General features: G+C 44.4%; 7 protein-coding genes across 10 annotated transcripts; 5 read left to right on the forward strand and 2 right to left on the reverse strand.

Annotated features, from left to right (window-relative positions):
* The first annotated feature begins 6340 nt into the window (after nt 1-6340).
* On the forward strand, nt 6341-22517 carry tmem178a (transmembrane protein 178a). Its single transcript, XM_030743089.1, has 4 exons — nt 6341-7021; nt 8653-8766; nt 21049-21186; nt 22058-22517. The coding sequence occupies exons 1-4, from the start codon at nt 6499-6501 to the stop codon at nt 22297-22299; spliced, it is 1017 nt and encodes a 338-aa protein (XP_030598949.1). The 5' UTR covers nt 6341-6498; the 3' UTR covers nt 22300-22517.
* A 6827-nt stretch (nt 22518-29344) lies between these two features.
* Nucleotides 29345-62198, forward strand: sos1 (son of sevenless homolog 1 (Drosophila)). 2 transcript variants are annotated; one of them, XM_030742971.1, is made up of 24 exons: nt 29783-29803; nt 29862-29978; nt 38893-39018; nt 40893-41024; nt 41118-41282; nt 41431-41640; nt 41989-42132; nt 42209-42319; nt 43570-43668; nt 45070-45197; nt 48650-49311; nt 50276-50357; nt 53018-53134; nt 53304-53407; nt 54494-54716; nt 54787-54906; nt 54987-55149; nt 55331-55448; nt 55533-55705; nt 57245-57361; nt 57438-57711; nt 58138-58182; nt 60223-60344; nt 60748-62198. In XM_030742971.1, exons 2-24 carry the CDS (start codon nt 29892-29894, stop codon nt 61327-61329), a joined length of 4104 nt encoding a protein of 1367 aa, XP_030598831.1. In that variant the 5' UTR covers nt 29783-29803; nt 29862-29891; the 3' UTR covers nt 61330-62198. The 2 variants fall into 2 exon arrangements, with proteins under 2 accessions (XP_030598838.1, XP_030598831.1); XM_030742978.1 differs by lacking the exon at nt 58138-58182 and having other exon boundaries at nt 29345-29978.
* A 634-nt stretch (nt 62199-62832) lies between these two features.
* On the reverse strand, nt 62833-64514 carry gemin6 (gem (nuclear organelle) associated protein 6). Its single transcript, XM_030743157.1, has 2 exons — nt 64225-64514; nt 62833-64042 (listed from the first exon to the last, which is right to left on the reverse strand). Exons 1-2 carry the CDS (start codon nt 64353-64355, stop codon nt 63691-63693), a joined length of 483 nt encoding a protein of 160 aa, XP_030599017.1. The 5' UTR covers nt 64356-64514; the 3' UTR covers nt 62833-63690.
* Nucleotides 64515-64832: 318 nt separating this feature from the next.
* On the forward strand, nt 64833-69187 carry srsf7b (serine and arginine rich splicing factor 7b). The gene is made up of 8 exons (XM_030743121.1): nt 64833-64951; nt 65355-65535; nt 65888-66067; nt 67988-68062; nt 68229-68306; nt 68399-68428; nt 68800-68844; nt 68983-69187. The coding sequence occupies exons 1-8, from the start codon at nt 64924-64926 to the stop codon at nt 69017-69019; spliced, it is 654 nt and encodes a 217-aa protein (XP_030598981.1). The 5' UTR covers nt 64833-64923; the 3' UTR covers nt 69020-69187.
* A 197-nt stretch (nt 69188-69384) lies between these two features.
* LOC115789636 (reticulon-3-B-like) lies at nt 69385-79148 on the forward strand. Its single transcript, XM_030743135.1, has 8 exons — nt 69385-69534; nt 74249-74399; nt 74525-74581; nt 74661-74799; nt 78200-78269; nt 78344-78390; nt 78467-78525; nt 79004-79148. Exons 1-8 carry the CDS (start codon nt 69474-69476, stop codon nt 79050-79052), a joined length of 633 nt encoding a protein of 210 aa, XP_030598995.1. The 5' UTR covers nt 69385-69473; the 3' UTR covers nt 79053-79148.
* Nucleotides 79149-79243: 95 nt separating this feature from the next.
* On the forward strand, nt 79244-82846 carry LOC115789661 (acylphosphatase-2-like). Of its 3 annotated transcripts, XM_030743183.1 has the most exons (5): nt 79266-79305; nt 79707-79725; nt 79828-79844; nt 79947-80056; nt 82512-82846. In XM_030743183.1, exons 3-5 carry the CDS (start codon nt 79842-79844, stop codon nt 82624-82626), a joined length of 228 nt encoding a protein of 75 aa, XP_030599043.1. In that variant the 5' UTR covers nt 79266-79305; nt 79707-79725; nt 79828-79841; the 3' UTR covers nt 82627-82846. The 3 variants fall into 3 exon arrangements, with proteins under 3 accessions (XP_030599037.1, XP_030599043.1, XP_030599028.1); XM_030743177.1 differs by lacking the exon at nt 79707-79725 and having other exon boundaries at nt 79244-79305; XM_030743168.1 differs by lacking the exon at nt 79266-79305 and having other exon boundaries at nt 79602-79725.
* Nucleotides 82847-83077: 231 nt separating this feature from the next.
* Nucleotides 83078-115426, reverse strand: LOC115789511 (signal-induced proliferation-associated 1-like protein 2). Its single transcript, XM_030742959.1, has 20 exons — nt 115235-115426; nt 105151-106474; nt 104491-104618; nt 104162-104350; nt 101294-101441; nt 101052-101155; nt 96069-96226; nt 95423-95993; nt 95035-95309; nt 93614-93814; nt 93040-93111; nt 92871-92935; nt 92402-92705; nt 90618-90767; nt 89146-89209; nt 87817-87994; nt 87622-87750; nt 85005-85077; nt 84549-84630; nt 83078-84471 (listed from the first exon to the last, which is right to left on the reverse strand). Exons 2-20 carry the CDS (start codon nt 106262-106264, stop codon nt 84328-84330), a joined length of 4149 nt encoding a protein of 1382 aa, XP_030598819.1. The 5' UTR covers nt 106265-106474; nt 115235-115426; the 3' UTR covers nt 83078-84327.
* Nucleotides 115427-120028: the final 4602 nt, after the last annotated feature.

Raw genomic sequence — 120028 nt, forward strand, 5'->3', positions numbered from 1 at the left:
TCAATAAAAGCTGCTGTGCTCTGTCTATCCACAGTATTCCTGACTTTACCCATTACCCATAATTCATAGCGGAAACCGGTAGTTTACTTCCGTTTGCGCTGTTGTTTACGGTTGTGGGCTTACACACTTGCTGTTCATTTAAACATTTTGACACTGCAGTTTCTTTTACCTGGCCTAAATGGTACCACATCGGAGGTGGATACATTGCAAGGATGTTTTAAAAAGCAGCGAGGTAACAGTGCCTCACCCATTACTTGTGTAAATGACATGAAATTATGGCCCAAAGTCAGCTACATCGACATTATCAGTTACCTTGTTTTTTCCGAAGGTGTTGATGGCGAGGAATCATGTAATTATAAGAGCACCAGATTACCTTCAAAGCAATAAAATCAATAAAGTAATGCTTAACAAACAAGGCAACCTTTGTTTTCCTTAAAGCAGCTGTAGAGCCAGAGCATCGGCCAAGCTAAGTGTTAGCATGGGTCATGCTAAGGGAAAGTGGAGTGATGGAGACAGTCAGCTGTTCCTGTATCGCGGATTAGGGAAATCATGCAGTGATGCTGCAGCTATTCTGTGGAAGGTAAATCACTGATCTGGATATCAGAGTGTTCAGATCACTGAAACAGAAACACTGGACTGGCTGAAGGCTGTGATTGAGGAGACACGCAGCTGTCATCCTGCTAACTGCTACGTGTTTACATGAAGGCAGGCATTGTTTAAGCTTTGTGTAGGCTGTATGCTGTAGTGTCTCACTATAAATAAAATAACGCAAAAAAAATGAGAGGCTGTACATTAAAGGAAAACTTAAGGAAAAAATACGGTAATAGGATGTGCAACTGGGTAGTATAATTTGGGGGAAAAAGAACAAATTTACAGAATGAAATAATTTGAAAAAAATGTACAGACTGATGTAGTGACAACCGACAACAGCACAAGTTGAACCCGAGCTCATGTTCCAACTAATAAAGCCGCCTGTTACAGCACAAAGTAACTGAATTTTGTCATTAACTCCGGCTCTGACTTTGGGTAACTGGAAGTATAAAACCGTACAGCAGAAGTAGCAGTCTGTCATGGCAGCCTACCTATGCTCTTAGAGAAACCCGCGGATACGCATCACCATCTTTTTGGTCCCCCTTCATATCAGCTGTAGGGGGAAAAGTGTTTATGACTCACCTGTTTAAATAAAGTTTACATTATTAGGGGTGTGGCCTCTTTGACTGGGAACACAGGCGGCTGTAGCTGCTAGCTGTCTGCTAGGGTTCACCACAGCTAACTTTTGTCCCTGAACTGGATCTCAGGACCGTGTTTGTGCTGTTGGAGCCTTTTGGGGCATTTTTAATGCAATTATCTGACCAGTAATTGGCTGCTATGTGCTTCACTGGACTAACAGACCACCCAACAAGGCTGAGCTCCAGTTTGCAGAGTGAGATTTGAGGATTTTGATTGGATGTAACTGATTAGCAATAATTATTTAAACAAAATTAGGCAGGCGCACAAGTTTGGGCACCTCAACAGAAAAATGACATCAATATTTAGTAGATCCTCCTTTTGCAGAAATAACAGCCTCTAAACACTTCCTATAGCTTCCAATGAGAGTCTGGATTCTGGTTGAAGGTATTTTGGACCATTCTTCTTTCCAAAACATCTCCAGTTCAGTCCGGTTTGATGGTTTCTGAGCATGGACAGCCCGCTTTAAATCGCACCACAGATTTTCAATAATATTCAGGTCTGGGGACTGAGATGGCCGTTCCAGAACGTTGTACTTGTTCCTCTACATAAATAATTATTGCACACTTTCTGTAAATCCTATAAACTTCATTTCACTTCTCAAATATCACTGTGTTCGTCTACTATATGATATATTTAACTGAAATTGCTGATCCGAACAACCCATGATTTATAAAGGAAAATCATGAAGGTTATCAGGTGTGCCCAAACTTTTGCATACCACTGTATCTGTGTCTGAATCATGCCCCCATACAGTCTGTGTTAACCAAGCTAGCTAACATTAGCTGATAAATTAGCACGTCACCCTCTTGTCCAATTATGGCCACTTCCTGAAACAAAAACCCAACATGGCAGCAGACATAAGGCAGTAGAGGCTCTGAATCAGGGCCTTACTGACCAGTTGATGATGTCATGGTGTTACTCTTTTATATATACTGTCTGTGCTTTCATCAAAATCTTTCCAATAAAAGTCAGCATTTATTAAGCAGATCAATAACACACTGAGGGATATCTGCAGCTGTGCTGTGACAGCCAATCAGAGATGCCACAATGGAGGGGGGAGACTCCAGGGAGAGCAGGGTGGTTCCAGGGGGGGAGGCGGGGGTCATGTTACAGGAAGCAGCAGAACCCAGCAGGGACGCTGCTGAATTATTGATCAACTTAATGGACAAGCTTCCACTTTTTTCTGCGTCATGTTGAGTTTTGACTCTGTGAAGACGAGAGCTGCAGTCACCTGAGATTTCCCATGAGGCCTCAGTCACCAGGTCGCCAAGGAGACACGACAAACCTCATCCTAACCCACTGATAACAACAAGTCACATGAGTCAGGACATTTAAAGTCACCTCTGCTCAGAGTCTTCATCACCTGACCTGACGGGCTGGGCCTTAAAAATTGTCATAGTCATATTTATCCCCTTCAGTCACTGCGTACACAGTTCTGTAGTTATTTACTGTACTGTAATATTCATTTTCTGACATCAGCCACCTAAAAAGATGATGTAGGCAGAAGATAAAATTTTTTCCACCAAAATTCCTGTATCGTGACAGAAGAGGTTATAATCAATACATCTGCATCACCAATTTACAGCGGAGCATCATTTCACACGGAAAACCTGTCGATCAACAGAGACCATCATGCACTGCAGCCAAGAAGTGCACAAACTTTATTCTCATTGCAGTATGAAGAACAGGTGGAAGGCTTCTCTCCCACTGACAAATGATCGCATCGCATTGAGCAAGCACAGACTTAACCTTGAAAGAGTGTACCACAGCAGGAGGTCCTCCAGAGAGCTCCAAAACACAAGAACCCGAGCTGTGACGAAGAAACAATCACTGACAGATCTCTCAAGAAGGTCACAGCAGGCTGTGTGTGGTGAAAAGCCATAAGAAACTAGAAGTTCTAAGTCCACGAGGAAGACAGAGAAGAACCCTGAAGAGGTCGAATCTGAGGAGAATATTTCCAAAATCACACCAGGAGTGTGGTGGAAAAAAGACAGTGAAGAGTTTGAGTTGGTTGAGGTGTTGTTCAAGTGATTAAATGAGACTTTAGAAACAAAGAACGTGCCTCAACAAGCTGCCATCTGCACAACATTAAAGAGCTGAGAGATCAGAAGAAGGCGAGGGCACGTTCTCACTTTGGTCTCACAGAAACTGTTCAAATGTGGCCACAGAAGGTAGAAGTACCCTGAGTCTGTAGCCCTTTGTGACCGGTGGTTGCGTAACTGTTTTTAAATACCAGTCAAATTGCAACCACATGTGATAGAGCAATAATTCTTTTTGCATATAAAACCAGAGAATCTACCCTTACCTATAATGCATTCAGCGTGTCCCAGAGCGCTGTATCCTTCCTCTGACGGGTTCGCAGAAATTCCATAAAAAGTGCAAACAACAAAACGTAATTCATGCGCTTTATCGTTGTCATTAGCGTTTACAGGTATGGCATTTCTGTATATAGCAAAATGTGTAGGTACAAAAAATTATTTGCAATTTCTTTGTGGGTTAGTGCACTTTTTAGCTACTTTCTGTAGTTACTGTGGATTTCTTTCAAACATATTATTAATAATTAGGATTATGGAGATTCTATTGATGTATAGTAAGTTGAAATATTCCTCAAAATGGTGCTACAGCATGTATGAGTGTAAAGATATGGTCTGGCAGACTTGTTCTATTATAGGTCATGAAGGGTTAAAATGAGAATGCAGGTGAAAACTGGCCGGTGTGAAGAGAAGCTACGTCTGTGTTTTACCGAGACAGATTCAAAGAACATACAGAAGAGTGCACGAAGGATGAGGAAGACTGTGGAGGATGAAGGATGAGCGGGCAGGTCAGTTTCCAGAGGAAGAGGAAGAGCAGAAGGTTTAATGAGGAGGAGGAAGAGCTGAGGGAACCACCATGAGAACCAGAAACCATGAGAGCAGCCTGAACGCTACTGACGAAAGAGGTGGTCCTTGTTTACTGCAGGTGTGTGACAATCAGGTGAGCCAGTGAGGGAACCGGTCAGTAGTCACACCTCCCAAAGGCCTCACAAACCCAGAATCTCTCTGAGATGGAGAGCAGGATGTAATGGGAAGAAAATGTCTGCATGAAAAACTGTTGGACAAAAGCCACTGCATTAAAGCAGATGCAGACGGATGGCACCTCGGCGTGAAGGACGCTGTTTATTCTTTCAGGGGTCTGATGGACAGCCTGAAGTAATGGCACACACACACACACACACACACACACACACACACACACACACACACACACACACACACACACACACACACAAGGTAAGACAGAATATTCCAACAGGAAAAAAACTACAAGTAAAGGAAACGGCCAGAGCCCAGGGAGTAAGGAGCAATACTTCCTGCAGCATTCTTGGTATCCAGAGGAGGCTCATAGGAATGAGGAGTTCTTCCTCTTCTACTTCTCTCAAGTCCATCTGAAGGGCGCAGGTGTAGTTGGTTCTTTGTGGTGTCTTGGAGATGTGGTCACTAAAAATCTGCAGGCAGGTCGATGTCTGAGCCTCACGCTGAGCCTCACGCCCACTATCCTCAGCATCCAGCTCCAAGACCAAATCCTGCTTTCCTGGTGAGCTTGGTCAGCATTTCCTTTCTTTAGACTCAGCACATGACAGCTGGATATGAAACATCTGCAGCAGATGCTGTAAGCTGTCAGTATCTTTGGAATATCCAAGCGGCTCAAACCATTCGCATTCAGGTGTTTACGAAAGAGTCCACGTCACTGATTCTCCGCAGACTGTGAAGACCAACGCTTGGAGACATATTAACCCTGAAGGAGACGGGTTTAAGGATTCACTCTAATGGAAGCTGCTCAGTCAGACTGAGAAAATTGTTCTGCAGATGCAAGTATCTCTGATCCTGGACACACTCATTTTTATCTCACTGATAAAGTTGCTGCTTTGCTCTGTGCTGCTCTTTCCTCTCATACGGCTGCTCCTCCCTGATCCTGGTTCTGTTGAAGGTGCCTTCCTGTTTAAAGGGAGTTCTTCCTCCTCACCGTCACCAAGTGCTGTTCACAGGAGGCCGTCTCATGGTTGGGTTCTCGCTCTAATGTTAAAGTTAGGTCTGAATATGAGAAAGCCTCCACGTGTGGTCTGACACTGTGAGCAGACCCTGAACGCAGCACCACTCCCTGACTGTGAGAGAGCGGAGGTCAGTGAACGCCTCAGAGAAACAGGTTCTGATCAATACCTCTGATCAGTCCACACCCAGCTCAGCACTCAGGTCTGCTGTGACATCACATTGGGACATCTTCGCTGATTCCAAAATAAAAGTCTGCGATGTGTTTCAGATTGTTTTTCAGTCTGTCCTGAAAAATGTTATTCCCATGGCAATGTATCTACGGCAAAGAAAGGTCCATTTAAAAGCTGCAGAAACAAAACAATCTGAACTTTGTTTTAAAAGGAAGTTCATTTTTATAGTTTTATTTTGAAGGGAGGGGCGACTCATTTCTCACAGTGTCACAGCAGAGCTCACGTGAGCAGGCGTTCATGCGTTCATCATGTGTTCATGTGCTCTGAGCTGCAGGACAACAAAACAGACAACTCTCTGCACTTCCGGCCATGATTTTCACAATAAAGGCCACTTTTCCCTGAAGGATGAAAATGAGAATTCCGATTCACCTGGTTTGATGGTTTCTGTCGTTTCTGACAGGCTGAAACGAAGCGACTCTGATTTCTCAGTGAAAGTCAGACTGCAGCCGGTGGACTTTATTGTGAAGGAGCATTTAACAGAGCAAGTGAACACGAAGTGAACAGAATGAGTCGCTTTTAAAAAAAAAAGTTCAAGAACATTCAAAAGTAGAAATTTACTTTCCTGAAACAGCCACAAAAGTCAGAAAAAATTTGTTTAACAACATAAACTACATAGAAGACTTTTCTTCTTCCTCCTCAGACTGAAGAGACTGAAGAACATCTGGAACATCTGCACACTGAAGCACCAGGCTTAGAATATCCCACATGGAAAACAAAATAAATCTGAAGCATGATTGTAAACATGCTTCAGACGAACGAATCATGTTTTTTAATGTTATATTTACCAGTTGCAGCCTCTGACTGAAACCTGCTCATTATTCCTTCATGTCGTCCTTCTCCCGTTTCTCCTGCCGATAAAGTCATTTTACTCTGAAGGCGCTTTCTGGGCACTTCCGGTACTGACGGGGTTACCTGCCTCCACCTTGGCGCATCTCTGACGGTCAGTCGGCATGACAACGCGCTCTCGAGGACAAACGGGGAACGGCTGATCGGGAGGATGGCAGCAGAAGATGCCCAGTAACGGCAACAGCGGTGGGAATCGAGCGGAGAGCGGGACCGGGACCGGGACCCGCTCCGGGACCGGGAGCGGCTCGGTCCATGTCCCGGCCATGGAGCGAGCCCGGCCGGCCACGGTGACGGTGTCCGCGGTGAGCCTCGCGCTCAGCGTGCTGTCACTGCTGCTGCTGGTCACCGCAATCTCCACCGACCACTGGTACGAGACCGACACGCGCAGGCACAAGGAGAACTGCGACCGGCACGGCTCCGACTCCAACGATCAGAAGAACCGCGAGATGCCCATCTACCATCTGCCACTGGTGGACAGCGGGGCCCGGCAGCGGGACGTGGCGCTGATGAAGCCCGTGCATGTGGGCAGCAGAGAGGAGGAGCTGCTGGAGAACTGGCGGGCCATCCTGGGGATGGGCATCCTGGAGACAGAGTGCGGCAGGCCGCTGTTCTCCACCCACTCCGGCTTGTGGAGGAAGTGCTATTTCAAGGGACTGGACCCGGACATCGACAAGCTCATCGACCGGGGTCAGACTGCGCGCTCTCTCTCTCTCACACACACACACACACACACACACAAAGTGCACACTGCAGATAGGTTAACACACACAAGCTCACCGACTGGGTCAGAAAACTGTGTGAGTGTGTTTATATATGTGTGTTGGCATCATGTATGTGTGCCCATATGCTGGTTAATATATGACAGCAGCACACAGCACATGATTAATGGCTTAATGACACACACACACACACACACACACACACACACACACACACACACACACACACACACACACACACACACACACACACACACACACACAGGCATCAGGCTGTAATCACAGTTCACATTCTCAGGTTTGAGGTTTAAAATCAAAATCTTTCATTATGTGTTGAAGCCATTTTATCCTCATGTTTACATGTGTGATCAGAGATCAGTAATAACATCATCAGTAAAGACCATCAGTTTTTGATGGATGATTGATTGATAGACTGGAGACACACAGTCTGCTACAACCGACCTGCTTCTACACCCACATAAACACTCCATCCATCTGTCGTGTGTGGTGCAGAAATGTGGAGCTCAGTTTGTTTATACTCACTGGATGGTCATGGTGTGTGTGCATGCGTGTGTGTATACGACTTCCTGTACACACACACACACACACACACACACACACACACACACACACACACACACACACAGATGATATGGTATGTTTAACACTGGATGACATCACAGTAGGTGGTATAAATCATGTGGTCATCATTAATGTGAGGCCACGCCCTCCTGAACCCTGCAGTAACTGTGAGGTGCATCGTGGGATTTGTAGGTCTGTGTTTTTGTGCTGACCTGCGAGCAGATTGGACACACTGGTCCTGCTTGCTCTCTGCAGGCGCCGGCGCTGCAGTGTGTGTGTCTGCAGTCTGGCTGGCTGCCGAGCCGAGAGTTGGAGGTCAGAGCGATAACGAGCGGCTAGGAGCCGGACCACACATCAGATTAGAGCTGTCCTAATCACATCAGCTGACATTATGTTACATATCATTATGCAGCATTAGGCTGGAGCTCAGATCCGATTAGATCGATTGATCCTTGCGGGTAGGGCCAACAACAAGCACAAGCACTTCCTCTTTATACAGGCGCCGGCGTCTGTTTATTCTCTAAACACTGGAATCATGTTTGGATCATCACAGAAACAGATTCACACTGAACCAAAGGACTAGCAGGACCTGGACTAAAAAATCCTGATCAGTCCTGCTCCTGGTTAGCCTTGATTAGATTTGGTTAGTCCTGGTTAGTTTTGGTTAGTCTTGGTCAGTTAGTCCTGGTTAGCTTTGGTTAGTTTTGGTCTTGTCCTGTGGTCAGACTGCCATGTGGACCAACAGCTGTGGACCCCACTGACCTGTCGTGGTTCTTACTGGACTTCTCAGTTAGCCGCTTGGAGGATGTTGCGCAGTTGGTGTGCAACATCATGCGACCCCTTGATGATGATGTCTGGTGTGTATATAACCCGCCGTCAGGTAACACGTCAGGATGTTTAATGCAGTGTTGCTATGTTTTGTCAGCTTGGATCTGCAAACAGCGGAGTAGTGATGACATCAGCTCAGGTACACTTGTGTGTGAATCTTAAAGGTGTCTCACCTGTGTGACTCTGCAGGTATTGCAGATCGCTGCACTGCTGTGAAGTATCACTTCTCTCAGCCAATCAGACTGAGGAACATCCCCCTGAACCTGACCAGGACCATCCAGCAGGACGAGTGGCACTTGCTGCGTGAGTACACGTGCACAAACACACACACTCTGCACCTTCTGAAATGTATCTCACCTGTAGATTTTGAGATGGCGATCTGTGGAAAAACGAGCAGGAAAACGCTCAGTGAAAAAGAGACGCTGACTGAGAAGATTCCAAACCGTACGGAGAAAATGAGGAAGACGTGCGCTGCCGCGGGAACAGAGATGTTTTCTCCTGCAACCAACGAGTGAGATTTTACTCAGATCTGCAACAGAAACCCACGAGTAATGTAAGGAGTACGACTGATTAGGCAGCAGCTGCAGATTCTGAGACACCGCGTGATTTCACCCGCTGAGCGTAACAAAGAGCGGGATTTTGTTGAGCTCAGAGGAGGGAGTGAGAGCTGAACAGGGAGCATTTCATTTGAGCTTCTGCCTGAACAGAACAGAAAGTCTTTATTTGTCATCGTACAGGTGTGCAATGACATTTGGAGAAGCTCCCTGAGAAGCGTATACAAACCCGAAGAGCAATCAAGTCAAACCTTTAAGTCTTAGTCCTGGTCCTATTCAGACTTGTTTTATAAAACTAAAAAATTATATAAATGTAAACATGTAAGAATTTAAATGAGCAAAAAAAAAGAAGTATAGGTAAGAATGCACACACATCCACTGCCCAGTGTCATAATACAGAATTGGTGGGTAGTCCCTGCTGCACACCTCCTGGTACTGCCCTGACTGGCACAGCTCAAGATATACCAATATACTTGTGAGGCTGAAAACAAGCACATTAAAATAAATAAATAAATGAAAGGAAAAAAAGTGAATAAAATAATGATAATATTAAAGAAAATTAATAATTGAAACAATTCTGTGAACCTTATTCTGGTGGAGGGGTTTCTGTATCCTAGTGATACCAGGGGCAAATTGGTCCTGAGTGAGGGGCCAGACAAAGAGCAATTCCAGCAATCCTTATGAGAAGAAGATCAAGGGAACAGTTGACCTTCTCTGGGATAGGGTTACCGGGGCCCCACCCTGGAGCCAGGCCTGGAGAGGGTGCTAGATGGAGAGCGCTTGGTAGCCGGGCCTTAGCCTGAGGAGACACGGACCCATCCTGACTGCTGTTGCCAAATGACAGTTCATAGTACCCAGGCTCCTTGGTGTCACTGGGTGGGTTGCTCGAGAGTGCATCTGGTGACTCTGTCGTTCTGCTGGAAGACGTTATCACTCGTGGGCAACAACAGTGAGACATGGAGGGCTGTAACAGCCTGATTTGAACCTGAGTGGTGTTTTCTTACTGGACTTGTGTGCAGACCACAGTTTGTCCATAATGAACACCATGTTTGAACATAACGATGTCCATAAGTGCACGTGACACCAGGACACCCTAGGTTGCAGGTTGATGATCAATTTTGTAATCGTATCAGCAGAACTGTGAGCATATGTTCTGGACATTCTGGTGAAGAGAGGAGCTGAACTGTCAACTGATCACCACCTGGTGGTGAGTTGAATCAGGTGGACAAATCTGGCACACCTAAACATATAGTGAGGGTGCGCTGGGAACACCTGGCAGAGGCTCCAGTCTCTGCAGCGTTGCATGGAACTCTGGGGCGGTGCCTCTGGATTGGCAGACTGGGGTGGTGGTTTCCATTTTCAAGAAGGGGGACCAGAAGGTGTGCTTCACCTATAGGCAGATCACACTCCTCAGCCTCTCCAGGAAGGTGTATGCCAGGCTGATGGAAAGGAGAGTTCATCTGTTTGTCGAACTGATCATCACCTGGTGGTGAGTTCGATCAGGTGGCTGGGGAAGATGGTGGACAGATCTGGCACGCCTAAACGTTTACTGAGAATGCGCTGGGAATACCTGACAGAGGCCCCAGTTTGCAGGATCTTCAACTCCCAGCTCCAGCCGAACACCACAGGGTGTGCTCCAACTATCAGGGGATCGCACTCCTCAGCCCCCCTAGGAAGATCTGTGCCAGGGTGCTGGAAGGGAGCTTTTGTTCGTTAGTCGAACCTCAGATCCAAGAGGAACAATGCTGTTTTCGTCCTGGTCGTGGAACACTGGACCAACTCTTTATCCTTTCAAGGATATTCGAGTGCATGTGGGAGTTTGCCCGACCAGTCTACATGTGTTTTGTGGACTTGAAGAAGGCATTCGACCGAATCCCTTGGGGTATCCTGTGGGGGGTACTGTGGGAGTGTGGGGTGTCTGGCCCGTCATTATGAGCCATTCAGTCCCTGTTCAACTGCAGCGAGATCTTGGTCCATATTGTTTTGCAATAAGTCTGATTCATTTCCTGTGGGTGTTGGACTTTGCCAGGACTGCCCTTTGTCACTGATTTTTAGGCGTAGCCTTGTGGTGGAAGGCTTCCGCCTCGGTGGCCTCAGAATCTTATCTCTGCTTTTTGCGGATGATGTGGTCCTGTTGGCTTCATCAGGTGGTGGCCTCCAGCTGGAGCAGTTCGCACTGGAGTGTGAAGTGGCAGGTATGAGAATTTGCACCTCCCAAGTCTGAGGCCATGGTCCAGAGGAGTTTACGGACCTGTTTACATGAGAATGATCCAGTGGAAACGGTCTCATTTTTCTGTTTTTGAAAATGAATGCATTCAGACGGAAATGTTTTTAAAATGATTGCCGTTCACATGGAACTGCAAGACAGTGAAAATGATGTAGTTCTTGTGCCAGGCCACAAGTTGGCAGTGTGTGTATAGGAGTTGCAACCATAGTGCGCATGTGCTAGTGACCCCCGTTTTCAAAAAAGTAGTGTTTTTGTTGTTTACACAGACGGAGAACATCTCAAACCTGTTTTCAAATCGTGCTGTTTTCAGGGACTCGAAATGCAGTTGTCTTGTAAACAACAGGCCGAAATGCATCAAAGCTTTATTGTTTTCACCTGAAACGTTCTCATGTAAATGGGGCCTAAGTATCTCGGGGTCTCGTTCACAAGTGAGGGGAGAAGAGAGCAGGAGATTGACAGATGGATTGGGGCTGCGTCTGCAGTGATGCGGATGCTGCACCGGTCCATTGTGGTGAAGAGCATTTATGTCAATTTAGCTGTCAATTTAGTGGGCGATCTACGTCCCTACCCTCACCTACGATCACGAGCTTTGGGTAGTGACCAAAAGAACCAGACTGCAGATACAAGCGGCAGAAATGAGCTTCCTCCAAAGGGTGGCTGGCCTTTTCCTTAGAGATAAGGTGAGGAGTGCAGTCATTTGGGAGGGCCACAGAGCACAGAGTACATTTCCTTTATCAGTAATAATAATAATAAATATTATTATAATTCTTCATTTAGTTCATGTCATGGTCCGGGGTCCACAGGACCCCGTGTGTTTTTGTTTTGCTTCGTTTTGTCTGTTCTGTTTGGGATTTCTTTTGGTTGTGAGGTTTAATTATTTCTAGTCCCTGGTGTTCTCTCTATTGTGTCAGGTCTGCGTTTCTGTTCCATCGTGTTACTTCCTGTTTTATTTTGATAGTCATCCAGTTCTGGTCTCTTGTGTTTAGTTTTGCTTCCCCTGGTCTCGTCAGTGTTATCAGTGTCACCTGTGTTCCCACCTGTTTCCTCTTCCCTCATCAGGCCTCTTGTGTATTTAAGTCCAGTGTTTTCAGTGCCTGTTGTCGCGTCGTCGTCTATGTCTCCTGCTGTGTATCCTGTTCTGCTTTCATATTTTGCTCGGTGTTTTGCCACTAGCTCTGCCTAGTCCGGCCTTTTGTTGTGCACCTGATAATAAAGTTGAATTACCTTTTACCTGTGCCTGGCGTGTCCTGCATTGGGGTCCTCCTTCCTGCCTGCCACACAGACGATACATGACAGAACGACGCGACCAGAATGGACCCCGCGGATACGGAGGTGTACAGTGGCTCTCGCCTGGCTCTGGGGGGACCCGAATATTGGAAGGGTCCCCGACAACGCCGCTCACCTCTACAGCCTAAGCCGCAGGTTTATCATGGGGACGGACTGTTTTTGGCTCCAGCCGCTCCCGCACCTGCCTCTCCGCTCACTCGCCCCTCTTCCCTCTCGCAGTCAGAGCAACAACGGAGGAAGAGGAATTCTCGGCGGCAGCGGAGGGAGTTTTCTCCGGAGCCAAGTGGGATGACGCCAGAGGAAGCGTTTTCCCGGTACCTGGGATATAAAGGTCCCTGGCCACCCAGTTCACTCTCTTCACTGCCGCCTCAGCCTGTTCCGGAGGGCAGGCAGCTAGACTCCCAGCAGCGGTGGAGAGGATCCCCTCCGGCGCCGTGCGGTATAAAGCCGCGGATTTCATCGCCACCATCGCTGCCGCAGGTTTCCCCGCCGTCTGCACCACCAGTATCTCAGCCCACCAACACAGTGAGTCAGTCTGTTTTGGGTTCAAAAGGAACTATTAAACCACAAACTGTTAGCAAGGCTCACATGGACAAACCTGAAACCATATCATACCGTGAAGCTATGGACTCAGCGGCTCTTGCCCTATTTGAGGAAAAGAAAACAATAATCATTCGGAGAGTGGACACTCTGTGTTTTGAACTGTTGTCTGACCCGTGTGAGGAAGAACAGAAAGCCATTGCAGCCAAGCTTCAAGGGCTGGTTGATAACTCTCCTTGGCTTCTGGATTCCTTACACGGGTTAGTAAAGGACTTTCTGGTCACCACCCTTCGCCTTCAGCCGTCCACACCTGCAGCAGCAGAGCATCTGCCCCAGCTTCAGTCTCCGTCGCCTGCATCAGCAGAGCCCCCGCTGCCACAGTCACGCACCAAGCCGCCTGCAGCAGCAGCTGCAGCTCTTCCTCTGTCTCAGTCAGCTGTAGCTTCAGCTCCCCTCCAGTCTCAGTCAGCTGTAGCTCCAGCCTCCCTCCAGTCTCAGTCAGCTGTAGCTCCAGCCTCCCTCCAGTCTCAGTCAGCTGTAGCTCCAGCCTCCCTCCAGTCTCAGTCAGCTGTAGCTCCAGCCTCCCTCCAGTCTCAGTCAGCTGTAGCTCCTCCAGCCTCCCTCCAGTCTCAGTCAGCTGTAGCTCCTCCAGCCTCCCTCCAGTCTCAGTCAGCTGTAGCTCCTCCAGCCTCCCTCCAGTCTCAGTCAGCTCCTGCTCCTCCAGCCTCCCTCCAGTCTCAGTCAGCTCCTGCTCCTGTAGCTCTGCCTCGCTCTCAGTCAGCTCCTGCTCCTGTAGCTCTGCCTCGCACTCAGTCAGCTCCTGCTCCTGTAGCTCTGCCTCGCACTCAGTCAGCTCCTGCTCCTGTAGCTCTGCCTCGCACTCAGTCAGCTCCTGCTCCTGTAGCTCTGCCTCGCACTCAGTCAGCTCCTGCTCCTGTAGCTCTGCCTCGCACTCAGTCAGCTCCTGCTCCTGTAGCTCTGCCTCGCACTCAGTCAGCTCCTGCTCCTGTAGCTCTGCCTCGCACTCAGTCAGCTCCTGCTCCTGTAGCTCTGCCTCGCACTCAGTCAGCTCCTGCTCCTGTAGCTCTGCCTCGCACTCAGTCAGCTCCTGCTCCTGTAGCTCTGCCTCGCACTCAGTCAGCTCCTGCTCCTGTAGCTCTGCCTCGCACTCAGTCAGCTCCTGCTCCTGTAGCTCTGCCTCGCACTCAGTCAGCTCCTGCTCCTGTAGCTCTGCCTCGCACTCAGTAAGCTCCTGCTCCTGTAGCTCTGCCTCGCACTCAGTCAGCTCCTGCTCCAGTCGCTCTGCCTCGCACTCAGTTAGCTTCTGCTCCAGTCGCTCTGCCTCGCACTCAGTTAGCTTCTGCTCCAGTCGCTCTGCCTCGCACTCAGTTAGCTTCTGCTCCAGTCGCTCTGCCTCGCACTCAGTTAGCTTCCACGCAGTCAAAGTCCCCAGTGTCAGCACTACCAGGTACCTCACAGTTGTCAATGTTAGCTGTAGCAGTCTCCCCTCAGTCTTGGTCAGCTGCAACTACCCCTCAGCTTCTGCCAGCACCTCTGGTGTCAGCCTCAGTAGCTTCCCTGTCTCAGCCCCAGTCTCTCCCGTCAGCTGCTGTAGAGTCCCTAGTCTCCCAGTCAGAGTCCCAGTCAGCTCCCCAGTCACCATCAACCTCACCATCGGACTCACCCAAACAATGCCCTAAGCAGACCCAGCCGTCGGAGGGGACGACTGCGCGCCCTGCAAAGCAGCCCCAGCCTGCACATCCAGAGCCCACGCTGGAGGGTCCCGCTCAGTCCGAGCCTCCTGTCTCGTCTGTTTGTCGCCGCCGCCATTGGAAGCACAGCCGGCCTCCTGTCCTGTCCCGCGGCCGGCCTCCAGTCCTGTCTCTTCGCCGCCGCCGCCATTGGGAGCGCGGCCGGCCTCCAGTCCTGTCTCTTCGCCGCCGCCGCCGCTGGGAGCGCGGTCGGCCTCCAGTCCTGTCTCTTCGCCGCCGCCGCCGCTGGGAGCGCGGCCGGCCTCCAGTCCTGTCTCTTCGTCGCCGCCGCCGCTGGGAGCGCGGCCGGCCTCCAGTCCGGTCTCTTCGTCGCCGCCGCCGCTGGGAGCGCGGCCGGCCTCCAGTCCTGTCTCTTCGTCGCCGCCGCCGCTGGGAGCGCGGCCGGCCTCCAGTCCTGTCTCTTCGTCGCCGCCGCCGCTGGGAGCGCGGCCGGCCTCCAGTCCTGTCTCTTCGTCGCCGCCGCCGCTGGGAGCGCGGCCGGCCTCCAGTCCTGTCTCTTCGTCGCCGCCGCCGCTGGGAGCGCGGCCGGCCTCCAGTCCTGTCTCTTCGTCGCCGCCGCCGCTGGGAGCGCGGCCGGCCTCCAGTCCTGTCTCTTCGTCGCCGCCGCCGCTGGGAGCGCGGCCGGCCTCCAGTCCTGTCTCTTCGTCGCCGCCGCCGCTGGGAGCGCGGCCGGCCTCCAGTCCTGTCTCTTCGTCGCCGCCGCCGCTGGGAGCGCGGCCGGCCTCCAGTCCTGTCTCTTCGTCGCCGCCGCCGCTGGGAGCGCGGCCGGCCTCCTGTCTCGTCTCTTCGCCGCCCACCTGAGGTCATCCATCGTCGCCGTCGCTGGGAGCGTGGTCGGCCTCCTGAGGACCCTTCTTTTTCCTGGCCTGTGATTTCTGCCCCTTGGCCCGGGCGGCCCCCTGAACATTATGGACTGGTTTCTGGCCTTGTGCTGTTTTTTTGTTTGGGCCCTGTGTTTTTTGTTTCTGGTTCTTTGTGTTTTGTTGTTTTGGTTCCCTGGACTGCTTCGGCCATCTTTGTCCTCGTACCCTGAACTGTTTATTGGACTGTTTTTTTCTGGCTTGGTGGCGCCGATTTTTGGTTTGCCCTGTGTTTTTGTTTTGTTTTGGACCTTGTCACTTCCCTGGCAGACCCCCTGACCTGTTTTTGACTTCTGTTTTGTCCCCCGGGTTTGGTTTGTTTCGGTCCCTCCGTCCGGTTCCCCCTCCTCCCGCCCTGGTCTGGTTTGTTTTGTTTTTTTTTTTTTGTTTGTTTCGGTTGGGACGTCTGGGGCCGTCCCTTGAGGGGGGGGTACTGTCATGGTCCGGGGTCCACAGGACCCCGTGTGTTTTTGTTTTGCTTCGTTTTGTCTGTTCTGTTTGGGATTTCTTTTGGTTGTGAGGTTTAATTATTTCTAGTCCCTGGTGTTCTCTCTATTGTGTCAGGTCTGCGTTTCTGTTCCATCGTGTTACTTCCTGTTTTATTTTGATAGTCATCCAGTTCTGGTCTCTTGTGTTTAGTTTTGCTTCCCCTGGTCTCGTCAGTGTTATCAGTGTCACCTGTGTTCCCACCTGTTTCCTCTTCCCTCATCAGGCCTCTTGTGTATTTAAGTCCAGTGTTTTCAGTGCCTGTTGTCGCGTCGTCGTCTATGTCTCCTGCTGTGTATCCTGTTCTGCTTTCATATTTTGCTCGGTGTTTTGCCACTAGCTCTGCCTAGTCCGGCCTTTTGTTGTGCACCTGATAATAAAGTTGAATTACCTTTTACCTGTGCCTGGCGTGTCCTGCATTGGGGTCCTCCTTCCTGCCTGCCACACAGACGATACATGACAGTTCATCATTTAGTTACAAATACAATAGGGTGATTACTGTGTTTGAATAGGGTGATTACTAAAGGACGGCTTCCTGCGCAGCGCTTTTATTCGGACTTTCACAATAAGATCACGTGGGTTACACCAAATGCAGTTTACAGCATGTAATAAACAACATTCTTGGCTTTTTCCTTACCATATATGGTAGTAAGTATCCTGTAGAATGTGCATGTAACATGGCGTATATGAGACACGTATCCTATATGTGTTCTCTGCAGGCTGAAAACAGCCTGCAGGTAACTACAACTTCCTTTGTAAAAAATGTCACCACGTGTTTCCATTTCAAACATAAAAACAACAGTATCATATGTACATAAAACAACTTATAGAAAATATACAAACAGAAGATATGATAATTCATAAGAAACAGAATGGAATTTATACCATAACTCCAACACAAGGCTTGGTTAAATTCAGTGCTTTTTAAGGGGGACTGACAGTTTTTCTAGAGAGACATAATCAATTAATGCATATATAGTCATTTTTGATATCCAGTTTAAAAGGATGACCTTCTTGGTGAGAGTTAGGGCTGTAAGGAGAACATAATGGACCTCACAATTAGACGGATGATAAGTTGCTTTATTTAGATCCAGAGTTTCAGGGACAACAGGCTGCAGCAGCCCAGTAAGTGTGAAAGGTGATTCCAAAAGTGTCTAATTGAGGTGCAGATAGTAAGAAGGTGTCAGAGGTGTTTTGTTTAATTCACTAAATCCTATTTTGTTTCTAATGTAGTTGAAGATGATGCAGATCTGGAGAAAATTAGGTTTCTGTAAATATGTCATATAATTTTCCTGTAAGTTTCAGAATAGTCTGAAAAATACAATTTAATAGCAGTTGTTTGATTTTTAATATTCTAAGAATTGAGAATTTCCAATGCCAAATTCATGGACTAAATATTGAAAATTAACAAAAAAATCATTATTAAATAAATGCAGAAGATGGGTAATCCCTTTATCTTTCCATTTTATTACATTGAATGTAGTTTTATTGATTATAAGGTCTGGCTTGTTCCAAATTGGTGACCTGAGGGAGAATGTAACTGTGGAATTTCCACCAAGCTGTCAGAGTTGCAGCTATTGATATGCTTTGGAAGCACTGATGGTTTTTTTGTTTTTTCAATAGATTGACAGATTAAAGGAAGGACCGTTAACTGTATATCTTTAGATAATGCTTGTTCCATATCTAACCAGGAGGAGTCAGACTGAGAGTGATTGAGCCATTGAGTGATTATTTTAGCTGGTTTACAAGATCGTAAAATTCAAAGTTCGGGGATTCTAATCCTGAAATTTAGATTTTTGCTATGTTGAGTTTTATATGAGGAGGCTTGTTTCTCCAATAGAATTTTGACAGGGCAGAATTAAGGGATGTGAACCAGGTCCTGTTTGGACAAATGTGGATCACTGAAAATAAATAATTAATTTTAGGTAAGACTGACATTCCTTTGTAAAGGGAGACGATGAGGTTGGACCAGCCATTTAAATCATATTGTAATGCTTTGAGTAATGAAGTTGAGGCTAAATAGCTTCAGGGACATTTTAATATTGCCTGTGTGGGGGTGGTGCAATGACATCAGGGCTGTCACATCCTGTTTGTCTATACAGAGTGGTAAAACAGTTGATTTAGATCAGTTAATTGAGTAGTCGGTTACTCTTCAGAAGGAAGTAATAATTGAGAGAGATTCTAATAGGGATGGTTGAGGGTTCTGAAGAAGTAATAAAACATCATCTGCATATAGGATGATTTTGTGCTCTGTAGTGGCCGTTTCATTTCGTCTTATTGCAGCTGCTATGGTTCTATGAATAGAGCAAAAAGAGGAGGAGGATATCCTCGCCTGGTCTCACTGTGACGAGTGTAATTTTGTGAAATCAGCCCACTGGTGGTGACTGTGACCATTGGCGAAGTGTCCAATTATCCAATTAATAAATGTTTCCTCAAACCCAAATTTGGGGAGTATTGCAAAAACAAATTTCCAGTTTACTCTATCAAAAGCTTTTTCTGTATCTAGTGAAATAATTACTGTTAGATTTACTGTTGTGGGAAAACTGATTGATGGATGACTGACTGCCTTTAATAAAACCTGTCTGGTTGGGGTGAATGAGAGTGTGTATAACTTTATCTAATCTGATTGGTAATGCCTTGCTTATAATTTTGATGTCTGTATTTAAAAGATCGGTGCTGATTTGACGACTCCCTTAAAAGGCTTCTTGTGAACCTCAGTGCAGCTGGCACACCACACCAAAATGCCATAGCTGAGCTACGGTAGAAGGACACCCCAGTTCTCAATGTGGGTATAGTGCTGCCCACAGTCACAATGTCTGTGAGCCTCAGCTGTGCTCTGTCCTTGTGTGCTTCTTGTTGGGTGCCCATTTCTTTCCCTTTGTGGTCTCTGCTGCCTAATTAAGGTTAGTTTTTGTTCTCCTGAAGTTCTGCATTTCGGTCTTTTATCCTGCAAATATAACAGAGTAAAAAGAAAGTACAGCATCTTTCAGTTCTAATGTTTCCATGATCAGGACATAATAAAAATCATCTGGTCCTCAGCAGGTTCTAAAATTATTTAAATACGTCTTCAGATGACACATTACATCGAGTCATTATTTACTGAACAAACACTGAGCCAACATGCAGAAGCAGTGTGTGAAAAACTGAATCCGCCCCCTGATTCAGCAGCTTGTAGGACCTCCTTCAGCAGCAATAAGTTGCAGTGATGGTTTCCTGTGTGACTTTATCAGTCTGTCACATCAATGTGGAGGAGTTTTGGCCCACTCTCCTTCTCAGCGTTGCTTCAGCTCATTGAGGTTTGCAGCAGGTCTGGACTCTGACCGGGCCGTTGCAGCACCTTCATTCTCGCTGCTGTGCTTGGATCTTTGTCCTGTTATTGACCCAGTTTGGTCCAAGCTTAAGCTGTGGGACAGACGGCCTCACCTGTGCCTCTAGAATACTTTGGTATACAGAGGAGTTCAGGTCACTCAGTGACTGCAGGGAGCCCAAATCCTCAGCCCTCCTCCACCGTGCTGCTCTGAGGTGTTTGTGCTGAGTTTGGTTTCCTCCAAACGTGCGTTATGGACAAACATCTGCACTTTGGTCTCGTTTGTTCCAGAAATCTTGTGGTTTGATCAGATGCAGCTTTGCAAACCTAAGCTGTGCTACCATCTACTTTTAGAGAGAAGAGGCTTTCTCCTGGTAATCTTTCAAACCAGCCATACTTGTACAGTATGTTTCTAATTGTGCTGTCATGAACTTTAACCTTTAACACGCTGACTGAGGCCTGCTGAATCTCTGCTGTCACAGACGTGCTCACCTGCTGATGGTCAGTTAATCAGTGTGTGTATCAGCACCTGGCTGCTGCTGAATTCCTGTGTAGGCAGTGAGGTGGAGTCAGTTTTTCCACATACAGCTTCTGCATGTTGGCTCAGTGTTTGATCAGTAAATAATGACTCGATGTATTTAAATCACTTCAGAACCTGCCGAGGACCAGATGATTTTTATTATGTCCTGATGATGGAAACATTAAAGCTGAAAGAGGCTGTACTTTCTTTTATGTGTGTGTGTGCGCAAGTGTGCATGCGCACGCGCGTGTGTGTGTGTGTGCGTGCGTAGGCAGGTCTCTGTTCCCTCAGTGTGACATTCAGGTTCAGTTGGTGTTTCTGAGTTTTCTTTCACTCTCAGACAGTTTGGCGTCGGTACGTTTTCACACCTGAACACCTGTGCAGGTGACCCTGAGAGGAGCGAGACCTCACAGAAGAAGAAGAAATCATTCTTCATTTCCTGTCATGCATTCACATGCGACCCTGCACGCATGATGATGCATGATGACGACAACTCAGTGAGGTCATTGCAATTGGACGCTTGGTTCTCTTTACACCAACGCTCTGTGTGTTTGGACTGTTTTGCTTCAGCACCAATTACATCTCAGGATTTTAACCCTGTGACATCACTGAGAGCGTCAGTGCCCTATTGGCTGTTCATAGCTCTGATTACAGATTATAGATCAACCTCCATCATTTGGACTCTTCCAGTAATTGGCTTGGCTTCTCGCTGCCCTCCTCGCTGCCAGTCACAGTTGCCACAGAAACACACCATCAGTTTTATGTAACAGCACTAAGGAACAGTTACCACAGCAACGCTCTGTGTTTCTGCATTTCCTGTGCTGATCACTTTGTATATGTGTGTGCGCGAACATGCGAGCTTCCTCTCAGATGTGTCCAGGCCCTCTGTTGGGACTCTGGCGGTTTATTGATCACTGAGATCATCACAGAACCTGACCAGCGTTCACCTGTGGCAGACTCACCTGTGTTTACCCAGGAAATCTGTGTATGTTGTCAAGTACGTGTGTGTGTAACGTGTGTGTTTTTCATCAGACCTACGCCGCATCACGGCAGGCTTTCTGGGCATGGCGGCGGCTGTCCTGCTGTGTGGGAGCATCGTAGCTTCGGTGGGATTCTTCTGGGAGGAGAGTCTGACACAACACGTCTCCGGGCTCCTCTTCCTCATGGCAGGTAACTCACCTGGTCTGTGCAGCAGACCCGTGTCTCCCTATAGTGGTCACAGACGAAACTTTATTTACAAACTGAACATTGAATGTTGCGGCCTCACAGCACAGCTGGGACTCAGAGCATGAGCGAATAGCAGCGAGCAGAGGTGATCGGAGCGAGGCCATCAAAACGAAGATGTCTTAAAAATTCTTTAGAGTAAATCTGAGCGCGACGGTTCATCACACACGTGGTTTCGAGAAGTTCTGAAGGTTAAACAGTGGTCACCTTCACAAGCACTCACCTGAGTATCGGAGGCTGTGAACTCGATCATGTGGACGTGACTCAAACAGGAAGCTGAGCTTTTTTAAATAACTGAAAGGTTTCTGAGAGCATCTTTAGAGAAGCTCGCTCCAGGTCGTAGAAATGAAAGGAGGTGGTGGCTGGGTGTTGGTATATAAATCCAGAAAAAAATAGGACCTAAAATTGAACCTGGTGGCACATCAGCAAACCTTAACAACCTGAAACTGGTTCATGCAAAGCAGATGAATTAATGAGAGTGTAGATATGACAGCTGAGCAGCAGTCAGCCTGAGGTCACTTCCTGTCACTGATCTTCTGTTTCATAGCCTATTTCTAATACCGAGGCCAGGGTATGTTACAGTAATCCATACACTGACTGATGAGAAGCTCTGACACTGTCTGTGTACCACTCTCTGCTATAGCCCCATTTCAAGGAGGAAGGCTCCCCCATGTGGCGACAGTAACCAACTACAAGTGAATATTTTACTTGTTGGTAATCCAGACAAAAGAGCACCTGGTGGACTCAGCCAATCACTCGCAGCCAGTAGATTCCCGGTTCAGGTGTCTGTCTGATATGATTTCTGATCTTTTCTCAGGGATCTTCTGCACCATCTCTCTGTGTACGTATGCAGCCAGCGTGACCTACGACCTTTCCAGAAACCCGCCCTTCATCTACGGCCTACCGGCCGATGTGGATCACGGTTATGGCTGGTCCATCTGCTGCGCCTGGGCCAGTCTGGGTCTCACCGTGGCCTCCGGCTGCCTTGGCACCACCTTCCCCTTCCTGAACCGTGACGGAGCACTGCGATCCAAAACCGCCCGCGAGTCCTCCGTCTGAGCTGAAGGCTGTCAGTCACCCAGAGAAGGAGGACATCATCTGCAGGTTTATTTAGGCCCAGCTCTGTAGTAGGCGGGGCCTTGGACTGCAGATGGAGCTACACACCTGTTTGTGTTTCTGACATGGACTTTTAACAAGTTAGACAATGTCTGTGTAGGTTCTCTGTCATCCAGGTAATTGAAAAAGAAGGTGACTGGACTTCTTTCATTTGTTGAAGATGTTTCACCTCTCATCCAAGAGGCTTCTTCAGTTCTTAAAGCAAAAGGTGGAGAGTCTCAGGTATTTAAACCCTAGTGGGGGTGTCCCCTTCAGAGGTGGTCACTGACCCAATGTTGATCATGTGCCAACATGAGCCAAGGTGTGAAACAAGGTGTGATCTATTGGTGGGATTTTGGGTGAAACTACTGTGAGACCTTCCCCCACCCTATCATGTGACCTATTGAGATCACCTGAAGAAAGGTGGGAGTGGGGGTTGAAGCACCTATGTTCAGTGATGGTCGTTTACAGTGAACATATATGGACATGGAAGGAGGAGTAAAAGGGACAAAGTCTCACGGTGGTTTCACCAGAAACCCCTGGTAGTAACGACCCACGCCTTTCACACCTTGGCTCATGTGATGATGCACGTGATCAACAATGTGTCAGTGACCACCTCTAAAGGGGACACCCCCACTAGGGTTTAAATACCTGGGACTCTCCACCTTTTGCTTTAAGAACTGAGGAAGCCTCTTGGATGAGAGGTGAAACATCTTCAAGAAAATTAAAGAAGTCCAGTCACCTTTTTTTTTTTTTTTTTTTTCCAAGCTCTTAAGACTACCAAGCCAGACCAGATCCAGCACAGGTCTCCGCAGTGTTCCCTCTAAGCTGCAACTAGCTCACACTGTTTCTGTGATTGATCACCTGTGGAGTACACCTGTACATCAGTGATCTACAGGTGTAGTCCACAACACTGTGATGTCACTGCTGGGTGTGGCCACAGGTGCCATCAGTGATCAGGTTCATCATTTAGTCCCAAACATCAAAAACTGAGCAATTAATTGATCATCAACATAAATGTACTGTTTATTGGCCAATCAGGTGAGTCCAGGTAGCTGCTGACAATTACCTACCTAATTTTACCCAATTTGATGTCACTACTCATGCCTGCATCCTCTGGTATCACCTCTGGCATTAAATTTCAACCTGAGCCCAGAATCAGAGCTGATTCAGGGTGTGTCCCCTGTGGCCTTTGGGTGGACAGGTGTGGAGATGTGGATCGGGTTTCAGCAGCTGTTTGTAAATCAGTCACCTGCTGTGGTGTGGCACCATCCAGTCGGAAGCTTCATCAGTGTAAAGGCCACCTGAGCTGAGCAGCGTCACATGCAACCTGCTGATGGACTGCAGGTCACATGATGCAGCCCACTGATCTTTTCTGAGCCTCAGAGCAGCTCGTAAACAGCTGCTGCAGCTGGATCCCCATCAGGAACAAGAACAGGAAACAGTGTGAAGATCCTTCCGCACACACACACTTACACACGTGTGCTGCGATCCAAACCTGCTGCAGGTGTGACTGATCATCAGCCAGCTCGAAGCTTTAAAGTGGCCATGAAATCCTGCATGTATGAAGGCTAATTTACAGCATGGAGCTGCTCTAAACCTGTCACAGTAACTCTGTCTGGGAAGCTGCATTTAAGAAATAAAAGTTTTTAGAGCATTTGTAGGGCCATCTTGTGCCAGCACAGACTGTGACGTCACTGATTGGTTGGCGGGTCGGTTGGTCGGTTGCCGCCAACAGTCTTACATTAGCTTATGTTAGCTCACCAGTGACAGAACCGATAACTCAGTGGAAAACAAGGAAAATAAAACTTAAAAGCAGCCCGAGGGGGCACTCTGTGCTCCCCCATGGCTGCAGCAAAGAGTTTGTTAAACCAAGAAAATACTGTCCACTTTCACTCTGCGTCTGAGGCAGTAGTTGTTGGCTAGCTGCACTGAAATGGGAGAATCGCCTGTTAGCTGTAATGTTCGAGTTTGCAGAGCACCATATAAATGAGGACTGTGTGGAGGAGAGCCTGTTGGAGGCAGGTGACCCGGTGGTTACTTCTTGTATGAAGTAATTCACTGAGTGAGATAATGTGAGATAGAAATTCCTAAACCAAAGCAAGGAAACAAGGTCTCTGAAAAGTGTGGCTCGTTTTTGTTTCTCTGTTGCACACATCAGTCTGTTCTCCCTGCGGACGTGCTGATGGATGTCAGGGCTTCAGTAAGAAACTGAGTCGTGTCTGAGCTGTAATGTGCATTAAGTAACCTGTTATGTTGTAAACTGGCAGGATGTGCTGGGAAAAAGACTGTTTTATTGTACAAAATGGAGCTGATGGCATCTTCATCTGCATCCGCTCGGTACATCAACCCCGCCGGGGAAAAATCAGTGTCTGACTCCAGCTCGTTGGTCCAGTGAACCACCGGGTCACCTGCCTCCAGCAGGCTCTCCTCCACACAGTCCTCATTTACAAAGTCCTCTGCAAACCCGAACATTACAGCTAACAGGTGGATTCTCCCGTTTCAGTGCAGCTAGCCAACAACTATTAACTCAGACAGAGTGAAAGTGGACAGTATATTCTTGGTTTAACAAACTCATTGCTGCAGCCAGGGTGGGCAGCACAGAGCGCCCCCTCAGGCTGCTTTTTAGTTTTAGTTAACTTGTTTTCCACTCAGTTATCGGTTCGGTCACTGGTTAGCTAACATAAGCTAACGTAAGGCTGTTGGTGTCAACCGACCAATCCGTGACATCACAGTCTGTGCTGGCACAAGATGGCACTACACATTTCTTAAATGTAGCTTCACAGACAGAGTTACTGTGACAGGTTTAGAGCAGCTCCATGTTGTACATTAGCCTTCATACATGCAGGATTTCATGACCACTTTAATCAGAGTTTGTGTGTAGCTTCAGGTGCGGACGAGCTCTCAGAGCTCAGGTGAGTCCTTATCTGGTCCTTCAGGTGGGATTCACGCTTCGGCGTTTGTGATTTTTGGGACGTGGTCTTCTTAGTGATGACAGCACAGCTAGCTGATCGTCCATTAGCAGTTAGCATGAGCTAAGCTAGCTGCCTGTTACTCACTGTTCGTATCCACACCTCAGCATGACACCACGGCAAGTCCTGGACTGAAAAGTGGGAATCCTGCCTGATGGAACAGGAGTATCATGTGATCGGGCGGTGCTGTGTGCCAGGTTTGGATGGCAGCGCCACCCACAGATGTGTATATAAAAGTGCTTTCAGAGAAAAACAGTGTTACCATCTTTAAAGCATTCAGCTGCGAGCTGAGCCACAGACTGAACCCTTTACTCTCCAAACGCTGAGCAGGTCCTGCTCGGCGACCTCAGGCTTCCCACAGGGGGGGAAGGCACGGACAGGTGATCCAGGTGTGAGCGCTGCTGCTTGGTGCTCTGTTATGTATGAAATGAAGGAGTTGACCTTTAACCTCTGACACTGACAGGCTGACTCTTGTGTAAACAGGGTATGACTCAGTTTGTGTTAAGCTTTTTCAGGTATCAGCCTCTGAGACTCATCATCGACCTATCAGAAGCCCAGATGCCTTCTCATGAACCTCCTGTATATGCCTCTGTACGCCACCACAGAGCAGACTCTGAGCTTTAACTGTTCCAGATGTTCAGGAATTACAGACTTTTATCCACAGTCTGTTTCATGGACAGATGTGGATTTCTTCATAAATAAAGCAGGTTGAAGGTGCGCAGATAATTCCAGCTGTTTGTGGTAGTGGTGAAAGGAGCACTGAATGAAAGAGAAAATCCTCAGACTGCAAACATCCACTGGAGAGAGTGTCAATATCCAGAGTCTATTTAGAGATAAAATAACACCAAATGGCCTGGAGGTCCACAGGAGACAACAGAGGGATGATCCCAGGATCCTTTCCTTCATCAGGAGGAAGACGCTCGTTATCCAAGTGTAGCATGAAGAATCACAGAGGGTTCGTGATCAGCCTCAGGAACAGATGCAGCTTTGGATTTCTCGAACTCCTGAAGGCAGATGACTGTGGATGAAACATCTGTAATATTTCCGCTCAGAGTCTGAACTTTAGATAGATCTGTTTAGATTTTTTTATTTCAACCACCATGCAGAGCCAAAATGATAACTTACAGTCTCCAGCCCTGACTGTACTGACCTTTAACCTGTAGATTTCACAGTTAAATCCCCACGTACCTCGTCATACCCCATCATTACCCCTCCTATACTCTCCCTGCTCTCATACCCTACTGTTCCCTCATGGACCCTTTGCTGCCCCCTGCTGGACATTAAAAGTGTTGGCATCCTGATGTTCAGCTGTAAATAAATGATGTAAACATGAATGGACTGATTCTCTTCTTCATCTGTAGCTGCTCCTGTTGAAGATCTATCAGTATTTGTTGGATGTATTTATAACTGAGAATTAAATATTTGTTAAATGTGGCTGTGAGGTGTGTTTTTGTGGGCCTCTGCAGGCTTCTGCCCAGCTCTGAGCTGTGAAGTAGAGTCAGGAGCTCATAACATCACATGATGATGAGCTGAAAGCCTCAGCTCTGCCGTTGCAGGGTTCTCCTGTTCAGTAGAACCAAAGGGAACAAACACATCAGAACAGCACAAACTGAAACCAGAGTCAGTTTCCTCTGTTTAACTCTGAGCTCAGCTTCAGGAGGTAAATTGGATCCAGTTACCAAGTGAGGCGTGATAGAAGGCGTGTCCTCCTAATGTGAGTCTCAGTTGTGTTAATACACAGAAGAGTCCATCATTACTTTACCTCCTAACATGAAACAGCTTTGAAGGGTATGAAATTTCAGCCAAACAGAAAAACTGAATCTAAAACGTTTAAGATTTAATTTGAAAGGTAATATCTTCTAGTTCCTGAAGATTCAACCCAGCCCTAACTAACGCTAAGCGGGCTGACATTGAGCTGATGGAGGTTAAGAGGTTAAAACATGAAGGTCATAACAACTGAGAGTCCAGACTGATGTGAAGGGAGGAGACCGAGTGAATCATGGCTGAGAAGCACCACAAAAAAAAGGGCGGCTGAAACCCGGAAACACCATCAGAGCAGAGGAGACCTCAGTCCAAGGCTCCCCCAAACAATATAGGAGTACTGACAGTTAAAAATGAAAGATTAGTGTATCAATTTGATCAGGAAACACTTTTCCAGAGTAAGATGAGCAAAGTCTGAGTCTGCTGTGGGATGATGAAAGGAGAAAATGACGAAAATGGGGATAAAAAAAGTTTAAAGTGTAATATCAGGGAAGATACAGACAAACCAAGAGTATTACATTTATTTAAAAACAGTTCATGCTTCACAGGACACATCAGCAGATCATTACAGCGCCCCCTGGTGGTGCATGTGTTTGGGTTTGTTGTGGGAATCGGAAACTTCATTCTGGTGACGTTCTGCTCATCGGTTTACTGTATCAGTTCATGCTGGAAACATTTTTTGCTTAATTAACACACAAAAATAATTCAGATTTTACTAAAATTTACCACAGCCTCTTGGGAAACCAGAATGACTGTATTTACACTCACCTCTCTCTCATTTCGGGTGAACACACGCCTGCAGATTCTCCTTTCTGCCCTCTTTTGGGTTTGCTACAGAAAGAGTGGCAAAAAAAAAAAATCCAAAGTTATTGTTTTACTAACATAACTGTGAACATCTGGAGATCCTGCAGGGTCAGTGGTTAGAATAAAAATCAAGCAGACACGTGGAGGAAATGCTCAGAGGATGAAGGAGCTGTTTCACTGAGTTTGGCGCAAAGATTCAAACATGTTGAGAAGAGCTCAGAGTGACAAGGAGATAATTTCTAAAGAAACTCTACAAACCCAAAGCTGTTTCTGCTGAGTTTGAATTCAGAAGAGCACATCCATCCATCAGTTATCTTCTGTTTATCCAAGGTTGAGTTGCGGTGGCACCAGGCTAAGCCGGTATTCCAGATGTCCTTTGTCCCAGCCAGTCTTTCCACTTCCTCCTGAGGGATCCCGAGGCATTCCCAGGCCAGATAAGATACACTATATTGCCAACAGTATTCTCTCGTCTGCCTTCACACACACATATGAACTTGAGTAACGTCCCATTCTTAATCCATTAGGTTCAGTATGATGTCGCCCCCCCCCCCCCTCCTTTTGCAGCTATAACAGCTTCAGATGTTCTGGGAAGGCTTTCCGCATGGTTTAGGAGTGTGTTTATGGAAATTTCTGACCATTCTTCTAGGAGTACATTTGTGAGGTCAGACACTGATGTTGGCACTGCTGGGTGCTGGGCGATACTTGGACGCTTGGGGCCCTGGACCCTGTTCTTGGCATGTGCTGCGGTGGCCTGCCTCTGGCAGAGTTGGCTGCCCCCTGCCTCTGGATGTCTGGGGCTCCTGCTTGGCCTCCCTCTTCCTTCTGCTAGGGTGGTCATGTGGATGTCATCGTGATATGTGGCCTCGGTTCTTCAGTGCTCCTGGGGTGTGGTGGATCCCCGGGTCTTCTGGGTCCTTCTCTGTCACTTACCCATTCATTTGAATGGGAAAGTTTGTCCAAACTTTTGCCTGATACTGTATATATTATATATTGCAACTTTAAGATTTTAATTTTAACTTTCCTGTCTGCATTTTTTTGTACAATTTTTAATATTTTATTTTTATTTTTGTGTCTGTTTGGATTTATTGCATAATTTTTGAGTGTTTTAATTTTAGCTTAATTTGCTGGCTTCATTTTTTTGCATATTTAATTATATTTTTTGTGGCTTTGCATTATTTGTATACATTTTAAAAATATTTTTGTTTCATTTTTATTTTCTGTGGCTGTCTATATCCTTTTTATTTTAATTTTGCTGTTTGTTTGTAGAATTTTTTATATTTTTATTTTAGTTTTTTGTGTTGCCTCTCTTTTTTGTATACATTTTAAATATTTTATTTGATCTTTTTGGTTCATATTTCTCGACGGGAGGAGACCGGCTGCTGACGTCACTGTGACACGCGCAGTGAAGCACGCTCTCAGGAGCCCCGCCTATATACGTCAGGACTCGCTCTGTACGCATGCGCAACCTGTACTCCACGGTTCCTCACACTCGGGTGACAACAACCGCCCTCCGTTAGCTCTCGGACTGTCCGCCTGTCAGGGGCCCGCGGCCGGAGCCGCCGTCAGAGAGAGTCGGTGGACAGAGTCTACTGAGCGGACGCTGAGCGGGAGCCGCCCCGCAGGAGAGTCCGTGGGTGAGCGTGCGTGGCGGAGCGCCTCTGAGCCGCACCGACCGCCCGGTAACAGTGGTCCCGCTGCCCGGCAGCTGCTGGCCGGTCAGTCAGTTTACCGAGCAGCCGCTAACGTTAGCAGGCGGGCTAACGCCGCGGTAGCTAACCGTCCTCAGCGTCCCGGCGCCCGGTCACCATGCTCTGCTCCCGGTGAGCGGAGTTGCGGGCAGCTGCTAGCCCGGAGCTAACGGCTAGCTCTCCGAGGATGGTCGCAGTGAGGGCAGCTGTTCTGAAGCATCGGCCCGGATGTTCTGAGCTTATCGGCTTCAACCGCCCTGCTGGATCCGGACTGCCGCTCACGGAACCGGGCGTGTGAGTCCGGCTGCTCAGACCCGCGGGAGCGGCAGCCATGCAGGCGACGCAGCCGCAGTACGACTTCTTCAGCGAGGAAAACGGTCCGAAATGGAGAGGCCTGCTGGTGCCCTCACTGGAAAAGGCAAGAATACACACAAACAACAACACCCCTATACACTGACGGACCGACACAGAAATACACACACCTATACACCGAAAAACACATACTGAGACACACACCCCTATACAATGACGGACCGACTCAGAAATACACACTGTACACTGACGGACCGACACAAAAATACAGACAGACGAACACATACTGAAAGACACACACCACACAGACGAACACACACTGAAAGACACACACCACACAGACGAACACACACTGAAAGACACACACCACACAGACAGACGAACACACACTGAAAGACACACACCACACAGACAGATGAACACACACTGAAAGACACACACCACACAGACAGACGAACACACACTGAAAGACACACACAGGTGGTGTACTGGAGCATCATGGCAGTTTGAGAGACCATACCGAGCTGCTTGGTTGGCAAGTGAAAGTTCACCTCTGATGACTGTAGGGCTTCATCAGGTCTTCAGTTGGAGTCATCCAGGTTTTTATCATCAGCATTAGAGAGAACAGGAAGTCCATCTGTTGAGTTTCTGAGATTTTGCCTCCTTTAACATCCTAGGAATGATTTTTAGTCAGCGACCTCATGCCCATCCACAGGCTGAAGGTCCCCCTGTTGATCTGCTTGCTACCCAAATCAGCAGCTGCTGGGCAGAGCCTGCAGGGACAGGGTTAACTAGGCAGTCAGAACTAACAGTAGGATGTCAGTCTGATTGTTTCTTTACCTTCAGAGCTGGTAGGAGGAGCATACCTGGCAGCATAGTGGCGGATGGTTCCAAGAGCTTTGAAAAAAAAAGGTGACTGGACTTATTTAATTTTTTTGAAGATGTTTCACATTTCATCCGAGAGGCTTCCTCATTTCTCAAAGCAAAAGGTGGAGAGTCCCGGGTATTTAAACCCTAGTGGGGGTGTCTCTTTTGGAGTTTATCACTGACCCACTTTTGATCATGTGCATCATTACTTGAGCCAAGGTGTGAAAGGTGTGGGTAATTCTCACCAGGGTTTTTGGATTAAACCACTGTGAGACTTTACTCTATTTACTCCTCTTTCTATGTCCATATATATGGACATATGACATATGTCCAAGTCCCAAACCACAGAATGCATGATGTCACCAACTGTGACAAATGACCCAAAGGCGGCCTCCATATTGGATTGCTCCCACAATGAATAAAAACCTGTTTATTTCTGAAGCTGTTTCTCCTGCCTGAAAGTGATTTATTCAACCTGAAAGACACCATTCATTCGCACAGCTTTTGAACTGGTTCTCTTATCAAAGCCTTGGGTTTTAATAAAGTGAAACTTGAGTATAAAGTTATAAACTACTTAATGTGCAGAGTGCTCAGTCTCAGTGTATGCATGTTTTGCACACATGCCACAAAATTAGCATGCTTTTATGAAGTGGATTTTCATTACAATTCTAATATCTGTATTGAGTTTCTAGCATTTTCATGATTTTGCAATTTCTTGTATTCCACTATAAGAAATGAATAATTTAATATAATGAAATACAATAATAGTATGCAATAAAAGTATGCACGGCCAACTGACAGCATGATCAGATGATGATGGCTCAGTTATTTATTTAGTTATTTTTCATAAGAATGTTTTCAGGTGAAAACAGTAAACTTGTGTTTTGGCCATTTGTTTACACGACAGCTGCTTTTTGACTCTGTGCAATGTTTTCAACGTCTTTGCGGTTTTGTATGAACGGCGAAAACAAAAACTGAATTATATAAAACAAAAACTTGTTTTATATAACCAGATAATCATTCTTGTGTAAATGGGACCTCAGGTGTGTACTCACATATCCTTGTCTTTTTCTGGGTGAGGAAAACGATGAAAACAAATGTTTAAGCTGGTCCTTGGATCCAGATCCTGGCACTCCGGTTGCTACAGGTAATGGCACAACAGTAGCGCTTGTTGGACCATTGATCTTGGCTGGTTGGCTGTGATGTCTCCATTAGTTTATTTCATTTAATTTTTTCCTCAATCAGTACAGCAGAATATAGCACTCCGTGCTTAGAACAATGCCTCTGGGAGCAAATCAAGATGACGGTTTGTTGGTAAATGACGTCACTCACAGAAAAAAACAAGCAGGCCCGACATGAAGATGCGCATTCTGTTTGGTTTATATTCTGTGGGTGAAACCACTGTGAGACCTTCCCCCACCCTATCATGTGACCTATTGAGGTCACCTGAAGAAAGGTGTGAGTTTGGGTTGAGGTGCCTGGGAAGGGATCTCAAGACTGCATTGTTGGTGGCTGACAGCTGCTGTTGTAAGCCACCACCTCTGTTCTGTGGTGGTAGTTCTCTGAGAAGCCATCTATGTCCACTGTGAATGACCTTCCATGGCCTGGATGACAGAGAACCTACACACACATATACAGAAGATAAGGCATATTAATATGACATCAGTGCTTGCTGGCAGTTGGCATAGCAACAGTTAAAACCAGAAAAAGCTTTTCGTGATAATCATGGACAGCGGACCTATGAATTCAAATAATTTTGTCTTCACCCATTTAAAGGAGCGCGAGGATCACCATCAGTCTGACCTTAGACTGACAGTGATGCTGATGATGAGGTTGATAATGGTAGTTCCACAGGAGAGGAGCCTGAAAGCTGAAGGCTCTGCCTCCCATTCTACTCTTAAGTATCCGAGGAACCACAAGTAAGCCAGCAGTCTGAGAGTGAAGTGCTCTATTGGGGTGATATGGTACTAGGGCTGCAACGATTCATCGATTATCTCGATTAAATCGATTCTAAAAATTTATCGACACAAATTTACTGTGTCGATGCTTCGTTTAAACTCTGCAGCGCTCAGCTGTCTCGGTGTAAGCGGCGCTCCTCACTAGCATTAGCAGCATTTGTGCTGACGTTTTTTTGTGGGTTTATTGGGGGCTGGCAAACCAACATAGAACTGCATTACCGCCACCTACTGGACTGGAGTGTGAATCACTCACGTATACACAAGCACACATTCTAAAAAGCTCTCCGTCGCTGCGATGGATTTCATTTAACACAGAGTAGATCATCACTAGAGTTGCCACCTGTCTCGTAAAATACAGAACCCCGTATGTTACGGGACTCCGTGGAATACGGCTCCGTAACATGCCGTGTTCCGTACTTTACGGGACGGGTGGCAACTGTCGCTGACATGCATTTCCACGCCTCCACTGCTCTCTGTGTGTCTGTGTGTGTTGTGCTCGCTGAGAATTTCAGCTGCTATTTTTGTCTTTACTTCAGCTGTAGCTACCAGAACTGGTTTGCTAGCGAGCGCGGGCCATTAGCACTAGCGATGGTTCGGTACCGGAAGGCCCGCCCCCCAGGACCGAGGGGCTCCTTCAAAATATTTTTTATACTTTAATCCCTTATTAGTGACTAAATATAGACCTGCAGTAGAAACGTATTTTCGAGAATGCTTGTGAATACAAAGCATTACACCATTACTCACACATGCGCCATGGCTCCCGCAGCCACTAGTTTTTGAAAACACTCATAGCAGGCAGCGGTTTTAACTGCGCAAGCGCAAAGAGGCGAAGCTGTGACGGTGAGCTCAAGTAGTGAAAAAGGAAACGTTTTTCCAGCGTCCAAAACAGCAGCTTTTTCTTTTAGTAACCACCATTAAATCTGTGAAACAGCTGGAGGTCCTTCATCAAGCACCTGATCAGCAAGTGTTAAGGTGAAGAAAAGAGAACTTTGTAGCTGCTCCATTCACCGCTGTTTGTTCACATGGCGAGAAACTGCATTACGGAAGTTAAAATATGCAGATAAACTGTTAATAAAAAAAAGTATTTCTTATCCGATTACTCGATTAATCGCTGGAATAATCGATAGAATACTCGATTACTAAAATAATCGTTTTATGCAGCCCTATATGGTACTATGAGGTCTTTGAGATAAGATGGGGCCTGATTATTCAAGACCTTGTATGTGAGGAGAAGGATTTTAAATTCTATTCTAGATTTAACAGGGAGCCAATGAAGAGAAGCCAATATGGGAGAAATCTGCTCTCTCTTTCTAGTCCCTGTCAGTACTCTAGCTGCAGCATTTTGGATCAGCTGAGGGCTTTTCAGGGAGCTTTTAGGACAGCCTGATAATAATGAATTACAATAGTCCAGCCTAGAAGTAATAAATGCATGAATTAGCTTTTCTGAGACAGGAAGTTTCTAATTTTAGCGATATTGCACAAATGCAAGAAAGCAGTCCTACATAATTGTTTAATATGTGCATTGAAGGACATATCCTGGTCAAATATGACTCCAAGATGGGGCTGCTCGATTATGGAAAAAATCATGATTATTTTGGTTAATGTTGAAATCAGGTTTCAACATCATGTTTAGCATGATTACTCATTGACTTTGTAAACACTGCATTTATTGCACTTAAAGAACAGTGAATACTGTGAAATCTAGTGCATTTCTACCATCTCTTGAAAATAAAAACTAAATTTAGAATAAAATGCATAATATATAAATAAAATATTCATATATAAATGCAATATAAAAATAGATAAATTGCAATACATCATAAATGAAACACAAATAATTAATAGGTCATGCCAGCTTTCCCAACTAATTATACTAGGAAGAAATTGGACCAAGTTATTTAGACCAAATGAATTTGCTCACATTTTAGTGCCACAACATACTGACAGATCCTGTACATGTATTCAAACGGCTTGGTATTAACTAGGGATGTTCCTGGCGACTAATATCTTAGTCGACTAAACAAGGAAGAAAAATTAGACTCACGGACTAGTCTAAAGCTAAGAAACACTCAGATATCAAATAAAATTTTAATTTATTTAATGGACAATGTCAAAGGCTGTCTAACCAAAGGCATTTGAAACCATTAATCGTGTTCTTCTATAATGAATCGCGCTTTAAATGCTGCTTAACTGTGTGGCACTGTGCATTATGAACACTGCACGTTACACTCCAAACAACGAAGAATTAAAACATAAAATCAATTGATATAAATATATGAAAACACTTGAAAAATGAATAAATTGAGACTTAAAAGTGTGGCGCATTATGAACGATGCTTGTTATACACTTCACGACACACATCAAATACAATACAATACAAACATCCATTTTCCTTCTCTTATCCGGGGCGGCATCCTGAGCAGTGGAGCACAGACCTCCCTCTCCCCCATCCTCCCCCTCCAGCTTACCCCTGATTCAGACTTCAACTGCTATGACGTAACCTACGTAAGTGGCCGATGTTGTTGCCGACGTTTATACCTGTGCAGGTGCATTGCATGTGTTAATTACCTTTCGGTCGGGTCCTGGTGTTTTACATGCAGTGTCGGCCGACAGAAACATAAAATGCTGGCACTTATTTGGCCCTCTAATTTTTTCGCTTCTTTGTGCAAACTTGAAGGAAGTAGCCGGAAATGCAGGGAAGGAAGGATGTTTCTCGGGAGGTGCACTTCAGGTTATGTTTTGGCATTTTTCTATAACAGTGCCAGGGCTGCAGCTCCATTTGGTGGCAGATGGCTGCATAACATTTAGGACAAACATTTACCAGCACTGGGTTAATTAAAACCTTAATAATTAGGCTAACCGACTAGTACGTCGGGTACTGACTAGTAACAATAGCGACGATTAGTCGTCTAGTCGAATAATCATACACATCCCTAGTATTAACATTGGTAGGCATGTGAGTCGAATCGATTTCTGGGGGGCCAAACAGTCAGGGTCTGGTGCGGTGCTAATTATACACGCGGAGCAAATATTGTTAGGGACATCTCCCTGCCGTTCCTTGCTAATCATGCCCTGTGATTGATAGGGACAAGAACTTCAGTTTTATCTGAATTTAGAAGCAGGAAATTTAGAGGTCATTCAGGCCTTTATGGCTTTAAGACATTCCTGTAGTTTAACTAATTGATGTGTCATCTGGCTTCATGGATAGATAAAGCTGGATATCATCTGCATAACAATGAAAATGTATGGTTTGCTTTCTAATAATATCTAAGGGAAGCATGTAGTGTAAATAGAATTGGTCCTAGCACAGAACCCTGTGGAACTCCATAATTAACCTGCGTGTGTGAAGAAGGCTCCCCATTTACATGAAGAAATTTGAGTCTATTAGATAAATATGATTCAAACCACTGCAGTGGAGTACCATTAATACCTATGGCATGCTCTAATCTCTAATATTGAAAGCTGCACTGAGGTCCAACAGGACAAGCACAGAGATGAGTCCACTGTCAGAGGCTGTAAGAAGATCATTGTAACCTTCACTAATGCTGTTTCTGTACTGTGATGAATTCTGAAACCTGACTGAAACTCTTCAAATAAACCGTTCCTCTGCAGATGATCAGTTAGCTATTTTACAACTACTCTTTCAAGAATCTTTGAGAGAAAAGGAAGGTTGGAGATTGGCCTATAAATAGCTAAGACAGCTGGGTCAGTGATGGCTTTTTTTTTTTTTTTGGCTCCGCTGTTGACAAAAGATGACATCCAGTGAAGCTGTTCCGATACCAAGTCGCCAACATTTTTTGCTAAATTCAATGTTCCTCAGTCATTTGTTTGAAATATTCTGAAATTTGGCACAAATACTTATTGTGTAAGGATCTACAAAATACGGCAGACAGCTTTTTAACTTTTTATTCAATTTTCAAAATTTTTGTGAAATATTTTACATTGATCAACTTGAGTTGCTACTCCTCATTTATTGTCCTATTCTTATCAAACTTTTCATGAATATTCATTTGGCAATCGTCAACAAAATTTTGCCAATATATTTTACATTTTTTAATTTATTTTTTGCAACATTTTTAAGAAATAAGTTATCAACTTAAATATTGATATATGTGCAGCCAGATTAGCTTTTGTTCCAATATATCACATATTGTACAATTAAAACATTTCACAGCAGAGTTCTATAAGCCAACAGGTCTCTTGTTAACCTGGTTTAATTACTGCCACCTTAAAGGCCATATTTAATATTGAAGCATCAATTAATGATGGGACTTCCTTGAGCAGTCTAGTAGGAATGGGGTTGATTGTCTGGAGGAAGTAACTATTGAAGTTATAAAGTCAGTAGCACTGAAAGCAGCCAAACATAAAGATAAATCTTTGAGTTTTTTTTTTTTTTCCCATTTTTGGCCACAACGGCTTTTTTGTGACAGTGGAGAGAGACAGGAAATGGGGGAAAGATACAGGGGAAGACACGCGGGCAAATCGGCGCCGGGCGGGGACGCGAACCTGCGGCGCCGCACCGCAATGCGGCGTGTGTATGTAGTCGCCGGCTTAACCACTAAGCCACCCAGGCGCCATCTTTGAGATGATTATGAATAATTTTTTTTCAAATGGTTAAAATTTTATTTGTGAAGAAATCCATGAAGTCACTGCTGGTTAAAGTGAAAGGAATACTCGGCCCTACGGCGCTCTGTTTGTCAGCCTGGCTACAGTGCTGAAAAGAAACCTGGGGTTGTTCTTATTTTCTTCAATTACTGATGAATAGTAAGATGTCCTAGCTTTATGAAGATTTTGTTGCTCTATTTAAAAAAAAAAAAAAAAAAAAACTCTTTTTCCAGGCTAAATGAGGATCTTCTAAATTATTGAGATGCTATTTCCTCTCCAGCTTATGGGTTATCTGCTTTAAGCCACACATTTGTGAGTTATCCCACGGAGTCAGGCACTTCTGATTTGAGTCTTTCTTTTCAGAGGAGCCACAGTATCCAAAGTCGTACGCAGTGAGGATGTAAAACTATTTACAAGATAATTGACCTCTGTGGGAGCAGAGTTTAGGTAGCTGCTCTGCACTGTGGCATTGAAGAGCATAACAATGAAGGAATTATATCCTTGAACTTAGTTACAGCACTTTCAGAAAGACTTCTACTGTAAGTAAACTTATTCCCCACTGCTGTGTAATCCATTAAAGTAAATTTAAATGTTAATAAATGATCAGACAGGAGGGGGCTTTCAGGGAATACTGTTAAAGTTTAAATTTTTGTGGCATATGTCAGAATAAGATCGAGTGTAAATAAAACATTGAGCGGGCTCATTGATTGTGCAGTAGGGCTGCAACGATTAATCGACATTGTCGACAATAATCAACAATAAAAATAGTTGACGAATTTAATTGTCGTTAATAGTCATTTTTTATTCCTGTCCGTCTATCTCTGGACTGTTAAATTTATATCAGCAGCAAACCTGATTCAGATTTTTGAATGAAGAATCCATCTTCCTTTTTTTTTTTACTACCACATTTTAAATAACCTTATGCTAAATGTAAAAGCTGATAGCTAAATAAGTGCCATTTCATAATTATGTGATTCATAATCCGATTAGTCAACTAATCGTTTCAATAGTCGATGACTAATCGACTATTGAAATAGTCATTAGTTGCAGCCCTATTGTGCAGAGACTGACCCCGAGCTAAAAACAGAACAAACTCCAAGAACCTAATGGTTTCTTCAGCATGGACAGATAAAGAAGGCAGGGCTTTCTCCAAGAGCCATAAGCAACATAAAGAAGCCACCCCTATGGACTGAAATCACCTTCAAAGTGTGGGTGCGTGTATGTGAATTTGTGTAGGTGTGTGTGTGTGCGCATGTCTGTGCTTGCCTATGTGTAATGGTGTTAAGTCAGTTTGATTTTGGTCAGACAGAACCCTGCAGCTCCATGTGTTCACATCAGACTCACCTAATGTTCCTCAGGTCGATTTACATGCCAACATCATCAACCTGTCCTTTTATTTTTGTGATCACCTGCTTCCTGTTTATCTAAGGACCGCCCCTTGCCCTGTATTTTGATGAGGTTTGAGGCTAACATGTGATTGGATCTCAGCAGTGTTCCGCTTATTAATTGACTATTCTGATTGTGTGTGTGTGTGTGTGTGTGTGTGTGTGTGTGTGTGTGTGTGTGTGTGTGTGTGTGTGCTCGAACAGGTACTGAACCAAGTGCATCCTAACCTGGTGTCCCAGCAGGAGGCGCTGCAGTACGTGGAGGAGCTGATCCTGCAGCTGCTCAGTATGCTGTGTCAGGCTCAACCACGCACATACCAGGATGTTGAGGTGACAAACACACGCTCACCGATACCAAAGTTGTATAAAGTTCTTCCTGTGTTTGTCTGTTTTTTTTTTAACATTTAAATAAAGTTTTGATGCAGCTTCACTGTTTGCATCAGAAGTCAGCTGAACAGCCAATGACATGAGTTCCTGATGATGACCACTGTGAGGCCGTTGGGCGTTTTGCTTCTTGTTTCCAGCTGATGGAGGCTGCAGTGACATAATGAGGTGCTGTCTGGGGGAAAAAACACCACACTGCTGGTGTTTTAAGCCTCACCCTGACCCTTGACATTTGACCTTTGATCCCTGACCTTTGACCCTTTACCCTGACTGCTCCTCAGGCTCATATCCTGTGTGTATTCATGTATGGTGACGTGCCGTCAGTTGATCGCACTCACAGAGGTCGCCTGAGCTCTGAGGCTGCATCATGTGACAGGATATGATGTCATGTAACTGCTGATTATGCGACCTAGTAGCAAACAGTCTACTAATAAGCACAGCTGCTTATTTGCTGCAGTGCACACCTGGACAGGTGTAAATATGGATGGGTGGAGTTAGGATTTTATCAGTACTACTCACTGATAGCAATACTCGTCAGTACTGTAACTGATACTGTGCTCCATGTGTCATTCTGGCTCCTTTTGACTTGTTGCTGAGCAGGTGTGTTGATCAAAAAGGTTCAGATCAGGTGCCAACAGGTGTCATCAGTTCTGGAGCTGGTCCTGATTTAAATAAACTGCAGCTCAGCCCCAGCATTTGTTTGTCCTTATTTCCAAAACTGGGACGGGGTGCTTTTCTTGCTTTTTGGTTCTTCCACCTATAGTTACCGAGGGTCTTTCAGTTTCAGCCCAGCTTTTTTGAAGCATTGATGGCAAATGCTCCTGACTTGATTAACTTTAAAGTTCCACAGCATCAGTCTCTTCCTTATACACCATGCTTTTTTTTTTTTTTTGTTTTTTGTTTTTTGTTTTTTAAACCTTCGTCTGATGGATTATTTTTCCAGGGCGTGCATTTGTTTTAACTCTGACTGCATCATCCACAGCATGGTTTGTTGTCACCATTGAGCGCTCGCGTAGATCATAAATGTGACTTAGCAGCTTGAATTACATTTGCTTTTAGGACCAACAGAGTTTGCCAGTTTTGGGAGTTTTATGACAGAAGGTGGTTTCTTGACCTGAGTTCAGTCAGTATCTCCAAACTATATATATATATATATATATATATATATATATATATATATATATATATATATATATATATATATCATCTCCTAGGAGCCATATATATGCTAAATTAAGGTTGTCAACTCATTCCTTTTGATCCTGCGTTTCCAAATTTTCAGTGTTACACCTTTGTCTCCATGCCCATTCATTCCTGTGAAGTACAATGGGTGCTGTACAGGTTCTTACAGGTTTCTCACACTTTCTTCCCATGCACCTTCCACACTTGGTCGTCATTATGAATTAAAGGCCTTCTCCAGCTCTGATTAACTTTTGATCTCATTTCCACGGCACTGTCAAGCTTCCTTGGCATGTACACATAAACCCATTCAAGATCTGTGCACCAGTTACTGCCCAGGAGCTACTGCCAGTCCTCAATGAGGCCCTCGTGCACCACAGCCTGAGGCCCAGGAGGTGCTCGGTGTCATAAACTGATGAATCAGAATCCATACCCAGCCGCTATTGGTCCAGTCAGAGCAGAGGATAGGTGTTCTGTGCCGTGTGATCAACTATACCTGCGACTTAACCCCAGAAACCACATCAGACCAGATGTGGTTTAGTCTCGCATTGGCCCCAGGTGTTGTTTAGTCCATATGGGCCCAGGTGTGTAGTCTAGCTGAGTTTGCTTTGTGTCCTCACCCTTCTCCCTTCTCTCTCCAGGAGCGTGTGCAGAAGAGTTTTCCTCACCCGATCGATAAATGGGCAATTGCTGATGCTCAAGCTGCCATTGAGAAGAGGAAAAGGAGGAACCCACTGGCTCTGCCTGTTGACAAGATCCATCCCCTCCTCAAGGTCCATTCTTCTTTTTTAATAGGTTTACACACATTTTTCACAATGCACTGAATGTGTTTCTCTGACTCCATTTCCCATGATGCCTTGCATTAGGAGGTTCTGGGTTATAAGGTTGACCACCAAGTGTCGGTGTACATGGTTGCTGTCCTGGAGTATATCTCTGCTGACATCCTGAAGCTGGCAGGAAACTATGTGAAGAACATCCGACACTATGAGATCTCCCAGCAGGACATCACTGTGGCTATGTGTGCTGACAAGGTCTCTCTCACACACACACACACACACACACACACACACACACACACACACACACACACACACACACAGATATCCAGAAACATCCATGTCTCACCTGTACAGCTGCCTTACATGTAGGTCTGTTTCCCACCTATGTGTCGGTGTGCAGGTGTTGATGAACATGTTCCACCAGGATGAGGATGACATCAGTGGCTCCCCCCTGATGGATGAGGAGCCATCAGCCAATGAGGAGCAGAGTTACTACGAGCTGGTGAGGAGCTTCATGGCGGACTGCCGACAGTACCTGAGGCAGCTCAACCTGATCATCAGGGTGTTCAGAGAGCCCTTCAACTCCAGCCCCATGCTCTTCTCCCAGCACGTACGTTCCACCAGTAACCTCAGGCCGATCAAGCACTTCCGGCTGATCAATAACCTTGGGCTAAACAATAACTATAGTCTGATAAATAACTGCTGTCTGATTAGTGATTGGCAGAATCATTGATGGCTTAACTGATGCATCAGTGTGATTGATCGGCGTGATTTAGTGATCACTGGATTGATCAGTGAGATGAATCAATCAGTGGGATTGGTTTCATTGCTGTGAGTGATTGATAGAGGTTATTATATGATTAATCATGTGATTGAGCGGTGATATTTATCAGTTGTGATTAATCCTGAGAATTGTTGTGATTGATTTTGTTTGATTGATCTGTGTGATCGATTGCAGGATGTGGAGAGCATCTTCAGTCGGATCGTAGATATACACGAGGTGACGGTGAAGCTGCTCGGTCTGATCGAGGACACAGTGGAGATGACCGGAGAGGGAAGTCCTCATCCTCTGGTGGGAAGTTGCTTTGAGGACCTGGCTGAGGTCTGTATACATGTGTGATTGATCGTTCTATTGATTAGTTGTCTGGTTCTGGAGTGACATGAGCTTTGATTGGCAGGAGTTGGCCTTTGACCCTTATGAGACATATGCTCAGGACATCCTGCGCCCTGGCTTCCATGAACACTTCCTGAGTCAGGTGTCCAAACCTGGAGCTTCCTTCCACCTGCAGGTGAGCACTGCCACCAACCTGTGACATGGTTTACTTGAAGCCCAGTACTCTGATTAGTCAGTTTTGCATCATAACCAGCTCGGAGAGAATAAACATGGTTTACAGTTTTTTAAAAAAAAAAAAAAAATGAACTAATCATTTAAGTAATTATTGATTGAGCTGATCACTTTCTGTCTGCATCCTTCCCGTGGCTGTCTTGATTTAAAAGCATGGAGATGTGAATAAAAAAAAAAAATCAGCTTCTGTTTTTAGAACATGATTTCCTGTGAGAGGGTGTAGTTTCATAAGTGACCACAGGGTGGTAGTATCCTGACAGTATATGGCTGACATTTTTCCAGCTCGGTTCAGTTCAGAGCCAGTGAACAATATGGACGTATCTTCCTGATCGGAAAAATGAATCCCATGTAGAAATGCCTTAAACCTGCGTTCCTGTCACCAGGATGGTGACAGCTGCAAAAAGACTTCCAGTCCTGTAGAAGTCTGTGACCTCTGAGCTCTCTCCTGCCAAGTTTCTGAGCTCAGTCACTTGTTTTAGGTCACTCTGAATAAAAAATTAAATCTATTCTGTAAATCTTGGTCATACCATGTTTTTAAAATGGAGTATTAGCTATGGTATTTTCTGCTTGCTCACTGGCTAATGATTTGTCAATTACAAGCCATTAGCCAATGAGTGAGGGTTTTCACAGTCAAACCCACCCCTCCTCCTCACATTTGGTTTCTTGGTGACGGTGGAAACGCTCATCTTGACACCTCAAAATGGGACTCCACAAACCAGCGGGTGAGATTACGATAGTGCCGCCCAATTTTAGCTTGACGTTGCTTGGTCGTGGCCTCGGCGGAGGTCTGTTCCACAGAAACTTGACCGTTGGCCAAAGCTTAAGAACCTAAGATGTTCAAATTCACACCATAGTTGCATGCACTTTACTATAACAGCACTTTGACCCCTGTTACAAATCCAAAACAGCCGAGAGTTGGTGCCCACTCAGTGGTGCTCGTGTTATTCTTTCTCTAATGTTTTGAGACAAATAGGTGAGCCACGTTTAGCTGTCATCTGATTTCTGTGTGATGAGACCAGCTCTACATCTGATTAGCACAGGAAACGAATTTCTCTATTAAGGTTGAAATCTGAAACCACTTCAGGTGTATAACATGTTGATGGAGGTGAGTGTGTGACTGTGTGCTGGAGGTGGTCACATGACTCACTGATGATGATGGTGATGGTGATGAAGCTGCTGTCTGTCTGTCTTCAGTCCATCTGTGAAGGCTTTAAAGAGGCGGTTCAGTACGTTCTGCCCAGACTGCTGCTCACTCCTGTTTACCACTGCCTGCACCTGTTCGAGATCCTTAAGGTGAGACACCTCAAAGTGCCATTTATACTTCTGTGTTAAATCTACACCTCAATGTCATGCGAACCTTTCTAGAAAAGTAAGTACACATCACATGGCTCAATCACACCTGCGGCCACCGTTGTTTCCTGCTGCGAATTTCTGCCGTCTTCTGCTGCCATTTTTCAAATCAACTGGAAGAGATAAACAGAGGCACGCCACACACACGTAGTTTAGAGCGAGGAACCACCAACAGATTTTGGTCAGAAGACCTCAGTGGTCTGTGCGTTATGTATGGGTGTAATAGCTCGCTAATGTACGCAGGCATTTGACCATGCAGAGCTCTGAAAGTGATCACCAAGATCTTTAACTGAAGTCTGAACTTTATGGGCAACACAATAGGTGTCACATGAGACCACTCAGGGGATCGATTCATTACCCTGTCAGCTGCGTTTTGAACGAACTGCAGATGATCCAAAGATGACTTATTGAGACCAATGTACAGCAAATTACAGTGGTCCAGTGGCAAGGAGAGAAAAGCATGAATAATCATTTCCAATCCAGATTTGACTGAGATGGGAAATATTTCACAAATGAAAAAAGGATCGCACAAGGCTATTAATGTTTGTCAAATGTAACACCTAAGTTTCTGACATTTGGTTGAACCAATGATGATAAAGAACCAAGATTATTGATCACAGTGAGAACAAAGCTGTCAGGAGCACAAACAAGAACTTCTGTTTTCCCAGTGTTGAGTGGAAGATAATTAGCAGTCATCCAGTTCTTTATAACATCAACACAGTCCTAAAGGAGTGTAAACAAAATAGGTCCCAAAACAGAGCCTTGGGGCACACCACAGGACAAAGTAGCCGATGAGGATACAAAACTTTAGGTTACTTGCGTAACCCCGGTAATCAGAGTAGCATGAGTGGGATGTCTCACTATGGGATACGCAGGGAGGCGCGTCCCATAGTGAGACATCGAAACGAATGCTAGGAATGAGAACTATCAGCAGCAACTGAAAAACTTCTGTCTGAGAGGTAAGATGAAGACTAATCTAAGGCTGACCCAGGGATGCCCACCCATGTCCTTAACCTGTCAATTAAAATGCTATGATCAGGGTGAATACAGTCGGTCCCAGTGATGGCACACATCACACTAGTTTCCTGTGGACCTACTCCAGGTTTGGGACTTTCCACTGCAGCCGTAAGCTGCTTTGCCCCCTATGAGGGTAAATCTGAGGGCAAATCTCTGAAATACCTCCAGTCATGTAGTGCAGATTATTTCACAGTTGAGGGGGCAGAAAGTTTATCCTCATCTGCTCCTGGACTCGGATAGAAAAGTACAGGTTATGGTCCTGATCCTTTTTTTCTGTTCTGGTTGTTTGATGGCAGTAGTTAGCCCCTCCCCCCTTTGTTTCCACAGCAACTGGAGGAGAAGAGTGAGGATGAGGAGGATAAAGAGTGTCTGAAACAGGCCATCACGGCTCTGCTCAACTTGCAGAGCAGCATGGAGAGGATCTGTTCCAGGAGCCTGGCCAAGAGGAGGCTCAGGTACACACACACACACACACACACACACACACACACACCCCTACCTCCCCTCTGTGACTATATCTGCAATCACTGGTTGATTGACGGGCGCAGGGTGATCCAAACACCACTCAGACTCACGGAGGTCGTGAATAGAGATAATAAGAGAACTTCTTGACTTACAGCAGGTTATTGAGCTTTACTTGTTAATCAGTGACTAATAATCAGCATCAGTCATGCAGACTGGACATGGACTGGTCTATGGAAAACTACACAAGAGGAGGAACTGCTGCTTCACCTGTTCATGATAAAGTGTTGTCCTTCACACCAAAACCACCCCCTGTGTCTGTCTGAGACCTTCAGGTGGACTGGAACCAGCACCAGCAGCATTTAACTGATACGTCCTGAGATTCAGCAACAGCAGGAGCTCACACACACTGTACAAACACACTGTGGGTGGGACTCCTCCCATCCTCTGCGTTTCCCTTTGGAACCAAAATAGAGCAGGATGGGGAGGGGAGGGTTCGTTAGGGTCGCTGGTGGGGGGATGGCGGTGTTTGGAGGAAGTGGCGTCAGTGTGAGGGGAGCTTATTGTTCTCTGTTAGAAAGAAAAGAGCTCAGAGACAGAAAGGAAAAAACTACTGCCGTCTGTTCAGTAAAGTTTCACCTTTATTACACTGATCACCTGAACAACAAGAGGAGGAGGAGGACCGATGCTCGGATGACTGGAAGGTGAACATGAGGACGTAGGTGACCACACTTTGTTCTTGCTTTGTGTTTCTGTAGCAGTTGGTGTTTTTCTGTAGGTAGCAGGCTTGATGGTGGTAAACAAAGACAGATGGAGGTAAAACACTGAAAAGCTGGGACTGTGTGTAAAATAAGACTTTTAACAATGACACAGGTCTTTAAATGTTAAACTGGGAAGGGTTACTGTTTTTAAAAAGCTGTGTAATGCTGGTTGGGTTTTAAAAGAGTTTGAGATGAAGATGCGGAGGGCGTAACTCACTGACACTGTGATAGCAGACAGTTCAACACATTAAGCATAAAGTGATAAGAATTAGTGATTTGATCTTCTACAGTCCATAATCTGATTTAAAAGATTCAGAGAAATGGAGATATGAGATATGGTTCAGCATCAATGGGGCCTTCACAGATGCCCCCACTGCCCCCATCTAATCAGGGATGCTGCTTTGAAATGTGTGCTGAGAACAAGCTGGATGGTCCCTCTCCTCTTTAGTGTGAAGGATGCAGTGTCCATGATTTCCAACCACAATCTCAGCTTCTGATTGGTTAGAGCACAGCACTGTTTTCCTTTCAGTCTATTTGAAATGAGCTAAGAGAAGATGGTGGAGTTTCTTGATCTTGTTCCTCTGTTTGTGGTAGAGTTTTAGAGATGATCAAACCATGCTGTGCTTGTATTCCAGCAGCATGACTCCTCAGGAAAAGAGTCCAGCTGATAAACTGCCCAGAATACTCTCCAGATGTTCACCCACCTGAAACATCTGGAGCCCCATCGAACCAAAAACAAAAAATACCCCAAAGGAGCAGCTGAGACATTGCGTCAACAAGAATGTACACTTTTGTTTCTTCACTGACAGAGTTAAAGAAGAGCTGATGCAGCTCAATGGGGAACACACTGTTTGAAAAACTTTATTCAAACATGCTGCTGGAAAAACTTTATTCAAACACGCTGCTGGAAAAACTTTGTTCTTTGCAACCATCTTTAAAAAAAAAATGGAAACACACTTGAAAAAACTTTTAGAAATTGCACCTCTTGAATTCTCCATGTGCTCAAAGGAAACTAATTTGTGTCAGCATTAAGGGTGGTGATGGCAGATGAAGACTGGTGGAGGCAAGTGAAGGCTCAATACAAGTAGTTGAATGTCTTTAGTAGTACATGAAGGCTTGTGGGGGCAGATCAGTCTTGACAAGGTTAAGGTTTGCGGAGGTAGATGGTTGATGTTAATCTGAATTATCGATGTCAGCAATGGTACAGTTAGATCCGTAACTGGTTAGACAAAGACATGTTTTGGAGTTTTGCCTCTGTATATTACCGCAGTGGATTTTTGAATCAAACAGTCGAGAGGAGATTGAAGTGCAGACTTTTGGCTTTTTCCAAGGGTATTAAAGTTATATTATACACAGTCCCCCATTTTCAGAGGTTCAAAAGGACTAACAAGCTATTTCACGGTCCGGTGAGGCCCTCGTTATTCCATTAAATTGAAGCAGACATAATATCTGAAGTTGATTCAAAGTGTTGAATTAGCATCTTATAGCATTTTTTTTTAAATTGGTACTTTTGTAAAACTTAAAGCTGAAAATCTGCACTTCACTGACATTTTGATTGATTTTGTTTGTTTTTTTTTAATCCACTGTGGTGGTGTACAGAGGCAAAATTGCAAAAATTGTATTTGTCCAGCAAATGCATGTCTGGTGGAGGCAGGCCCTAGCCAGGTAGAGGTAGGTAAATGTCAGGTGGAGGTCTATAAACATCTGTTGGTAGTAGATAAACATCTGTTGTTAGAGGCAGGCCCTCGCCGGGTGGAGGTGCTGACGGAGCGTTGTGAACCCCCTCCTACACATACCTCGGGGGTTTAGGCAGTAAACTGATTAGTGAGCAGTAACAACAGGCTCAGGAAATAAAGGAGCAGTCCGTCACGCTGCAGATATCCAATCAATCAAACCTGCAGACTTATCAATTTGTTCGATCGGTGCTGTTTTCTGATGGCTACATTATCACATGCTGTTAACATCACATTTGTGTAGTTGCTGAGAATCTCTGTAGACCATGTGACTTTGTTTACACATACTGATGAGGATAAACAGACCTGTCAGCAAAATCAATACTAGTATTTATCAACACATCCCTACTGATGAAGTTGTCTGTGTGTCATGGTGTGGCTGTCTGTCCAGGCCATGGCCTGAGTCTTCTTGCTGTGACCTCACTTCCTGTTAGGGCACATTGTCACAGCAGCTCTGCTGTTTTTTTACAGAGCTTGACCTCATCAACCAATCAGAACTCACCCTGCTGTCACATGATGGGCGTGGAGAAAACCAACCGAGTGATAAATGACCAGTTTACCTGTGTTAGCAGTGACATAACTTCCTGTCATGTCATGATCAATAGCTGATCAATAATGTGTGAAATAATTCACAGGAAGAGAGCAGCAGCTGACAGGAAGTTACACATCTGTAAATCTCAGACCTCTATGTAAAAGCCTCAGCTCATAACTTCAAATTAAGAGCTGAGAGTTGTGTGTCTGGTGTACAGCTGCTGCTTTTATTGCGAAAGTCCTGTGATTTCCTGTGAAACTGCCATGATGGCGTCACTCGGCAGCTATTAACGTGAAGGTGGTCCTGATCAGACCCAGTTTCTTGTGAAACTCAAACAGAACCCCGCCCCCTCAGGCTCTCTTCAGCCTCCTCACTAACTCCTGTTCTTTGTGTTCTCACTCCCCTTCGTTGCTGTGCAGTGAGTCGGCGTGCCGTTTCTACTGCCATCAGATGAAGGGGAAGCACCTCGCCATCAAGAAAATGAACGAGATCCAGAAGAACATTGACGGCTGGGAGGGAAAGGACATCGGCCAGTGCTGCAACGAGTTTATCATGGAGGGCACCTTAACCCGTGTTGGCGCCAAACACGAACGCCACATTTTCCTGTTTGATGGCCTGATGATCTGCTGTAAGTCTAACCATGGCCCTCCCAGGCTACCTGGTGCCAGTTCCCCCGCAGAGTACCGGCTCAAAGAAAAATTCTTCATGCGCAAAGTTCAGATCAACGACAAAGATGACAAGGAGGGTGAGTACCGGCACGCTTTCGAGATCATCCTGAAAGATGGCAATAGCGTGGTGTTCGCCGCCAAGTCCGCCGAGGAGAAGAACGGCTGGATGGCGGCGCTGATCTCGCTGCAGTATCGCAGCACGCTGGAGCGCATGCTGGACACAGCCATGCTGCAGGAGGAGAAGGAGGAGCAGATGAGGCTGCCAGGGGCCGAGGTGTACCGCTTCGCCGAGCCAGACTCTGAGGAGAACGTCGTGTTTGAGGAGAACGTCCAGTCCAAGTCTGGGATTCCCATTATCAAGGCGGGGACGGTCCTGAAACTGATTGAGAGACTCACCTTTCACATGTATGCAGGTGAGGCGTGATGTCACACAGGTGGGATGTCATTCTGTAGTTCATACCTGTTGTTTTGCCCTTTGGAATGAGAATCAGAAATATTTGATGAATCCACAGGGAAAGCTGCTGTTACAGGCTGTAACGAGTCCAGAATAAAGACCCAAGCGTGGGATGGACACACTATATACAATATTCTGGCATTATATACACAGTACACAGACTATATAAAATATAACTATATAAAAAAGAGTGCAGTGTGCATAAGTAGCAGAAACAGAATTGCAGTGTAAGCAGATTGTGAAATTGCACGTGAGATAACAGGATATAGAAAAATGCAGTTATTTCAGTTGTGATACAGTGAAGGATTCTCGACTCTGTTTCTAATGGACTGAGGGAGGAATTATAGAGGTAGAAATGACTTTCAGTGCCTCTCTGTGGAGCGTCTGGGTTGCCACAGCCTCCGGCTGAAGGCACTCGTGTCTGTTCAGAATGTCATGGAGTGGGTGGGAGGCATAAAACAAAAGGACTGCAAATATTTCAAAGGAAGCATTTGTCCTCTATCGAAGAAGGAAATGTAACAAATAAGCTGGTGTTGATGTTCGGAGCTCAAAAGACAGTTTTACCCTAGACCAGTGATGGTTGGTGTAGGTGCAGGTGGCCTAACAGGTGAGCCAGAATTGCTGAATAAGCAAGAATGCTTCAGGTGTGGAGGAGTGAGCGCTCATACCTAGGTGTATATACCTGTGGGTGGGTTGGAGCCTGAAGGTTTTTAGGCTGTGTTTGGTTATCTGATTATTTAATATTGTGTGATAGAGATGCTGCAGTGTGTTTCTGTGTGATTCCTGACATGAAACTAAAGCTGACTGGTTCACGTTGGTCCACAGTGATCCAGGTTGGTAGCACCTGGACCACGCTCCCAATGTGTATTGATCTGATCCCTCTCTCAGTACGTTGATCGTTTTCTTTTTTTTTTATCCTTCAGATCCAAACTTTGTCCGGACATTTCTGACCACCTACAGATCTTTTTGTAAACCTCAGGAGCTGCTGGACCTGCTCATAGAGAGGTGAGCTCAGCTGCCAGACCAATCAGAGCACACTTAACACTATAACCACCAAAGGGGTCATGTTAAGTGCTTGGTATTTTAAAAATCATGCCAGTCTGTTAAATTAAAACCTCGTCTCATATTTCATGACTTTTCTTAAAATGGGTTTATTCATCACAGTGAATTTTGGGGTGTGTAGGATTTAAAAATAAATTGTTTATACTGCAGATGGTGGCATTTTGATCCCTGTAGAAATTCATGTAAAATACAGGGCATGTCTGGCTACCTAGCAACACGTATTGCTTACACAAATTTTAATATGAAGGCTGCTGCAACATGAGCCAGTGAGCAAGGTGTGACTGATAGATGCACAATTAGGGCTGCAGCGATTCATCTAGTAACTCGATTACAGAAAATCCTTTATGCAAATATTTTTGCTTTGATGCTTCTTGTAATGCACAACTCTGTAGAGCTCACCATGTAAACGTGATGGATAACACAACAGCAGCATTGATGATGCTGTTATAGTTTAACGTGGGGTCAGTCTACACACAAATGTAAAGAGAAGAGAGACTGAGCTGTATTAATATAAATAAGTTATACTAATTAAATTCTACAAATATTTTAAAATGTAAAAATTTTTTTTTTTTTTTTGTTTTTTTTTTTTTGGGTTTTTTTTTTTTTGGTTTTGGTTTTTCCTCCGGCCAGGAGAAATATCCATGGACCACCACTGACATGGTGCTGTTAGGCTGGACACTGAATTATTATGAACATTAATTATTAACATTAAAAACATTGATTATTACCAGCTACACTACCAGAATGTCTATTTTCTGCAGCAGGAAACGTATCATAGCAGACGACAAACCTCAGTTCTGAGAATGTTGATATGCTCACTTTTACAGTCAGCCACCACATGCTCTTTAAAGGCTTACAACCACACATACTCACTCATTCACTAACACACTTAAACATGCAGACACGCTTTGTACACTTTGGCTGTATTTATCTGAAGTGGAGAGTAAACAACATGGAAGATTTCAGGCTGCCAATGCTATAATATATGCTAATGATATGCAGCCTCTTTCTCATGACCGATTGGCTTAGCCTAATCATGTCATTGTATTGTGCTGTGATTGGCTGTACATACTTTACCATTATTGACTGAAATGGAGGAAGTGGGGATTTCCCACATCTAGCAGCTGAACAGCTGGCAGTAGCTGAACTGGGAATCCCAAATTTCTCCCAAAGAGCCAAAGAGTCTGTTTAAACTAACATCAGTTCTTGGCTGCAGCCTTATTGATTAACCTGTGATGCCAACTTCTGATTGCCTGAGCATTGTCCAACATGTTGGTCAGGGATGACTCATGGCCACCAATAGTACAGACTAAGACTCATCATTGAGCAATATTAAAGCCATACCTACTGCTCAGCAATACTGCTCAAATATAAACAACATGGGTGCCTTAAGTTTTGTACATGGTTGCATTGGTGATTATGGTGATGTTATACATAATGCATTGATATCAGCAGATGATGTAGTATGGCTCCATTATGTAGTAATATTCCTGGACACAGTATAATATGATGTGAATACCTTGTAAGTATGCATTATAGCTGTCTTATTGTTGTGGATTATAGAAACAGACATCATGTAGTATACGCTGTTGTACCACAGTGCAGTGTGTACTTTCTCTAATCTGTTTACCATGGAAATGTTTTCTGTTCTGGGATGTGATTACCAAAAAGTATTTGTAGAAAAATTAAAGATAATCACAAAATATCAATCTCTCACAGCATGCTTACAATAGTTTTGTTACAATAGTTTAGTTATTTTTGCTGGAATATGTATTCTAACTTTACTAACCCAGGGGGGACTAAAAGGATTAGGGTAAAAGTTTGGGGCAAGGCCTCCAAATTAGGGCAGAATAGTTTTGCAGAGGGTAATAAAATGTCTGCTGAAGAGTTTTGTTATGAAATGAGGCTGTAACGTTATCCTGACTTCTACATTTAGTTTATTTTTTCATTAATAGCGGGAGGATATCCCGGGTCTTGTTAATAAGACAAAAGTATTTCTTATCCGATTACGCAATGACATGGAATGATTGTTGGAATAATCAACTGAATACTTGATCATTAAAATAATAGATAGCTGCAGCCCTAATTACTGTAGGGCTGAACGGTCACAGCGGTGGTCGGAGTGCTCAGTGTGTGACGGAGCGTGAGGAGAACCGGGCGGATTGCTGGCCACGCAGAACAGCGGGGGAAGTGTAGCCGAACTGAGCCGAGTCCAGAGCGTGGAGAACTACTTGGAGCAAATAGAGTGAAATCCAGAGCGAATCTGAACGGGTTTCAGGCCTAAGGATCAACGCTGCCGTCTGGCGTTACAGGGCTCACATCATGAAAATGATACCTCCACCCACACGCAGACCACTTCCCAGCCGTATAAGCCTGTTAGAATTTTCTCCACTTTGAAGCTGGAAACCAGCATTCATCAGGCTGAAATTTGCCTGTAGTTCCACCCTCTCCCGGTTCACTGCTCAATTGTGGAGGTCCCAGCATGCTGCAAATGGATGGGCCACAATACAGCATAAAAACTGTTTTACAGACTTGTTGAGATTCATAGATGGACATCCAGAGGTGTGCTGCAGCTTTCATCTTCGTGATTTCAATGTTTTCAGGTTTGAGATCCCAGAGCCGAGGCCGACTGACACCAGTCAGACAGAGGGAGGAGAACAGCCGCCCAGCGCTGAACTCAAACGCTTCCGGAAAGAGTTTGTTCAGCCGGTTCAGCTCAGGTAGACTAGTCACACCTGTTCTCTGCACAAATCTTTGTTTACATTTAGATTTAGATCGGGAACGGACATCTTCAATTGTAAAAGTCAAACTTTGATTTTATTTTAATGTCGTCGTTCTGCTCCTCCTTTTCCTTCTTTTATTTTCTCCTTCCTCCTCTTCCTCTTGCAGAGTGTTGAATGTGTGTCGTCACTGGGTTGAGCATCACTTCTACGATTTTGAGAGAGACCCAAACCTGCTGAGTAAGATGGAGGACTTCATCGCTTCAGTCAAAGGTACTCGTCGTCAGTATGACCCGATTCTGTCAGACAGGTGTTCACAGCAGAAATTATGATTTTCAAAAAAAATCTAATAGTCAAATTAAAAAAATAAAATCAAGTAGTATGACAATTGTTTTTTTCTTAAGATATAAAATTTCTTGCTTTTACTGATGCCTGACACTGTCATACACTGCTTTGTCCAGGAGGTGGCAGTAATGCACCTGCTGGTCACACAAAAAAAAGAACAGTGAAGTGCTAGTACCAGAGGGTATTCTTAAGATTTTCTCTAGATGTTTGTGAATCTGCTGGCGCTCTGCTGGTTCACTTTCCCACAATAATGATGTCACACTAGACCATAACTGTGTCCAAATTCAGGGGCTGCCTCCTTTGGTGTATGTAGGCCGAGTCCTCTGAAGACCGTGAAGGCTGGAAGTGAGTGGCTGTGAAATTGGATGGTCTAACCTTCATATCTGTGTCACGTGCCCTTACCTCACCTAGCAGTCGTGACAGTGCAAAGCACAGCTGTGGAAAAGAAGCTGTTAAAATGGAACCTGAACTTTTGCTCCTTTTTTTTTTTTTTTTTTTTTTTTTTTTTTTTCCCCTCCTGAGAAGGAACAAGTTCCCTCCACCTCTGCTGAGGAACTTCTACCACTCTACAGTAGATATTGAGTGGATGTATGGTGTGGTATGGCAGCTGTACCACATCAGAGAAGAAACAGCTCAGCAGATCATCGGCCCCTCACTTCCATGCCTAGATGAGATGAGATCTACTTGAGCTGTCTCCTCTGACAGGCCACACAGAATGACCCCGCCCACCCAGGAAACTCTCTATTCACCAACTTCCCCTCTGGCAGTCTCAAACGCAGCTTTTTCTGTATGACTGTGACCCCCCTCCCACCATGCTTTTCCCACTATTGCTACCTCCAAGTCCAACAAATTGAACTACTTTAGTGACTGTGTGGTATTTTTGGCACTTAATTCTTATATATTAGGCATTGTGTTTTGATACATATTTGTAGGTGCTACAAGAGATTGCTGCCAATTGAGATTTTGTCATATTCTTTTGTACAATGACAATAAAACTTATCTTGTGTGTTGCAGGTAAGGCGATGAGGAAATGGGTGGAGTCAATCACTAAGATCATCCAGAGGAAAAAGCAGGTCCAGGCGAGCATACCCAGTCACAGCATCACCTTTCAGAACTCCCCGCCTCCCATCGAGTGGCACATCTGCAAACCTGGAGACACTGAACACTACGATCTCATGACCCTGCACCCCATCGAAATCGCCCGCCAGCTCACCCTGCTCGAGTCTGAATTCTACAGGTAACATGCCAGTCCCGCGCCTGTCCCGCGCCTGTCCCACACCTGTCTGACCTCTGACCTCCACCTGCAGGGCTGTGCAGCCATCTGAGCTGGTCGGCAGCGTCTGGACCAAAGAGGACAAAGAGATCCACTCTCCCAACCTGCTGCGGATGATCCGACACACCACCAACCTCACCCTGTGGTTTGAAAAGTAAGCCTCACTTTGACTTCATCAGAGGGTGGGGTTTAGTGTAGAGTAACCTGTCTGATGTCACCTGTACTCTCTTGCAGGTGTATTGTAGAGACGGAGAACCTGGAAGAACGAGCCGCTGTCTTTTCTCGGATCATTGAGATCTTGCAGGTGTTTCAGGAGCTCAACAACTTTAATGGCGTCCTGGAGGTCGTCAGCGCCATGAACTCCGCGCCTGTCTACAGACTGGACCACACCTTCGAGGTAATGACCACAAACTGTATGTAATCATTTCTCATCTGTCCACCCTGTAGCCACCAGAAGGTGGTGCTAGCTAGAAGAGTCTGATTTTAATCTTTCGACACCAAACATGAGCAGCGTCTCATCCTGAAAAATGGAAACGTTCATTCGAAGAAGAATCAAGTTTGTTGTTTTCTGTTTGCAGCAAATTCCGAGTCGGCAGAAAAAAATCCTGGAGGATGCTTATGAGCTCAGTGAGGACCACTACAAAAAGTACCTGGCTAAACTGCGCTCCATCAACCCCCCATGTGTTCCCTTCTTTGGTACGATCCGGCTCTCGACTGTCAATAAAGGCTAGCTACGAAGTTCAAAGGTCAAATAACTGTGTGTGTGTATGTGTGTGACAGGAATCTACCTGACCAACATCCTTAAAACAGAGGAGGGAAACCCTGACTTCCTGCATCGACACGGTAAAGACCTGATCAACTTCAGCAAGAGACGGAAAGTGGCCGAGATCACCGGAGAGATCCAGCAGTACCAGAACCAGCCGTACTGTCTGCGGGTGGAGAGCGACATCAGGGTGAGAACACATCCCCTCCCTTGCTGTTCACACACACACACAAAGCCTACCCTGGATCAGCTTTAGAGGTGGGAACTAGGCTGTGCTACATCACACTGTCCTCACAAACACCAGTTTTAAGTGTTGTATTGTGATAGTGACACAGTGACGCCATGTGTTTACATTCTGTAGCACACAGAACAAGCCCGGGGATGTCTGAGAGCAGTGGCAGCCTCCAATGATAATATAGTACCTAAAAAGGAGCTACAACCCCCAAAAAAGCACAGTAGAAAAATATGCAGTAACACTGCTCCCATTGAAGGTGAAAATAAAACACATATTTTACCACAAACACACCTGAGTACCACCGGGCTACAAAAGAGGAGATGCTAGCAGGTGTTAGCATTTTGGATCAGCTGAAAGCTTTTCAGGGAGTTTTAGGTACTCCATGTGAACTGACGAGCAAACGCTGACTGGAACTTACTGATGTGGTTACACGGTGGAAAAACAGGGCTTTAAGCAGCTGGTTAAAAAGTTTGACCCAAGATGCAGGTAGAAAATATTTTTCAGCATTATTCTGTGACAGTGCTGTGCAGCTGCTGCAGAACTGAGGATGGAACATGTCCTTCATTATGTCTGCTGCTGCCTGTGAGCGCTTTTAATATATTGTCAGAAATATCACTGCAAATTTTGTTGAAATATTGAGATTTAATTTAGGGCTGTTCGATAATGGAAAAAAATCATAATCATGGTTATTTAACATGATTACTCACTGATTAAACGCTGCATTTATTGCACTTAATACTTAGAATACTTTGAAATCTAGTGCATCTCTGCAATCTCTGGAAGATAAATACTAAATTGAAAATAAAAACTGAATATATAAATACAATATAAAAAATATATAAATTGCAGTATAAATGAATTATAAATTAAACACAAATAAATAAATAGAAAGTTATCTAATAATACTAGGAAGAAGTAGGAACAAGTTATTTAGACCAAATTAATTCTCATATTTTACTGCCACAACATCCTGACAGATCCTGTACATGTATTCAAAGGTTTGGTAGGGACACGAGTCGAATCGGTTTCAGGGGTTGTCAGAGACGAATCGGGGTCCGGTGCGATGCTAATTACACCCATGGAGCAAATTTTGGTTGGGACGTCTCCTTATCGTCCCTTGCTAATCATGCCCTGTGATTGGTTGGGAGATAGTAGATGTTATATTTCTCGAGAGGTGCAGGGCAGGTTACAGCGTTGATTTCCTGCTCAATAATTAACGGTAATTAACACATAATGCACCTGCACAAGCGTAACTACCTGCAACGTCGCTGGGCACTAACGTAGGTGATGTTGTAGGACCGCGAAGACTCAATGCTGCAGCATAAATCAGGGCTAAGAGTATACGGAGCGTAATGTGACAAAATCATTTTAATAATCGTTTTTTTGGTGATTACACTGTTTTTGTGATTGTTTGGAGCCAAAATCCAAATTGAAATCAAAATACGATTAATTGGACAGCCCTAATATAATGCCTGTTCTGTGCTCCTGGAGCAGAAGTTCTTCGAGAACCTGAACCCGATGGGGGACCTGCCAGAGAAGGACTTCAGTGATTATCTCTTCCACAAGTCTCTGGAGATCGAACCTCGCCACCTCCGATCGGCACCTCGATTTGTAAGTACCACCATGGCAGCGTCTTGTTGTGTTTAACCTGTGAAGTGTAGGACGCTAACTCTCTCACCTGCTGCAGGCAAAGAAGTACACCTATCCCCTGAAGTCTCCGGGGATCCGTCCCACTTCGGCCCGACCCGGCACCATGAGACATCCAACTCCACTGCAGAATGAGCCCAGGAAGATCAGCTACAGCCGCATCCCAGACAGCGAGTCCGAGGGGATGGCGGCTTCCGCCCCCAACTCGCCACGCACCCCCTTGACCCCGCCCCCTGCTTCCGCTGCCTCCAGCTCCACAGACGTGGGCAGCGTGTTCGACTCGCCGCAAGGACCCAGCAGCCCCTTCCACTCCAGTAAGACCTGCCCACTCACACTGACAGTAAACCTGTCCACTCACAGAGCTGATATTACTGACAAAAAAATTAACATGTGATGGCCATTTACACTCCAATTCATCTGATCACCCAACCCTATTGGCTAACTTTGGGTTGGAAGCGTGGTGCTTGTTGGCTGTGTGTCTGCCTGTGTGCACCAGGCCACATGATGGGTATCTAACTCCTAACCCTACAGTCCACATTGTACCAGGAGGATCAATCAGCACACAGACAAACTCCTCCTTACAGTCTTAACAAGGCAGTGATGACCACCCTCTGACTCCTCACCTCTCCTCCTCTCCTCACGCTCCCCACCAGTGCGTTTTGGAGTGTTTGACTAAAACAGAGTGATGTCACTCCTTCTCGCTCCTCTTCCTCACAGTGTTTCTTCTCTTCACTCTGCAGCCTGCGACAGTATCTTTGCTGTGGTCTCTCTGCCTCATGGCCCACGTTAGTATGACCTTCCTGACTCTCCGTGCACATGCTCCATCGCGCACCTGCGCACCACACATCACACCTGTCTGAGTGTCTCTCACCTGTCTGAGTCTGTTTCAGGTTTTTGTTGTATAGTAAATGATTACTCAGATATTGATCAGACTTATCGTTGTCTCACCCGTGCATGACATCTCACCCATGGTATTAGTCTGTCTCCATGGAAACCATCAGCTGGCAGCTGGTTGGTTTTTTTTCTCTCTGCACCAGCTGAAAAGAAAGATGTCCAAGAATTAAAAAAACAAAAGAAAAACAACCAACCTCCAAGTAAATAAAGGAAATAAATATTGAGTCCCACAGTTTCAGTGACTTTTGAAACTGTGGTCCTGTCATTTATTTTGACTCATTTAACTAAAAAAAAAAAAATAATGTTCAGAGAAGCTGTCGGGGTTCAGTGTCTCGTGAATGGGGCAGCAGTTGAAGGTGGAGGCCTTGGCAGGTCGATCCTGGGCTGGACACAGAACATCATCTCTCTGGTGGGGAGGTTGAGAGGTACCAGATAGATTCAGTCAGTCTCACCTGAGCACACAGCTGAAACCAGTCTCCAGTCTGGACTGAACTTCCTCTCTGGAGTTGTCCTGAGTGAGGGAGAGGTTTCAGTTCAGAGAACCTGACTTTCTTGGATTTGGTGCTATGAGGTGCGCTGTCTACAGATTCCATTGTTCTGTTGTCCTTCCATGCTCACAGTGACAGTGAATCCTGACTTGGCGTGATTGGAAGACACTTGATCAGATCAGGTGCTGGGGGAGCATGCCGGGCAGGCCTGGTGGATCCTAGAGTGAGGGTGTGCCACCTGTGGAAGCTCTGCCACAGTATCCTGAGGGACACACTGAGTCCGAGTGGGCCGTGTTCCAACCGCCATCTCTAAAGCAGCTGCACGGAGCTTTAAGGCATGGGACCACCTCCTGGAGAGGGATTCTGGGATGTGTATTGGGCTCCTTGTTATGGGTTTTTTTGGTTCACAGTGCTGGCAGTAAGTCGGACTCATTCTTGGTGGGTGTTGGCCTCCGCCAGGGTTGCTGATTGTCACTAATTCTGTTCACACCTTTTATGATCAGAAAGCAGAGAGAGTTTGCATGAGACCATGGTCTTCAGCTGGAAAAACGAGGTGTGCACATTCCAGGTCAGGGACAAGTTGTTGCCCTAAGTGAGTTTAACCCTTTAACAGCAGTGAAACCTCCGCCGATACAGCTGTCACCCACCCTTACTTGCCAAACACAGCACTGCTGAGACGTCTGATCAAACGCACTTTGAATTACTGTAATTACACAACCGTTTGTCCTATTGGAAAAATTCAAACGGTTTCTGAAAGCTGAGGAATTGACTTTTACACCCAACATAGGTTTATTATGGTAATTGTTGCCAGAAGTGTGCAAATGGCAGCACTTTTCAAGTGCCGGCATCGTAAATAAAGGGTTAAGTGTCTCAGGGTCTGTTCGCAGTGGGGGGAGAGTGGATCAGGAGATTGACTAACCCTAACTGAGTCATGGTGAAGAGAGAGCTGAGGATGAAAGCAAAGCTGTCTCTTTACCGGTTGATCTCTGTTCCTGCTGTGAGGAGCTCAGTCATTCATGAGGAACTCAGAATAGAACCGCTGCTGCTCCTCGACATTGAAAGGAGCCAGCTGAGGTGCTTCATCTGACCAGGATACCTCCTGGACTCTTAGGTGAGGCGTTTCAGTCCAGGGCAGACCCAAGACATGTCTCAGCTGGTTTGGGAATGCCTTGGTGTTACCCCAGCAGAGGGGAGAGTGAGGTCTGGGAGTTTGTTTAGACTGCTGCCCCAAAACCTAATAAGAGGTGGATGAATGAGCTGGAGCTAAAGTGGTGAAGCTGACAGACTTCATATTCATATTTCTTATTGAGACAAGGCAATAAAAACATATTAAAAGGCAAAATTAAAGAGCAAGAAACAGATCTGCTGATGGCTGCTGTCTTCTCTGTAGTTCTGCTGTTTGTTCTTTGGTTCTAACAGTGTCTGTCATCTGGCTGCTTTCAGGGTCCTCCTCTGTCTCCTCCATGGTGAGTTTCAGTCGGGGTTCTGAGGATGTTCCTGTTCCTCCTCCTGTCCCTCCTCGCAGACGACCAGAGTCAGCTCCTGCTGAGTCCTCCCCCTCCAAGGTACGTCTCCTTGTGATAAACATGAGGCGCTTTCAGAGCACGGGAACTTTTCATGGTTCTTATTAGGCATCGTTATGTGTAACAGAGCAGGGACCACCAAAGTTCTTAGAACCCGTTTTAGGGTCTTTTTAGCTTTAGGGTGGGTACTCTACAGCTTTTCCAGATCAAACATATTACCTATGTCATGTAGTTGTTGCTATGCCAACCCTAAGTGGGCAGTTAGATGTCTTTAGTGTACCCGTAGGCGTTCTGTATCAGTGTGAATACAAACAGAGGTCTGTGGTTGTTGGAGGGGGCGGAGTTTTTGAAGGCGCCTCTTCACAAAATCTTTTTCATGTTTACTTTGTTGATAAAGATTAATTTGAATATAACCTGATGTGTTTGACCCCCCCCCCCCCCCCAGATGATGTCAAAGTTAGACAGCCCCCCTGCTGTTCCACCTCGTCAGCCCACCTGTAAGCTCCACCCTCCTCGTTACTCGTTGTCATCGTCACCACCCGACAGCCCCCCCTCCTTGCCGCCACGAGAGCCCCTCAGCTCTCCTCTGCACCTCCTGCCCCCCCCTCAAGGTCGCCCCCGCTGTGACCTCCTGCCTCAGGCCTTCTTCCCCTCTAATATCTCTGGCCCCACCTCCATCTGCTCCCCCCCCACCACCTTGTCCTCTTCACCTCCTCTCCCTCTCCCTCCCCCTGCTCCTGTGACCCCCACCTCCAGGAAATTACCCCTGCCCTCTCCACCTCTCCCCGCACTCCCTCCCCTGACCTTGGATGGCCCCCCTGTGCCTCCCCGTCATGGTGTTCCCAAACTCCCCCCGAAGACTTACAAGAGGGAATCTGTTGGACACACACCCCTGCTGGACACACCCCCTGTGCGATTGGACAGCCTGGAGTTCCCGAAGGTTCAGGGGCAACTCATTGGACAGGCTGTGGAGGAGGCGGAGTTAACACTACAGCTGATTGGATCAGAACAAAGTAAAAATGTATGATGGACCAATCAGGATGCCCCGATCACTTTAAACTGAGACTGAATGAAAAACAAAAATGTGCTCTTATTCTGAAAATCTCTGAGCTCAGACCTCAGAGGGACGAGACCCTCAGGTACTGGACCGGAGCCACACAGGTACTGAAACGGTTCTGGTGGACCTGGTGATGATGATGATGGTGGTGGTGGTGATGGGGATGTCTCATTGATGATGTAAACATACAAGGGAATAAACATGTTTGTATCACTGAGCTGGAAGGATGACAGAATTCACCTGTCTTTATTTTTTCCTGCTGAGCACGCTCAGTGGGCCTGTGCTGTGAGACTGCCCTTCCTGTCACCTTCTCCAGAGGTAAGCAGCTGATTCCTGTGGTGATAAGTTGAGTTCTCCATGGAAACAGCAAGGTGTGTGATATAACTCTGTTCATGTTTGTTGGAAACTGACCAGGTAAGTGTGGATGTTTCCATGGTAATAAAAATACCTAAAGGCAGGCTGTTGGCTGTGACGGTGAAACCTTCATCATGATGTGTCCAGTAAACAAAGTGAGGATGATCAGTGCAGTGAGATCATTAAATCTGATGACCTGAGATGATTAACTGAAACACAGATGCACCTGCACTCACCTGTTCAGTCCATGTGATTATTGGTCTGTTTGAAAAGGAAGTCAGGGGTGGAAAAGGAGGAGGAGGAAGAGTGAGGAGGATGAGAATGACGTGGAGCATGTGTGTGTGGGGGGTGTCAGGAGCTTGTGTTTGAGGGAGTTTTGCTTGAGCAGATAAAAAGGGTGGGGTCAGTGTGACGACGGTAAAAGTGTCTGTCTTTAAGAACGGCATTTCCTGGAGATTTTCAAAATAAATCCTGTTGGCACTAAACCTGTCTCTGTGAGCTTTGTTGTCCTCGCACTCAGCAGGGGAGTCTGATGGTCAGGTCTGAAACTTGCTCTGTTACAGTGGCTGCTCCACGCCACAAGAAGCTCCGTTTCCATCAGTGAAGCTTTTGTGAGCTTTCTGTTAATGACATGAACTCTAAATAAAACCTGAATAGTCGCTCTGTGATCAGCCTGCCCACCGGCATGAAATCAGACACACTGATCAGTGATGTTAGCACCGTCAGGTAAAATCTGATCTGTGCTAATTAATATTTTGTGACTGTCCCGCGGTCCCTCTTCGGTCACTCAGCACGTGACCTCATCCTGCTGACCTTGGGTCACAGTGAGGGGAGGATGGTGCCGCTCTGTCGTGGTGAAGAGAGCAGAGCCGTGGATCTCTGTTCCTAGTCTGCTGACTACGAGCTGCGGGGACCGCCACTCGCCGGCGAGCTCTGAGAGAAAATGAATACTGAGTTCAGCTCATCACTCTGGAGCAGAGCTGCTGCTCCTCCACATCAGAGGAGCCAGCCGGGCCGACGCTGCAGTTTCATACTGGGGTCAAAGCGCGCCCGACTAATTTTAATCACAAATCTATCACAAACAGAGTATCAAAATTTTATTAAAGTTTAGATTTGAGTCTTACAAAATATGCAAATTAATTTTAACTTTGCAACAAAACATTTTGTCTTTGAATGAGATTATCTACGAATGCTCTAAGAAATTAGTTTGCTTATTGGTGACCGTGCAATCATTTTTTTCTTGATGTTCTGAGCTGCAGGATGAGGGTCAATGACAGGTCAGAGCAAGATTCACCATGACAACAGTAAATTAAGAGAAGAGCCTCCATTTTAGCCCAGAAGAGTGAGAACAGCTCAGGCCTCTCAGCCATCCTCAGAGACAGAAGAACCTGACACACCTGGATCAAACCGACCGGTCACTGGTGCAGCTGACGAGCACCTGAATGACCTGAGACAGATTCAGGTGATCTACACTGGGAAACACATTGAGCTTTTAGTCCAGTTCAGTCAGAAAGTTACACCAACAAGATCCAGCTGTGATTAATTCATCCAGTACAGTGGAAGGAAGTGGAGGGTTGAATAAAGATCACAAAGCAGAAACCCTTTCCGTGAACCCCACCTGTCCATGCCCAGATGACCCGGGTAAAGGATTTCTGACCCTGAAACTGAAATAAAATCATTCACGTCACACGATCAGCTCCTCCTCCAGTTTAAAAGCTGTTTCTCTCTTAACAATATAAAGAATCTACAGTAATCGATCAGCACAGTCTGCGGGACAAATCAAGAACCTGACGTTTCTCAGTTTCCTATTTACCTGGAACACCTGTGAGTCATTTTACATGACAGAACACATTATTCATTCTGCTTTTATTTAGGAGTCATATTGATGACATCAGTAAACGAAGGGGCGGGGCTTCAAAAACCCCCAAACCAAAGCAGAGGAATTGCCGCTTTCTGTTCATGCCCGTAGACTCCGGTTCAGTTCTGGGTCCGGATAAGTCTCTGGATCCGGTCCAGGATGATCTGGTTGGAGCTGCTGCAGTCCTCGGCTGTGTACGGCGCCGTGATCGTCAGGACGCCCGCCACCGTCAGCTGTTCCCCCTGCTCCTCCACGGGGACACGGTTCTCCTGCAACCACCGCCGCACGCCACCCCTCCGCCGTCGCAGCTCCTCGGGATCCAAGCTGGGTAGCGATGGCGGTAGGAGGGCGGCCCGCAGGCGCTCCGCCGTGACTTCGTCGGCCTCCCGCAGGACCTCCACCTCCTTCACGGCGTGACCCATCACCACCCGCACCGACGCTGCCGTCTCACTGAAAGTGAGCAGGACCGCGCTGCAGAGAGAAGGAGAAGAAACGGTCAGAGTCGCGTCACACCCGGACTTGGACCTGATCCTGGACCCGGAACCGGTCTGATGCCGACTGCAGAAAAAACTCTCAGGAAACTGCAGACGTTTCTACGTCACAATCAGCTGATCAGTTTATTTATTCTAAAGAATCCTCCATGCGCGTGTTACCTGGCAGACACCGGGTCCACGCTCAGCAACCAGCCACTGTGTTCGTCACCTTTTCCCGTTCTCACCTTCACCTGTTTGTTGACGTAATGAAGCCACCTGAGCGGACCTAAGAGAGGCCAGTCGCACTGCATCACGGACCTCTGATCAGATCAATACCCGAGTAATAATCGATTCACCTGCAGACACTGTCCTGTTTGCTGCACGCGCTGCAAATATTCCCGAGGAAACACGACACGGAAAAAAAGGTTCCGCTTTAAGGTTTAACCTGAGCCGCGGCTCCCCTTGTAGGCCGGGGCGGGTACTGCAATAAACCTGACTAGAAACGACCAGAAAACAGTAGAAACGCAACGCTTCAGTCACATTCTCTGCCAACATACAAAATATAAATAATACATAAAATTAAAAAGTAGATCAAATATCGACAGAAGAAGAAAAATAATCACGTGAGGTCACCAAAATATCGGAAAAAGCAGAAAAAAAACCCCAAAATCCAAATTTAATAAATTTTACTGATGCAAACACCAGAAAACTGAAATTAAATTCGTTAATTTAATTTCAAATAAAACTTTACTATTCACAAACCGCCAATTAAAATCAAGAAGAAAGCTGAGAAAGGAAGCAAGCTTTTGCTGACGTAACTTCCACCACAGATACAGTGACGCTGCTATCCCAGACCGAACCTGCGGAGCCGCCGCAAGGATGTCCAGACACAGTCGGTACGGCGCAGGTAACCCGCACCAAGCTGCCCCGTGCCCGCGCTGCGGGTCAACGCTATGGGACCGGAACCAGTCCGGTTATTTGCATTAGCACTCTTAGCCTTTGGGACGGTTAGCTGCAGAGCTAACAGCTAACCTCAGATTAGGAAGACTGAAACCTGTTTACACCTGGTAGTTTTACGTCGGAAGCTCCTCTGTTAGCGCAGCTAGCTTCTGTCAGACAGGTAGGGCAGGTGTGTATGGCCGTGACGTTTACATTTCACAGTCTTCTCACCTGTGCGCAGGTCACCTGGGTTTGATTTTTCAGCCTGAGGTTATTGATCTGTGAGCGCCATGTTAATCTGAGGGAATGGTCAGGTGTTTGACCTTATAATTTCACAGCAGGTGACCTCTCCCACTCACCTGTTTACACAGAGACAAAGGTGTACGTGGGGAACCTGGGGACGGGGGCAGGCAAAGGTGAGCTGGAGCGGGCCTTCGGGTACTACGGACCCCTCCGAACCGTCTGGATCGCTAGGAACCCGCCGGGTTTTGCCTTCGTGGAGTTTGAAGACCCGCGAGATGCCGACGACGCCGTCCGAGGGTTAGACGGGAAGTGAGTACGGCGCACACATGAGCATACCTGAACGCCCGCTTTCACAGTTTCTGATATCACGATCAGTTTCTGATACTTAGTGACATCATCGGTTGGCGTTTAATGTTTTTGGAATAGAACTCTATTGATCCTTTGCAGTAGCTGCAGTATAAGTACTTTATAAACTATATAAATGCTGTATACGATTGTGCATTGAAACGTCTAAGCAGAGTCCGGTTTGACCCTGAGGTGGAGCCCGCCCTCTTTATGAGCTTATCCAGTCTGGTCCTGTCTCTAGAGTGTGATCTGCGGCTGATTGATTAGATTAATTTAGTTGACTGATTTTTTTTTTTTTTTTTCTCTTCTCTCATAGGGTGATCTCTGGAAGTCGTGTGCGGGTGGAACTCTCCACTGGGATGCCTCGGCGCTCCCGCTATGACCGCCCTGTGACGCGGCGACCTTTTGACCCCAACGATAAATGCTACGAGTGTGGAGAGAAAGGTCACTACGCCTATGACTGTCACCGCTACAGCCGCCGCAGTCGGAGGAGCAGGTAACCCAGACGACCGGCGTACAGCAGACGGGGAACGGCTGAAAAAACGTGTTTTTTTCGGTGCGGACAAATGCTTCCAGCTGAGCCTCAGTCGCCGGTAACCTCACAGAGGCGTGGCGAGCTGAACCCGTGCAGGTGGCCATTTACCTGCTGTAACATCTGAGTACACTGATTACTTTCTTATAGACGCGCGCTGATTGGCTGCCCCTCAGCAAGCCTCCAAAAGCCGTCCAATCAGAGGACAGTTGTGTGAAAAGGGGAGGTGCTAAAACAGCTTATTTCAGACACTAAATGGGCTGCAGATGTTCTCAGCAGGAAGTTTGTGTACTGAGCGTTCTCAGACGCCTGAGGCTCAGCTGTTTCTGTTTGTGAGGAAATGCTTTGACATGCTGCAGCTGTCAGACCTGAGGCCGGCGGGGCGGGGCGGTCATGGCAGCGCTGCAGTACCACCTCCATCTGACGATAGCCCCACTCTGCCCACCAATACCAACATGCCACTAAGTGCTAGAGTAGTATAGAGTTCAAAAGTATTACAGAGTGTTACAGTGTGCAACAGTAATATAGAGGACTAGAGTATTATTGAATATGAGACTACTCGAGTATTATCACTTATTATAGATTAGATTAAACTTTATTAATCCCTTTGGGAGGGTTCCGTCAGGGAAATAAAAGTTCCAGTAGTGCTTTTTACAATGTACATCCATTACATTGAGTATCACAGAGAACTAGATTAATGTAGAGTACTAGAGAATTTCCGAGAGTTACAGAGTACTAGAGTATTTTTTTTAAATGTTGCGGGGTGCAGGAGATATCTGTGCTGCTCGGGTGCAGACGTCACCTGACTCGGCACTTCCTGTTGAAGGTGCGAGGCCGCGGTGTGCTCCGTTAGCTCAGTTGCTGAGTCATCAACACGTTCAAATAATAAATCCAAGAGCTATCGCACCCGAGCATCAGATTCTCCCACCTTCTGCTCTGCATCCTGAGCCTTAGCTGACCTTTGACCTCCACCTGTCCAGGGTCACTTTTAAGAAGTGGGTTTTCACATTTTGAGATGGCAGCCATGTTGGATTTTTAAGTGGTTAGCAGCAGCCACCTCTTATTCCTTCCTCTCACAGTAAAAGCTCTTGATATACACACTGAGGTGCATCGAGGGGATTTTCGACAGATAGTAGCACTAAAATCAAACTTCGTCTCTGATTTATGGAAGAACAAACTTCTGATTTCAATGTGGACGCAATGCACTGACCTCAGGTTTGGTCGTTTTAGTCCAACTGCAGCAAGAAAACGAGTTTTTTAACTCTGAAGGTGGCAGGAAGTGCCAGCATTCAATACAAGCATTTTCACACCTGCTTTTATTTTGTTGGTCTGGGAAGTGTAAGAAATCTTTTTATGCTTTTAATGTGAAGGTCTCAGATTCAGAAACAGGTTCCAGTCTGTGCCCTGGCTGGTCCAGGTCTGCAGCTGTGTGTGAGTGTGTGTGTGTGTGAGTGTGAGAGACTCTAACTGCTCTTCTTACTGTGAGATATTTAACACCTGGTCAAAACATTTCAGGTACATCGTTTGATCAGAACCATATCAGAACCAGAACTTTAGGGTTCCTCCTTAGAGCCGCCCGCCCTCTAAATTTGCCCGTAAAGAGCTGCTGGACCGCGGTCCCTTCTAGAAAAACTGCCTCGCTTCCATCAAGTCTCAATCAAGCGATTTGGCTGTCAGTATGATCATCGTTAGAAATCTTCTAGATCATCTAGATCTGCTAGACCCGGTCCAAAGAGGGCCGACCTGCAAAAGGTTTACTTCATCACGCATTAATGTTTTACTGTCTTCACTCTGCATGAGCATCAGCTGCAGTTCATACCTTTACCTGTGCCCTCACCTGGCTGTCCCCTCACACCTGCTGTCCTACCTCTGCTCCCGGTCCAGGTCCAGGTCCCGGTCCAGGTCCCGTAGGAGGCGGTACTCCCGCAGCAGGAGTCGCAGCAGGAGCCGAGAGAGGAGGTAAGTGTTTAGGAGGGACTTTGCAAGTCAAAGGTCATACTTTCTTTCAGAGGTCGTCATCACAAATGTTTAAATAAAGACAATTGAAACCATTAAATCTGCAGATTATTTTAAATAAAGTTTTAAATGATTTGTCCAGCCTTTCTGATGATGTCATTGCGTCCAGGTCCAGGTCTTTCTCTCCTCGCCGCTCCCGCTCAGCCTCACCCAGAAGATCCAGATCAGCCTCAGCGCGGAGGTCCAGGTCAGACTCTGATACTACTGACATCATCACGCTCTTTGCTGACATCATTGCAAACCAGGTGTAACATTAAACCTTCTTCCTGTCTTCTGTAGGTCCAGGTCCGGGTCTCGAGGCCGGAGCAGGTGGGTGTTTTTGTAGTCAGCCTGACTTCTGTTGTGAGGTCACTTCCTGTGCAGGCTCCAATCTCAGCACACCTCTAGTGTGAGGACAGGAAGTGCTTTTTTTGTTTTGTTTTTTTGTTTATTTTTTTTGCGCTCAGAGAAACACCTGCTGCAGGTGCAGGTCAGTGTTCACTGATCACCAAAGATGACTTCTGTGGTGTCCTGAGACTGGAGGTGTGTGCAGGAAGCGACCTCACAGTGGAGTTGTGCAGTCAGACAGCAGTCAGGTGTCAGTGCGCTCCCCTGCTGATCATCAAATATGAGATCTCTGTTGTGAGCATGCTCACTACCTATCTGTCTGTCCAGGTGTTCACTGACCTGTTTGTCTGCAGGTCTGGTTCGATGGGCCGCTCTCGCTCTGGATCTCCGGCTCGAAGGTGAGAACGAGATGTGAAGGAGGCACACGCCATCTCCCGCACACCTGAGAATGAGCTCACCTGTGGGGCAGCTCTGATCCAGGTGACCAAACATTACCTGACTAACACCTGTCTCTCTCTCTCTGTCCTCGCCCACAGTCACTCGTCTGCGGGGAGTCGTGCCGCTGATGAGTAAACTTCTTGTTTCCTGTCTGTTGATGTTTTTTGAGTTTTTGTATGACCTTTATTCAGCTTTGTCGATATTATTGATCACCGATTGTTGTCCTTCAGGCTGTTGGGTTTCAATTCGGTTACTTCCTGTTTGTCTAGTCCTTGAAAGATCAATAAAGATTTATATAAGGGCTCCCGTGTCTGGCTTTATTTAAACAGTGTGTGTAGACATTTTGTCTGAGTCTGCTCAAACCCCTGAGCTCTTTCACCTGGCTGACCTTTGACCCTCGACCTGCGGAGAGATTCCCAGATATATCGAGCTGTTTGGACCTCGCAGGGTTAAAACCTCTGCCCCCGCCATGTGGACATGCCCACTCTTTCTGGCCCCACCCACACAGTGATGTCATCACTGCATGGACCGGCTGTAGGATTCTGGAGAGTCAGACGGAGGTTCAGACCTGCAGGACGAGCAGCACAAAATGGCTGACTCCTCATCATCGACTAACAACTCGTCCTTGGTGAGAGACCTCACACACACAGGTGAGATGTGCACACTTTTGATCTGTTGCCATGGGAACTGTCCACCTTGATTTGTAAAGTCATCTCTGATTGGCTGAAACCTTCATATGTTTCGAACTGATCCATTCGACTGGACTGAGCCTCACCTGTTCACACCTGTTCTCAGGGAGCCGACTCCCTTTTACCCAGGAAACCAACAAAGTGCTATTGTCCTCATCAGCTGTCTCTTATTCAGCCTGCTCTGTGTATGTGTGTGTGTGTGTGTGTGTGTGTGTGTGTGTATAAATCATGTGAAGGTCAGATAATATTTATTGGGTATTTAATCTGACTCCTCAGACGTCATCTAGGAGCTAACGTTTTTGTGGTTCTTTCTGGGTTCTTGGGATCTAAAGTTTAAACTTTCAGCTGCTGATTTCATATCAGAGGAAACATCTACAGATTAGTTCTGATTGAGCAGCACGTTTCCTGTGCGTGGAGACCAATCAATATGTAGTTCTCTTTAAACAGGCTCTCTGTGGAATGTAGCTCAGCGTTCTTAATCCGATCCACATAACCGCATGACCACCGCTGATCTCCACGGATTAATCCTGGATTAATGGGAGGAGGTTATTGGGAAACTTTACACAAATCTTTTAAAACATGAAGTTACAGAAAGCTTCAATAAAATGTTAAAGTTTACAAGTCGCATCCCTGATTCTAGTTCTGTTAGAGGTCTGTGTTTAAAGTTCTTCATTCCTACAGTCACCTGAGAGCTGCTTTTTTGGGGGGTTTCCCTAATATTGCAAGTTCTTTACCTTACAGCAGAGAGAAACAGAATTAAAAGGCACGAATTACCTGGAACAGGTGAGAATATTAAAGAAAAAAGTTCTTTTCAGCCAGTGTTTAAAACAAGCCACAGACTGAGCCGAGGAAACAGGATGTTTCAGAGTGCAGGATGCAGGCAGGAATTAATGTTCCCAGGGGGCTACGTGAGAAACTGGGATTGTTATGGAGGGTTGTACCAATAAGCTGAATGCAATTCTGCCCAATATTAATTTAATCTCTTTATAAACTACTGCTGGTAAGAGTAAATGTTACAGTTATGCAACGGCAATGTGAAATTGGCAAAAAAGCCAACATTTTTAACATTATCAAATTATTTAATTAACATTATCAAAAATAACTGATAACTTATGTTTTTGCAAAACTTTAAATCCTTTTTTTAATACAGTGTTATTTTTCTTGTAGTTTAATGACTTCATCTGCAGTTTTTCCCCCTTTTTTCTTGTTCAGCGAGAACTGTTTTACTACATCAACAACCTGGTTCATTTTTAGCACTGACGCCTCCTGGTGTTTAATACAATGCAACTTCAGTCCGGGCTTCATTTTGGTCACTTTATCCTGCATCTGACATTTTTCCCTGTCAGATCTGAACAGTCATCAGCTGGAACAGCTGCTAGTTTGTCCCATTTCAGTACCAGCCTGTCCAAACATGCACTTACCTCTGCAAACAAATCACTCCCTGTCTGAGTCCCTTTCACTGAGTGCCGTACTGCCAGCTCCTCTGTAACCTCAAACTCTTTGGTTATCCCACAGCTCCCAAAGCCAAGTGAAAAAAAGTCAAAATTGTTCACATTGTTTTTTAATTGACGCTCCAAACGTCCTGCAATGTTCCCGATCTGTCTTGTTAAAGTTTTCTTGCAGAATGACATATTTTCAAATGCTTCTTTTTTCTCAGGGCATATTAGCACAGCAGAGTCCACAAACACTCTTTGATGAACTCCCTGTCAGAGAATGACTGTTTTTATGACTTTCTGACTAGCAAACTCTCATCTCTCATAAACATCTACTCCAAAACATGTACAGCGAAGCTGCATTCACTCGCACGCATTTAGATAAATAAATTTAAAAAATAAAAGCAACAAAGTTGTATTTATGATTTCCCACAAAATTGTAAAAACAGTAAGCCCTTCCCTGATGGGGAGTTATCAAAGAGGGTTTAGTGGCTGAAATGGGTCAAACTGCATGATGTAGTTATTTACCGTTGAATTCTTATTTTATATTATATTCACATTTGGAATGGCTGATGTTGGACTGAGGGTGGCTGAAAAGTGAGTTCCAATAATCGAGAAAATGAAAATTGTACTTCATTCTGAATTATTTGCTGACAGTAAAGGTTTGATTTTCAAAAAACCTTTTCAATAAAAGGAACAAGACTGGATGAGCTCAGAGATCTAACAATCAAAATTCAGATGCTGGTCAGAACTAATACTGAGATACTTAGAAGATAATTGTTACTGCTGGTGAGGGGGGGCAATGTAAAGACTGACTTCCTTAGAGTAGCTGTCAGGGCAGAGCACGAGAACCTCAAATTTATCAGGGCCGTGATGGAGGAAATTTAAAGACATCCAATTTGTGATAGTAGTGAAGTATTCACTGAGGTAGGAGAGGCTGTTTTGTTTCATGAATCATCATAGCAATAGAAAGAAATTCTGCTGAAGCTGTTAAGTAGTAGTTTTCCAAGGTTCCTAAAGGTATTTGAAGGTCCTGGTCCCTGATGTTTCCTGAAGGTTGAGGGGTTAGGTTAAGGTTTATGGAAGTTGATGAATGTTTTTAAAGGTTCTTGATGGATTTAGTTTTTCAAAGGTTGCTGGTGGTTATCAAAGGGTCCTATTGATTTTTGAAGGTTCCTGTGAGTTTTTCGACAGTCCCCCAAAGTTCCTAAAAGTTCACGTTTGCTCTCTTTCACCTGATTCATTTTGAATCTGCTTAAGAAGGCTCCAGATTATATTTCCCAGCTTCTCATAAAATATACTGCTTCTCGCTGTCTTCGTTCACAGACTCAGAATTTGTTAGTTGTTCCCCGCACACGACTAAAGACCAGGGGGGACAGAGCCTTTGAGTCAGTGGCACCAAGGCTGTGGAACAGTCTACCTCTACATCTACGCTCAGCTGATGCTGTGGATTCTTTTAAAAAGCAGTTAAAACTTTTCTTTTTAAAAAGGCCTTCTGCTGAGAAATTTTTATTGAACTTTTAGTTTTAGCTATATAGTATTTAATTATTTTAGCTTTACATTATTTTTTGTTTTTCCATGTACAGCGCTTTGTGACTACTATTTGTGAAAAGTGCTAAATAAATAAAATTTACTTACTTACTTAAGAAATCTGAATCTGGGAGAGAACACCAGCTGTCTTTACATCTCTGATCTCTGACCTAGTCTTGGAATTTCACCTCATTCAATTTGACACGAACTGGTCTGAATCCCCTTTAATGTGGCATTAAGCTACATATTTTTATTTCTGCAATTCAATTCAATTTTATTTATATAGCGCCAAATCACAACAAACGGTTGCCTCAAGGCGCTTTATATTGTGGGTAAATGGACTAGCTCTTATATAGCGCTTTTCTACTCAGTATGAGCACTCAAAGCGCTATTACAACATGTTTACATTCACCCATGCACCCCCATTCATACAAGCACTTCCATGTTTGCTAAGCTAAGTGCTTTTTAATTAACTATCATTCACACACATTCATACTCCGACGGGACGGTCGGAGAGCAACTTGGGGTTAAGTATCTTGCCCAAGGATACATTGGCATGTAGCCTGGAGTAGCCAGGAATCGAACCGCTGACCTTCTGATCAGTAGGTGACCTGCTCTACCTACTGAGCTACAGCCACCCCACCCAGGTAAAGAACCTACAATAATACAGAGAAAACTCAATAATCAAAACGACCCCCTATGAGCAGCACTTGGTGACAGTGGGAAGGAAAAACTCCCTTTTAACAGGAAGAAACCTCCAGCAGAACCAGGCTCAGGGAGGGGCCGTCATCTGCCAAGACTAGTTGGGCTGAGGGGAGAGAAAAAAGACATGCTGTGGAAGAGAGCCAGAGATTAATAACAATTAATGATTAAATGCAGAGTGGAGAATAAACAGAGTAAATAAGGTGAATGAAAAGAAACAGCATTATGGGAACCCCCCAGCAGCCTAGGCCTATAGCAACATAACTAAGGGAGGGTTCAGGGTCACCTGATCCAGCCCTAACTATAAGCTTGGTCATAAAGGAAAGTTTCAAGCCTAATCTTAAAAATAGAGAGGGTGTCTGTCTACCGAATCCAAGCTGGGAGCTGGTTCCACAGAAGAGGGGCCTGAAAGCTGAAGGCTCTGCCTCCCATTCTACTCTTAAGTATTCTAGGAACCACAAGTAAGCCAGCAGTCTGAGAGCGAAGTGCTCTGTTGGGGTGATATGGGACTATAAGGTCTTTGAGATAATATGGGGCCTGATTATTCAAGACCTTGTAGGTGAGGAGAAGGATTTTAAATTCTATTCTAGATTTAACAGGGAGCCAATGAAGAGAAGCCAATATGGGAGAAATATTTGTCAGTAGTCAGTATTTCGGTCCCTGTGTGCAAAGGTCTGCATGATGTGCCTCGGTTGTCTCAGGTGCCACTGAATGTGTAAGCTGTAGACTGTGCAGCTGTGATTGGTTTGGTAGCTTCAAACTTGCAGGTTATTGGCTCTTAGCTGATAGTCTGCCACCTTGGACACAGGATTCTTTCACCTCATTCCATCCAGCCATATCTGTGTCTACCTGCAGCTTTGTCGTATGCTTCACCTGTCAGGAGTGTGTAGGAACCTGGTTTTCTCTGATTTGTTCGGTAGAGAGGGAAGCAGTTGTCTTTTAGTTATCCATTTTGTTTGTTATTTTGGCATGAAACTCGTGTTGGTTACTTTTATAAAATCTGTCTGCAGCCTCACAGCTTGTGCACTGGAGAGAACCAAAGAAATCTGCTGTGGCATTCGGCCTCTCACTGCTAATTCTTGTATCCGTGGCAACATTGTCAGTCATCAGTGTGGTGTCTTACTTGCTCCTGGCGTGCCTCTGTGTCACCATCACCTTCAGGTGGGTGGATTTCACTATAGATTGCTAAATTACATCACACGGCATGAATTCAATTCAATTTTATTCACCTCAAGGCAATTAACATAGTCACTATAACATCTTCCTGTTCTCCTTCCTGTCTGTAGAGTTTATAAATCTGTGATCCAGGCCATCCAGAAGTCCAATGAAGGTCATCCTTTCAGGTAACTCAACTGACCTGATCCTAACCTAGCTCTAACCTAATTCTAACCTAACTCTAGTTGTTGTTGTCCTCCTTCTCAGGTCTTTGTTGGAGAGGGACATTTCGGTGTCTTCAGAGTCGGTACGGCAGCTCGCTGATCAGTTTCTGATCCATTTGAACTGGTTTAACAATCAGACAAGGAGGCTGCTGCTGGTGGAGGACCTGGTCGACTCTCTGAAGGTTAGTCTGTGTGTTTGGTCCCTGCCTTTGGTCTTTGTCTCTGGTGTGTTTGGTATCTTTGGTTTGTGTTTGTGTGTGGGTCCGTGTGACTCTCTGATGGTCCATCCATACTATTTGGTACATGTCTTTTGTCCATTTGGTCGGTGCCTTTGGTGTGGTTGGTGCATTCAGTCCATGCCTTTGGTCTGTGTGTGGTGTGTTTGGTCTGTGTCTATAGTGCAGTTGGTGTTTGATTCATGTTATTGGTGTGCTTGGTCCATGTATATGGTGTGCTTGGTCTGTGTGTCTGGTTGATGTATTTGGTGAGTTTGTTGTATTTGGTCAGTGTGTTGGGTAAGTGTCTTTGGTTGATGTGTTTGGTCCATGTGGTCTAACGGTGGTGCTCTCACTTGTTGTTGGCTCTCACTTTGTTATTGTATGATTTCCTGTTCCTATTACAGCTTACAGTGGTGTTTTGTGTAGCTTGATCTATGTAGCTCTATTGATTATAAGTCTCTAGATAACGTATTTCACGTGCTTTATCCAGTTACTCCTCGGCCTCCTTTAGCAGTAACGATACTTGTAATAAATGAAGCCTTCTTATAGCTTTGTAGGCCAGGCTCAGTGAATTGGATACCCAGCTCCACACCCTGGAAAATCCTGTGGCTAGCAAGGCCCCTGCAGTCTGTGCTGACCAAGTTGGCTTAGCCACTGTTAGTTCTCCCCAGCAGATGCCGAGCAGCCGGGAAATCAGGCCTGCTGGGTGACTGTGAGGAGGAAGCGTAGTCCTCAACAGAAGCCCCCAGTACATGGTTCATGTGTCATTGTTTTTCCCCATTTGGTGACACACCCGCCAAGGAACAAACCCTGGATATTGGCGACTGTTTTGAGAAATGTGAAGCTAGAGACACCAGCAACCACAGTCGAATGTCTTCCAGGGACCAAAGCAGGCGACATTCAAGGAAACTGCTGACTAAGGATAAAGTAGATTTGGTAACATAATACAATTACATCAATTGGAGGTCATTAAAGTTAATACTGAATTAGTGTGTAACTTTGCCAAAGCAATGTTGGAATGTAGTCCCTCCCCAATCGGACCAGGAGTGACGTTTAGCTGCATTGTCTCCTTAAATTGTTGGCTGTCTGAGTGATGTCCAAAAAACGATGTGGGCTTTATAGATAATTGAGGAAGTTTCTGGGGAAAACCTGCTGTTTTTAGGAGAGACAGCATCCATCCTACTTTGGATGGAGCAGGGTTATAATAGTTTTACATTATAGTTTAGTTTTATTTTGTTTTAACTTTTCTTTTCTCTAATTCAGTTAGTTTTAATTAACGTGATTACCCAGGGTTGAGACCAGGAAGCAGAGTTGCAGTCTTACACGCCTCTCTGCAGCTTCTCTCCTCCTGCCATCCCCCCAAAACCCCATCCCCACAGAGACAGTGTCTGCTCCCAAACCACCTAAATCAACAAACCTAAAATCAACAAAAAACTATTTAAGCATAAAAATTCACAAAGACAGAACATCATATTATCCTCAACTGCACCAAAGAGTAAAACAGATAAATGTGGATTATTAAACATTAGGTCTCTCTCTTCCAAGTCCCTGTTAGTAAATGATTTATTAATTGATCAACATATTGATTTATTCTGCCTTACAGAAACCTGGTTACAGCAGGATGAATATGTTAGTTTAAATGAATCAACACCTCCGAGTCACAGTAACTGTCAGAATGCTCGAAGCGCAGGCTGAGGAGGAGGAGTAGCAGCAATCTTCAATTCCAGCTTAGTAATTAATTAAAGACCCAGACAAAGTTTTAATTCTTTTGAAAGCCTGCCTTTTAGTGTTGTCTGCCCTAATTGGAAAACTCACAAATTATAGTGGGTGATTTTAACATCCATGTAGATGCTGAGAATGACAGCCTCAACACTGCATTTAATCTACTGTTAGATTCAATTGGCTTCTCTCAAAATGTAAAGGAGCCCACCCACCACTTTAATCATACTCTGAAACTTGTCCTGACATATGGCATAGAAACTGAAGACCTAACAGTATTCCCTGAAAGCCCCCTCCTGTCTGATCATTTCTTAGTAACATTTACATTTACTTTAATGGATTACACAGCAGTGGGGAATAAGTTTTATTACAGTAGAAGTCTTTCTGAAAGTGCTGTAACTAAGTTTGAGGATCTAATTCCTTCATTATTATGCTCTTCAGTGCCAACACAGTGCAGAGCAGCTACCTAAATTCTGCTCCCACAGAGGTCGATTATCTCGTCAATAGTTTAACATCCTCACTGTGTACGACTTTAGATACTGTGAAAAGGATACTCTGAAAAGGAAAGCTTCAAATCAGAAGTGCCTGACTCCCTGGGATAACTCACGAATGCATTGAATGAATTTCTTCACAAATAAAATTTTAACCATTTGAGAAAAAAATTATTCATAACCATCTCAAAGACATATCTTTATGTTCAGCTGCTTTCAGCACTGCTGGTATTTGTTTAAACTCTCTCTGACTGATCTTTCTGAATAAACTTCAATAGTTACTTCCTCCAAACCAACATGTTTATTAGACCCCATTCCTACTAGACTGTTCAAAGAAGTCTTTCCATTAATTAATGCTTCTATCTTAAATATAATCAATCTGTCTTTATTAGTTGGCTATGTAGCACAGGTTTTTAAGGTGGCAGTAATTAAACCATTACCTAATTAGCCATCACTGACCCAGCTGTCTTAGCTAATTATAGGCCAATCTCCAACCTTCCTTTTCTCTCAAAGATTCTTGAAAGAGTAGTTGTAAAACAGCTAACTGATCATCTGCAGAGGAACGGTTTATTTGAAGAGTTTCAGTCAGGTTTCAGAATTCATCACAGTACAGAAACAGCATTAGTGAAGGTTACAAATGATCTTCTTACAGCCTCTGACAGTGGACTCATCTCTGTTCTTGTCCTGTTGGACCTCAGTGCAGCTTTTGATACTGTTGACCATAACATTTTATTACGGAGATTAGAGCATGCCATCCACGGTGTTTCTTCTTCATTCACCTCTTTTTATACACCACTCTATATTTAATCATTACTTATTATTAATCTCTGGCTCTCTTCCTCAGCATGTCTTTTGTCCTGTCTCTCTCTCTCCTCACCCCCAACCAGTCACAGCAGATGACCGCCCCTCCCTGAGCCTGGTGCTGCTGGAGGTTTCTTCCTGTTAAAAGGGAGTTTTTCCTTCCCACTGTCACCAAATATGTGCTCACAGGGGATTGTTTTGATTGTAGGGTCTTTACCTTACAATATAAAGCACCTTTAGGCAACTGTTTGTTGTGATTTGGCGCTAAATAAATAAATGATTTGACATTGTTGGGGTGTTTGCTTCGTGTCTTTGTTTTTTGTGTTTCAGCCAGTTTGTTCTTCATGTTTTAGCTGGCTGTGGTCATGTGGGTGATGACGTACATTGGCGCTGTGTTTAACGGAATCACCATCCTGATTCTTGGTGAGTTTGTTTCCTGCTGACTGATTTAAATCTAAATCTTTCTGATCTCACATTGGTTGTCTCCCTGTGGCCAGCTGACATAATTTTCTTCACCACGCCGCTCATCTACCAGAAGAAGAAGGTAAAGAAACACCCGATGTACCTGTTTTATACCTGACCTGCTTCGTGCTCACCTCAGAGTGTGTTTTTGCGTTCAGACTCAGATCGATCATCACCTCGAGGCAGTTTGGCTCAAACTACAGCAAACTCTGCAGAGGTGAGGTCACAACATATCCAGCCAGGTGACAAATGAACACGTTAACACCGAGCGTATTGATGCTTTTTGTAGGCGACACGTTTGCACAAGTGCACTTGTTGTGCATTGCTTGTTAATTATGCAATGCTTTGTCCTATTGAAAAATTCAAATGATTTTGAAAGCTGAGAAATTGCACTTCAGAGCCAACATGTGGTTATTATGGTAATTTCACTCACGGTGTTTCACGAAACTCGTAAATCCGCTCCTTTGTGCATCTGTAGTTAAAGGTGACAATCAGGTATTGATTGCTGACTGATTAATCCCTGCTGATCAGTTTGGACCTCCAGGTGCTTTTTCAGCTTTTTTATTCTCTTAAATGTTTGTTTACATCCATGCTCAGTTTCCACAGTAACACAGATGAGTCCACCTGTAGTCTACAGGTGTTCGCATTATTCTGTCCAGCCAAACAGCTAATGGGATGTCTCTGTCTGTTTTCAGACTACAAGATAAGTTACCTGGAGCTGTGAAGAGGAACAAAACTGACTGACACCTGAGGCTCCACCCCCTCTTGTCATTGGCCTGTTTGTCTGTGACTCATCTGCTGATTGTGAAAGTCTTTTAATAAAATCAGACTGAGGAGAAACAAGCTGCCTGTCTTTTATTCTGGGCCAGTGTCACCTGTCCTCTTTTAGCTGTCCTTCCTGTCCACGCCGTCAGACACAGAGGATGACATCCACTCTCATCAGCATCAAACATCTATGAAGACCACGGCAGGCAGCTGAAAGCTGCAGGTAAACCAGGTGAGTTATTTAAACTGAGTTTGCCACATTAGCTGCTTTCAGTCTGAAAGGTCTTCCTTTGCGTCTGCAGGTGAGAGTGTGTTTGATTGGTCATGTTTAGAAAGTGGAGGAAGGTGAGTCCTTTTTTTTTGAGTAGCTGTTAATAAAAATGTATTTTACTTTGGTGGGCACACACAGGAAGTATTCTGTACTATAAATACAGTATGAATGACCTTCAAAATAAAATCACAATGACTGTGTCCAGCTAATGGTGATGCTTTTATTTTGAAGCTCTGTGAGAGAGGTTTAAATATCAGAGATAAAAATATCTCAGCTGAGCAGACATGATTCTCTCTGTGCTTTTATTTTGTCTTCTTCACACCGTCATGGCTGAAAACAAACTCGTCTCTGTGGACTTTGAGATCTTTGGGAACGTGCAGGGTAGGTCAGGGTTAGGGTTAGGGTAGGTCACCTGACGCCTATTGCTGTGTTCATTTATTCATGTTATCGTTTTACATGCTGATCCTGTGTTTATGTTTTCAGGTGTCTGCTTCAGGATGGTGAGCTCCCTCTTCTTCTTCACATTAGTGCCGTCTATAATCAGTGTTTGTAACATGGAAATGTTTCACATGAGTTAACGCACACCCTTGTGACTCTGTCAGTACACGGAGGATCACGGTAGCAGTCTGGGACTCAGCGGCTGGGTGAAGAACACCAGACAGGGCACTGTGATTGGTCAGGTCCAGGGACCAAGGGACAAAGTCAGTGACATGTGAGTTTGACTGACCAATCAGACAGCTCTCCTACACCTACACCTATACACACACACCCTTTAATAGACTTATTTGAAAGTGTTGTCAGTTCAGTACTATAGCTCCCATGATGCTTTGCAGCATATAAACTGTTTTCCTCATATGCCGCCTCCATCCTCCTCTGACCTGAAATCAGTGTCAGAGCTCCAAGAAGATCTATAATGCATCAGGAGGACAGAGGAGGGAGAAGGCTGCAGGAGGATGCTCAGGTGTACCCTTTACAAGTGTTTTTTACCTTCAGGTATAAAAGAGGTGTGGCCACAGCTCTCATCCTTTTTTATTGAAGAAGATCAAACTCCTCCTCCTTCACGATTTCTGTATGTGGGAGTAAAAAGCGGATACCTGTCACTCCACGCTCTGAGATTAAACCATGATCTCTATCACACCTGTGATGCCAGACGTTTACCTGGCATATTAAAATGAAGCAGTTCATTAAACTCCTGCTGCCATACCTTTACGATGGGAGGGGCTAAGAGCAGAGCAGAAACAAAGACTCCGCCCTCCATCCTCTGACTCCACCTACTCCCACGGCGGCTGTCTTGAACATCCTGTGATGTAACCTTGTCCTGTGCTCTTTAATGGGGCAGGATTGGCTATCAGTGCTCACTGAACGCAACAAATATCAGCAAACACACAAAGTGTGTGCAGTTTGTCACACAGTGTGTCTGCTAGCTAAAAGAAGAGCTGCTGTATTTCAGGGAGAGCAAAGAGAGAGAAGTTCACTCAGAGATGGAGAAAGAGGACAGGAGAGGAAGAAGAGGTTAGAATTAAAAATGAGTGCAAAACAAACTGAGGTATGCTAACTTTGTGTTATTCAAAGATTGTATGAAAATACTGCAGTTTAGTGTGTAATAAACAGGTTAGTTTGTTGTACTGTATTTACAGTAAAGCTCTGTGTTGCTGCACAGAGGCTGTGTTCATGGTCAGAGTTACAGGTTACATCAGTGCAGCAGAGATGAGTTTGAATCAAAGCTGCTGATGCTGAGATTCAGTCATTGAATCCAACATTTCTACAGCCTGTATGCTGTCAGTGTAGGGGATGGAGATCAGCTCAGAGAGCTGTGAAATACTGGGTTACATCTTTGTGAGTTTACTTCATCCTCACAGAGCAGTAAACCTCAGAGCAGCAGCAGCAGGTCAGCTGATCACAGCCTGCACACCAACATCATTTACTGCAGCTCACAATACAAAGCTGTGATTCTTCTTCCTATGCAGAGCCACTACAGCTGATCTTAGGGTTCCTCCACCTTCTGAATCCCACTGTAACCCCTGAGTATGTTTGTGTTTAGGTGGAGGCACAGTCACCCTCTACTATGGAGGACACAGAGAACAGAGCTGTGTTTAAATTCCCTTTCACAGTTTGTGTCCTACATAACAGATTCAAGCTGAGTGCGTTCATTAGAATTAAAATTTAGATTGGAATAATGTTTGTATTCTCATGTAATATATAATAAGGTTTGTTTAGCTCTACACAAAAATAGCAGGTAGAAACGTCCTCCAAAGAGCTACTTTTACTTTATTACTTTGAGTACATTTTAGAGCCTGTACTTTTTTACTTTTACTTAAGTAAAGAAGAAGAAGAAACAGCCTTTATTGTCCCACAGAGGGGAAATTTGGGTGTAACAGCAGCCGCAGTTATTATAAATATAAGTAAAAATATAATAATTCACACTATTAAGAAAAGAATATAAATATATATAAAATCAACAAACAAGATTAACCTTAATACTACTAATAATAACACTATATACAATGTACATGATGTGCCTGTGTGTTGAACCTTAACAGGCCGGACTATTTACAGTATATTATATATTATCCTACATTGTGTAGGTTATTGTGGTTTTTGTTGGGAGCAGTGATGATTATAAAGTCTTACAGCTGCTGGGAGGAAGGATCTACGGTAACGCTCCTTTGTGCATTTAGGATGCAGCAGTCTGTCACTGAAGGAGCTCTCCAGCTCAGCAACAGTTTCATGCATGGGATGGGAGACCTTGTCCATCAGTGATGTTATTTTGGTCAGAGTCCTTCTGTCTCCCACCACCTGCACTGAGTCGAGAGGACATCCTAGGACAGAGCTGGCTTTCCTGATGAGCTTGTCTATCTTCTTCCTCTCAGCTGTAGACAAGCTGCTGCTCCAACATACTGCTGCATAGAAGATGGCAGAAGTTGAACTTCGACATTTACCAAACTATTTTTTTAACACAAGTACTTGTACTTCTACTTAAGTACAGAATGTCAGTACTTTTGCCACCTCTGCTGTCAGGTGACCTCACAGTGATGAAGAGTAGGAGCAGAGATTCAGAATGTTTCTTTATTGCCACTGAAGTCGGTGAACAGCTGCTGTATGCGGGGTCAGAGGTAACAGAGGAATATCTATAATATACTAACTGTACTCCTCTTCCTCCTCCTCAGGAAGCACTGGCTGAAGAGCGTCGGCAGTCCGAGTTCCCGAATTGATCGAGCTGTTTTCTCCAACGAGCGAGAGATTTCCAAACTTGAGATCCGCGGGTTCACTACTCGCTACTGAGCATGCTCACACACCTCAGAGGTCACGAGATCTGCAGCTGACACCCAAGTGTTGATTATTGATCAGTGATGTCACGGTTTCTAATGTTTATGCTGATCAGAGAAATAAAGTGTAAAACTACCAAACATTTCCTGTGTCGCCGCAGAGAACAAACTGAAGCGTTTTTCTGTGACACACAATCTATACTGACAACTGCTTCCACCAGGGGGCGGCGTTTGACAGCAGATGGACTTCCTGCTCTCTGATTCGCTGCAGCAGTTCAACATCTGTCCAAAGCACAGAGGGGCTTCTCATGAATTCAAAAACTTCACATATTAAAAAACTTGGATGCTCAGTCATGTGACCACTCAGAGCTTGTTACAGTTTACCTTTCCTCACGTAGTCACAACATTTCATCCACCTCACACCTGCAGCCAGTTTAAAAACACAACCTGACACACCTTTGGACCAGGAACCACACCGCTCCAGCATGCAGAACCAGATCCTCCTCAAGCTGCTTCAGTTTGACCCAATGAGAGAGAGAGGAAAAAAAAAGATGAACCTAAAGACGTTTACTCTTCACAGTATTTTATTCTATCTGGTTTTGGAGGAACACATTTAGTGAGTGGTTATTTCAGTGTCAGAGCTCAGGTAAAAAAAAAACAAAAAACGACAGTTTGATCCAGAAACCTTGTCAGATTTTCTGATGTAACGACTTCATACTCTAACCCTTTAAAATGTTCCACTTCTGATTGTTTTGTATAAAAAATGTAAAATGAAATGATCATCCTGACTGATGGGAATGCTTCCAAATGAGAACCTTCCACAGTCTGTGAATGCTGCTCTAATTATATTAATCACATCTGAGTAGTTTATACAAAATGTAATCATTAGTTTTTAGTCATTAGTTTTTAATCTCTGGCTCTCCTACATAGTATCTTTTGTCCTGTCTCTCCCCCCTCACCCCCAACTGGTTGGCGCAGATGGCTTTCCCTTTTAGCCAACAGAAAGAAATGATATGTAACAGCAGGAAGCAGATTTCAGTGAAAATGAAAGAATGACTCAAAGTGTTTTAAAAATGCACGTATAGAACCTGTCAGCGTTATTCATTTTGAATAAAACATCTGTATGATCCACACTGATGTTCTCACGTCCTTTGAAGAACTGAGGCAGAAATTTAATCTGAACAGAAAACATTTCTTTAAACATCTCGAGCTGAGATGTTTAGTAAAAGCTCATCATCATCATCATCATCATCATCATCATCATCATCATCATCATCATCATCATCCACTTCCTGACAGGACGCGAATGATGATTCACAAACTGCTGCTGAGATGATGCGGTCGTCCTTTGCTTTGGTCTGAAGGACAGGAAGACACAGGAAGAGACATTTTCTTCTTTGTTGGTGTCGTTCTCAGAGTTCAAAGGTTTCCATTTTTCTTTGTGAAAACAAATACAAAGAATCAGCAGTTAGTTCATCTATCACCCTGAGGCTCCGCCCACATCCAGAGAACAAAGGAGGACTGACAGAGAGTGCAAACCACTGAGGTCAGCGTGTCTGCAGTTTAATCATTGATCAATCAGTGAATCTGAGTCATCCTCATCTTCATCCATCCCGCTGCTTTATGGCAATCCATTTATCGATTCTCGTCATCACGATCTGCTGCAGGTCATATAATCGTGCTCTCTGAATGGTCAGAATGAATCCTCATGGTGCCACTATGGTAACGAATCCCTGCGCAGCATCCATGTGGTGAACCTCCTGATGTGCTCGGCGGCGCTTTGGCTCTCCTCCTGCAGACGGCGGTTTTCCTGACGGAGGCTCAGTACCTGCTGCTGCAGCGCAGCTTTATCCTGCTGTTCCTGAACACAACACAGACACAGGTCAGCGTGATGAGGTCATCCTCTCACCTGCATGACATCAGCTTGTTGAATTTTACCTTCAGCAGGTCGAGCTGCAGCTGATGAAGAATCTCCTCCAGCCGGAGAACTTTACCTGACAGGGAGCCGTCTGCAGTGTCACTGAGGGGAGGGGAGACATGATGTAACTGTGATGTCAGCAATATTACAGTTTGAGAGAGATTAAAGTGGCCATGAAACCCTGCATGTATGAAGGCTAATTTACAGCATGGAGCTGCTCCAAACCTGTCACAGATTAACTGCTGGGATAAAATCAGAGTGTCTGACTCCAGCTCGTTGGTCCATCAACCAATCAGTGATGTCACAGTCTGTGCTGGCAGAGGATGGCGCTACACATGTTCTAAAAAAAATGTACACTCTTATTTCTTAAATGCAGCTTCACACACAGAGTTACTGTGACAGATTTAGAGCAGCTCCATGCTGTAAATTAGCCTGCAGGGTTTCATGGCCACTTCAAATGAGGTGTTGCATCTCACCTGCCCTCCAGAACGGAGCTCTGTGATGTCACTTCCACTGTGCGATGCATCTGATTGACATCGACATCTGCTGCTGCGAACACACAAACAAACATGAAGATGCTGGGTGACTGACACAACACACAAACAACCAGTAAACCAAAAGAGCGGGGCTTCAGAACAATCAACAGACTGTTAGCGACTTTACTATAAGGCAGAGTCCAGTCCAGCTGTAAGTCATGTGACCACAGGAGGCGGATATGCTAAGGGTTGTACGGTAAGCCCTACAACACCTGTGACAAGCTCCACCCCCCCCCCCCCCCCCCCCCTCCCCCCGCAACCCTGAATTGGAGCATCAGTGTAGAAACTGTTTAAAATGGCAGCAACGTTTCAAAAACCTCTGCAACTATCACAAAACACGCCGACTGTTTCTGTGCAGTTTGGAGTCTGTCTGCGAGCTGAAGGTACGGAGGCAGGAGTTAATGCTCACACTCAGAAGATGGTTATTTTCAAAGGTAAACTCAAAATGTAAAGTTTAAAGGTAATCTCCTAATTCTGTTGGGTTCTTTAACCAGACGTTAGATCTGCTGCTACATGAAGTGCAGTTTAGTGGGGTATTAACGGTTATAGTGAAACTAAGGGGATTCTACTCTTAATAGACACTTCATTCGGTACATATTGCCAGTATGAGGTTGGCTCCCCTTTTGCCTTCAGAGCTGCTTTAATTCTTCATGACACAGATTCAACACGCTGCTGCAAACCTTCCTCAGAGATTTTGATCTATGTTGACATGACAGCGTCACGCAGCTGTGAATCTCCCGTTTCTCCGCATCCCAAAGCTGCTCTGCTGGACTGAGATCTGCTGACTGTGGAGGCCGTCTGAGTGCAGTGAACTCAAGAAACCAGTTTGAGATGATCTGAGCTTTGTGACATGGTGCTGGAAGCAGCCGTCAGAGAATGGTACACTGTGTCTGTCCATTCTCCCCTTCCTCTGGCGTCAACAAGGCATTTTCTTCCAGAGAACTGCTGCTCGCTGGATATTTTCTCTTTTTCTGACCCCTCTCTGTAAACCATACACACCCAGTCTGGTTTAACAGCCAAGGAATAAAAATGAGGTTACAAACGAGTTTTAAACATGTCGAGTGTTGCTGAGGTCAGGCTGTCCCAAAGTTTAGGAGCAGCTACAGCAAAGGCTCGATCTGTTCTGTGCTTTTACAACCAGAAGCATCTGCTCAGCTCACCTCAGTGATCTTTTGGGAGCGTGCATAGTTAAAAGATCAGATGCAGTAATCAAGCCTGGATGGAGTGAAAGCAGTCGGTGACGGAGGTGAAGGGCCTTCAGCTGGAAAAACTCCCTCTGACAGCAGCATTTATTTATTAAAAATCACCAACAGTTTTTTTTTTTTTTTTAAACAAAGGCTGTTTTCAAGCTTTCCAAAGGGCCAGGATCACTATAAAGAGGAGTGAAGGTCAGGGGGTCCCCAAAGTACCACCTCTGATTTTGGCTCTGAGGTTTGGAAAGTTATGGCCATCCACGATTATATAGCGTCCACAGGGGTTAAAGATGGGTTTCTGTTTGAGGGGGAAATGGAATTCCTTCTATCTGAGAACTGATCCTGACACATAAAAGGAAAAAAGTAATGGAGCCCACATGTGAGGAAAGCTGCTGCTGCTGAAAAAACATACAGCTGACAGAAAAACGTCTGCTTGAAGTAAACCATTCGAGAGCAGCTCCTGTAAAGCTCCGACCTGGAGACCAGGATGCCACGATCCACTGTACCGAAAGTCCGAAAGTTAATAAGAGGCCATTCAAAACCTTTAAAGGTGCTGATTCATCATTTGTTTCCAGGAGCTGGCGAAAAACAACTTCCTCCAGCTCCTCAGAGAGAAAAGGCAGATTAGAGATTAGAGCTTTGGTTTTCTGACAGATGGCTGCTCGATGGCATGATCACTAGACTTGATATGATCAAAGGTCTCTTTGGGTGGGGATAATGTCCAGGGAGCACAGAGTGGGCTTCATTGGCTGACCACTTCAGCCAAAGCAGAGAAAAAGGCAGAAGGGTTGTAGGCAGAGGGTGATGTGATGAACTGTAGGAGATTTTCCTGCAGGAGGGTAAGTGGCAGGCGGAGGACTGAGAACAGCGTTGGTGGTGCTGAATAAAACTTGACTTCTGTGGCAGATTTTAGAGACAATGACTGATAAATACTGTTTTTCTGCACTCACAGCATCCTAGTGATTAAATCTGGGATAAACGAGTGCAGCCAACACTGAGGGAGACAGGTTGAACTGAAACAGCTGTAGCTCCAAGCTGCTGGCCTCATCAGCTGTGGAAACAGCTGCTCAGCCTCCACTGTGACCTACTATCTGCAGGGATCTGAAAAAATGATAGTCAGGGGTGACGAGTTCATAACACTCAAAGCCAGGTTTTCAGCTTCTGAGGATACGAGACAGATTAAGGTACCAATCAGCAGTTTAAATGTAGCCTTTTCATACAGTACTACCTGTTAACTGGCTGGGGTTAGTGCTGCTCCTGGAGCTAACAATACAAATTATCATGTGACTCCTTCCCCATGCTGCAGGACCATTACTGCAGACTCAAACTCCCTCACCCTCACCCCTCTGTCAGGTGACTGTTACCTTTGAAAGCTCGAGTGCCATCCAGGTGATACCAGTCTAGCTGTGATGAGGCTTGGGGGAGGGGCACGTGTTCATCTTCAGCCATGTTGCACCTCAGAGCCAATAGGCTGTCAGAGTAAAAGTGTACACCTGTGGAGGAACACAAGTGAGCGTCACAGCAACTTTTATTTTGAAATTCAGAGAACAGGTACTCACTCCTTTGTAGCGGCAGTGGCGGTCTCCTCAGCGGCAGCGTGCTGTGGTGATGTGGCAGCAGCAGGTCTGACATCAGCTGAGAGCTGTGAAACAAAGTCCTGTACAACATGTCATGCGACATTGTGCGTGTCAGAGATTTCCATGGAGATGGCGGCTGGACACCAGAGACTCTGATAGGCTGAAAGATGAAGGATTGGTTGTTAGAAAAATCAGGCTGTCCTGAAAGCTCCCTGAAAAGCCTTCAGCTGATCCAAAATGCTGAAGGCTCCCCCATACTGGCTTCTCTTCATTGGCTCCCTGTTAAATCTAGAATAGAATTTAAAATCCTTCTCCTCACATACAAGGTCTTGAATAATCAGGCCCCATCTTACTGTATCTCAAAGACCTCAAAGTACCGTATCAGGCAGAGCCTTCAGCTTTCAGGACCCTCTTCCGTGGAACCAGCTCCCAGTTTGGATTCAGGAGACAGACACCCTCTCTATTTTTAAGATTAGGCTTAAAACTTTCCTTTATGATAAAGCTTATAGTTACAGGGCTGGATCAGGTGACCCTGAACCATCCCTTAGTTATGCTGCAATAGGCCTGCGGGGTTCCCATGATGCACCTCTTTTCATTCTCTGTGTGTTTATACACCACTGGTTTATGGCATTTTGACTTTTTTCTCTTGGCTCTGGGCGAGAGCTGTGGGATAACCAAAGAGTTTGAGGTTCCAGAGGAGCTGGCAGTACCGCACTCAGTGAAAGGGACTCAGACAGGGAGTGATTTGTTTGTTAATTACACGGTGATAACATTTTTCATTGTTGAATTGTAACATCTACTTCACCAGGTGCAGCTGGTCTCTTCTCTTTCTCACCCCCATCCGGTTGGAGCAGATGACTGCCCCTCCCTGATCCTGGTTCTGTTGGAGGTTTCTTCCTGTTAAAAGGGAGTCCTTCCTTCCCACTGTCTAATTGTTGGAGTCTCCTCTCTAATTTTGTAGGGTCGCTATTTTGAAATATAACGTTCCTTGAGCCAACGTTTTTGGGAGTATATGAATAAAGTCAGAGTGAATTAAACTGTCTGAAGTGACTGGCTAACCTTCAGGTTCCAGCAGGTGTCACAATATTCACCACAGTTACTGTGTTTATGGGAAAGTTCATCGATGTGTTTCAACCTATTTGTTATAATTAAACCAGAGATGATGACAATATAATGACAAGTAACGCATGACAATAAAAATGTTATCAAATTCAAACTCTATATTAGTATTGATTTATATTTGTAATTGGAGCAATTTGATTAATAAATTACCAATAATTAATGAATAACAAATATTGAAATCAGACTCACCTTCTCAGGTGTAGTGACATCAGATTGCTTCATGCTGACATCTGTGACTGGAGCACAGCTGAGTCTGCAAGAGGAGCTTATGTTAATTATTGATTACTGCGCTGTGATTTTACCAGTTTAAAGAACCAGAAGCTGAAAATCAATTGTCCCAATGGTTCTGTAGGGGCCATAAACCAGTGTACTCCTAATGCTGCTCCCAAGACTGGATAAACGGGGAAGGCTGCATCAGGAAAGAGATCTGGAAATCTTAGCCAAATCAAACACGAGGATCACTGGATCACTTTGGGCCCGGGCTAACAAGGACCGCCTCCGGTACTGTTGGCTAATAGGGTGCCAGTGGAAACTGTGCTACCATTGGCCAGCTGTGAAGGTGGATTCAAACTCTTCTACCATGGTGCAGATTGGAAGAGAAATGGAGTAGGGGTAATCTTGAAGGAAGAGCATGTGAACAGTGTTATGGAGGTAAAAAGAACGACACAGGATCATGAGTTTGAAGTCAGAAATCAAAGGGGTGATGCTGAATGAAGGTTGGATGTCAGAAGAGAAAGAGGAAACTACCAAGAAGGTGTTTGGTATACCATCTATACAGAGGAAAGAGGATACGCAGACTTGGTGTTGGAATGAGGAAGTACAGGAATTTATTCAAAGGAAGAGGTTAGCAAAGAAAAAGTGGGATAATCAAGTAGATGAAGAAAGCAGACAGGAGTACTGGGAGGCTAGGACTACAGCAAAGAGAGAGGTGGCAAAGACAAAACAAAAGGCTTATAGGGAGCTGTGTGTGAGGCTGGACACTAAGGAAGAAGAAAAGGACTTGCAGAGAGATGGAGGATGTGCAGCAGGTTAGGGTGATTAAGGATAGAGATGGAAATGTGCTCATGAGTGAAGAGTGTGTTGAGAAGATGGAAGGAAAACCTTGAAGAGATGATGAATGAAGAAAATGTAGAAAATGAGCAAGAGAGGAAGACAGATGGACGACAGACAGTGCATTAGGAAGTGCAGAGTGCAGCAAGGAGGAAGCGAGGACCAATAGCTAGCAAAAAAAAAAAAAAAAAAATGTAAGGGGAAAAATTCACAAAGAAAGAACAATATGGCATCCCCATCTACCAAAGAGTAAAACAGTTAAATGTGGATTATTAAACAGGTCTCCTGTTAGTAAATGATTTAATAATTAATCAAGATATTTATTCTGCCTTACAGAAACCCAGGTTTCAGTTCAGATGAATTAATTATAGTGGGTGACTTTAACATTACTTTAGATATTGAATATAACTGTATTTAGTTCATCATTAGAATCAACTGGTTTCTCTCAAAATTGAAATGAGCTCACTCATCACACTTTGATCCCGTCCTAGAAAACGAACATTTCACAGTTTCTCCTGGAAAACCTATTTTGTATGATTATTAATAGCTTTTAATTCACAGTGATGGATTACACAGCTCAGGTCCGACACTTCTTTATGAGGTAATCTCACCTACTGCATCTCTTCAGCCCTTCCCCCTCTTGAGTAAGCCCTGCATCCTTGGTGGAGCCTTCTCTACAGGTGATGAAGGCCGCAGGTGAGTTAGCAGAGGAACTTCTCTTGTACCTGTCTTCAGACCAGTTTGTGGATCCATGAGAGTCACTGAGACAGGAACGAAAGGGTCAGCATCCATCATCATCATCCATCCATATTTTTTTTTAAGATGAAAACGGCATCCTGGAGGTTTTTCTGTCAGGTTTTTAGATCCTTCATAGCACAGAATCTGCATTAGTAAGGGTCTCTAATGACACCCTTCTTGCATGTGATTCTGGCAACAATGATGTTCTGGTTTTGGTTGCCATAACTGCTGCCTTTGACACAGTTGACCACAACATTTTAATATCTTGATTACATCACCTAGTGGGCATTGGTGGAACTGCACTTAAATGGTTTCAGTCTTAGCTGGCAGAACTTTTTCTGTGAACATTCTTGGTTCTGAATCATTTGGTGCTTCTCTGTCATATGGTGTCCTACAGGGCTCAATTCTAAAGACACTGCACTTTTTGCTGTATTTACTGCCTCTGGGTTCTATCCTCAGATAACATGAGGTCTCGTTTTATTGTTATGCTGATGACTGCCAAAATTATTTGCCCTTGAAGCAGAAACATGTGTAGATGATATTAAAGCTTTGTTGGCCTTGAACTTTTCATGAAAGCAAAATAGAGGTGAAGGTGTTTGGACCCAGTGGCTCCTGTGAGTCATCCATCCATCCATCATCTATTCATCCATCATTTATCCATCCATTGAATAACCATGCATCCAAAAATTCATCATTCATCCTTCATTGATCCATCTACTAATCATCCATCCATCCATCCATCCATCCATCCATCCAAACTCTTGTCATGACCTCATGGACTTGTCTGTGCTGATGTCAAACTTCAGGAAAAGAACTGCAAGATGGAGCAGTTTAAGTCAATGACTCAAGTCAAACCACACAAAGGATTTATGTATGACATCACATCACATGGCCACTGATAGCATTTTAAGCTCAAATTATCAAGCACAATATATCTGGAAAAAACAACTCTACACGTGACTGGTATGAGTAAAGGAAAGGAAGCAAACCCAAATGAAAGGGCAACACAGTTTGGTGATCTCAGTCCAGCTGCAGTTACTTCAGTTAATTTATAAGAAAAAAAGAAAGAAATCTAATCCATTGTTTTCCTAATACAGTTCACTCCATTCAAGTTCACAGAACAGAAAAAAACTCCACTTTGGGGTTTTCCAAGCAATCTATAATGTGGAAACTCAACATGGAAACGTAGCTGGCATTTACACAAAAGGAATCAAAAAGTTTACAAAATCAAGCACAAAACCAGGCAATCAACCAGCAGATCAACTGCCTGGGTAGAATTATGGCACTGGAATTTTTTTGCTTGTTCACATCCCAGCTGAATCCTGGGAGAACCTCTGATCTGGCTGTATTGTTTTCCCAGCTGAGGAAATGTTAACTACATGCAAAACGTACTACTGAACAAGAAGGATAAATTTGCCTGAGACAGACCAAGACAAGGATGATGTGGGGGACAACTCTGGACTGCTCCCTTACCGGCTTCTTCCACAGTCTGACTGCTACACCCATAAATTTACTGAAGCGCCAAATCCAAGTGCTCTAACTGGAGGATTGCTGGAAGGATGCTGAGGTGAGCTCAATGGCAAAACATACATAATTAATTACATTAAATAAATAAATCACACTTAGAGACAGCATCATTTGATTACTTGCAGCTCACCTGGACAGAGAGCAGGTCTCACTCTGGTTGGTCATGTGACCAGCTGAGGTTGTCCATTTGCCTCCCTGGATATCTTTCAGGACCAGTGTTGCCCCAGCAACAGCAGGTAGGGCTGATGATGTGCAGAGGGTGGAGTCAATTCCACTGTCCATCGAAGCCACCTTGATGTCAGTGAGATGGTGGTCGGAGTGTCTGCCCTCACTGCTGCTGCTGGACAACGTGTTTGCAGCATCCATCAGACTGGGCTGAAACACCCTGAGGGCCTTTGTCACATGATGAGGATGATGATGAAGGTAACTGGCCTCTGGAGGAGAAGATGAAGATGCTTTCAGTTATTGTTTCCTGTGATTTAGGAATCATATGATGAAGGACTGCAGGACACCACAGGGTTAAAGGTCAAAGGTCAGAATTGCAGAGTCAGACCAGAGGATAACTGGACTGGATGTGGGTCAGGTCCAGGTAATCTCACCTTCAGACTTCCTGATCCTCTCAAGTGAGCTTTCATCAGAGCTGATCGACCAATCAGGAAGAGCTCTGAAGGCAGAATTAACATTGTCAGGTAATCAGATTACTTTGTTCAGAAGAAAACGTCTTCTGGCTGCAGACCGGTTATTAGTAATCAATATTAATTAGATTACCTGGAGTGGGAGTGGGTCTGTGGGGTCAAAGGTGGTCCGGGGTCACTGGAAGTCGAGTGTTTGCTCGGTGACCTGCAGAATGACAGAGTTCTGAGGTATTCTGGGTAAAACCCGTCTGATTTTCACTAAATAATCATCAGCAAAAATCATCTCTGAGTTTAGTGACTGCAGAGTTTTGTGGATCAGTACGTGTGAACAGGGTGGCGTGAAGTCCATTATCAGACAATAACAGCTGCTGCTAATCGATCAATAATCATCACATCAGCCCTAAAGACCTTTAACCACCTCACACCCAGATGACTGTCTCAGGACAGAAACCAACATGGATATGAGGCCAATAATCTTCTTAAACTATGATGTAAAACTTTAGACAAAAGAAACTTAACAGGAGGAACTGAAAATAAACACCAGAATGGCTTCATAAATATTCCAAAGAATTCATAAGCTTCAGACACAGAAGACCTCTGAATCACCCTGTTTGTTCACAGGATAAAGAAAGAGAGAAAGAACGTTCTGTTGGGTTCTGGGGACCCCTAACTCTGACCCGTTATTGTGACAGGTATAGGTGTGTTACCTGGATCCTTCATTCATGTCACAGGAGGAGCTCTGTTTAATCTGTCTCAGCTGCTGTTCTGGTTCACCTGTGATGGGCTGAGTGGGCGGAGTTTCCAACACTTTGTGCCAGGTGGGTGGGGTCACTCTGAAGGGGTAGGAAGTGACGTCGGAGTCCAATTTGTACTCATATCGTGGGACTCTGTAAATTTCTGAGAAACTCCTGAAGGCCAAAGAGGAAAGAGTGTGTAAGAGAATCAGCGAGTGAATAAATTAATGGTTAAATGATGGTTTAGAGAACAAAGTCAGAACACTAAAGAGGTTAAAGGGTTAAAATTGCGAATCATTAATCCAAGTGTTTTGCCACATCAGTGCTTTTTTTTTTTGGCTTTTCATCTAAATGTTGAGGTTTTTTTTTTTTATCCAGAGCTCTTTCTTCCTGCAGCTGTTGTCTCCTCATCCTCCATCACTTCCCTCTTCAGCTCTGACAAACCAAGTACTGCTGCTTATGTAAAACAGATTTTACCTGTGCTACGCTCAGATTTACTGGCTGCTGATTGGCTAGTGTAGCTTTATGGAATATCGACCGTATCTGGTGTTTATTTGTAAAAGTCTTTAACTATAAGGAAAGTTTATCAGACAGCTTCCTGTTCTTCCCAGTAAAGTTGTCTTCGACACATTACTCCCATATTTTCTGCTCTGATAATCTTCACTCTGAAGAAGTGACCTCCAAACTGCAGCTTATTACTAATTCAGAGCAGCTTTGTATCCCTGAGTGAGCTTACTGTCTGTACATGCACTGAAAGAGGCCAACTTTGAGTGGTTTAATTTTAGCTTATATTTAATTTGTCTGTTCAGTGTTTCAGAGAAAATAAATTATTAATCAGGTGAATCTCTTTAGTCCACACACAGCAGCTCTGCACTTGGATCAATAACTGTACAGTGACAACCAGCAGTGTGATGTCACCACGAGGTCAGCATGATGCCACCTCGACCTGATTCAGAGTCAGATCAGGACCTGGTTTTGCACTCAGATTCTGACTGACAGGTGTGCTAAGCCTCTCATACTGATATAGTGAGATTAAAGCGAGAGGATTACGGCTAAATAATCCATCCATTATTTTTTTAATAAATCAGCGACAGACAACATGTAGTGATTGGACAGGAAGTCCTAAGAATTTAGATATGAATTAGAATAATCAAAATATCAGCTGAACCTATTTTTACCTCTTCTACCGACTCAGTGAGTTGCAGTGCGATATCCTCACACCACCTTTCTGTCTCCAGGATCCCGCTGCACTTTCATCAAATTAACTAAACTGCCATAAAATCTGTCAAACATTTTCTGTGGAAAGTTTGCTTTCTTTTAAAAAACTTTTATGTATTTCTGTTTTTTCCCAGCTGTCCCCATTAAAACAAGTTAAAAATAAACCAACGTATGACCTGTGTGGCGTCCCGTCTCTGTGCGGCAGAATAACGACCACGCTCACTGTCGTCGATGTCCTCAGGAGGTCAATTATCTGCTCATGAGAAAGCGTTACTATGGCGACTCCACAGATCTCCATTAGCCTACAGCCAGGGCGGAGACCCTCCTTCCAGGCAAAACTGTCGGTCTCAACTTCTGCCACCACTCCTTCAAAGTTAACGTGAAAACCAAGCTGACCGTGATGGTTCCTCCTCAGAGTCATGTCCGCAGCAGGACCACCATGAGTCACCAGCTAAGGATGCAGAAGACATCAGATCAGTCAGATATATGCCATGCATGCTTGGGTTCTGGTTTATAAAGAGTCAGATGGTTCTGGTGTATAAAACATTGAAGGATTCTGGTCACCTGTAGTCTCTGGGTGATCTCTCGGATAGTCTCCCAGCCTCTCTCCAGTGTTGAAAACATCACGCAATCTCCATATTCGTAGAAAAGTTTAACGCCTTTGTGGCCGGTGCTCCAGCCAATCACATCTCTGCAGTAACAGTGGAACGCCACCTGTCTGCTCGCTTCCTCTATAAGCACCACCAGCGTATTGGAGATGGCGAGCTGGCAGGGCATGTCGAAGTCTTTAGCTGTCACACTCCAGGCGAGAGCCCCGGCGCTGTGCAGGTAAGCGTGTGGCCGTGGTGTGCTGCGCTCTTTTTTCTTCCCGCCCAGAGAGATGAAGCTCAGCTTGATGGAAGATGATGAGTCCGCCGGTGTTGATGTGGAAAAGTTCTCTACCAGTTCCTTCAGGTGCTCCTGTCTGCATTGTGTTGCCATGGTGATAAAGGTCTCTGACTTGCGTACGGCATTTTCAGCATTAATGATCTTCATGAGCAGGAAGTTTCTGAAGGCAGGGGAGGCAGGAAATATCCAACCTGGTGGGATCAAGGGACCAAAGGATGGGACGTCTCTACGCCTGGACACTGCAACACTAATGGAGACACACAGGACACAACAAGAGGTCTCATGTGTTCTACTTACATAGTCTCACCTGCTCAGGTCTTACCTGTAACAGGTATGCTGGCTGCAGGGTCGGTGGACTCGAACGATGATGAAGACATATTGGAAATGTGAGTGGATGTTCTGGGGACTGAAGGGTGGAGCATCAGGCTCCTGGAAGATTACTGTGACGATGTTGTTCCTGATAAAACGTTTACGCAGAAGCTAAAAGAAATGCACAAACACACAAAGACACACATGCTGACTAATTGTTCTCGTGAGGATTTAGGGAGATTTCATGTTTTCTTTTATGTTTAGGATTTTACACATGAACTGGCCACCATACAGTCCGGATCTTAATCTCAGTGAGAATCTTTGAGATGTGCTGGAGAAAACTTTATGCAGGGGCTCAACTCTCCCATCATCAATAAACACTGAAAAATAAATGCAACTTAGGACAGAAATAAGTGCTGTGATCATGCGAGGAGAAGGATTTTAAATTGAATTCTGGATTTAACAGGGAGCCAATGAAGAGAAGCCAATATGGGAGAAATCTGCTCTCTCTGTCTAGTCCCTGTCAGTACTCTAGCTGCAGCATTTTTTTATCAGCTGAAGGCTTTTCAGGGAGCTTTTAGGACAGCCTGATAATAATGAATTACAATAATCCAGCCTAGAAGTAATAAATGCATGAATTAGCTTTTCAGCATCACATTGAGACAGGATGTTTCTAATTTTAGAAATATTGTGCAAGTGCAAAAAAAAAAAAAAGCAGTCCTACATATTTGTTTAATATGTGCACTGAAGGACATATCCTGGTCAAAAATGACTCCAAGATTCTGCACAGTGTTACTGCAGGCCAAAGTAATGCCATTCAGAGTAAGGATCTGGTTAGACACCAGGTTTCTAAGATTGACAGTTGATAAGTACGATAACCTCTGAATTTAGAAGAAGGAAATTAGAGGTCATGTCATGTTTATATCTTTGAGATATTCCTGCAGTTTTATTAATTGATGTGTGTCATCTGATAAAGATAAAGCTGAGTATCATCTGCATAGCAATGAAAATGTATGCAATGCTTTCTAATTATACTGCGTAAGGGAAGCACGTATAGTGTAAATAGAATTGGTCCTAGCACAGAACCCTGTGGATCTCCATAATTAGCCTAGGTGTGTGAAGAAGACTCCCCATTTACATGAACAAATTGCATAAATATGATTCAAACCACTACAGTGCACTACATTTTATACCTATGGCATGCTCTAATCTAATGTCAAGTAAAGGTCCTGCACTATATGGACAACAGTCCTGGGCCACAGGCATGTTAAACCCGCAGGAGCTACTTGACCATGAAGCTCCCAGAACACTGTTTTTGTGCTGCTGTTAATGTTAGGGGAGGTTTGGAACTCTGCAGTTCCAGCAGAGTCTTGGTGACCTCTGTAACCTTACATGGTCTGACACTTCCTGTTCTGAGCTGCTGTGGTTCCTAAATGCTTCCACTCTGCAATAATCCCACTTTCAGCTGATTAGGAATATATACGAGGGAAGAAATTTCATGAACTGACTTGTTGCAACAGTGCTGTCCTGTTGCAGTACCACACTTGAATTTGGTGAGTGTTTTCACAAGTGTTTGTAAAGGCAGACTGCTTGATTTATACACTTGTGGCAATGGGACCAAACACATTCATTTCAATTCAAAGATTAACAGGTGTGGACCAATACTTTTGTCCACGTAGTGTATCTCAGGCTCAGAACAGTACAGTCTGCAGTACTCGCTCTCTTGCTCAGGTCTCACTAAGTGTTAATTAATGGAGTTGTTGTCTCAGCAGCATCTGAATACAATTAGAACATGTTGATGTGTTAAACTAAAAACTTTACATATAAGAGCAGCAAAGCATAATGGGAAAATAACTATAACTTTCTTCATTCATGATTTCTACTTTAACATGTATCACCTATCTCATGATTTTATTTTGAAAACTTTTTTTGTTTAACCTGCGTTTTAATTTGGTTTTCTTCTTCCTAAACACCAACAAAGTTCTGCAAAACTGTCAGTACACCAGAGGTGGCAAACGTGCACAAATTCATCAGAGTAAAAGTACAGATACTTGTGTTCAAAATAAGCTGAGGCATTGATTCAACCTCTTTACTCAAGTAAAAGTACAACCTCTGAAATTAACCTGAAGTAAAAAAGGAGCTATTTTTGTGGAAAAGAAACTGAATCTCATGTCATATTAATGCAATAATAAAATAATATTAATACAACAGAACACAAACTATTTTAACTTTAATTCTAATTCTAATGAATGTACTTACAGTCATGGCTGAAAATGTTGGCACCTCTGTATTTCTCCCAGGAAATGATTACAATTACACGTTTTGTCACGTGCATGTTTATTTCTTTTGTGTGTATTGGAACAACACAAAAACAGAGAGAAAAAAAATTAAATTTATTTAATTTCACACAAAACTCCCAAAATGGGATGGACAAAATTATTGGCGCCCCCAACTTAATACTTGGTAAGCAAGCCTGTTACACCTCTCAACTGGAATTTTGGACCGCTCTTCTTTTCCAAACTGCTCCAGGTCTCTTATATTTGAAGGGTGCCTTCTCCCAACAGCAATTTTCAAGAATCAAGAAAAATTTATTGTCATTATACGTCAAGACATACAATGAAACTGCGTTCCAGAACACCCATCCAAGAAATACAAACAACAAAACAAACTGGGGAGACATTTTAAGACCTCTCCACAGGTGTTCAGTGGGATTTAGATCCAGACTCATTGCTGGCCACTTCAGAACTCTCCAACACTTTGTTTCCATTTCTTTGTGCTTTTTGAAGTCTTTTTGATGTTTGGGGTCATTGTCTTGCTGGAAGACCCATGACCTAGGATGCTTTCTGACACTGGGCCCTTCATTGCAACCCAAAATCCTTTGGTAATCTTCAGATTTCGTGATGCCTTGCACACAGTCAAGGCACCAAGTGCCAGAGGCAGCAAAACAACCCCAAAACAAATTTGAACATATTTGACTGTAGGTACTGTGTTCTTTTCTTTGTAGGCCTCGTTCTGTTTTCGGTAAACAATAGAATGAAGTGCTTTTCCAAAAAGCTCCATCTTGGTCTCATCTGTCCACAGGACATGGTCCCAGAAGGATTTTGGCTTACTCACGTACATTTTGGCAAATTGCAGGCTAGCCTTTGTATGTCTCTGTCAGCAGTGGGGTCCTTGTGGGTCTCCTGCCACAGCGTTTCACTTCATTTAAATGTTGATGGATAGTTTGCACTGACACTGATGCACCCTGAGCCTGCAGGACAGCTTGAATTTCTTTGGAACATGATTGGGGCTGCTTATCAATCATCCCGACATTCCTGCATTGAAACCTTTAATCAATTTTTCTCTTCCGTCCTCATCCAGGGAGATTAGCTACAGTGCCGTGGGCTGTAAACTTCTTGATTATGTTGTGCACCGTGGACAAAGGAACCTCAAGATCTCTGGAGATGGACTTGTAACCTTGAGATTGCTGATATTTTTCCACAATTGTGGTTCTCAGGTCCTCAGGCAGTTCTCATTCTCTTTCTGTTCTTCATGCTTAGTGTGGCACACACAGACACACAATGCAAAGATCTGGTTTCAGGTGTGATTTTTATATTCCCCACACCTATTACTTGCTGCAGGTGAGTTTAAACGAGCATCAAATACTTGAAACAAAGTTATTTACCCACAATTCTGAAAAGGTGCCAATGATTTTTTTTCGGCCCAGTTTTGCATGAAATTATATCAATTTTGGCTTTTTTTCCCCTCAGTTTTTGTGTTGTTCCAATACACACAAAGGAAATAAATGTTTATAACAAAACATGTGTAACTGCAATAATTTTCTGGGAGAAATACTTCATTTTCTAGAGAATTTTCAGGGGTGTCAACACTTTTGACTGTAGCTTGAACATCTGTTATACAGAACACAAGCAGAGAAGAACAAAGAATTCAAACTCACTCAGTTTGCTGTTGCCTAGATTGTAGATGGGTGACTCATGGGGTTACAGTGGGATTCAGCAGGTGGAGGTGCAGCATGAGGAAAAGAATCACTTAGAAATGAGCTACAATCATTTCTTTGTGTCCGGGCTGTGATCAGCTGACCTGCTGCTCTTTTTGGATTTAACTGAATCCAACAATGTTACATTCCCAACCCTACACAGTATAAAGCTGGTACAAGGGTGGAATTCAGTGAGTGACTCTAATCAACATCATCAGCTAAAATTTACATTGATGTCAGTTGCCTTGATGCAACGTCACACTGACCATAAACACCACAGCTGCTTTGCACCAGTCCAGTATTACAGCATCACAGTAAACACCACCACAGCACTGCAAACCAACAGCATGCACTACACTGCCCGTGTTTTCACACAACCTTTGAACAACAAAATCTGGATGCTTTAATTTGTTTTGCACGATGTTTCACAAAAACAACTTTAGCCACACGTCATGTATAGATCCAATAATCTGTTCAAAAACTGAATGAATGAATGAGGGCATCACATGTAAGCTTTAAATTTACAGTCTATTAAATGCCACTGAGCAGTCCTTACCTTTGAAAGAATAATCTCTATTCTTCCTCTCCTGTTTCCTGTCTTTCTTACATTTTTCACCATCTCTGAATGAACTTCTCTCTCATTTTTTATTCAGAATCTAGCTGAAGTACTGTGACCACAACTTATGGACATCCACACCAAAAGCGCCGTCCCGGCCCACTTTAACTCCTGAGTACAGAGCTATAAAGGATGCATCGTATGGCTTTGTCTCTTTCATCTTGTTGTGTACAATAAGTCCCAGTGATGGACACACTGATAGGATTGCCTTTTACATGTTATTGTTCCTCCATTTAGATTCAGATTGGTTTGATGTAACAAACCTCTTTGGAGAATTTAAGGTTTAAGAAGAATAAATATTTGTGATCAAATGTGGGAGTAAAAGTAAAGATACCTGAAAACTACTTAAGTTTCCACCTCTGCTGTACACAGTATGAGCGTAGAAGAAGGAACAGGAGAATCACCTGCTCAGGGTCATTCGCCGTGAATGGCAGCAGCGTGGAAACGTGGAACATCAGCTCGATCTCTTTGAACGTTGTGAAAACTGCCTGACCTCTTGCTGAGTCACCTGACAAAAAACAGAAACAAACAGGAAGTAATAAGAGATACCCAGCTGTTTACCTTTGACACCATTCTGACATCACTGCAAGAACCAGGACAGACAGGGACCTGCTTCTGTTACAGAATAAAGAAATGGTTCTGGTACCGGTGGCATCTTTCAGTGGAACTCTGTGACCCAGAAGGTCCAGAAACTGGTCCAGAGCGGGACTGCCAGACTCATTGTTGTACATGTCCTCCTCGGTGGACTGACCGGCCCGGCAGAACAACACGCCCACTTTGTGCTGGAAGCTCAGCTGCAGGTAAAACAACAAGAAGCAGGCAGAGTCAGTTTGGATCAGCAGAACTCTGAAGTTTTCTGCCACACAGTGGACACATTACAATATCTTGAAGAAAAGATGAGCCCCTTAAAGTGTTTTACCTCCTCTCTCCCCGAGCAGGAATGCTACAACAACATATTGATGACATCTGCCAATAGGAGCTTATGAACTGTAGCCATGACAACAGGCGAAAAGAAAGATGATGCTCAACACATACAGAACAAGACGCCCTGAACTCAAACATCTTTGACATATGACATGCACTGTATTGTCAAAATCCACAAATCCACATCAATGAGTTCAGGTGTTCCAGTCATTTCCATGGCCACAGGTGTATAATGCAAGCACCTGGGCATCCAGACTGCTTCTACAAACATTAATGAATTAGCTCAGTGAATTCCAGGGTGGTACCGTGATAGGATGGGCAACAAGTCTAAGTCTATTTGTGAAATTTCCTCATTACTAAATATTCCACAGTCAGCTGTTAGCGGGATTATAACAAAGCGATTGGGAATGACAGCAACTGAGCCATGAAGTGGTAGGACATGTAAAATAATAAAGTGGGGTCAGTGGAAGCTGAGGTGCGTAGTGTGCAGAGGCCACCAACTTTCACCAACTGTCTCTACAGACCTCCAGACCTCCCTTCAGATTAGCTCAAGAACAGTGAGAGAGAGCTTCATGGAATGGGTTTCCACTGCAGTGGTGGAAAGCGTGCCACCACTGGACTCTAGAGCAGTGGAGATGTGTTCTCTGGAGTGACAAATCACGCTTCTCCAGTCCAATGGGCGAGTCTGGGTTTGATGGTTGCCAGGGGAACGGTACCTGACTGACTGCACTGTGCCAAGCGTAAAGTTTGGTGGAGGGGGGGGGGGGGGGGTTATGGTGTGGGGTTGTTTCTCAGGAGTTGGGCTCAGCCCTTATTTCCAGTGAAAGGAACTCTTAATGTTTCAGCACACCAAGACATTTGGGACAATTTCATACTCCCAACTTCGTGGGAACAGTTTGGGGGTGGCCCCTTCCTGTTCCAACATGACTGCACACCAGCGCACAAAGCAGCTCCATAAAGACATGGATGAGTGAGTTTGCGTGGAAGAACTTGACTGGCCTGCACAGAGTCCTGACCTCATCCTGACAGAACACCTTTGGGATGAATTAGACTGTGAGCCAACATCAGTGTCTGACCTCATAAACACTCCTAAACCTTGTGCAAAGCCTTCCCAGAAGAGTTGAAGCTGTTATAGCTGCAAAGGGTGGGCCCACATCATATTAAACCCTGTGGATTAAGAATGGGAAGTTACTCAAGTTCATTTGTGTGTGAAGGCAGACGAGCGAATACTGTGGTAATATGGTGAACTACTGTACAACATGTACTACAGTAATTCTATGACATACTACACTACAACATACACACAATTATTTACTTAGTACATACAAGTACTTGTACCATATACTACAGTACAATATATACTACAGTAGTAGTAGTATCTTACAGTACAGGGGACTACATGTCATGCTGCAGTATCATGTGATACGGATTATGGATTACTTATCCTAACATCAGGCTTAATTCACATCACCATCAGAGGTGAAGACAATGAAACATATTCATGTGGATATTTCATATTACCACCCAGAGTTGAGACTTTTTTTTTTTTTTTACCCATAATGCCTTGCTGTGCTCAGTGTTAGGGTTACTATCACCTTCCCGTTGTGGATGAGGCGTTCACAGTCAGTTGGTCACAGGCATTTTGATGTCAGTCTGTGCCGTCTGCTGGGATTTCAGTCTGAAAACAGACTGACTGAAGCCCACAAACCTGAAACCTGCTTTGCATCCCTCTGCTAAACTTCTGACCATTACTGCTGAAACACTTGGTTCTGACAGAACATGTAGTAGCAAACAGTGTTTCTGTATTTTGTGCTGGCTTCTGGCAGGATGACCAAGAAGGAAGGCAAACAATGCAGCAGCAGAAACTAACTTTGGTTCAAGCAGCATGACGACGACATGGAAGAAGTAGACTGCAGCTCAGGAATGGACAGAAGTGAAAAAAATGGACTTCTTATTGGCTCCAGGTAATACCATGAAGTCGGTTTGTCTCTAAAATGGACAGAATTACAGAAGCTATATTAGAGGTGAGGGAGGAGATAAAAGACTCTGAATAGGTCCTCATACCCAGAGAACACAAACCTTATTTCCTCCAGAGAAATCCTACCTGTGAAAAGCTCTCTGAGGATTTCTGTTGTTGGATCTTTTTTGATGAAAACAATGTTCAGGTAGAAAAAACTAAAAACACTGGCGACATCGTTGCTCAATCAGCTATCAATAAATTATCAATGCAGGGCGAGAAGTTTAATGCTTATGCAACTGTTTATCATGTGAAACTGTCACTGACACCTTCAAAAAGCACGATTTAGCAAATGGAGCGCATGGCTATAAAACATGTGATTCTATTTAACACAGAGCTTTTCCTCTGCCTGCGTTCACCAACACGAACACGCTCCTAATAAATATTTAAACAAATGCTCTCTTTAACACAGACGTCGAGCACAGAGCTCAGCAGCTTTTACAGGACATCTCATCCAGGCCTCTGTCGGTAACACTGCAACACGGGAAGGCAAAACCGTGATGAGGCAGTTTATCTTCTGCATTCAATTTCTGAGCTGGTCAGCAGGTGGGTGGTGCGGTGTGATTGGCTCACCTCCTGCTGATCCAGCTGCAGTAGCAGTTCAGGGACTCTGGGTGAACTGGTAGCAAGTCTTAGACTCTGGATGTTGAATTCAGGAACCACAAATTCCAGAACATCTTTCAGTGGAAGACCTCGACTGGTCCCATGTTTGGATGAAGATGGGACAGAGTCCTCCACGATGGATCCTCTCAGGGTGGACAGCTGAAAGTGGAGGTCGACGGATTGTTAGAGTCCAACAGGAAGTAAACAACAGTATTAGAACAGTATTTTTAAACCAGTGATCTAAAAGGATCTAAAACCAAACTGATCAGCTTCAAGTTACCAGTAACATGACCAGTTACCTGACTGGTCCTGAGGATCATCCTGTAGTTGTACTGTGTCTCGCCCTTCCTCTCCTCCAGTTTCTCTCTCTGGATGCTCAGAGACACCGGACCAAAGTTCTTATCAATGCCAAAATAATTCTGGTGATCTGATGGAAAACAGAGGTCAGAGGTCATTCACATCACAGGGCAAAGGTCACTAAAAAGTAGAGACCTCACAGTGAGACTGAGTGCAGTTACAGTGCTTAAAGACACATTTTCTAATTATATTTGAAATATTTTTTTATTAACTCTTCAGATTTCCTCTGGAGCCTTTTCATATTCAGTTACTTTCATTTGCTTTACTGACAAATTAATTTGTAATTAAATTTAAGGGTTCACATGTCTGAATTCATTTAATATGAAATTGTTTTGTTTGTTTTTAGGACACAGTTTGATCTCGATGGCTGAATGTTTATTTGTTTAATTCTTTAGATCCTGAGCTCATGTAAATACCTGTCATTTCTCCCTCTTTTTGTTGTATGCTATTTGCATATTTTACCCTTGTGAAACTAAACTGGACTAAACTATCTAATAAAAACTATTAATGGAACTATTTTTGAATGCTTCCTTTCTTTACTTTTAGGAAGAGCATCCAGTTTCTGGAATAGGGTGAAGATCAGGACCTCGATTGGATCTTACCTTGGTTGTAGAAGTATTTCAGGTAGTATTTGGCTCCGAGGTCAATGTGTTCGATGCCATGGTTATTCATCAGGTTTTGGTGGAACACCTGAGTTTCTCTGTTGAACTCCAAGACTGAGATGCTTGCGTTGGTGTGGCGGCTGCTGAGCGGCGGCTCGCTGAAGGATGCATCTGCTGCAGCATTGCAGGTGGAGATGTTGGCCCGAGTCAGGCCCAGCCTCCTCTCCGTCTCCCCTCCAATCTCATTACGAAATAACGGAGAGCTGCAAACCAGAAAGCTGTTCTTTTCATCTTCATCATGGCTTAAACCATCCAACAGGTCACCTCGAACTTCACAATCATTTGAGTCTGTGGAGTGTGACACCATCGAGGCAGGGGTGTAGGCCTTCCCTCTGTGCTGGAGGTCTGGCCGAGGGATAGAGCAATTGCTGAAGTTGAAGAGGACACTCTGAACATCATAATGAGAGAAACATTTGTGAGAGGTCACAATGGATGTGATGTCCCTGTTGGTCTTCTGATTCCTCAGTCTGCTGAGGATTGATGTCTCTGGCTTTGTTTTCTGAACATGTGACACATAAACTGGACTGTTCACATAGTTGGGTACATAGATGATGTCCCCACAAGAGATCCGAGCAGCAGTCTGCAGACTGGGTGACAGCATGGCATGGTGCTGGGGAGGTTCAGGAAGCGGTGGTGGTGCGCTGGGCTCCTGCTGCTCCACCCTCCATGACGGATTCTCCATGAATTGCGACAAACTTTGCCGGTCCAGCGTCGAAGTGCTGCCGTACTTTCGCCTCAGACTTGCTCCCGTGTTTGGGTTGATGGCAGCAGGATCCACATCTTCAGCTCCGAAGTCACTAATTGTCACTTCACTGTTGCTTCTCTTCATCCTCAAAAAACTCCTGCTGGTGGAAGGACTCAGGAGGTCACAGAATGGGAATGTGGGCTCTGATCTGGTCTGTGGGTCCAGGCTCTTGTTGAAGTGGGGAGTTTGGCTTAGGACGCCTGGTTCCAGACTGTCCTGATTGTCCCTCCTCTGAGACCAGTCAGACATCCGGGCCCGGACCCCCATCTTAGGTACAGCAGGAGCACCCTGAACGACTGGGGGTCCCATAATCCTGATCTTCAGAGAGTCTAAGAAACACTGCTATTAGTCTAGTCCAACAGGACTTCAGACTCCTGCCAGGATTCAGACCTGAACTTCATGACTCAACTGAGCTTCTCGTGCAGACAGATGATCAGAATGTTTTGAGATCCATCAAGTCCAGACTCTGATGAGGACCAGAGACAGGAAGTCCATCCAGGAGTCAGTATCCACACCAATCTGAAAGAAGAAAAAGTTTTTAATGCACTTCTGTTGAGATGAATCACCCATTTACCTGTGCTACAAGTTGTGAGAACATGTGTGAACATGCGCTAGCCAATCACAGCTGCTCATCTGCCTGCAGGTCTATTACATGTGTTCAAATGTAAAACATGAAGCGTCACGTCTGAGAATTTAAGACACAAACCTGCCAGACAGATCAGCTGTCATGGAGGGAGGAGTCACAGGACTCACCTGTGGTGAGTTTGATTCTTGAACTCTTTACATATTCACATAATTTTGAATCACAGGTTCATTTAAACAGTTAGTTTTTTTAAACAAATGGAGGCAGAGAAACGCAGCAAGAGAGAAAATGAGCATTAAATACAAAACACATTTGAAGGCTTGAAGTTCACTGTGTTACCGTTAGAAGGCTGTGTGTGTGTGTGTGTGTGTGTGTGTGTGTGTGTGGTATTTCCAGCAGCTGTCTCCGTCATGTTCAGCAGTGACAGCTGAAGGTGTCAAGTATCTACATGTGAACAAATGTACTCTGTACTGTATATACTGCTCTGTCTGTACTGCATACTCTATATGCTGTAAATGCTGTAGTTTGTACATTTTGTATCATATGAACCCAGTTTGAGGTCTTTGACATAAAGTAGACTTTAGAAAAAATAAAAACCAACTGAAACAATGCTGTTTAACTAGAAAATAAAAACTATCAGGAAATGCGTTTCGCTTTGGTTTCTGTTCATTTGGTCAAATTTTTCATCGTGTGTGTTTGAGCACACACTCATCAACAGATAAGGCTGTGACTGCAGTAAAAACAAAAAAGCTACATGCTACAGATCTACACAATAAACTTTGTGTTCTGTGAATAGTCTCAAAAAGGGCATCATATCAGCTCACATTAAACTCACTACAGCAGAAGTTCACAAATGCTGCTGTTTCCACTTTGGTATTAAAGTTTCATCAATAGAACATAATATGATGTAAAACAAAAGAAAAATATTTCATACAATTTACTCTCTACTGTAGCTTCAGATCAGCTTCTTCTGATCCTGTTTTACTTGACTGTAACTCTGTAATGTCTGAGTGACTGATTTCAATTCACTTTAATTTTCTGAGCTTTGTTTATATAAATTATTTTTTATATAATGACAGTTCATAACAATAGCCATCTCAAGGCCCTTTGTATTGTAAGGTAAGGTGGCAACGTGTGCAGATGCAGTGGCTCCACTCTCCTTTTTTGGTGCTTTAAAAAAAATAATAAAAAATTCATGTGTTTTTCAATTTTGTGAGTATAAGGTACAATCACCAGAACTCCTAAATATAGAATACTAGAACCCTCAGGCCATTACAGCTGAATTTCTTCACTCACACAACATACAAGTGGACATATCCAGGCCCCCAGGCCCCCCCGGATCATTATCAGTGCAATCAGGAGGAGGCTGCAGCGCTAAAGAAACATCCACACAAACTACCACCCAGCAACCTTCTCTCCATTACCAACAAAATGAATGAGTTGAAGTTACAGATTCATTCAGGAATGTTATGTTAGTTTAATTACGGAGGTGTGGCTTCATTTGCCTGTAACAGATAGAGTAGTTTTCTCTGGGCCCCTCCCCAGTCGGACCAGGAGCGACATGTTTAGCTGCACGCTCTTCTTAAATTGCTGACTGCTGAGAAGTGTCCAAAAAAAGACGTGGGAAAACTTGGTCTTGTTAGGAGAGACGGCATCCATCCCACTTTGGATGGAGCAGCTCTCATTTCTAGAAATCTGGCAAAATTTATTAAATCCCCAAAACATGACTATCCAGGGTTGAAACCAGGAGGCAGAGAGGCATGCAAGACTGCAACTCTGCCTCAACCAAAAAACAACCAAATACCATCAAAAACTATTTAAGCATAAACATTCACAAAGAAAGAACAATATAGCATCCTCAACTGCACCAAAGTGTAAATCAGTTAAATGTGGATTATTAAACATTAGATCTCTCTGGCTTCTAAGTCCCTGTTAATAAATAATTTATTTGATCAACATATTGATTTATTCTGCCTTACAGAAACCTGGTTACAACAGGAGGAATATGCTAGTTTAAATGAATAAACACTCCTGAGTCACACTAACAAAGCAATCTTCCACTAAAGCTTATTAATTAATCAAAGACCCAGACAGAGTTTTAATTCATTTGAAATCATCCTGACTCTTAGCCTTGTTCTTTGTCCACCTGGTCCTTACTTAGAGTTTCTGAGTCTGATTTCTCAGACTTTTTGACTGATTTAGTGCTCAGTTCAGATAAAATAATTATAGTGGTATCTCACTAATTTAGAAGATCTTCATTTAGCCTGGAAAAAGAGTTTGTTGCTCTATAAAAAAAAACCTCAGTAAAGCTAGGACATCTTACTACTCATCTCTGATTGAGGAAAATAAGAACAACCCCAGGTTTGTTTTCAGCGCTGTAGCCAGGCTGACAAAGAGTCCGAGCTCTCAAAGCTGAGTATTCCTTTCACTTTAACTAGTAGTGACTTCATGAATTTCTTTACAAATAAAATTTTAACCATTAAAGAAAAAATTATTCATAACCATCTCAAAGACATGTCATTATGTACAACTACTTTCAACATTACTGGTATTTGTTTAGACTCTTTCTCTGACTGATCTTTCTGAGTTAACTTCAATAGTTACTTCCTCCAAATAATCAACATGTTTATTAGATCCCATTCCTGCTAGACTGAAGATGTCCTTCCATTAATTAATGACTCAATCTTAAATATGATCAGTGAATCTTTAGTAACTGGCTATGTACCACAGGCCTTTAAGGTGGCAGTAATAATTAAACCTCTACTTAAAAAGCCATCACTGACCCAGCTGTCTTAGCTAATTATAGGCCAATCTCCAACCTTCCTTTTCTCTCAAAGATTCTTGAAAGAGTAGTTGTAAAACAGCTAACTGATCATCTGCAGAGGAACGGTTTATTTGAAGAGTTTCAGTCAGGTTTCAGAATTCATCACAGTACAGAAACAGCATTAGTGAAGGTTACAAATGATCAATCAATCAATCAATCAATCAATCAATCAATCAATCAATCAATCAATCAATCAATCAATCAATCAATCAATCAATCAATCAATCAATCAAATACACTTTATTGTCCCCACAGGGAAATTTGTCTTGGACCTCATACAAAAACAAGCTGCTACCACAATAATACAGTATAACAAGATCTTCTTACAGCCTCTGACAGTGGACTCATCTCTGTGCTTGTCCTGTTGGACCTCAGTGCAGCTTTTGATACTGTTGACCATAACATTGTATTACAGAGATTAGAGCATACTATAGGTATTAAAGGTACTGCACTGCAGTGGTTTGAATCATATGTATCTAATTGACTCCAATTTGTTCATGTAAATGGGGAGTCTTCTTCACACACTAAGGTTAATTATGGAGTTCCACAGGGTTCTGTGCTAGGACCAATTTTATTTACATTATTCATGCTTCCCTTAGGCAGTATTATTAGAAAGCACTGCATACATTTTCATTGTTATGCAAATGATACCCAGCTTTTTATATCCATAAAGCTAGATGACACATGCCAATTAGTTAAACTGCAGGAATGTCTTAAACACATCAAGGTCTGGATGACCTCTAACTTCCTGCTTCTAAATTCAGAGGTTATTGTACTTGGCTTTATCAATCTTAGAAACATGGTGTCTAACCAGATACTTCCTCTGGATGGCATTACTTTGGCCTCCAGCAACACTGTGAGAAATCTTGGAGTCATTTTTGACCAGGATTTGTCCTTCAAAGCACATATTAAACAAATATGTAGGACTGGTTTCTTACACTTGCACAATATTTCTAAAATTAGAAACATCCTTTCTCAGAGTGATGCTGAAAAGCTAATTCATGCATTTATTACTTCTAGACTGGACTATTGTAATTCATTATTATCAGGCTGTCCTAAAAGCTCCCTGAAAAGCCTTCAGCTGATCCAAAATGCTGCAGCTAGAGTACTGACAGGGACTAGAAAGAAAGAGCAGATTTCTCCCATATTGGCTTCTCTTCATTGGCTCCCTGTTAAATCCAGGATTGAATTTAAAATCCTTCTCCTTACATACAAGGTCTTGAATAATCAGGCACCCTCTTGTCTAAAAGACCTCATCGTACAATATTCTCCAAATAGAGCACTTTGCTCAGAAACCTTAGCCCCTAGTCCCTAACCCCAAACTCCTAACCCTTCCTAGGGTATTTAAAAATAGAATGGGATGCTTACAATTTTCAGCCCCCTGTTGTGGACCAGCTCCCAGTTTAGCTTCATGAGACAGACACCCTCTCTATTTTTAAGATTAGGCTTAAAACTTTCCTTTTTGATCAAGCTTATAGTTAGGGCTGGATCAGGTGACCCTGAACCCTCCCTTAGTTATGCTGCTATAGGCCCAGGCTGCTGGGGGCTCCCATGATGTACTGAGTGTTGATTTTTAACTCACCTCTTTTCCCTCCCTGTTTCCACACCACTGTGCATTTAATCAATAGTTATCAATTCTACATCTTGAAGATTCTCAGAAAGAACACAACCTGGCTGAGAAACCGCTGGTTTCCTTCTGTTCCTCTGAGAGTATACTGAGCTAATACATCTCTGCATGATTCAGCAGCTGCTCCTCCGCAAACAAGAAATCACATCAAATGGTGATCAGCACAGCATAAAACACCAACTGTTTGAACAGCAGCCTTCTGGCTGGTACAGGGTCATCAAATCACTGACAGACTAAGAAACAGCTTTTACCCACTTAACCCTGACTAATCATGTAAAAACCGTTTCACGACATCTGGTAGCAGTCTTTGGATTTTACTTTCTGTTATTCTCTGCTATTTATTTATTCATATATTTGCACGATTATTTATTTTATAAATGTGTATGCATATATTTTGTTTGTATATACACTGCTCAAAAAAGAAAGTAACACTTTAAGCGCCTTGAGTACGACTGTATAAATAAAATTGATTGAACTGAATTCAATTTTAATCAGAGTATAGCATCAAGTCAGTTACTTGCATTGCCAGAAGGTTTGTTGTGTCTTCCAGCACAGTCTCAAGTGCCTGGAGGAGATTCCAGGAGACATGCCGTAGGCTGTAAGCTGTAGGAGAGATGGACAGGGCAATAGAAGATCCTTAACCCATCAGGACCGGTATCTGCTCAAGCAGGAACAGGATGAGCACTTCCAAAGATACAACAGCAGCCACTGATGTGAATGTCTCTGAACAAAAAAAAAAATCAGAAACGGACTTCATGAGGGTGGCCTGAGGGCCTGTCTACTGGGTCCTGTGCTCACTGCCCGGCACCATGGAGCCCGATTGGCATTTTCCATGAAATATCAGAATTGGCAGGTCCACCCTGAGCACTGGTGACAGATGTGAAAGGGTCTGGAGAAGCTGTGGAGAATGTTATGCTGCCTGTAACACTGTTCAGCATGACTGATTTGGTGGTGGGTCAGTGATGGTCTGGGGAGGGAAATCCACGGAGGGGGACACACAGAGCTCTACAGGTTGATGAAATCTTTGGACCCATTGTCAGACCCTACGCTGATGGAGTCAGTGCTAAATCCAATAGAACACCTTTGGGACATTATATTCTGGTCCATCTGATGCCACAAGGTTGCACTTCAGACTGTCCAGGAGCTCAGTGATGCCCTGATCCAGATCTCGGAGGAGATCCCCCAGGAGATCGTCTCATTAGGAGCATGCATACAAGCACATGGGGGCCATACAAACTACTGAGTACCTTTTTGAGTTGCTGCAATGACATTTTGGTCAAAATGGACTAACCTGCTGCATAATATAACATATATAACATAAGCACTTTAGGACAGAGTACCAGTTTCATGACACTTTTTGCAATGACAATAAAGACCTTCATTCATTCAAGACCCTGCAATATTAGAGAGAATATCCCAACAATCAGACAATTACAGTTAGTTTGTTTACCACCCTCATAATGCCCAAACTATTTACTACAACCCTGCTGAAGCAGACCAGGCTGGTCACACTTATTGGTCTTCATTTGAGCCAGAAAATACATGCAGACCCCCAGCAACGCATTCCCCAGAACTGCCGGGGTTGGCTGCTTTCACAGGCCAGCACCTTCTTCATCATCCTCATCACCACATAGCAATGCTGTTCTAAACTTCCTACCTCTTAGACCTACATTATAACAATGAGAAACACTGAAATGAATCCAAAACAGAAAGAAAACAGAATAAAATGAGCTGAAATGAAAGGGAAAAAAACAACTAACTGCTAATACTAACACAATGCTGTTTCACATTAAAAGACTTGAATTGGCTTTTATTGTGAAGCAGCCACACAACGTACTTCGTCCTCTCTGGTCCACCAGCAGTTAGACTGATGAGGAGCAGCAGGCTGCGGTGCACTGTGGGAAACTGTTCATTATGCACAGTCACCTGTCAGGTACATGTAGACAACACAAACGTGGTCTCTGGGTCCTGAAACCGAGTCTGATGAGCCTCACAGCTGGATAACATCAGCATGACTGGCTCTTCCTGTTTCCTGATCCAATTATCTTAGCTGATTACTGGATTACATCAGTTCCTGTCTGAACAGCGCAGAGAGGACCACTTATTGCTGGAGCGGAGGGGTGGAGGGAGATGAGTGGGGTTTGCTCTTATCTTTTAATTAAAGGAAAAAGTCCCAGATTTCAGGAAGTCTAACCTCGTCATCAAGTTTACAACGTGACACATCGGTGCCACGCCTCCATCTGTGCCACGCCTTTCAGCACTTCCTGTTTCCATGTGGCCCTCGTTGTTTAGGATGCAGATAGATTTTAAAAAGCTAAATGAAAGCTGACTGGCTGTTAGATGATACCTGATGTTTACTTGCATGCAGCCACAGCTTGCTCAAACCTGATTGGTTGTCTTCTTATTTGTGTTATAGATCAGAGCTGTGCTGAGCTGCCATCAGCCGCAGTGATCGTTGTGTTCAGAGCTTCAGGTGGATGTTGGTTTTCACTCTCATTATTTCATGACATTTCCTAAAATGACTATATTCATCATAAGGTTGTGTGGCATAAAAAAAAGGCTGCTAATACCTCAAAACACAGAGGACATAATTTTGAAATTACTGCCTAAAAAAAAAAACAGCTGCATGCCTGGAAGCTGCTGAATCAGCCAAAGCTAGTTAGATGTCATTGATGAATATACAAGAGACTGGATAGATAAGAGATGAATGATTACTGCTCAGCTAAACAGGTTGCAGACGGGATGTTGAGCCACAGAGGAGCAGATGATGGATGCATAGAGAACTTCTGTGCAGAGCATCTGGGGGAACTGTAGCTGAACAAAACAAAGAGTGTGAGACTGAGGAGAACTAATCCAAGACAATGAAGAGTGAAATCAAGAGCAGGGCAGCAAATCGGACGGGTTTCAGCCTGAGGAGCAGAGCTGAGGAGGTTAAAGGCTGCAGACTGAAGCTTCCATATTCTAACTTTACTTTTCCAACCTGGAATGAAATAATCCCAGTTGTTTGTAAAACTATTAAAACCCCTCAAGCTTCATCTTAAATACGTCTTTCTTCTTTGTCATTGCTGTTGTTGTTGCAGGAGGGGGTCAGAATGACCCCTGGGGCAGTTCTATGGTTAAAGATCGTGGCTGCTGATCAGAGAACACCTCTGACATCACCGCTCACTGCACTGAGAAGCCTGTTTAGTCACAAACAGCAGCAGGTCAGCACTCATGTTTCAGATAAATGTGATCCACTGTCTTTACGTTCATCACTTTTGCACACTTTGCCCTCAGTCTTGTCTCTAAGGCTACACACTGTCTGTCCTATCAGGTGCTGCCTGAAGCAGTTTAATCAATAACTGATTAATCGATTAAATCTGTTTTCATGCAAACACTTCAGACATGAATTAGCTCTGTACAGTCAATATGTCTGAGCTGAAATAAAACAGATCTTCTGTCCTTCATTTTTTCCTCTCAGTAAAGCTTATTTTGACCATGAAACACTACCATTCAACTCCTCTATCAAAAACAGGATGAACCACTGTGTTCTGCAGCGCCACAGAGCCCCATTCATTCTGAACGAGCTGGAGAGCGCCCCCTGTGGAACAGTAAGTCCACACAGTGGGAGTTCTTCATTACATCAGAAGTTCTGCATGCAAAAGAAACTTTATTGATTTGGGATGTCGTTAACACTGATTTAACGGCTGTAAAATAATTTGTTTATTCGACTAAAGAGCTTCGTGTGTTTGTCTTCATCTAAACTCTCTGATTGGTGGGATTAACTCTCATCTGATTCCAGAAAAATAAAATCTCTCAGCCCGACTCTCCCACACTGCTTTGACCTCTAACATGTGAGTATTAAAATTAATCCAAATCCTCTGAAATCTGAAAAAAAAACCCCGCAAGCTTCAGTTGATCAATCAGCTGATCCGCCCGTTTCATCTGTACTGCCTATATTTCATTCTCTGTGTACTTTGTGTACTGTGTCTGCAATCTGTATGCAGCCTGTGTGTGTACTCTGTGTGCGTGTATGTGTACAGTCTGTATAATCTGTGTGTACAGTGTCTGCTGTATTTCAATGTGTTTTTGGTAGAGTGTCGGACTCCTTTAAAATTTCCTGAACCTAAAAGAAAAATCGGGATTAGAACCAGAACCAGGTGAACCCGGAGCCACTTCACTTCTGAGGTTCTGTTGAAACTAAAAGCAGTACTTCGTTACCTAACTGCACAGCAGTACTTCGTTTCGGTGAGAAAGAAGTTTTACCTCCGTGAAGCTCGAGGTTCCAGGGTTCTTTCGGGTTTCTGTCTCTCGGTTTAGACCCGGACCCGGTGTCTGTCGTATCCCGTGTATATCCAGGTCCAGTCAGACTGCTACGGCCCTCCACTCTGGGTCCTGGTCTTGGTTCGGTCTCCGTTAAACTCTCAGCTGTTTCCGGTGGGTTCAACTCAGTCGAGTGATGCGTTCAGGTGATGCTCGGATTCTTTACAGCTCTGCTCTGCTGGCGCTGCTGATGTCTTCAGAGGCTGTTCATAAATGTGGGATTTTCACCTTTTATTCTTTTCTGCACTTCTATCTCTTTCGTCGAGTAAAAAAAAATCCTTCAAAAAAGAACAACAAAAATCATCATCAGGATTCAGTTCTCTTGTCGCTAATCTGAGGTCTCTGGTCTATAGTCTGATGTCTCTGGTCTGTGGTCTGGTGGTCTCTGATCTCTGATCTAAGGTCTCTGGTCTGAGGTCTCTTGTATGAGGTGTCTGGTCTGTGGTTTCTGGTCTGGAGTCTCTGGTCTCTGGACTGAGGTCTGCGGTCTGTGGTCTGTAGTCTGAGGTCTCTGGTTAGAAGTCTCAGTCTGAAGTCTGGTCTGAGGTATCTGGTCTCTGGACTGAGGTCTGTTGTCTCTTGTATAAGGTTTCTAGTCTGTGCTCTCTGGGCTGTGGCCTCTGGTCTAAGGACTCTGGTCTCTGGCCTGAGGTCTTTGGTCTAAGGACTCTGGTCTCTGGTCTGTGGTCGAGGTCTCTAGTAAGAAGTCTCAATCTGAAGTCTGTGATCTCTGATCTGAGGTCTCTGGTCTGACATCTGTGGTATGAATTCTCTGGTCTCTGGCCTGAGGTCTCTGGTCTGTGGTCTCTGGACTTAGGTCTTTGGTGTCTGGTCTGAGGTCACTGATCTGATGTCTCTGGTCTGAGCTCACTGGTGTCTTGTCTAAGTCTTTTTCCTTAGTGAGTTTGTAACTTCCTGAAGTCTCTGAGCTGGTGGAGTTCTCCTAAAGAAAGGAGGCTTAGTGCTTCCTTTTTTAGCTCCTACTTTGGCTGGATCACTCTTTTAAAAGAGATGTTATACCAGTGAGAGTTCCTGTGTATATATAGATAAATACAGTGTATCACAAAAGTGAGTACACCCCTCACATTTCTGCAGATATTTAAGTATATCTTTTCATGGGACAACACTGACAAAATGACACTTTGACACAATGAAAAGTAGTCTGTGTGCAGCTTATATAACAGTGTAAATTTATTCTTCCCTCAAAATAACTCAATATACAGCCATTAATGTCTAAACCAGCGGCAACAAAAGTGAGTACACCCCTAAGAGACTACACCCGTAAATGTCCAAACTGAGCACTGCTTGTCATTTCCCCTCCAAAATGTCATGTGACTCGTTAGTGTTACTAGGTCTCAGGTGTGCATAGGGAGCAGGTGTGTTCAGTTTTGTAGTACAGCTCTCACACTTTCTCATACTGGTCACTGAAAGTTCCAACATAGCAAAGAACTCTGTGAGGATCTGAAAAGATGAGTTGTTGCTCTACATGAAGACTGTTATATAAGCTGCACACAGACTACTTTTTATTGTGTCAACGTGTCATTTTGTCAGTGTTGTCCCATGAAAAGATATACTTAAATATATGCAGACATGTGAGGGGTGTACTCACTTTTGTGATACACTGTACATAAATAAAAACACAGTAAACAAACATCATCATGTAAATTACTGCTGATTTGTATGTGATACAATGTTTGAAGCAGCTTGCTGAAGTCCAGCTGAATGTTGTTTAGTTCAAATCTGAAGGTTACCTCAGGTTGTTTCCTGTCTGGAGCTGTTTGTAAAACAACTTTGTAAAGAAAATGAGCTTTACTAAAACAGCTGGTGGCTCTGTTTGTATCTGTCCTCAGGCTTTAGGCTCATCATGAAGGAGTGTGACTTTAAGAAGCTAAGGAAGAGATAATTTCATCTCTCCCTGCTTTAATCTGTTTCAGCCTCTCTGATGAAGTCATGTTTTATCTAGCCTGCACAAAGGACTGATGGGAAGTACGTTAGATGATTTTTTTGTAGTCAATTTTCAGGACATTGTAGTCTCTCCACAGAAGACCCACAACAACCACACGTAGCATCACATTAAGGAGCAGCTGGACTCTCTGATTCTGTCTTTTCCTTTCACCTCATCGGCTCTCCTTGACATTTTTCCTTGATCATGTTTAATATTCAGAAAAACAGATTAAAGATGGAGGAGGGAGGGTTTTTAAAACTATTCAAGCACAGTAGCAGCCTCTGGACTTCATGATTTGAAACTCAAAGGAAGCTTCAGGCTATTTCCAGAAGTTCATAATTGATCCTCACTCCAGGGTCCTATTCCAGCAAGCATGTTCAATACCTCTGAGATTCCTGTTCCAGAGCAGAGTTCGTCCAATCAGCTCTGAGAATGTTCACTCTGTGTTAATGAAAGAAAACCACCATCAATGGAGCTTCGATTATATTATATCTTACAGTTACAAAGACAGACACTATAGAGCTGATTCTGAGCTGATAATCAATGACTGAATGCCTGATTATTAAAGCTCTCATGTAACAAACTAACTTCTAACTTTGATTTCAGTGTTGCAGATGAATTCTCTCTGCTCTGAGCTTTGACAGCGAATTTATGAACGAGGAAACGAAACCAAGTATCAATCAGCTGGTTCAGGTGCAGCAGGACGGGAGGAGTCAGAGAGAACACCTGTCAGCCAGCAGGTTAAGTTCACAGAGTCTGTTACCACAGTTAACAACCTTTCTGGTACAGAAGATACAAAGTTTAATCTCAGGCTTAACAAACTCAGAGTTTTATCTAATCCTGCTTCCTGGAACAGGAATTTAAGTAACTGACAGAAAGCCTGGCTGTGTTGAACGTCCTTTGTAATATACTTCTCAGGTAGATACTGAGGACACAGGCAAGTACAAAATGAAAGACTTTAACCTTTGTGTGGGGTTCACACTTTAGTTACTCAGCTATTGTTTGCATCAATCCGTCCACTGTTTTTGAATCAATCCAGCCACAGACATTTATGTAAAAATGCTTCACAGGTGTTTACTTTATCTCAGTAGCAAGCTATATTTATATCTGTGGTTTGTACTTGGTATTTATCTCTGTTAGAGCCCACTTCTGAATAAAAGTGGCATTTGTTTTTTGTATATAATTTAATTAAAAAAAAAGAAAAATTAATAATAGCTAAGATATGAGTGTAAAAAACATGTTTATCTCGGACAAATACAATTGAAGTAAATTTTGTCATCACTAGTGATGTTTACTCATTTGAACTGAATTAGAAACTGAACAGATTCGTGTCAGTTCAGCACCATCAAAAGAAAAGCCTATTCATGCCAAACAAATAAGGGGCAGTTCTGCTGTTTGTACTGCATGGATATTATTTGTCACACCTGCTGCAGGTATACTGGTTCTTCCTGTTCATCTTGGGACTCCACACTGCAGCTCTTTTCTGCTGCTACTGGATCTAGAACAGAGCTCAGGTTATCTGCTGATATGAATTTCTAGATGGCATCAAAAATGAAAAGCTAAAAATCAGATTTGATGTCCTGCACACGAGTAACCTCCATTTGTGTCGGCTCTGTTTGCACCATGTTGGCAGGGTGGCTCATTCATCAGGCAAAAAGGCCATTCAGTCGCACCATTGCTTGACAGCCATATTTCTCCCCCTGTTGACTGCTGATGGGCTGTTTTGGAGCTGACTGATGGTCAGTCTCATCCTCATCTCCAAGCTGGCCGTCAGACAGTGCTGCTATGGCTCACCTGATCGAGCAGGTGATCCAGAAAGCTAAAGTCCTCACTGCAGGGTCTGAGTCCGGGTCTTCTTCAGACCACTTCCTGTGTGGGCGTGGTGGCCATCGGGAGGTTCGGGACGTTTCCCAAACGGCCGGTCGTTTCCAGGCCGAACCGGCCCACAGTGTTGCAGCGCTCGCGGCCACAGGTGCAGACAGTGATGGTCGGTCGGACCTGGCTCTTCACTGAGAGCCGTTTTTCATCAGGAGGGGCTACAAACACAGCAACCCAGCCAGCACACCGTGAGAGGTGAAGGGCGAGACATACTTGTCAACTCTCCCGTTTTGGCAGGCGTTGTGCCAAAAAGTGATCATCTGCCATAAAGTGATTTCCGATGTTTGTCTGTGCTTTTACGTAAAATGTCTTTGCTTATATTGGTGAATAGGGTGTAGTCAATAGGGTTTATGAAGTGCTTGTATATAAAATAAAGAAATGACCTGTTTTTCAAGTATGTTTCTGACTCGTTATTATACAGTAGAATAAATCCAGTCCTCTTCGGTCACTTAAAATATCTTTATAGAGTGTAATGTTATATTTGTTATGATTTCTGCTGCCCTCTTCGCCAGATTTCTCTTTAAAAGACATTTTTAATATCAATTACAATTTATACCCTGATAAATAAAGAATATATAAAAAAACACTGCCAAAAAGTGATTGAAGCTTCTACCTTGTGACAGAAATGTTGTTTCTGGTTAAGCTTCTCTAGCTTAATGCAATTCAGGATCTCACGAAGCCACCAGTTGTGGGTGGGGGGAGAGGAACATTTCCATTTTAGAAGAACTGCACGCCTGGCCAGCAGGGTGCAAAAGGCCACTACGCGCTGCTTTGAAGATGGGATCGGGGGGGCCGAAGGAAACTCCAAAAATAGCAAGAGAGGGATCCAAATCTAAAGTAATCCCCAGTGCCCGACCAAGTGTAATGAAAATATCTGACCAAAAGGCTGAAAGTTTAGGACATGACCAGAACAT

This window comes from Archocentrus centrarchus, chromosome 1 (genome assembly GCF_007364275.1).
Source record: "Archocentrus centrarchus isolate MPI-CPG fArcCen1 chromosome 1, fArcCen1, whole genome shotgun sequence".
Lineage (NCBI taxonomy): Eukaryota > Metazoa > Chordata > Actinopteri > Cichliformes > Cichlidae > Archocentrus > Archocentrus centrarchus.

Coding starts and splice junctions, on each gene's coding strand:
- tmem178a (XM_030743089.1), top strand. CDS start 6,499: ATGCCCAGTAACGGCAACAGCGGTGGGAATCGAGCGGAGAGCGGGACC. Junction 7,022..8,652: donor CGACAAGCTCATCGACCGGG/GTCAGACTGCGC, acceptor GTGACTCTGCAG/GTATTGCAGATCGCTGCACT. Junction 21,187..22,057: donor GCTCCTCTTCCTCATGGCAG/GTAACTCACCTG, acceptor ATCTTTTCTCAG/GGATCTTCTGCACCATCTCT.
- sos1 (XM_030742971.1), top strand. CDS start 29,892: ATGCAGGCGACGCAGCCGCAGTACGACTTCTTCAGCGAGGAAAACGGT. Junction 41,025..41,117: donor AGATCCATCCCCTCCTCAAG/GTCCATTCTTCT, acceptor GCCTTGCATTAG/GAGGTTCTGGGTTATAAGGT. Junction 45,198..48,649: donor CTGGCCAAGAGGAGGCTCAG/GTACACACACAC, acceptor GTTGCTGTGCAG/TGAGTCGGCGTGCCGTTTCT.
- gemin6 (XM_030743157.1), bottom strand. CDS start 64,355: ATGCAGTGCGACTGGCCTCTCTTAGGTCCGCTCAGGTGGCTTCATTAC. Junction 64,043..64,224: donor GTGGACCCGGTGTCTGCCAG/GTAACACGCGCA, acceptor TTCTCTCTGCAG/CGCGGTCCTGCTCACTTTCA.
- srsf7b (XM_030743121.1), top strand. CDS start 64,924: ATGTCCAGACACAGTCGGTACGGCGCAG. Junction 64,952..65,354: donor ACACAGTCGGTACGGCGCAG/GTAACCCGCACC, acceptor CTGTTTACACAG/AGACAAAGGTGTACGTGGGG. Junction 68,429..68,799: donor GGGTCTCGAGGCCGGAGCAG/GTGGGTGTTTTT, acceptor GTTTGTCTGCAG/GTCTGGTTCGATGGGCCGCT.
- LOC115789636 (XM_030743135.1), top strand. CDS start 69,474: ATGGCTGACTCCTCATCATCGACTAACAACTCGTCCTTGGTGAGAGAC. Junction 74,582..74,660: donor AATGAAGGTCATCCTTTCAG/GTAACTCAACTG, acceptor CCTCCTTCTCAG/GTCTTTGTTGGAGAGGGACA. Junction 74,800..78,199: donor ACCTGGTCGACTCTCTGAAG/GTTAGTCTGTGT, acceptor TTCATGTTTTAG/CTGGCTGTGGTCATGTGGGT.
- LOC115789661 (XM_030743168.1), top strand. CDS start 79,629: ATGATTCTCTCTGTGCTTTTATTTTGTCTTCTTCACACCGTCATGGCT. Junction 80,057..82,511: donor AGGGACAAAGTCAGTGACAT/GTGAGTTTGACT, acceptor CCTCCTCCTCAG/GAAGCACTGGCTGAAGAGCG.
- LOC115789511 (XM_030742959.1), bottom strand. CDS start 106,264: ATGGGACCCCCAGTCGTTCAGGGTGCTCCTGCTGTACCTAAGATGGGG. Junction 104,619..105,150: donor GAAATACTTCTACAACCAAG/GTAAGATCCAAT, acceptor GTTTTCCATCAG/ATCACCAGAATTATTTTGGC. Junction 93,112..93,613: donor GACATGAATGAAGGATCCAG/GTAACACACCTA, acceptor GTCATTCTGCAG/GTCACCGAGCAAACACTCGA.